This window comes from Pristis pectinata, chromosome 33, assembly GCF_009764475.1.
Source record: "Pristis pectinata isolate sPriPec2 chromosome 33, sPriPec2.1.pri, whole genome shotgun sequence".
In the NCBI taxonomy this organism is placed as follows: Eukaryota; Metazoa; Chordata; class Chondrichthyes; order Rhinopristiformes; family Pristidae; genus Pristis; species Pristis pectinata.
Genome location: NC_067437.1, coordinates 12,233,306 through 12,355,407, shown reverse-complemented (window position 1 = coordinate 12,355,407; position 122,102 = coordinate 12,233,306). Strand labels below are relative to the sequence as shown.

Here is a 122,102-nt window from a genome sequence, read left to right as displayed (position 1 = left end):
GCCCAATGGCACTTCAGACATTTTGGTTTAAATCCGTCCCTAGAAAAGAATCAAATCAACAGCCCGCGGACATGGTGCTGTGAGAGTTAGGAAGGGCTCCACCTGAGGCTATGGATGCCCCAGCAGGTAGCTCACAGTCCTGCTGTGGTTCTATTAACATTGAACAGATTAGGACTGGGGATTCATTGATTACAGTGGGTCTTAAACCGACACAGGAGGCTGCTGTGAATCTGGTGTGAAAATGACGCACATTTGATGCAAGTTGTAGGTGTAAAATTGTTGTGAAAGTGACACACATTTGTTGCAGTCACTGGTGTGAAGCTGGCAGTCATATCATGGTGCAATGCTACTTCTTCAAGGTGACCTTCCACCTCTTAATTGAACGAGATTAGGCGATGAGGCAGGCACGAGTGGTTTGTAACATGAGCCCAGTGCATTAGAAGGAGCAATCTCAGAGGAAAACCCGTGCAGCTTAATTAAAGTTTCAGTACATTCTGTAAGTCAATCACATTCATTGTTCAAATGTGGCAGAGATTGTGATGACGTCTTTGTTAATCTCTTTACAGAGGATGAGTGCCGTGTTGATCATCTCCAATTCGGGAGATTAGTGTGGTGAGGCCCAAGGTGCTCTCTCAGTGGTTTAACACAGCAGATTGCTGATCTTTTCCACCGTGTGCAAAGTGAGAAACCATAACAAACGATGGGAGCCGTGTTAGTAAGATCGTTTTAGTTGGAATGCATGATTAAATATACATCTGTGATATGGGAGGTTACAGGACCCACCTGATCGAAGTAAAGGAGCTGACCTCAGGCACATTATAGGGCAGCACGGTGGCGCAGCGGGTAGAGCCACTGCCTCACAGTGCCAGAGACCCGGGTTCAATCCTGACCTCTGGTGCTGTCTGTGCGGAGTCTGCACGTTCTCCCCATGACCATGTGGGTTTCCCCCGGGTGCTCCGGTCTCCTCCCACATCCCAAAGATGTGCAGGTTGGTGGGTTAATTGGCCGCTGTGATTTGTCCCTAGTGTGTAGGCAAGGGGCAGAATCTGGGGGAAATTAATGGAAATGTGCAGAGAATGGGACTAGAGAATGGGCATCTTGGTCGGGATGGATGAGTTGGACCAAAGGGTCTGTTTCTGTGCTGTATGACTCTATGACTAATGGGATTAGTGTAGGATTGGTGTAAGTGGGTGGTTGATAGCACGGATTCAGTGGGCCGAAGGGCCTGTTTCCATGCTGTGCCTCTCTATGACTCTACGACATTTTGTACCTCTTCACTAGTGCAATTGGTTCAACAGCGAGGTTGCAGCAAAGAGATGCCTGCCACCACTTTGCTCTTTGAATTGCATTAGGGTTAGGCTGAAGCACAGGATCAAGCGAGCACCCTTTGACATTGCAGTGTTCACTAGAAAGTGTTCAACGTGAGCCTGGATTAAATGCTCAAAACTGCAATGACATCCTAGTCAATGATCTGGCATCATCTCCTGTGTCAGGAAGGAGTCACATCCAATAAAACGGCTTCACTCTGATGTTTTCACGGTGACCCACGGGAATTAGAAAGGGTATCCTAAGTGAAGCCAACTGTGGCAGCCCACGGAGGGGAATGGATGGGGAACAGCAAGGGGAATTTCGGGAAGTTCAGGCCTTAAAGTAGCAGCAATGATAATATGCAGAGACTGAGAGAAGCAGACAGAGGCAGAGATGCAGACTCAGGCAGAGGCATAGAGACAAAAGTAGGTACAGAAAGGGAAACAGACAGAGACCCAGGCAGTGGTACAGGCTGTGGGACAGGCAGAGAGAGAATTGAATAGAAGCACACATGGATGGCAATACCAACAATCTCAGCGATGTAGGAAGGGGCATTCTGCCTTACATCTTTGTGTCCTCTCACTGGTTCAGGTGAGGATATCTTTTGTTGCCTGTCTTCCTCTCGATCCCCTTTTACACAGACACGTCCTCTGTGTGTGTGTCTGTGGAACGATGTTTCCCTTCCTCCTTCCCTTGGGTCTGTTTCCCTGTAAACATTGCTTATCCGGAGGATCACTCAGTCTGGGGAAGACTCCAAGTGTGAAAACTGGAAATGCTCTGTCACCGAGCCTGTCCCTCCCCAGCCACCGCGTCCCACTGCGTCTGCCTGGGACTCTGCCTCTGTCTGCTTCTCTCAGTCTCCGCGTATTATCATTGCTGCTAACCTTAGCTACCTACTTAAACCCGAGGTCAACTTCGAACCTCACCTCCTCTGCATCACGACCTCCACCTCTGTAGCACCCTGCCTCAGCTCATCTGCTGCAGCTTATTCTTCGTTACCTGGAGACTGAGCTATTCCAGTGCACTCTTAGCTGGCCTCACTCACTCTACCCCTAATTCAATACATTGCAGCCAGCCTTCCAACTCCCAACCAACCCTGTTGGTGTAACACCACTGCACACAATTAGACTTACAATTTATCAGCACCCCAGTCTAGGCTACTCCATTCAGTACTCACAACATGCTCTCCTCTACATTGAAGAAACCAAACACAGACTGAGTAATCGCCTTGCGGAGCACCCGCGTTCAGTCGGCAGGAGTGACCCCAAGCTTCCCATTGCCTGTCACTTTCAATGACCAGACTACACCCTCTGACCTCCCTACCTGTGGCCTCCTGCACTGTTACAAGACCCAATGCAATCTCGAGGGACAACGCCTCACCTTTGCAGCCTTTCAGAGTCAGTATTGAATTCTCTAAACCTCAGGCAACTCACTCTTTCTTTCTGACTGTATTAGAATCAGCTATTTCTGCCTGTCATCATTTGGCTCAGTTTTTCTCTTTCTATTGGTAAAGTCTGGCCTGCTGGACATGTCCCACAGCCCTGCTGTTGGCAATACATAATACCCACAAGAAGCATAATGGGTTTCTAACTGCCGCAATAACCCACTTGGTCTCACCGTGTCAGAGGTATTCCCTTTTATTTCGACCTATCCCTCTCCCACCTTGCCTGCTACTGAAAGTTTCTCTCTTTCCCAGTTCTGACGTAGGGTCCCAGACCTGAAACACTAACTGTTTCTCTTTCCACAGATGCTGCCTGTCCCACTGAGTAGCTCCAGCATCTTCTGTTTTATTAGCTCTGATTTGAAGATTCTCTCCCTTGCTTTGAAATCCTTTCATAACTTCAGCCCCTCTGCAATCTCTTCTAATCTGGAACCTGCTGAGAAACAGACTCACATTGCATTTCGGTCCTCTGATCCACAACCTGGAACATTGGACACAGTTTTGGTCTCCTTGCGTAAGGATAAACCAACGGATAAACCAACGGGAATGCAACAGTTCAGCAGACTGATTCCCGGGGTCATCCAGTTCTGATGAAGGGTCTTAAACCTGAAATATTAATGATTCCAGGGATGTTGGGACTGTCGTATGAGGAGAGATTGGCCTGTATTCGCCAAAGTTTAGAAGGAGGAGAGATGTCACCAAAATGCACAAGAATCTTGACCTCACAATCTACCTTGTCATGGCCTTGCACCTTATTGTCTGTCTGCACTGCACTTTCTCTGTAGCTGTGACACTTTATTCTGCATTCTGTTATTGTTTTCCTTTGTACTACCTCAACGCACTGATGTGATGAAATGATCTGTATGGACGGCATGCAGAACAAAGTTTTTCACTGTACATGTGACAATGATAAACCAATTTTCCAAAGTTCTGAAGGGACCTGACAGGCTGGGTGTGGGGTGGATGTTTCCCCTGGCTGGGTTGTACGCGTGGAGGTGAAGAGTCTGGAACCTGTGGTCAAGTCTGAGGATATGTGGTAATACATTCCAGACTGAGATGAGGAGAAATGTCTTTACTCAGAGAGCAGTGAACCTGTGGCATTTTCTAGCATTGAAAACTGTGAAGGCCAAGTCACTAAGAATATTTAAGAAAGAACTAAACAGATTTCTAGACATAAATATCGCCAAGGGGCATGAGGAGAGCGGGGGTATGGTGTTGAGACAGAGGGTAGTATTGAATGGTGAGGGAGGCTTGAAGGGCTGAGTGGCTCCTGTTTATCTACGGTTCTAAACAGTCTCTCCAAGGTCTGATCCTTGGCAGTAATTGGCTGTAATGACACAATTGGCAACAGACAGAGGTTACGTTACCGACTATGCAGTAGTTCACAGGACATTAATTGTTTGACACTGAAGACCAAATTGTGCAGCACTCTCATCTTCATTGTCATAGAATCATCAGCGCAGAAGGAGGCCCTTTGGCCCACCACGTCGATGCTATCACCAACTATCCATCAACATTGATCCCATTTATGAGCACTTGGTCCACAGGCTACTTTGCCTTGTTCTGTGCCAATTCTTCTGTTATCCTTGCACCTTCCTCTTATGTGCCTGTGATGCTGCTGCAAGTAAGTTTTTCATTGCACCTGTGCACACATGTAAACTCGACTGTGACTTTCTCCTTCTGGTCCCTTATTTTACAGGTTTGTGTTTCTTATCCCCATGGGGAATTTCTCTCTGGTTTTCTTCTCCATGTTCACCTTTATCACATGTCGGACCAGGTATGTTTGGGCAACTGTTCCTGTATGAGTGCCCTTGCCTATCTCTTCTCTGCCTGTCAGTCTGCTGCACTTATACCATCACATGCCTCCACATGTGCCATCGTTTGGCCCTTGACTACACATTGTTCCTGGTGTCAGCTGGTTTCTGGCTCACATTTTCCCTTTAGCACCAACCTTCCAATCAGGTGAACAGAAACATACAACGTTTATACATTCCCATGAGGAAGCCCCTTTACTCAGGCTCACCGTTAATATTTAGGTACGGGGTCCTGTTACTATCTTTGCTGTCTCATGAATCCCTTTGACACCACTGTTGGTATCTGTGCTTTCAACCAATCAAAGCCCACACTCCAAATTCTCTCTCTAGACATCTCCTCTTCCCCATTGATCCACAGAAAACATCCTATCCAGATGCATCACAGTTTGGTACCGCAACTACTTTGCCCAAGACCCCAAGAAACTGCAGAGAGTTGTGAATGCAGCCTGGTCGATCACCAAATCCAGCCTCCCCTCATTCACTCCGTCTACACTTCCTTGGGAAAGCAATCAACATAATCAAGGACCCCCCTCCACCTCAGGCATTCTCTCTTCTCCCCCCTCCCATCAGGCAGAAGATACAAAAGCTTGAGAACATATACCATCAGGCTCAGGGACAGCTTCTGTCTCACTGTTATAAGACTCTTGAATGGACCTCTCATACAATAAAGGTGAACTCTTGATCTCTCAGCCTACCTCAGCATGACCCTTGCATTTTATTTGTTTACCTGCACTGCACCTTCTCTGTAACTGTAACACGATACTCTGCATTTTGTTTCATTTTCTCTTGGTACTACCTGGAATAATCTGTTTGGATTCACTGTATCTTGGTACATATGACATAGCACGGTAATGTAGCAGTTAGTGTAACTTTATTACAGCGCCAGCGACCCGGGTTCAATTCCAGCCGCTGTCTGTAAAGAGTTTGTACGCTCTCCCCGTGTCTGCATGGGTTTCCTCCGGCTGCTCCGGTTTCCTCCCACATTCCAAAGGCGTACGGGTTAGGAAGTTGTGGGCATGCTATGTTGGCTCCGGAAGTGTGGAGACACTTGCGGGCTGCCCCCTGAACACTCTATGCAAAAAAGATGCATTTCGCTGTGTGTTTCAATGTATATGTGATTAATAAAGAAATCTTATCTTATCTTATCTTAAATTACCAATATCTCTTTACCCTTTTATGATGCTCTTCAAAACTTACTTCATCTGCCCAATATCACGTCACCTCAACATTTTTGTCTGATAGTGTTTTTTTGGTGCCTTGTACTACATTTTGGGGATTAGATAAATGGAAACGGGTGCTCCGGTTTCCTCCCACATTCCAAACACGTACGGGTTAGGAAGTTGTGGGCATGTTATGTTGGCGCCAGAAGCGTGGCTGCTCCCAGAGCACTCTACGCAAAAGATGTATTTCACTGTGTGTTTCGATGTACATGTGACCAATAAAGATATCGTATCTTAATCAGGAGATACAGAACTGTGGCAGAGACCCAGTGTTTCCTCTTGACCAAGAAGAAATTCATGAGCTTTTGGATCTTGGCAGTAAGGGCAGAGGGTGGGACCAAGATGACCAACCAGTAGCACAACCAGTTGGTTTATGACCAGTGCTTGGCTCCAGCTTCCTTGGTAAAGCTCTGTTAGACTCCCAGAGAGAAGAGGTGCACGCAAATTATCTCATCTCCTCCAGCAGAGAATCCAAAATAAATTACCAGGAGTCCAGAACATGTCCCCCAATGGATGTCCATGCCAGACGCAGCCTTGCGCAGCGTCTGTATGAACGAGGGGAACATCTTCAGTGTAAGCTGAGAGGGTGAGCTCCATGCAAGGTCAATCTCCTCTGAAGAACAACATCAATAAATGAAACATTGGGGCAACACACAAAACGCTGCAGGAACTCAGCGGGTCAGGCAGCAGGTCGACATTTCGGGTCGAGCCTCTTCATCTGGACAATGAAACACTCCTTTAGGTGCTGCCTGACTTCCTGAGTGTCTCTAGCATTTCTTGTTTCATATCCTCTGAAGAAGACACAAGGAACGGCTCCACGCCTGCCTGGACATGAGGCATCTCTGATGCACTCCGCTCCCAAAGTGAAGGGGTGCCGTCCAGTGGCGGCACAGCAGCACCCAGTGTTGCCGCAAGTGGCAAGAACATCCATGTGTTGCTGGACTGCTGTTCCCTGTTCTGCAGCAGGCGGCGGGGTAGAGCCGCGCTGCAGTCCCCAGCACTGCCACAGGCGGCGGGGTAGAGCCGTGCTGCAGTCCCCAGCGCTGCCACTGGCGGCGGGGTAGAGCCGTGCCGCAGCTCCCGGATTGCAGTCCCCAGCACCGCCAAAGGCGGCGGGGTAGAGCCGTGCTGCAGTCCCCAGCAATGCCACAGGTGGCGGGGTAGAGCCGTGCCGCAGCTCCCGGACTGCAGTCCCCAGCACCGCCAAAGGCGGCGGGGTAGAGCCGTGCTGCAGTCCCCAGCAATGCCACAGGTGGCGGGGTAGAGCCGTGCCGCAGCTCCCGGACTGCAGTCCCCAGCACCGCCAAAGGCGGCGGGGTAGAGCCGTGCTGCAGTCCCCAGCAATGCCACAGGTGGCGGGGTAGAGCCGTGCCGCAGCTCCCGGACTGCAGTCCCCAGCACCGCCAAAGGCGGCGGGGTAGAGCCGTGCTGCAGTCCCCAGCACTGCCACAGGTGGCGGGGTAGAGCCGTGCCGCAGCTCCCGGACTGCAGTCCCCAGCACTGCCATAGGCGGCGGGGTAGAGCCGTGCCGCAGCTCCCGGACTGCAGTCCCCAGCACCGCCAAAGGCGGCGGGGTAGAGCCGTGCTGCAGTCCCCAGCGCTGCCACCGGCCGCACTGTTGTCCATTCTTCGCCGAGCCGCCGCCATTTTGTGACCGTGTCTCCGCCGTGGCCCCGGATCCGGCTTCTCTCGCACGGTAAGTCCCGCCGCCGGCCCCTGCGGGTCGGGCGGCACCGTGCGCTGGGCGTCCTCCAGTGATAGTTCCAGGGTGCTTTGCTGCCGGGCTGGTGGTGTGGGCGACCCAGATTGCGCTGGGTAGCAGTAGGACGGGAGAGCCTGAGGCTGTGCGGCCTGGCTCCGCTTCTACATTCCGGGGGGGGGGGGGGGGGGGGGTTGGTGGGAGAGAAAGGCCGAGGCCTGGTCTCCAGGCCCGGGAACTGCCCGTGATCCCTGCTGGCCCGTGATCCAGAGGACGAAGGCTGCCGTTCGTCCCGGGTGCCAGCATGGTGTTGCCTCGGGAATGGTGCCCTCAGATTTTGAGGAGGGGGGGCACCGTTACCATGGGCAACGGCAGTGAAGGTACCACTGATGCCTCTATGCTGCCATGCAATAAGATATCTAAGGCAGGTCATCACCGGGGTGTAAAGAGGGGGCTCAGGCTGCAAAGAGATGTGAGCATTATTCTGGCTGCATCTCTGGCCATTGCTTTTGTGGGTGAAACATGGGTGCCAGGGCATTTGGGGGCCAGTTGTTTTATCCATAACTAAGAGAGAGAGGAAGGGGGATGTGTAGAGAGTGCATAGGCTTCACTCTGAGGGTCTTTGTGCATTTATTGCAATGCACACTGATTGTTTAAGTGGTTCTGGTGAGGAAGAATGTTACACATCTTAGCATCTGGAGAGATCACAAAGAACTTCAAGTGAGATGATTCACTTTCTAGTATGCAGCTCCTGTTGTATTGCTGGGAGCCCAAACATGTCAAAATGTGGTCTTTGTTTGGGACCAGTGCTACAATCAGAGTAGTTTACAAACTTTACAGAGCAATTTGTAAGAGGTAATGTGGAGGAGCAACCTGCATTCCAATTGTTCTCTCAGTGTGTTTTGGAATGAGAACATGAGCATAATTTAGTTAAATAAAATTAAAATGCACAAGTATTTACAACTAGGCCTACTGTACAGGACAGGACCTAACAGCAACAATAGACCAAACAATGCTCAAAGCTGCTCTTCATTCACTCCAAATCTCTCTACTTTTACAGTACGCAGATCAATGTTGTCTCTGTGGCTCTCGTCGAGTAAGGAAGTTCACACTCAAACCCCCGCGTGTGGGCAACAGCTTTTGTTGGCAGCTCACTAACAACGCTTTCCTCTTGTTTTGCAAGAACATCAATGTTTTGCTTGGGGTTTTGTCAGATATTTGCATGCAAAAGTTAGTTCTGTGGTGTTCATCCATCTGAGGCTTAGATTCAGTGGACTGAGCCCACAGATCTTGAGACCTAGAAGAGGTGTGTGAGCAGGTGAGTGCTGAGCCTCACCACTGAAAATGACAACATTTTGATTTTTGTACCACTGGTGGTAAACACTAATGTGTGGAAGTAGTCAGAAAGAACCTACATGTAAATGGCCATTAGATATCATTGTGACTAGGATGTAGCACTGTCTTTAGTACTCAGGTTGACATGGTGAATCTCTTAGCACCAATCCCTTATTGTTTTATTGAATGTACCTCAGATTAGGGACTGCTTACTCAATTGTCAAGGTATTCTTCAGAATAAATTTTAGAAGGATTGTCCTTTGGAGGAATTAATGACATATACTAAGGCAGGAATTTTTCAGTATTTATTATAGGGTTCAGTTTGGAGATATTTCTCTCATTTTTAAATGTTCAACAAAGTTGATTAACTTTGAGAACTGAAGAAACTTGAGTCAAGCTATACGTCAGCAGTGGTGCATCACAGGGATTGGTGCTGGGACCCTTTTCTTATATACGTGTTGATGACGTATGTGAATGTAGGGGTATGATTAGTAAGTTTGCAGATGACACAAAAATTAGTGGTGTTGTTGATACTGAGGAGGGTAATCTTAGGTTGCAAAACCATATGAATCAGCTGGTAAGTTGAACAAAGCAATGGCAGATGGAATTTAATCCTGATGAATGCGAAGCGATGCATCTTAGGAGGTTGAATAAGGGTAGAACAAACATCGTGAATGGTAGGTCCCTAGGGAGTATAGTGGAACAAAATCCATACATCCCTAAAGGTAGCATAGGTAGATAAGGTGCTGAAGCAGATATATGGGAAGCTTGCCTTCATTAGCTGGGCCATAGAATATAAGAGCATGGAGATAATGGTACAACTTTATAAAATGTTGGTTTGGCCACAGCACAAGTATTGTGTGCAGTTCTGGTCACTACTATACAGGAAAGAGATGATTGCATTGGAGAGGATGCAGTGATTTTCCAATATGTTGTCTGGGATAGAATGTTTCAGTTACGAGGAGAGACTGTCTGGGTCGGCTTTGTTTTTCTTGAAACAGAGGAAAGACTGGATAGAGGTACTGATGGATTGTGAAAAACTTTTCTCCGTAACAGAGACATCTAAAACCAAAGAGTATAGGTTTAAGGTGAGGGGTAAGAGGGATCTGAGAACATTTTTTTTTCACCCAGGGAAATGGTTCGGATCTGAAAATACCTGAGAACGTGGTGGGGCAAGGTACTCTGACAACATTTAAGAAGTGTCTGGATGAGCACTTGAATTGCCATGACATAGAAGACTATGGACCAAGTGGGATTAGTATAAATGAGTACTTTTCTGATGATTGGCATGGATGTTGTGGGCTGAAGGGCCTGTTTCTGTGTTGTAGAGTCGCAATGAACGCTCTGTGTTGAGGCCTTTTGCAAGTTGTGTTGCTAGATATCGGGATTTGCATACTTGCACAATTTCCACATCAGGCATTACAATATTCCACTCATTTTCATTCTTTCGTCATAGAATATAAACAGGACACACGACTGGATTGTCATGTATATCAGGGCTTTCATCTTTTTTGTTAATCATTAGCCATACTTACAATTCATCACAAAATCATTTTCAAAATCCTCCGGCAAATACAAGTTGTAAAACTTGTCGCAGAGGACTACTTTTGGGAAAGGACGCACCAAAGAACCCAAATCCTTAATTCAGTGTGGTTCCTGCTCAGCCAAATTCATGAGTGGCATCCTCTTCCTGAGGCGTTTTTTTCCTTTTAGTTAGAGTTCTGTTAATGACATGTGTGCTGTTCTCTAGGTTGATACTGGATTTTAAAAATTTCATATGTAATGCAGTGAGTTGTTATTCTGGAAACCTGACAGATGGTTTTGCTGGTGACCACAGAAATGACAATTCTGCAATATTAACAGACTGATCAGTCTTTCCCATAAGCATTATTTCAGTGAAATTATTTCATTTTTTTTCACATCTTTATGTATATCTTTTGTCCTTTTTTTTTCTGTGCTTGCGCTCTTTGAAGTTTTCTGATTAGCCCATTCCATAGACAAATGGGATTGGTTGGTGTACTAAGTGTGAGTTCTAAAAGTGATATGTGGCATTCTGAAAGCAAAATGTAAATTCTGCATAGTGTGGGTATTTATCAGCCAAAAATAAATAAACACTTTTTCCAAATGCCTTTCTGAGATCATGAAGCCACTTTTATAAACTGAAGTTTGTTCTTTACACTCAGTGATGGTAGCTGTGTTTTCATGGGAGCTTCGTTTACTCATGTTGCAAGTAAAATCTGGGACAGTGCAGCTGAAGGACAGGGATGGAGAATTTTCTTTCCCCCTGTATTTATTGGTTAAAATCAAAAACCTCAAGCCCCACCTATACTCACCAGAAAGATCCTAGAGTAAATCCTGGCTTTGGACTCTGTTAATCTATAAAAAGGACCTCTGATTGTTTTTGTTTTTTTGTAATGAGAGGTACAGTTAACAGTGGTTTATTAGTTTCTGAAGAACAAAATTGTCCTGGCCAATATATATTGCAGAACTAACACTTAATGTAGGAAATGATCTGGTCATTTATTTCATTGCTGTTTGAAGGATTTTGCTGCAAAACAATTTGATACTTTACCTTCTGAATTGCAGCAGTGACTACTCATGAAAACAGTTATCATTTCAATGGCAGAAGTGGGCTTTTCTGAGGTTGTAAAAGATATTTTTGAAGCCGAAAGTTCTTTTTTCCGCTGTTTTCTTGTGATGTTTGGTGTTGAGCTTTGGTTCTTAGCCAGTCCCATGGGATCAAAGGTGACCTGCTTCCAGTCTGGTGTTGTGGGTTCTGAGGTGGCTGATAAGGGCATTGTAGATTGTTCATTAGATGCAGTGGGTGGATGGGTAGTTTTTGAGAGAGTCTGCTGCTGGTGCAGGGTTTCTGTGTGCTCCAGATGCATGGCCTTGAGGTCCTCGGTAACATCCTGAATGCTCCTCATTTATGAGACTATAAGACATAGGGAGCAGAATTAGGCCATTCAGCCCACCAAGTCTGCTCCATTCGATCAAAGCTGATTTATTTTTCCCTCTAAACCCCATTCTCCTGCCTCCTCCCCATAACCTTTGACACCCTTACTAATCAAGAACCTATCAGCCTCTGCTTTAAGTATACCCAATGACTTGGCCTCCACAGCCAATGTATTCCACAGATTCACCACCCTCTGGCTAAAGAAATTCCTCCTCATCTCTGTTCTAAAGGGACGTCCTTTTATTCTGAGGCTGTGCCCTCTGGTCCTAGACTCTCCCACTACTGGAAACATCCTCTCCACGTCCACTCTATCCAGGCCTTTCAATATTCGGTAGGTTTCAATGAGATCCCCTCTCATTCTTCTAAACTCCAGAGCCATCAAATGCTCCTCATGTTAACCCTTTCATCCCTGGGGTCATTCTCATAAACCTCTGGACCCTCTCCAATGCCAGCACGTCCTTCCTTAGATATGGGGCCCAAAATTGCTGACAATACTCCAAATGTGGTCTGACCAATGCCTTATAAAGCCTCAGCATTGCACCCTTTATATTCTAGTCCTCTTGAAATGAATGCTAACATTGCATATGCCTTCATGACTACTGACTCAACCTGTAAGTCAACCTTTAGGGGATCCTGCACTAGGACTCCCAAGTCTCTTTGCACCTCCGAATTCTCTCTCCATTTAGAAAAAAGTCTGCGCCTTTATTCCTTCTACCAAAGTGCATGACCGTACACTTCCCAACACTGTATTCCATCTGCCACTTCCTTGCCCATTCTTGCAACCTGTCCAAGTCCTGCAGACTCCCTGCTTCCTCAACACTACCTGCCCCTCTACCTCTCTGATTATCATCTGCAAACTTGGCTGCAAAGCTATCAATTCCGTCATCCAGATCATTAACATATAATGTGAAAAGTGGTGGAGCCAATACAGTCCCCTGGGGAATACCATTAGGCAGCCAACCAGAAAAGGCCCCCTTTATTCCCACTTTTTGCCTTCTGTCAGTCAGCCAATCTTCTATCCATGCTAGTAAGTACCTTTCCTTTAATACCATGGGCTCCTATCTTGTTTAGCAGCTTCATGTGTGGCACCTTGTCAAAGGCCTTCTGAAAATCCAAGTAAATGACATCCACTGACTCTGCTTTGTCTATCCTGCCTATTACTTCCTCAAAGAATTCCAACAGCTTTGTCAGGCAAGATCTCCATTTAAGGAAACCATGCTGACTTTGGCCTATTTTATCATGTGCCTCCAAGTACACCGAAACCTCACTTTTAATAATGGACTTTTTAACACTGAAGTCAGGCTAACTGGCCTATAATTTCCTGTCTTTTGCCTCCCTTCCCTTCTTAAAGAGTGGAGTGACATTTGTAATTTTCCAGTCCTCCGGAACCATTCCTGACTCTAGTGATTCTTGAAAGATCACTACTAATGCCTCCACATTCTCTTCAGCTACCTCTTTCAGAACTCTGGGGTGTAGTCCATCCGGTCCAGGTGACTTATCCACCTTCAGACCTTTCAGCTTCCCAAGCACCTTCTCCTTAGTAATAGCGATTACACTCACTTCTGCCCCCTGACTCTCTCGAATTTCTGGCATGTTGCTGGTGTCTTCTACAGTGAAGACTGACGCAAAATACATATTCAGTTCATCTGCCATTTCTTTGTTCCCCATTACTTCTTCTCCAGCATCATTTTTCAGCAGTCCAATGTTCACTCTTGCCTCCCTTTTAGTTTTATATATGAAAAAACTTTTTGTATCCTCTTTTATATTATTGGTTAGCTTGCATTCATATTTCATCTTTTCTCCCTGTATTGCTTTTTTAGTTGCCTTCTGTTGGTTTTTAAAAGTTTCCCAATCCTCTAGCTTCCTGCTAATTTTTGCAATATTGTCTGCCCTCTCTTCTGCTTTTATGTTGTCTTTGACTTTCCTTGTCAGCCATGGTTGCCTCATCCTCCCTTTAGAATGCTGCTTCTTTGGGATGAAATGATTCTGTGTCTTCCGAATTACTCCCAGAAACTCCTGCCATTGCTGCTCTACCATAATTCCTGCTAGGGTCCCCTTACGATCAGTTTTGGCCAGTTCCTCTCTCATGCCTCTGTAGTTACCTTTACTCAACTGTAATACCGATACATCTGATTTTAGCTTCTCTCTCTCAAGCTGCGGGGTAACTTCTATCATATTATGATCAAATCTGGTTCATTGCACAACACCAAATCCAGAATTGCCTTTTCCCTAGTGGGCTTGACCACAAGCTGCTCTAAAAAGCCATCTTGTAGGCATTCTACAAATTCCTTCTCTTGGGATCCAGTAGCAACCTGATTTTCCCAGTCTACCTGCATATTGAAGTCCCCCATGACCACTGTAACATTGTCTTCCTTGCATGCCTTGTCTATTTCCTATTGTAATTTGTACCCCACATCCTGGCTACTGTTTGGAGGCCTGTATACAACTCCCATCAGGGTCTTTTTACCCTTGCAGTTTCTTAACTTTACCCACAAGGGTTCTACATCTTCTGATCCTATGTCATTTCTTGCTAAGGATTTGATTTAATTTTTTACCAACAAAGCCACCCCACCCCCTTTGCCCACCTGCCTGTCTTTTCAATAGGATGTGTATCCTTGGATGTTTAGCTCCCAGCTGTGATCTTCTTTCAGCCATGACTCTATGATGCCCACGTCGGACCTGCCAATTTCTAACTGCGCTATAAGCTCACCTACCTTGTTTCTTATGCTGCGTGCATTCAAATATAACACCTTCTATTCCGAATTCACCATCCATCTTCTCAAATTTGTCTCCATATTGCCTGAAGTTAAATTTTTATCCCTTTCTAAACTTTCTGTCTTGTTTTTTATTCTGGAGACTTCAGTAACGTCTCCTGCACTCTCCTTCCCTTTTACTTTATCCATACTTTTCCAATCTGTTGAGCCCACCCCCCTACTATTTAGTTTAATGCCCTATCCACAGCCCTAGTTATGCAATTTGCCAGGACCCTAGTCCCAGCATGGTTCAAGTGGAACCCGTCCCATCGGAACAGCTCCCTCCTTCCACAATACTGGTGCCAATGTCCTACGAATTCAAACCCACTTCTCCCATGCCGATCTTTGAGCCATGCATTTAACTCTCTGATCTTATTGACCCCGTGCAAATTTGCATGTGGCTCAGGTAGCAATCCAGAGATAATTACCATTTTGGTTCTGCTTTTCAATTTAGTCCCTAGCTGCTCAAATTCCCTTAGCAGAACCTCCTTCCTTGTTCTATCTATGGCGTTGGTACCCACTTGGACCACGACAACTGGATCCCCCCCCCCCCCCCCCCCCCCCCCAACTCCACATATCTCTGCAGGTCAGATGAGATGCCCTGAACCCGGGCACCAGGCAGGGAACAAAGCCTTCAGGATTCTCGAAACAAAGAATTGTGTCTATTCCCCTAACTATACTATCCCCAATTAAAACTATATTTCTTTTCTTTCCCCCCTCTTGAATGGCTCCCTGAAACCCGGTGCCAGAATTAGGTTGCTCATCCTTCCTATAGCCCCCACTCTCATCCACACAGGCAGCAAGAATCTCAGACCTGTTGGACAAGATCAAGGGCTGAGGCTCCTCCGGCACTACATCTTGGATTCCCCTACGTGCCTCACTCATGATCACACGCTCTTATCCCTAACCACGGACCAAATTTGAAGCAGTTAATGTAGTGGGCATAATAGCCTCCTGAAACACAGTGTCCAGGTAACTCTCCCCCTTCCTGATGTGCCGCAGTGTTTGAAGCTCGGATTCCAGGTCATCCTGGTCATGAGTCAGTGGAAATGTTGCATATCTTTAAGGAGGCTTTGAGTACATCCTTGAACCTTCTCATAACCTCATCCTGTGACAGAGCTTGGATTACGAGTCTGGTAATCCAAAAATGTGGCGTGTCCAATGTGCCTGACTGAGTGTAACTAGGGCCTCAGCGCTGGGAGTTTTGACCTGGGAGGAGTTACAGATCTTGATTTGCTTATTATAATGAATTTGGAAGATTTTGCAGAGGCAGCTTTGTATGTATTTTTCCAGTGTCTTGAGCCTTGTTTATTCACATAGTGAAAAATGTCTTGGATGACACAGGGCAGCTGGCAATAGGGTGGTGGCTCTGTTGAGAAAAATGGGGCTGGATAGGGGAGAGAGGGTGAACAGGGGATTAGAACAAGAGAAAGGGAAGGGGGCTGAATGGAAGGAAGGACAGAGTGAGGAAGATTAGAGGGAGGGGGTACTGAGAGGGGTTGTTGAGGGGGGACGCAAGATCATGCAAGTGTGTGCCTGTTTATCTGTGCGTGAGGTCATTGTGCATCAGCTGGAATGTGAGCATACATCTTTATGTATGTCTGTGTATGAATGCATGTTAAGTCATGCAGTAGAGTTTGGTTTCCAGTTGACTTGCCATAGGATCAAGACCTTGTTCTGCCAGAAGTATCGTATCTGATGTACAACAGCCACCCCATTTTATATAAAAAAACATCAAACACATGCATCTTCCACTCCTCAAAATGCATTCAAGATCTGAAACATCAGGATCTTTATGGACAAACTCAACAGTCATCTCCTGTCATTACCTGGGAACTCAGATGCTCCAGTGTTGATATTAATGCCCTGAGTGAGATATGACAGGCAAGAGAGGGCCAATTCAGGAAGCAAGGTAGTAGTTGTACTTTGGAAGGGCAAGCTGGAAGATGAATACCATCTCCTTGAAGTTAGTTTTGATTTTAGCAATGAGTTAGTCTGGGATTTCAGCACTTGCTGCTGTGGGAGATGCAAAATTCTCATAACCATTAGCTCATTTTAATACAGAACCAGTGTTCAGTCATTGGTGCACAGAAAGTGCGAAGAATCCTTCTGAAATGTGTCTGTCTCAGCAGACCATTCTGCACATGCTTTGCAATGACATACAAGCTGTGATCCTAATCAACAGGTCTACTACAGATTCAATCCCAGTGCAGATTGGATGAATCAAAGATTGTTATTATACCAGCCCCTCTTCTCAATTCTCCTTGCTGCAGTATTGCACCTCACCTCTAGTGGAGTGGAGATAATTTAAAGAGCAGGTGGAAAACTGTTTGAAACTTTGTTGTCTCCACTCCAGAACCAAGATCACCCCAACTTCCCTCATTAATTTATCAGAAGCAGAAATTTTTGTATGTGCACATTCAGAAATTGCTCCAGGTCATCACTGAATCCTTCATTAAAGCATACGAAAGAGTGGCTCTTGAACATCCAGAAACAACCGTTGTCTAAAACGTACTTCTACCACACAACATTGTCCCCTGACAATCAAGGTCCACAATGAGACCATCAAAATTGTAGACTACTACCCATTTCTTGGGAGCCATATTTCAGCAAGGACAGATGTCCATGACAAAATTGACTACCACCTCCAGTGCACCAGCACAACCTTTGGCCAGCTGAAGAAAAGGATGTTGGAACACCAAGACAAACCCAGCACCAAGCTTATAGTCAACCGAATAGCAGTGATCCCTGTCCTTTCTATGCTTCAGAGACAGGAGGAACCTAAAGCAGTGGAGAAAGATCACCAATGACGTCTTTAAAATCTTCAAAAGTCATTGACAGGATAGGTGAGATAATGTGAATGTTCTCTTCCAGGCTAACTCCCCATGCTGAGTTAACTGTGGTGGGCAAGCCACACCATATGCATGCTTGACCTCCAAAACAAGCACTCTATTTGAGCACCATCTTGGGAAGAGATCTCCAGGACGGAGGAGATCCTTCAAGGGTATTCTTAGTGTCTCCTTGGAAAAGTATAACATCTTAGGAATTTCTGACCATCTTGCTCAAAATGGAATTGGAGTGTCCGGGAAGGTGCTATGCACCTCATCTCTATGCAGTGGGCTCGCTGGGGAGGTCATGCGCAAACTGTAGAAGGAGTGTACAGCATCCCAAACATCCATCTCACCTGCTCTGTCAATCTGCAGTTTTTGCAAAGGACTCTTCAGACACTGCCGAAGCACAGGGGGGGAATGGAAGCAAGTCATTCTAGTCCCAAAGAGTCTGCTTGGAAAGAGTGTGTAATGATCTGTGGATGATAAAAAAAAGGTCTTAATATTTATTTACTGATAGTTATATTTATTATTGGGAGCGATGATAAGCAACAGTGTTGATCGGGAGGAGATGTTGATAAGATGATTACTGGCAAGATCTGCTTATTGAGGTTACTAAAAATCAAGATAAAGTGAACTTTTGCCTTTCTGCTCCGCATGAGGTTTCTGTCCTCCCTGAGCTCACCTTGGGATACCTGTTTTACTGATTGGGGTGACTGGAAACATTTGGCTGAATGAGATGCAGATTTATTCCATGCTGAGGACCTCATGGATATTAAGGTTATCTCTAAGTTTGTGAATGTAAAAATCATTAAAACAGCCCTTGCAACTGTCAGGCTTTCAAGGGAGATTAGATGCTACTAGATATTTTGACCATAGGAACCTTCACTTCATCTTGTGTAGGGGTTTCACCTAGATCCTTCTGCACATAAGCCACATCACAAAGATAGCACTGATAGAATTTGAGGAGAGTGAATTATGTTTATCTGTGCTCCCTATACTGCTGTGGGAATGTTCCACATTGACTCTGGGATCAAAAGAAAGAAATTTCCTTCAAAATTATTCTCTGCACAGGATGTGTTGTGGTTATATATTGGAAGATATGTGGTTACACCTGAGGAATCTGTCTTGCCTTTCCAACACTCATCGTGCCAGCTCATTGTTCAGCTTGTGGCATTGCCAACAAAATCCTTATTTAACAATACCAGCATAAAATGTATAGATTACGAAATAGTTTAAAATCTTTTCCATAATTCAGACAGATTATATTCGGAGATCCTATTTAAGTATTTTATTGTCTTGTTACACCAAGGATTTATTTAAATACATTTCATCTGAAAGTCTCAGATCCCAAAGGAATAGCAGTAATATCTGTGTTAAAGATACCAAAAATCACTGAAGAACTCGTGGAATATTCTTGCCAACTACAGTGTAGGCAATCTCTAGTATAAAAACCATTGTCTGTACCTTGCTTTGTATAAACTAATGACCAAAACATTTATTGGATTTAATTTGCTTTTCTTAGTTCAATTTCCTTGGACCCCGGTTTCTCTATGAAGGTTTTAACAATTTTAATTCCACTGAGTTTGAGCCATAAGCCTGTAAAGGTTTGCAAACTTGGAGTCAACCCTATGTGGATGCAGGGAGGAAGATATGTGAATGTGGTGATACATGGTAACCAGTTTTCTGCCCTTCTGCTGTCATTCACATTTTGCATTTGTATGGCATGTATAGTGTAAAAAGTGCCAAGATACTTCATAAAGGTATACTCTCAAACCAAGAAGGGATATTAGGAGCAGCACACAAGTTGGAGGAACTCAGCAGGTCTATGGAGGGAAATGGACTGTCAATATTTTGGTTCGAAACCCTTTATTTGGACTGATAAAGGGTCTTGACCTGAAACGCAAGTCCAGATTTAGGGTCTCTTCCAGCACCTGCAGTCTCTTGTGTCTCCAAGGATATTGGGAGTTGTGTTTATGGTGGGTTCATGGTCAAGTTACTGGCTTTATATCCACAATCTGGATTACTATAGAACATAGAACAGTACAGTGCAGGAACAGGCCCTTCGGCCCACCATGTTTGGGCCAACCATGATGCCAATCTAAATTATTCCCATCTCCATGCACATGGTGTATATTCCTGTACTCCCAGCCTATTCATGTGCTGTCCAACTGACTCTGAAACATTACTATTGTATCTACTTCTACCACCTCCCCTGGTAGCACATTCCAGGCAACTGCCACTGCGGGGGAGAAAAGCTTGCCTCGCATATCTTCTTTAAACTTTTCCCTTCTCACCTTAAATCTATGCCATCTTGTATTTGATATTTTTACCTGACTAAAAGGCTCTGACTGCCTTAGAACATAGAACACTACAGCACAGTACAGGCCCTTCGGCCCACAATGTTGTGCCGACATTTTACCTTGCTCTATGATCTATCTAACCCTTCCCTCCAACATAGCCCCTTATTTTTCTATCATTCATGTGTCTATCTAAGAGTCTCTTAAATGTTCCTCATGTATCTGCCCTCAGAACCTCTGCTGGCAGTGTGTTCCACACACCCACCACTCTCTGTGTGAAAAAAAAACTTAGCCCTGACATCCCCCTTATACCTTCCTCCAATCACCTTAAAATTATGTCCCCTCGTGTTAGCCTTTGTCGCCCTGGGAAAAAAAATCTCTGACTGTCCACTCGATCTATGCCTCTTATCGTCTTGTACACCTCTATCAAGTCGCCCCTCATCCTCCTCCTCTCCAAAGAGAAAAGCCCTAGCTTGCTCAACCTATCCTCATAAGACATGCTTTCCAATCCAGGCAACATCCCGGTAAATCTCCTCTCCACCCTCTCTAAAGCTTCCACATCCTTTCTATAATGAGGTGACCAGAATTGAACACAATACTCCAAGTGTGGTCTGACCAGAGTTCTATAGAGCTGCAACATCACCTTACGGCTCTTGAACTCAATACCCCGACTACTGAAGACCAACACTCCATACGCCTTCTTAACAACTCTATCGACCTGCGTGGCAACCTTCAGGGATCTATGGATGTGGACCCCAAGATCCCTCTGTTCCTCCACACTGCTAAGAGTCCCGCCATTAACCTTGTATTCTGCCTTCGAATTCAGTCTCCCGAAGTGTATCGCTTCACACTTAACCGGGTTGAACTCTATCTGCCACTTCTCAGCCCTGCTCTGCATTTTATCAATATCCTGTTGTAATCTACAACAACCTTCTATACTATCCACAACACCACCAACCTTTGCATCATCAGCAAACTTACTAACCCACCCTTGCACATCCTCATTCAAGTCATTTATAAAAATCACAAAAAGCAGGGGTCCCAGAACAGATCCCTGCGGAACACCACTGGTCACCAACCTCCAGGCAGAATATGCTCCATCTACCACCACCCTGTCTTCTATGGGTGAGCCAATTCTGAATCCACACAGCCAAGTTTCCCTGGATCCCATGCCTCCTGACTTTCTGAATAAGTCTTCCATGAGGAACCTTATCAAACGCCTTACTAAAATCCATGTACACCACATCCACTGCTCTTCCTTCATCAATGTGCTTTATCACATCCTCAAAGAAGTCAGTCAGGCTCGTGAGGCACGACCTGCCCCTCACAAAGCCATGCCGACTGTCCCTAATCAGCCAATGCTTCTCTAAATGCCCATAAATCCTGTCTCTGAGAATCTTCTCCAGTAATTTGCCCACCACTGAAGTAAGACTCAGTGGTCTGTAATTCCCAGGGTTATCCCTACTTCCTTTCTGAAACAAAGGAAGAACATTTGCCACCCTCCAATCATCTGGCACTACATCTGTGGCCAGTGAGGACGCAAAGATCATCGCCAAAGGTGCAGCAATCTCTTCCCTAGCTTCCCGTAATAACCTTGGCTGTATCTCGTCCGGCTCTGGTGACTTATCTATCCTAATGTTTTTCAATAGTTCCAGCACATCCTCCTTCCTCACATCGACGTGCCCTAGCATATCAGTCTATCGTACGCCATCCTCACAAACGTCAAGGTCTCTCTCTCTGGTGAATGTATGCTTCTTGTGTATGCCTCTCATAATCTTAAATACTTCCATCAGGTTGCCCCTCAACCTCCGTTGCTCTAGAGAAAATTGCCCTGTAGCTAATTTATTTCATTTCAGGCAAATCCTGGTGAACCTCTTCTGCACCATCTCCAAAGCCTTCACATCCTTCCTATAGTATGGTGACCAGTACTGGACATAATGCTCCCAAATCTGGCTTAACCAAACTTTTATACAGCTGCAACATGATTTACCAATTTTTATACTCAATAACCCGACTGATGAAGGCAAGCATTCTGTATGACTTCTTTATCGTCCTATCCTCCTGTGTTGATTTAACTGTATTTTCCCACAATGAATTGTGCATTTTTTTGCAGGATCTTTGCTGCTGCTCAGTTATTCATTGAGTCATGCAGCACAGAAACAGGCCCTTCAGCCCAACTGGTCCATGCCAACCAAGATGCCTCACTCAAGCTAGTCCCATTTACCAGCATTTGGCCGATAACCCTCTAAACCTTTCCAATCCATGTACCTGTCCAACTGTCTCTTAAAGTTATTATTGTACCTGCCTCAATCATTTCCTCTGGCAACTCATTCCACATGGATACCAACCTTTGTGTAAAAAAAAGTTGCTCCTCGTGTTCCTCTTAAATTCATTGCTTCACTTCATAAACAATGGGTGAGACAAACTGCAGTAAGAAGCGCCGTTGCTGTACATTCCTGAGCTGATGTTACTGCACAGCTTCATTATAAAATTCCAACAGCTTCCCTGTTGAAGGCCACTGTTTTGTTTCCTCAGGATGTAGAACCTTTCCATTAACCTTTTCTACCACTTCCTGTTTATCTCGCTGGATTGCAGTCTTTTTGTGGTTGGCAACTAGACAAAGAAAAAAAGATCAAAGCCCTTGGTTAAAGAGAAACATATTTAAAATACTGGTCTAGGAGGAAAATGGAGGCAACAGAATACTGTGATTATACTTCTAACATGGCTTTAATAGCAATGGTTCACTAAGTATCCCTAGATTCAGGGACAGTTCCATTAGGTTGGAAAATAGCAAGTGTAAATCCTTCTACTCAAAAAGACAAAGCAGGAAACTACAGGCCATTTAGCTTATATGGAATGTTAGAACCAATTACTAAAGATGTTGCAGTAGGGCACTTACAAAAAAATCAAGATAATCAGGTAAAGCCAACATGGTATTTTGAAAGGAAAATCACGTTTGACCAATTTTTTGGAGTTAGTTGAAGAAATAACATGCTATCGATAAAGGAGAACCAGTGGGTATACTATACTCAAGATATTTGATACAGTGCAGCATCAAAGATTATTGCAGAAAATAAATGCTTATGGTTTACCAGGTAACAGTTGCATGGATGAAGGTTGGCTAGCTAACAGGAAACAGAGATTAGATTTAAAAACTCATTTTTTCTGGTTGTCAGTAAGTTGGAGATTGTGATCCGCATTGGAAATAACTATAGACAAAAGAGGGATAGTCCTGCAGCATGAATTTAGGGATATTTAGGTCACAGATTAAAGAGCAGGATCTCGATGGTTGTAATCTCTGGATTAGTTCTAGTGCCATGTGCCAGTGAGTATAGGAATAGGAGAATAGGTCAAATGAATGTGTGACTAAAGGGAAGGCTTTAGATTTCCAGCTCACTGAGACCATTTTTGGGGAAGATAGGATCAGCTGCACCTGAACCAAACAATAATTCTCTTCTTTTTCTCTGCTTTCCAAGTAGATTTAACTATCACTAATTAATTTTAATTAAAATAATCAAAAATTGTATAGAAAAGGATGACTTTAAAGTACAAAATGAATTAAAATGCATTTTCTGGTCCAGTTACCCTTTTAATACCTGATGACTATAGTTGGCCTAGTATGCAGTACCACTGGAGATTGATTAGAGTATTAATAAACTGTGACATGAATTAACCAACAAACAAATTGATACTTTGTAAAAGTTTCAGGATCTCCCAAAGCTTAGTCACTTTTGAAGTACAATCACTAATATCAGTGAACATTTTTTACGCAGCAAAGTCTCAGAAGCAACTCTAAAACAAAAGACCAATTATTTTAATGGTGTTAAATGAGGGGGGAGTGTTGGTCAGGACATCAGGTAAATTCTATGCTTAACTTTAGATAGCGCTGTGGGGTCATTTACATCGACTTTAATCATTGGATCAGCTCCATTTCTGGTCTCCATTTAATGTTTGATCAGTGTTACTTTATTGAAAAATCAGTGACGGTTATTTTACATTTCCTTAGAGCACTTTGTTCATCAGGTCCATGTCACCTCTTGAAGCAATGCCATAAATCTCATCTCCTACAACCTGTTCCTGCAAATAACCTCCCTTCTAATTCTCCTACCACCTATCTGTAATGACAGCAGTTTACAGTAACCAATTAACTTACGAACCAGCATATCTTTGGGATGTTGGGGGAAAGTAGAGCTCTTGGGGAAACCTAGGCAATTACAGGGAGAATATGCAAACTCTACACAGATAGCACTGGGGGGGATGGGGGTGTGTGTGGTCAGGATCAAACGCAAATCACTGGGGTTGTGAGGAAGCAGCTCTGCCTGCTGTACCACTGTGCTGCTCGTTAAGACCTAGAATATTGAATATTGTGTATCTTTCAAATGTGGTGAAAACTTTATTTAGGTTGTCCAAAACTAAGCATTAAGATCTTTACAGCCAAAACAGGAGGTTTTTATTGCATTTATATGTTTGCTACATGGAAACCAACAGGACATAAGGATCACAGTTCCCACCTCCAGCCTGATTTCACCACTAGTAACTCGGAGCCTCTGTCACCTACATCACGTGCATCTGGCCGTGCTGCCAGAACTTTGGTCTTTCAATAATGATGTTGGAAAATGGAGAAGTGACGTAGATAATAATAGGTGATCCAATAACTATTACCTGTAACTGGCGAGAAGTGATCAACTTTTATTAGTTCCAAACTTGGGGTCCTCTCTCTCACATGTTGGTCCTAGGTTTGCATTGCTGAACCAGCCCAAGACCTCTGTTTATATAGCCTAGTTAATTTGTTCAATCCTGTTTACAGGATCTGTGCTCACACGTGGATGTGTTACACAGGGTCATGCCCATCATTAACAACCTTAGTCTGTTTTTTGTGAATTCATGGTCTGAATTGTGAGACCCATTCCTCCCTCCTAATTAATTCACATTCTTCTCATCATGTTTAATTAAGCTTGTGTGTATCCAAAGCTTGGTTTTCTACTGATATGAATGTTCTTGCCTGTCTGTTCTTCATTATTTTATATCCTTAAGATAATTCCCAATGTCTTTGCCTCCCTTACATATTGGAAGTTATTTGTGGCCATCTGTTTGCAACTACTATCTATGCCTCCTTTGTTTGTACTTCATCATCCATCTGTGTATACCAGCATGACCTTCATACTTGGCTCTGCTTTTTCCTACTACATCTTTTTTTACTGTACCTAATTAGTTCCAAGCCTGCTTGAGCAACAAAGCTCACATACAATTGGCTGAGTTGAATTCCTAAACTGAAGGCCCCCACTGTGTTTCCTCCATCTGATAGGACAAACTTTTTTTCAGTATAAACGATCAGTTACTTATATGTGGTGTATTAACTTCTGATGCAGAAAGTTTTATCTTTATTTGTCTAAATAAGCATTTTAAATAATTGATTAAGATTAATCCCTCTATCGCTAATATACTAAGTAGTATCATTAATACATATGGTTAAAATATCGATTTAGTTTAACTTTGATTGACTATGAATATGAACCAGCTTTCTCTGTCCCAGTCTTGCTGTGACTTGCCGTTGAAAATGTTTAAAACGGGAAATATCTTTATTCCATATAGGTATATCTTTCATGTTGCAGTTGCACAATATGTTCTTTCCTTTATATGCTACCCTTGTGATGGCAATATCCATTGATCTGATTCAGTGATACAATTACAAGTCCCCAGATCCTCATAGAGACTTCAGCATAGTGTAGATAGAATAAAACATGCATGTAATGGTTTAGATTTGTTTTGATTGGCAATCTATTCCTCTCCATGGCAAGTGTGTTATGTTATGATTTCCAAGCCACACATCGTCTTGTACTGTTTCTGTCACCCAATAACCCCATTAATCAGGGTCCATAATTGGTATTCCTAATACGAACCCTGTTGCTATTGCACTTCCGAAGTATCTTTATAAAACCACACCTTTTCTGTCCTCCTAAGTATAGACTCTTTGAGTTATCATTATCTGTAGGTTGGCTAAGCTTTGTAGCTGCCCCTTCTCAACCCAGTTCTGCTTAACTATTCCAAATTCTTCCTCACCTGCTCTATAATCCAATTCCTATATTTCCCACATAACATTCTATTCTGTTTTCTTTTACTCTGTTCCTCTTCTATCTTAATTATTTTGTTAACTGTTTTAGCATATCCTTCTATTACCTTTACCATTGATTCAGTTATATTTAACAAAATTAATCCTATCAATGAATTAACATTGATTTAAATAGTATACCTGGTTACATTGTTCATTTCTTATTAATTCTGCAACTGTTATAATTATACTTGCTAGTTCTTTAACCCTTTTCCTCTATCGTCTGATTCTTATATTTCACACACATCATTGTTAATATATAAACACCAATATGACAAAAATATGGGGTATAATTCTTATCCAGGGATGTGTATTAATATTTAGCCCCCATATTTGCCCCCAATGCAACCCCCTGCCCCCCCCACACCATCCTTTTCATAATACAAAAGAATCAGTGCCTTGACAGTTGATTGACTCAAGCTGTTCCTTTTGTGCTTGTCCCTTCCGTGTCCAGTTTTATTCCTTATGTGCACCTTAATCCAATTAGTCCTGTGCCATTAAATTTCACTGAAGAGTTGTTTAGATGGAGAAGAGCTCTGGGTTTATCAGCACCTTAAAAGCTCCTACTTTACTAAAATTTCATAGGCAATCAGACTGTGGAGGAAATGGACTACATGCATTGTATCCTGGGCTAAATCTTGTTTGTAAATGTTTGTAAAGGACATTTTCCTTGTAGCTTTTTCAACTCGCAGTCTGTTGCATTGAACAAAGGTCCCATGGTCTCTCCATTCCTCCACTAGCCAGATGAATAATTCCACATCTCCTTGATATGGAGTGCATGGTACAATTTGCTCTCCTTTCCAAGGCAACGCTTTCGATTCTAAACGGGATAGCCATGGTATAGTGGATTGATTATGACAGATTTGTTTCATAAATCAATTATCATATGTCATAAATGACACAATTCTGGGCTGCACCAAAGCTCTAATTTCCATCTTCCTTTGAGGATCTTTCTTCTAGCTATATCTAAAATAGGATTACAATAAAACTCTGATAATCTGTATCTGATTGTTCAGAAATCCCAAATGTTCGGCATCTGGCTCACTGAGTAGTACACTAAGTCCTTGTTGTCTGTGATTCTGTGTACTTGTGAGATTGGTCAAATATTACTGTGTGTGCAGCCAGAATCAGGGTTGGTAACACTGGGGACTAGGAATGTGAGTCGGTTTCTGGCCAGAGCTGGAGTCCAGAATGTGGGTTGGAAATGGGGTTTGGGGTCCGGAGTCCTTGTATGATTTAGCTTGTGTGTTTGATAAACTGAAACTCACCAAGTTCTCTGGAATTTTTTTTTAACTATTGGCTAATATGTAAAAAAAAAATCTGAAATAAATGTATGTTTAGGATAACTGGAGTAACATTGAATAGTTTGGAAAATCTGTTTGACCCAACACCACCCAGGTCCTGAGGGTGCCAAATTATCAGTTTTATTATAATCAGCTTTGTGAAAAGGCGAGTCATTACAAGGGCTAACCCTTATAAAAGTAAATGTTCTTGTTAAAGTAAAGGTCTGTGTTGCAGTTAACTCGAATTAATTCCCAAAATGTTGAATCAATATTCCCAATTTTTAACGGGGGGGAATCTCATATCCTAAAATAGAGATTCCTGCGTAATTCATAATATTAACTGGAATTGTGGATGGAATCAGACTGGAACTCCACAATATTAACTTAGATCAATATTTATATTAACTGAATAAAATTAAATGAAAGAGAAAGGAAAAGGATCAAGAGTGAAATGTTAAAAAAAAAAGCACAGAGAGACAAACAGAATACAGGACTGTGTTTTCTTTCTTTTGAAACTTTGAAAATAACCATAAAGGAAGAAAAACTGCAGTAAATTAACCTTAACGCATAACGAGGAATAAAATTGAGTTGAGTGTCATAGATCTCTCATGTTCACACAGCTTTTTAAAAGGACATTACCTCTTAACAGATACTTAGCCATTTTCTCTCTCTCTTGAGCTACAGTAATTATTTCAAAATATGTTGTTCTTAAGTAACTGAATATCTATGATCAGTTCCTCAGTACAAGCTTCTCAAGCATTTCAGTTTGTTGCCTCCCTCACAACTAATCAAATCTTAAAATACATCACAAGATCCCAGCACCATGTCACAGGTGCCTTCCAATGCTTAATATATTGTGACTTTGTTTTTTTCCCATTTTTAAACTAGAAACAAATTCTATGGTTGGACTGGCAGATTTTGTCAAAGTTCATCTGTTTCCCTGATTAAAGGATGAAGGAGCTATCGGTGGAAAGGGTTAACTTTTCTGCACAAATGTCGGCAACATTTCAAATAATGTAAGAATCTGATAATACAAATCATATTTTTTTGCTGTCTTTTGACCTTTAAAAAAACTCTTACAAAGTCTGTGAGATCCAGAACCGAATAGAGCATTTAAAATTTAAAACCATAGCTACTATCTTTCATCAATCAAATTCATGATTTCTTCTTATCTGACAAACCTTGGTTGCAGGAGGAGCCATTCCAAAAAAAAACTAGCTCTTGGACTTGCAGTAACTGCATTAAGCTGCACTTAAGTGTATGATTAAATTAAAACTGAACATTGACATTAATTTCAATTTAGACTGGATGAACCTAAAGGAATTTCTTACTGTAATTGAACCACAACACTTTTTAAAAGCTCCATTTACTTAGACCCAGACATGATAATTGAATTTGGACTTCAAGGCCATCTTTTTAGGTCTAATTCCCCACATTTCTATTCCACAGGTGATTAATTGTTGCCTCTCCTCATTCTTCAACTGTTTCCAGCCAAAATCTATCAAAGTTACCTTTTGCATATAACTCAAAATGTGTTAAGCCTAATGGCAACATTTCAAAATTCATAAAGAATTCATATACTTCAAACCAAATGTAATTTACTTTAGAGGAGTAAGTTATATTTGGTTTGAAGTATATGAATGTCATAGGACAGCATAAAACACATTCACATACATCTCTCAGAAAACTTTGAAGGCTTTAATGCACAAGAATGCTAGAACGCATTGATCATGCAAGGACATAGATTCAAACGTCCCCACATCAATCAGAACTCCAGCCACTAATTCCCTATAGCAATTTAAAAAACTCCATTGTTTTGAAGACAACATATCTAGTAAAGTTTGCAATTGAAATTTTAATCTTTAGTCTTATGTTCAAAATTCCCTCCAGGTCTTATGTTTACTAAAAGACATGAACTAACTCATAGATAAACAACACAGGGTTAACAGCTTCCACCTCCAGGCTAAATGACTGACACTGAAGACAAACTGAAGGCACTTTTTAAAGGCGTGCTCTCAAACAAAGAATTGGCCAGGCAAAAATTCAAACACAATTTCACATAAACCGAATTTCACTGCCTATCAGACTTCATGTGAAATACTTCAATTCCTCAACCTCTCTTGTCTCTTACATGTACGTGTGTGTACACACACACACACACACACACACACACACACACACACACACACACACAATGGGATGCCTCTGATTAGCATTTATCCTTGGGATCCAAGTCCTCTTTCATTCTGCTATATTTGTACTTATGAGTAGCAAATGCAGGTTGATATTGTTGAGCATCTGGCTGAGATGTTACTAATGGTGCCATGGGCAGGAATGGAGCCAATAGTTCTGATGGCTGCTCAGGAGGGAGTTTATCTCATGGATCCTAATCATCAACAGGGCATCTACTAGGTTTGAAAATGAAAAATCAAGTTTTGATGAAAGGTCTTCAAGCTGAATTGTTAAATGTTTCTCTTTTCACAAATGCTGCCTGATCTGTTGAGTTTTCCAGCATTTTATGTATCTGCACGTTTCTTTGGCTACATAATCCCAATTAATTTCTCTGTTCTCTTCGATGTTTCTCAATGCTCTGTCACCAGTGGTGCCTCTCTGGGCTGAAAGCTGACACTAATTTGCTGATTTCCTGTTGACATTTTTTGTGTTTGGCTTTGCCATATTGTACCCTGCCTTTGGTTGCTTTATTACCTTGAAGCCTGTTTGAAGGTACAAACAATTTTCTTCAGCCTTTGCAAGTTGGCTAATTCAGCCTTCTTTTCTATTTGTATCTGGAACTGACTTATATGCATAACTTGTGATGAGAGTGCTGCTTTGGCCTTTTTAAAATCTTTCTCCCTTTACTTTTTACTATTTTACTTTTTCTTTATTCTTATATTTCTGCCTTACTTGGTCATTCTTCTTCTGGCATTCCTCCATTTCTCTCAAGCATGAAGCAACTGCAGTAGCCTTTATTAATTCATGCAGCCATTTTTGTTGCTGAGCCTTAGCATCCTCTCAGTATTGTGTTCTGATGATCCCTAACTTGCATAATTTTTACAGTGAACTGAAGCCACAGTAGCCATCTATCTCCCACATATTGTTGTAGCACAACTTCACCCTCTGCTTGTTTCCCCCATTGTTAGCAAGGATTTATCAGCCGTTTTCCAATATCATGTTCTGACTTTACCTGCATTTTAGTAGAGCCGACTTAGGATGCCAGTTTGGTTCTTCATTAAAGTAATATCTATTCCAAGAACAACAAGCAGGATCTTAGAATCTGTCCCAGTATTAGCTGTTCCTGGCATCAGTTGATCAGGCTGAGTCAGTAACTTACACTGAGTTCCAAACTTGGGATCCTCTCTCACATGTTGGTACTAGGTTCATGGGACTGAACCAGCCAAGAAGCCAAGATCCCTATTACATATATACTATTTAGTTCCTCGTTCAATCCTGTTCTGTGCATAGTCGTGTATAGTGTACCTCGGTCATACCCATCATTAACATCCTTAGTCTGTTTATTGTGAATTCAAAGTATAAATTGAGAGACACACAGCTCTCGTGTTTAATTAATCAGATGTCTAAAGTTTAGTTTTCTGGTGATAATGACCTTCCTGCCCATCTCTTTACGTTTTAGCCACAAGATTGTTCCCAATGTCTTTGCCTCCCTTATATATTATTTGTGGCCATCAGCTTGAAGCTGCTATCTATGCCCCCCCCCCTGTTTATTTATACCTTATCATTCATGTGTGTGTACCAGTATAACCATTGTACTTGGTCCTTGCTGTTTCCTACTATAGCTTTCATTACTGTACCTAATTAGTTCCTGGCCCGCCTGACTAACAAGGCTCACGCATGGTTGATTTAGCTGAATTCCTAAACTAAATGCACACTTGCTTCGTCCCGGTGGCCCCAGCAAATCCTGTGACCCACCATCCCAGTGGCTACTGCAACCTTGAGTCCCCAGTTATCACTGTCTCTCCAGCGCTGCTGTAGTCCCTCATTCTCATGTTCTACAGCCTATCTTATCTTGTTCCTCTATAGCACTAACCTGGTACCAATGTGATGCTGGGTTATGTATAATGGCTTATAACCAGTGTCTCAGCACTCCAGTAGTAGTTGTTACAAAGCCTGTTGATGTGTGGCTCTGCAGCTTCAGTCTCCCAGTGTAATTAAAGTCCCTTGTCGACTAGTGTGACAGCAAGACCCTGTTATTCGCTTGCTCTGGAGTGGTTTGTAACCGATGTTTCAGCAGTACATTTTATTCAGTTTCTTTGTTGTCCCTGATAACCAGTGTCACTCATGTAAAGTTTGGGCAACCATTTTTACTCTCTGTGCAGCTGCCATCAGCCAGCGCCTATACATGTATAGCTGCTGTCAACTAGCGTCATTCTCATCTAGCCAATGCCTGCGGAGTGCAATTAGTATCTTTTGTGCCAATGGAGTTCCATGTTTTTGTAGTATCTGTTATCTATGTAGCTGCTACTCTGTTACCAACCATTTGCAATACTATAAAATTAATGTCCGACCAGACCACAGCCAGTCTGAGCCCAGAGCTTCATAATTTTTTTTGATACTGAACCTGACCCAAACCTGATGATTATATTCCTGTGCTGTCGGGCTGAAGTCAGCGAGCTGGGCTGTACACTATGAACTCATTCTAAAGATGTGGAATCTGCTGCCTGTTTACAAGTCATCTCATACAAATCAGACTTTTCACTGAATAATTTAGTTTTTTGAGAGGAAATTAACTCCAAAAATTGTTCCCAATTGTTAACACTCAGTTGATATATACAACTAAAATGCCTTTCTTAAATACTTCTTGAAATTACTCTCCAGTGTTTTTATATTTGCCCTTCATTTTGAAATATTATGCCTTTCACTGATGAAAATTTATTTTTGAAAAACCCTTTCAAATGCTACCTAATTGTGCCAATTCATATTATGTACTGAGCATTTTTTTAATGAAAAAATTCAGTGTTTCATTTTCCTATGGAAATTTTTATACCGCTTTGACCAGTTAATTCTGAGCTGTGTAAACTGCTTGGCAATAAGTGGACAGTTCCTGGTTTTCACTCTCTCATTACCAGCTTGGCATACTTGCTCCATTGAGTGAAATCAAAATTGGAGGGGGTGAGGAGGTTTGGAGAGGCTGGTACCTTAATATTCATTAACTTACACAAGATGTTCTGTGAAGGCGTTGGTGAAGAAATGGAAACCACTTCCAATATACCTGAACTTTCCCAGCTACTTGTGGGCAGTTTAGCATGTTCCACAGCTGGTCTAACTTGATGTGACTCAAGTCTGTTAAATTGTATCTTTTTGCTATGTTCCCCTACAATAACTCGACACATTGTAGCCACATCCCATCATGCTCAAATTAGGTGACCAATTCTATCAATAACCCATTATCTCTGCAGCCCCTATTGCCCAGGTAGTTGAGTAGTCCTGATACCTGCTGCCTCTTGGGTCCTGTTACCTAGTATTTCCTTTGCCCTGTTACCCAGTGACTCTATAGTTCCTATTGCCTTGTTCCTCTGTGGCACTTGTCACTCAACATCTCTGAAGAGTAGTTACCTCATGTTATCCAGTGTCTCTGTATTCCCTTCACCAGTGGCCCAGTCCTTGAAGTTCCTTTTTATCTGGTGTCCCTATAGTTGCTGCTACCTTGCGTGCATGTGGCCCTTGCCACTAAGCATGCACGTGGCATCTCTGCAAACCTATGCTACCAGGTGGGTCTGGCATTCCCCATCCTTGAAACCCCAGTTCTCTGCCACCTCCACTTTCCCTGGAACTCAGTGTCTTCGCTGACCCTGCTATCTCATGTTTCTTCATCCCTGTAATCCATTGTCACAGTAGTTTAACAGTAAATAACCCAGCAATGGTGTCAGCGTTTTCTGTTTTCATAGCAAACAACATCTATGGAAAGAGAAACAGAGTTAACTTTCAGGTTCAAGATGTTTCTTGCTCCACGGATGCTACCTGACTTGATGTTTGCTACATTTTTCTTTTTATTTCATATTTCCAGCTTCTGCAGTTTTGTTTTTGATTTTCATTTGTTATTGTGGTTTGATGAATCACCATTTGTTGAACATCACCAACACTATAATGTTTGAGGTACTGAAACTAAATGTACTTGCATGTTACATCATAACTCACTCTTTTAGCTGGGAAGTCCAGAGTTATCTGGGTCTGCCCATTTACTCATTGCACATATACAGAACAGTTCAGTTCCACCTGAAAATGCAGTGACAGATATCTGATGAATTTCATCTCGAAAATTCCCTTTACGTTTCTTAAAATTGAAACTCCATGTTGACTTTGTGCAAGATGTGTCTGGTTTTGCACTTCAGAGTGGGGAAGCACCTGGATAATTGTGTAATTCAATCAGCCACAAGGAAAAAAATCAGAGCAGTAGCAGGTTATTCAGTCCCCTGAGCCTGTTCTGCCATTCAGCAGGGTCATGGTGAACCTTCAATATCAAATACTACTTTCCTGACCTAGGCACATATTCCTTGATTTCATTAATTTCTACAAATTTATCAGTCTTGTGTTAAGCACGATCAATGACTGACTATTCACAATCATCCAGGGTATAAAAATCCAAGGATTCAACACCCTTTGAGTGATGGAATTTCTCCTCGTTTCGGTCTGAAATGGCTTTTGGTGGTTTGTGCATGCAGGACGAGTGAATGAAAATGTTTTTGGATCATTAAATGTGAACTAAATGTTTGGAATGCTTTTAGAATATAAATTCATTTATGTCATTTTATAGAGAGTGAATAAGAACATAATTGGTAATTTGTATAATTGGATCAGTAGAAAGGTGTATTGGAATTGTACGCAACTGTGGCAGTGAATAAGGGTGAGTGATTATTAGAGACTGGCAAGGAGAGTGAATGAGGATGAGTGATGTACAGTTATTGACAGAATGCTGATGTGTGATATTTAGTGATGTCTGTTGCAGTTTGGTACAGCAAAGTCTTCCTTTGACTGCTCTTTACATTTGGTCAATCAAGCCAGCAGAAGAAATGTGATTGGCATCGTGTGATTTCACCCCACACTGAGTCACTTTGCTGTGTAGAATCTACACATTTCAGTGAAATTACTGCAAATTGACTTCTGTAGATTTAGTACTGATTGTGCTTTAGAGAGAGGTGAGAAAATAGATAACACGGCCCATGGAAGCAATAGAAAATGAAAGCAGGAGCAAATAGCAGCAAAGGTCATTTGTGTTGTGGTTTATGATGGCCTCACTGTTTTTCACTGTGAGGGGAATTACACGTCCTCAGGAACAAATAAAATAAAATCCAGGAGCAGCAAAGTTTAAAGCAAGTTTGTGGATTATTCACAAATTAATTATTTATCCCTCATTTCTTTAAACATGTCTGGTTACTTGAACAATGCCTTGTATATGGAAAATGGAGGATTTTGATTGTAACAGCTGATTAGTGCATTTGTGTGAAGCTTTGTTCTAAGGGTAGTGGTGGGTGGGGAAGAGGAGTGGCATCTGGCTGTGATGAGGCCTTGTTTTCCTTTTTATTCCAGCCTTCAAATCTTTGTTATAGGAACTGGCAGAAGTCTGGAGGATGCGTTTGTTTTCAGTAAAACTTCCTTTGGTGCTGTGTGGACGCAGGGGCTATCATTGCCCTGCTGTGTTAATTGAAGAGAGGTTGATCTGTGATTAACCATGCAATTTAGTGTGACTTCTAACACGAGTATTGTTGATGGAGCCAATAGATGTAGCATTGTTGGTGCATCACAGTCGTGACAGATTAGCTTTGAAGTAGATGTGTGTCTTTTCAAAGCACAGAGCCAAGAGTTGCCGCAAGCGGTGAAGCAGCTGCTTGGACTAGGAATAGGGATTGCACTACCAGAGCCTGCTAAATAAACATGCTGCTGCTTATCGTTTTTCTTTTCAATTTTATATTGTATAGGAGGCCAGAGTTACTGTAGAGTCTGACTGAAGGCATCAGGTGAGAACAGAACTGGACTCAGTTTTGTCATGTCCCATGATTATTCCCGTTTTATATCAATATTATTTAATGGCCAAATAGTAGAGGGACAGGCAGGACCAAGCAGCTGCAAGGAGTCAATAACTAGGAAAGCAAGAGAGGAAAAATAGGAAAGGGCAGAGTTGTTTAAATTCTGCCATAGATTTGTGCACACAGTAAATCAGAATCTAGGGACAGAGCTGTGCACTAATCAGATTCTAGAGATGGTTTTGTATATTTAATTAGCTTGTAGTTTCAGCGCAGGGTATTTGATCAGAATCTAGTCTCTGCTCTATATCTGGTCCAATTTCAGAGACAGTGTTGTGTATTTGATCAGAGTCTAGAGATAATGCTCTGTTGGTGAACTGGTTTGAGAGAAAGCTCTGTTCAGATTCCAGAGTGGTGCTATGTATTTGATAAGGATCTAGAGAAGTTACTGAATATTATATTTTAGAAATGGTGCTGTGTATTTGATATAAATCTAGAAATGGTGCTATATATCTATAAAATCCTATTGTGGACCCAGTGCTGTGTTTATAGTTAGTTAATAGAGACACTGTTGTGAATATATGAGATTCTGGAGAAAGCACTGTCTATTTAACCAGATTTTGGAGACCATGCAGATAATTTAATCATATTCCAGGATGGCGATGAATATCTAATCAGAGAGAATGTGTTGTTTTTGAGCATTTTCTAGAATGGAATTGCAAATTTAATTCTGAAGATATTGTGCATTTTATCAGATTCCAGTGATGGTGCAATGCACTTAATCGGAATCCAGAGATGTGCATTTAATCAGATTGAGAAGATGATGTATGCAATGGAATTCCAGACACGTTCTGCTTACTTACAGATTCTTGAATTGGTGCAGTGTATCTAGTTAAATTCTAGCGATGGTATTGTGTACTTGATCAGATGCAAGAGACTGTGCTATGTATTTGATCCAGTTCCAGAGGTAGTGCTGAGTATATTTACTCACTGTTAAAGAAGGTGCTATCAATTTGATCAGAATCTAGAAATGGTTCTATGTATTTAATCAGATTCTGGAGATGTTGCTGAATACTTAAACAGATACTGGAAAGGTTGCATGCATTTGAAATAAAGCATCTGAGAAGTTGTAGAGTCAATGTTTTGCATTTATTTAGTTTCCAGAAACTTTACATTGTATTGAAATGAAATGGATTATATGGATGGTGCTGTGTCCAGAGTGATATCCTTATTTCATCTAATTTTGGCAAAAGATTCCAAGACAATGCTATGTTTCAGTCAGATTCCAAGGACTTCTTTTTAGTTAATCAGGTACTAGAGATAGTGCTGTGTTTTTTAATTGAATTCTAGTTGTTGCTGTTTATTTAACTGAATTCTGAAAATGATGCTGTGCATTTAATCAAATTTGTAGATGGTGTTTTATATTTAAACAGTTTCAAAATTCAGTGTTTTTAACTGAATTCTAGAACAAACCCACGTATTTAATCAGATTCCAGAGAGGCATACAGCACAAAAACAGTCCTTTAGGTCTACCATGTCAATGCCAATCATTAAATACACATCTATACTTGTCCCCTTTGCTAGTATTTGATCCATAGCCTTCTATGCTTTGTTGATTTAAGTGCTTGTCCAGACAATTCTTAAATGTTGTGAGAGTACTTGCTTCCTCCACTTTCTCAGATAGTGCGTTTCAGATTGCAATCACCCAAAGGGTGAAAAAAATCCTCATATCCCCTCTAACTCCTCATCTTAAATTTATCCCTTCTAGTTTTAGATGTCACTGTTATGGGGCAGAGTTTCCTATCAACCCTATTTATGCCCGACATAATTTTGTATACCTCAATTAGGTCCCCCTTAACCCTCATTCACTCTAAGGAAATCAACTTCAGCCTAACCAGTCTCTCCTCATAACTGAATCATTCCATCCCAGGCAACATCCTGGTAAAACTCAGCTGCACCCTCTCAAGTGCAATCACACCCTTCCTGTAGTGTGGCTACCAGAATACTCAATAGTCCACCAGCCTAATCAAAGTTTTATGAAGTTGTACCATCACCCACATGCTCTTGCATTCTATGCCTTGGGTAATAAGGAAGACCAGCATCCCAAATGCCTTTTTTAACCACCTTATCTACCTGTGCTGCTACCTTTAGGAACCTCTGGACTTGGACACAAAGGCCCACTGTCCCTTAAGATGCCTGAGGATCCTGCTATTCACGGTGTATGTTCTGCTCTTATTAGAACTCCGAAAATGTATCATGTCGTACTTATCAGGATTAAATTCCATCTGGCATTGTTCTGCCCATTTTACTAGTTGATCAACATTGTTCTGTAGCCTAAGGCTAGACAGTCAACAAACCTCTAATTTTTGTGCCTCCAATATTCATATCCAGAGTTTTAATACATATGACAAACAGTAAGTGTCCCAGCCCTGATCCTGTGGTACACCACTACTCACAGGTTTCCAATCACAAAAGCAACTTTCCAACATCAACCCCTGTCTCCTATTATCAAAGCAACCATGTGGGTTTCAGTCAGGTTCTGGAGATGGTGCTGTGTATTTCCAAAGACTGTGCTGTGTATTTAATGTTATTTTGGAAATGGTGCTAAGTACTCAATAAGTTTCTAATGATAGTGTAGTGAAGATTTTCAAGTGGATTCTAGAACAATGCTTTACATTTAATCACATTCTGGAAATGGTGCTACTATTTAATCAGATTCTGGAGATGATACTGTGCATTTCCAAGGATATTCCTACTTGATGTGACTCTGAAAATGGTGATCTGTGTTTAAGCAGAATCTAGAACAAAGTTGTGTATTTACTTTGATTCCAGCAACAATGACATGTAATTGATCAAATTTCAGAGGTGCTGTTGCGCATTTAAAAAATCAAATTCTGAAGACATTTTTGTACATTCACCCAGGAGATAATTTTGTATTTATTTAACTTTTGGAGATGGTGGTATTTTTATTCAGATTTTGGAAAGGTCCCATGTGCTTAATTGAACGCTGAAGACAGCATTGCACATTTAATCAAATTATGGAGAGGATAATCATATTCTGAAGATCAGTGCAGTGTTTTTAAACCAATCTTGTGTTGTATATTTAAGCAGATTCCCAAGCTGATACTGTGTATTCTGTCAGATTCTAGGGAAGGTACTGTGTATTTAATCAGATCCCATTGAAATTATTGTGTACTTAATCAGAGTCTGGAATGGTGTATTTAGTCAGATTTCAGCAACAGTGCTGTAAGACTACAAGAAATAGAAACAGAAGTAGGTGATTTGGCCCCTCAAACCTGCTCTGCAATTCAATAAACTCATAGCTGATGCAATTTTCCTCACAGCTAGTTTCCTGCCCTATCCTCGTAACCTTTGGTTCCCTAACTGATTACAAAAACCTATCTATTTCAGCTTTAAATATGATCAAAGGTTCAGCCTCTACAGCTTTCTGAGGCAAAGAATTCCAAAGACCCTCAAACCTTTGAGAAAAGATATTCTTCCTCATCTCAATCCTAAATCAGATCCTCCTAACTCCATGACCGTGCCCTTTGGTCCTAGTCTCTCCCATGAGGGAAACATCCTCCCAGCATTAACCCTGTCAAGCGCCCTAGGAAGTTCATATCTTCCAGAAACTTTGCTTTTCATTCTTCAGACCTCCACCGAGTAAAGACACAAGCTTTTCAACCTTTCATTATAGGACAGTTCTTCAGTACCTGGGATCATCCTTGTCAACCTTCTCTGAGTCGCTTTTAATGGTAATATACCTTTCCTTAAATAGGTGGACCAAAACCGTACACCGTACTTTAGATATGGCCTTGTATAGTTATAGTAAGACTTCCCCACTTTCATATCCCAATTACATATGCCAATTTTCATGAAACAAAAAAAAACGGCATTTCATTAGCCTTTCTGACTACCGGCTGCTAGCTTTTTGTGTTTCATGTGCAAGGACACCAAAATCCTTTGTACTGCAGCTTCCGGCAGTCTTTCTCCATTTAAATAATATCTGTTTTATCACTTTTCCATCCAATATGAGCAGCTTCACATTTTCCCCCCATTATATTCCCATTTGCCAACTTTTTGACCGCTCACTCAACCTATCAATATATCTCTGTAAGCTGTTTGTATCCTTCATATAGCTTTCCACTACTTTAGTATCATCTACATTTGGCTATAGTACATTTGCTTTCTTCCTCTAAATCATCAATCTATATTGTAAACAGTTGCGACACCCTATGGTTACAGGTTGCCAACTTGGAAATGTCCCCCTTATCCCTACTTGCTCTTTAGCCAGTCCTCTATCAATGAGCTGTTATGTTGCACAGTAATTTTTTTGTGTGGCACCTTGTCAAACCGCTTTTGAAAATCCATGTTTATTACATCTACTGGGTCTGCTGTAGTCACTGTAGCTGATACTTCCTCGGACAACTCTAATAAATTTGTCTTATGTGATTTCCTCTTCATGAAGGAATGCTGACTTTGTGATCAGATTATGATTTTCAAAATATTTTGTTATTACTGCCTTAATTGTTTCTAACATTTTTCCAAAATAAATGTTAGGCTGGCTGGACTATAATTGACTGCTTTTTGCTTTCCACACTTTTTGAGTAAGGGTGTCATATTGACATTTCTCCAATTCTTTAGTTATTTTCCACACACTAAGGATTTCTGGAAGGTTAAGACCAATACATGTCCTGTCTCTGTAACCACTTCTTTTTGGGTGCAAAATATCAGGTCCTGGGACTTTATCAGGCTTAAGCTCTATTAGTTTGTCTAATACTAATTTTCTAGTGATGATGTTGTTATTTAATTCCTCCCCCTGTAATAGTTAATGTTATTGGGGTGTTCACAGCGTCTTTTACCATCAGCACTGATACAAAATATCTCTTTTAACTTCTCATCCATTTCTTTGATCCCCACGTCTTAAAACGTATGAAGGTAGATAAACCTCTGGGGCCTGACCAAATATATCCAAGAACACTGTGGGAAGCAAGAGAAGAAATTGCAGGAGCCCTAGCTGAGATATATGCATCATTGTTAGTGAAAAGTGAGGTGCCAGAAGACTGAAAGGTGGCTAATCTTGTGTCTTTATTTGAGAAGGGTTGCAAAGAAAAACCTGGAAGCTATTGATCAGTACGCCTAACATTCAGGGTAGGTAAGTTATGGGATGGAATTCTGAGGGACAAGTTATTCATGCAATTGGAAAGACGTGGGTTGATTAGGGAAAGCCAGGCTTTGCATGTGGGAGATCACGTCTTGCAAATTTGAGTTTTTTGGAGAAGCGACCAAGAAGGTTGATGAAGGCAGGGCAGTAGATGTTGTCTGTATAGACTTCAGCAAAGCGTCTGATAAGGTTCTGCATTATAGGCTGCTCTGGAAGGTTAGACTGCATGGGATCTAGGGAGATCTAGCTAACTGGATACAGAATTAGCTTGATAGAAGGAAGCAAAGGATGATGGTGGAAAGTTGTTTCTCGGACTGGAGACCGTGCTAGTGTACCTCGGGTTGGTGCTGGGCCTATTGTTGTTTGTCATCGATAGCAATGATTTGGATGAGACTGTACAAGGCATAGCTAGTAAGTTTATAGATGACACTAAAATAAGTGTTATCATAGACAGTGAAGAAGGTTATCAGGAATTACAGCAGGATCTTGACCAGCTGGGCAAGTGAGCTGAGGAACGGCAAATGGAGTTTAGTTCAGGTAAGTGCGGGGTGTTGCATTTTGGGAAATCAAACCAGGGTAGGATTTTCACAAGTAAATGGAGTGCCCTGGGAGTGCTGTAGAACAGAGGGACCTAGGAGTACAAGTACATAGTTTCCTGAAAGTGGCATCACAGATAGATAGGATCTATACACGTTGGCCTTCATTGTGTATAGAAGTTGGGATGTTATGTTGCAGTTGTACAAGACATTGGTAAGGCTGCACTTGGAGTATTGTGTTCAGTTTTGGTTACCTTGCTATAGTAAAGATGCCACTATGCTGGAAAGAGTGCAGAAAAGATTTACGAGGATGTTGGCAGGACTCGAGGGACTGGGTCAGGCAGGTTAGAACTTTGTTCCTTGGAATGTAGGAGACTGACGGGTAAAGTTATAGAGATGTATAGAATTATGAGGGACATAGATAGGGTGAATGCACGCCGTCTTTTTCCCAGGGTTGGTGAATCAAGAACTAGAGAGCATTGATTTAAGGTTAGAGGGGAAAGATTTAATAGGAACCTGAGGGGCAATTTTTTCACACAGATGGTGGTACATATATGGGACAGGAACAGTAAAAACATTTATAGCCATTTGGACAGGTACCTGGATAGGGAAGGTTTAGACGGATATGGATCAAACGCTGGCAAATAGGACTAGCTTAGATGGGCATCTTGGTCGGCATGGATGAGTTGGCCGAAGGCCTGTTTCCATGCTGTATGACTGTATTTTCCCAACCTCATTCTCTGAGGGTCTTTATGTTGATCTTGACTTGGCTCTTCCTTTCCATGTACATAAAGAAGCTCTCAAAGTGTCAGATTTCTTGCTAGTTTACCCTCATAGATTACTTTCTCCTTCTTGATTTTTGTTTCATTCTTCTTTGCTGGATTCTGAATTGATCCCAGTCATTGAGCTTACAGTTAACTTTTGACATCTTGTATATTTCCTCCTTCAACTTAATGCCCTCTAACTTCCCTCATTAGCCATGGTTGGTTTATCCCCCTCTGAGGTGGTGGACATGTTGCCTTGTTTCTCACTTGTTTTACCTGCTAATCCGTTTGCCCACTCCACTTTAGCCAATTCCACCGTTCTTTTATAACTTCCTCATCTAAGTTTAACAGTTCTTTTCACTCCCAGAGGATCTTTGTTCTGACATCATTCATTAAACCTGTTTCAAGACGTTTTTCCAGATGCAAGGTAGCCTGTTCGCTGGTTGGTTGCATAATATATTGCTCAAGGAAACTAACCGAAATGTACTCTCTGAATTCATTCTTGAGACTACCTTTTCCAATTTGATTTATCCAATATACATGAAGATTAAAGTCATCCATAATTAATGCATTACTGTTTTTACATGCACCCACAATTTCTTGATTTGTATCTTTTCCTTTCCCTTTCCTTTTCCTTTACCCTTTCCAACTGCATGGCAAATGTTCAAGGACCTGTACGCTAACTTTTTCTCATGCTGCTTTTTGCCTCCACCCAAATGGACTTTGCATCTTCTCTCATGACTATAGTTATTTCTTATTAGCAGATCTATCTCTCTTTTCTTTCCTTCTCCTCTTTCAAAAAGAGTCAATTATTCAAAATATTGAGTTCACAGCTTTGACTTCCTTGTAACCATGTCTCTGCTGTGACTATCAGATCATACCTATTTATGTTTATGCTGTGTTCATTAAAATCTAGAGCTCTTAATTTTTACACTTACCCCATTTGATGGGTTAAATGTAATCCTATTTCCTTTCTATTTTTCAGCCACTTCTATCTTTGCACTGCTGTGCAGTTCATCAGATTCTAGGGACACTGTTGTGAAATTAGATTCCAACAGAATGGCTGCCAGTGCTAGGTGACAGAACCATACTTATCATATGCTGTTGTTCCAGCATACATCACTATATAGAAAATGTCATGAGTAAGCACCAACCTCCTCATTTTCAAAGACTTGGAAGTCAATCATAGATGCACTTAAATTCACACCTGTTATTCTGGGAAACATCACTGACCTCCATACTGTAGGTACAAACCCACTGTCTAGATGGAAGGATCTGTGGGATGCATCCAGTGCTAGGATCAAATACTTTATCATTGACCTCTCAGTAGGAGATGCTGGCTTCAACCCTTCTCAATGGATCTCACATAGACAACAGGCAACAATGGCCACCTTCTCCACAAATGGAAGACACTTCAAGATCCAAAACCTGATTTTGATCAAGAGTCCCTAAAACAAGAAACATGTTATCTCAGTCTACCCGTTAAAATCTGTTTTCTCCACTTGGCATCTTAGGAAGCACTTGCTTGGATTGACAGTTTGGATGTACAAGTGTGAGGCATTTCATGTCATATGAAAGAAGTAGATCAAATTCCAGCAATACTGCTTTTTAAACAGATTGCTGAGACATTGCCGTGTAATTAATTCTACAGATGATGAGTGTATAATCAGCTTCCATGCATGGCGCTGCACATTAATCGGTTTCCAAAAGCTAATTAAATTCTACAGAAGGTGTTGTGTACTGCCTTCTGGAGATGCTGTGTATTGAGTCAAATCCTTAAGATGCTTCTGTTTATTCAATTAAACTCTAACGTGTGTGGTATGTATTTATTCAGAATCTAGAGAGAGTGATGTGTATGTGATCAGTATTTAATGATGTTGCTCCATATTTAAGCAGATACTAGAGAAGAAAGGGGTATTTGATCAGATTCCAGGGATGGTGCTGAATAATTAATCAGATTATGTGATGTATATAATTGGATTCCTGGGATGATACAATCAGAATTTGAAGGTGGTGCTGTATATTTAATCAGATTTTGAAGCTAATATTATCATTAATCAAATTCAGATTCTAGAGACATCACTGTATTTTATCAGACTTTGGGACAGCACTTTATTTTATCAGACTCTGGAGATGGTCCAATGTACTTGATCAGAATAGGAACCAGTGGACGATCAGATTTCAGCTGTTCAGGTAATAGAAATTTGCTCTTACAGAATTCACTAAATGCTACCCAGAAATTTTATATGTGGAATAAAATTCGCTCTTACTGAATTTATGTGGAGGAAAAAAGTAAATAAACAGAAATTTTTTTTAACTTGCACTTTTTGATGCATGCGCCGATGACGTGACTTCACATTAAGCAAAATGATGATGTGGACTATTTTCTAGCGGCACAAATGCCCCCTGCCCCCCTCCTTCCCCACCGTAACCCGAGGATTGGCTGTACTTAGATTTCCAGGTGGCATTTGATAAGGTGCCACATCCAAGATTATCGTAGAAAGTGAAAATTTGTGGTGTAAGAGGTAACATATTGGTGTGGACAAAAGATTGGCCAGCTAACAGGAAACAGAATAGGCACAAGTGGGTCTTTTTTTCTGGTTGGTAAGATGGAATGAGTGATGTGCCACAGTACTAGGGCCTTAACATTTTACAATTTACAAAATTACAAATGGCACAGAAAGTATGATTACTAAGTTTGCTGATGACACAAAGATAGATAGGAAAATAAATTGTGAAGAGGGCATAAGGATATAAAAGGATATAGATAGGTTAAGTGAGTTGTCAAAGATCTGGCAAATGGAGTATGGCAGGATAAATAAAAAAGGAACATATTATCTAAATGATGAGGGTTTGCAGAGTTCTGGATGCAGAGAGATCTGGGTATCCTTATGCAAGTAAAGCAACTAAGGATAACAGAAAGTTACTGTTTATGTCTAGGGGAATTGTATACAACAGAAAATACATTGACAGCAGTTCAGAGGTTTACTAGAGTGACACCTGGAATTGGTGGTTGTCTTATGAGGAAGGGTTGGACAAGCTAGGCTTGTGTCTGCTGTACTTTAGAAGAATGAGAGGGGATTGAAATATACAAGATCCTCAAGGGTCTTGACAAGATTGATATGGAGAGGTTTATTCCTCTTGTGGGAGAATTTAGAATTAAGGGTCTTTATTTAAAAGGGTTGCTCATTCAAGACAGAGATAAGACAATTTTTTTTTAATCTCAGAGGGTCATTACTCTTTAGAACTCCCCCCAAATTGCGATGGAAATGGTCTTAATACTCTTATAGCAGAGTTGGATAGATTCTTGATGAGCAAGGGGTGAAAGATTATAGCAGGTAGATGGGATTGCAGCATTGAGTTTATAGTCACTCAACCTTACTTAACCATATTCTGGATAGGTTGTGGTATATTTAATCAGATCCCAGAGGAAGTGCTTTATATTTGGCCATTTCTAGTGATAAAACCCAATTCTGGAAACATTAGTTTTATACCAATGACATTTGTGTTTAACCATATTTTTATTGGTAATAATTTCTAAAGAATTAAGAAAGATTCGAATGCAACATTTTTGAAGGATCATTAGTATATTAAGCTCTCTGCTGCAAACTGTTGTTAATGTAGCACTTGTAATACTTAAGATTTTTTTTAAATGAGGAATGTATGGTAGGATGTGAAGATAAACACAGTCACCTACTTCATAGGTGAATAATGTTTTCTTCTATTGTAACATTCTTTTATTATATGTTATGTGTAAACTAGATTCCAGTTTTCTGTTTCTCTGGCTATATGGCACTCTGGTCTGTGGTTTGGATGTGAAATATCTTGGATGGTAGATTGCTTAAGGCTCCTGTTCCAGTGAAATTCATAGTACGATTTGTTGAAAAGTCCTTGTTGACTGCGTGCTATTGCAACAAATCAGAACTCTCTGATCTGATGTTAAAGCATGTTAAAATACATCTCAAAATGGCGCAAACTGCACCACGAGGCTAGGATAGGAGAACAGTAATGTGTTTGAGGACAAAAGAGACTGCAGATGCTGGAATTTGGAACAAAGACAGGTTGTTCTCCCTAGAGCACCGGAGGCCAAGGGGAGACATGATAGAGGTTTTCAAAATTATGAGGGGCATGGATAGAGGAAACACTTGGAATCTTTTCCCCAGGGTAGAAATGTCAAACAGCAGAGGAAATGCTTTTAAAGTGGGGGGGTGGGTGGAGTATAAAGGCAAGATGAGAGGCAAGTTTTTTACGCAGAGGATGGTGGGTGCCTGGGATGGGTTACCAGGGGTAGTATGGAAGCAAGTAGTTTGGTGGAGTTTAAAAGGCTTTTTCGATAGACTCATGAATGTGAAGGGAATGGTAGGGTATGTATGATACACAGGAGGAGGACATTTAGTATAAATTGGCATCAAGATCGGCGCAACATCATGGGCCGAATGGCCTGTCCGGTGCTGTACTGTTCTATGTTCTGTGTTTAACAAAGAGAATGCTGGAAAAACTCAGTGGGTCAAGCAGAATCTATGGAGGCAAAAGGTGCAAGTCAACATTTCGGGTTGAGACGCTCTATCATGACTGAGAGGGAACAGGAATGAATGCCAGTTTATAGCAGTACAAAGAGAATGGGACAGCGACTGGTAGGTGATAGCTGGAACCAGATGGGGAGGGGATGATGGGCTGATGGGCCCATGTGGGGGAGGGGAAGTGGGACAGAGGGTAGTAGGTGGTAAGTGGAATAAGATGGGGAGGGGATGATGGGCAGATGGAACCAGGTGGTGGGAGGATATGGGAAAGGTGAACAAAGGGAGAAGAAAGTTAGGTGGACAGGTGAGTGTGTGTGTGGGAGGTGAGTGTGTGTGTGGGAGGAGAGCACTGGGGTTGTGGGTTATCTGAAAATGGAAAATTAAATGTTCATACCATTGGGTTGTAAACCACCCAAGTGGAATATGAGGTGTTGTTCTTTCAATTTGTGTTTGATCTCCCCATGGCAATGGAGAAGGCTGAGGACAAACAGCTCTGTGTGGGAGTGGAAAGGAGAGTTAAAATAACATGCATCCAGAAGCTCAAGATGGCTGTTGCGGACAGAGTGCAGGTGCTCTCTAAAATGGTCGCCTAGTCTATGCTTGGTTTAACCAATGCAGAGGAGGCTACATCACGAGCATCAAATGCAGTAAACCAGAGGTGCAGGTGAACCTCAGCCTCACCAGGAAGGGCTGTTTAGGTCCTTGGATGGTGGTCAAAGATGAGGTGAAGGGATAGGTGTTACACATTCGGTTGCTGGAGAAAGTGCCAGGGGTCAGGAAGGGGTGGGTGGGGAAGGTGAGTGGACCAGGGAGTCCCAAAGAGAGTGGCACCTGAGGAAAGCAAAAAGGTGGGGGGGTGGGGTGGGGGTGGAAGCAGAGGGCAAGATGTGACTGGTGGTGGGAGCGTATTGGAGCTGGCAGAAATGGCGGAGGATGTTGCGTTGGATGTGGAGAATGGTGGGGTAAAAGTTAAGGACCAAGGGAACTTTATTGATGCTCTGTTTGGTGGGGTGGGGGGTGGGGTCAGAGACGTGCAGGAAATGGAGGAAATGTGTGTGAGGGCTCCATAAACTATGGTGGAGGAGAAGCCACACTTCCAGAAGAAGAGGACATTTCGGAAGCTCTAGAGCTCTAAGACATCTTTTTGAGAACAGATGCAGCAGAGACAGAGAAATTGAGAAAAAGGGATGGCCTCCTTACGCGAGGCAGGGTGGAAGGAGGTAAAATCGAGGTAGCTGTGGGAGTTGGTGGGTTTATAGATATCAGTGGCAATTTTACCTCTTGAGATGGAGACACAGAGATTCAGAAAAAGAAGTGTTATAAGTCCAGGTGAATTTGAGGGCAAGGTGGAAGTTCATGGTAAAGGTGATGAAATTGATGAGTTCTGCATGAGTTCAGGAGGCAGCACCGTTGCAGTCATCAACGTAGTGAATAAAGAGGTGGTGGGGTGGTGAACTAGGCTTGGAAAAAGAGAACAGTTAAGAGTAGTCAACAAAAAGACAGGTGCAGCTAGGGCCCATGTGAGTGCCCATGGCTTTGATCTGTAGAAAGTGTGAGGAATCAAAATAGAAGTTGTTGAGCTGTGTTTGAGGAATTACCCAAATGAGAAAACTCATTCTGTTTGAAATCTCTGAACCCTAGATGTATATTCATTTTTCTTTCCTTCATTGTGGTTGAGGGAATATATCTGCAGTTTGAGCAGCAAGTTCATGTTCATCTGCATTTTTGGATCATTATCTTTTACCTTCCATGGAAAAATCAAATGCACCCCAAAACTCCTGTCAGGATCTCATGGTGCAAATGGAATTGGAGTTTATGTATTGTAAATTCTTTGTGGGAAGCCTAGATTTATGACAGCTTTAGTGTTTCCCTGGCACTATCTTAATTTTCTAAGTAATTGTGAAGTCGTGTTAACAGGCCACTGATACTAAATTAAACACAGGGTCTTGTTGCACACATAAGTTTACTGGCCCATCATTGTTAGCATCTAAAATGTAGACTGTAGTTGCTTACACCATACAGTAACAGAATGCCCACTACTGTCCACTAGATAGTCAAATATTGTTCTTTTTAAAAAAAAATACTTTCTGCTGAGAATTAATAATATTGTATTAGGGATTCTGTTCTAACTGTGTAGTTTGTGGCAGTGAGTTCCAGATTCTAATCAACCTCTGTAATATAGTGATTTCAAAACTCCTTGAATTTAGCAAGAATGAATATTCCCACACACATAAGACCACTGGAATCATAACATTGCTTCCATATTTTTGGTTGAAGGATGTAGTTCCCAGGGTCAACATGGTAATATAAATTGTACTTGCTGCCAAACTAATGAACATTTTGGGATAGATGCAGGGTTACAAGTCTTATTTTAATAATGTAAGATTTTTGGTATGTTTCAGTTACTGAAGCATAATAACATGAGAAGGGGTGAAATGATTGAAAATCATTTCTGAAAACTCAAAAAGCAATTTGTTCTCAATTGTGGAACACATGAATCCTTTCTGAATTCTGTAATTCAATCTTTATTCTGAAATTATTATGGTATTTTTCAAAATGAACATTGAATAGAAGTCTTGAGTTAAATACAATAGTCTTTTTATTGAGAATTTCACCCATATATGTTAAGCTTCTAAATCTTAGAGACTATTGACATTTAGATCCAGTGGCTATTTATCCATGTTAAATTCAACTCTAAGAAATTCAGTACCATTTTGAATTTCACATTCCAGTCCTTGGTCACCTTAAAACACCCTTGGAGAGTTGGGAAAAGTAAACTGAAGCAAGGAGATGATTAATTCGGGAGCCTACTGCATTCCTTCAGTGCTGAGGCAATGGGATGAAATGAAATGGAGAGGATATCTTCTGGATCATCGGAACTGTAGAAAGGGTTGGGGCAAAATACACGATGCAACATCATAGGAAACTGGTACCATGCAAGAATGTGTTGACAACAACTAATGTTAATTGATATAACAAACACTGACAGTTGGTAAAGGTTAGAAGAGCATAATCTGTCACCTAATTTACAGAAATGCATAGTGCTAAATAATTTACAGTATGGGAGAGATGATGGTGCATATCTAATTAGATTCATTGATGATATTGCATGTCTAACTAGATTCATTATCGTTGGTGCCTCTCTATCCAGATTAATTGTTATTGGTGCATGTCCAGCCAAGTTCATTGTTATTGGTGCATGTCCAGCCAAGTTCATTGTTGTTGGTGCATGTCCAGCCAAGTTCATTGTTGTTGGAGCATGCCCAACCAGATTCATTGTTGTCTGCGCCTGGATAACCAAGTTCATTGTTGTCTGCGCCTGTGCGACCAAGCTCGTTGTTGTCTGTGCCTGTGACCAAGTTCATTGTAGATGTCTGTGTAATCAGGCTTATTGTTGTCTGCACTTGTGTAACTAAATTCACTGTTGTCTGCGCCTGTGTAACCAAGTTCACTGTTGTCTGCGCCTGTGTAACCAAGTTCACTGTTGTCTGCGCCTGTGTAACCAAGTTCACTGTTGTCTGCGCCTGTGTAACCAAGTTCACTGTTGTCTGTGCCTGTGTAACCAAGTTCACTGTTGTCTGCACCTGTATAACCAAGTTCACTGTTGTCTGAGCCTGTGTAACCAAGTTCACTGTTCTCTGCGCCTGTGCGACCAAGCTCGTTGTTGTCTGCGCCTGTGACCAAGTTCATTGTAGATGTCTGTGTAATCAGGCTTATTGTTGTCTGCACTTGTGTAACTAAATTCACTGTTGTCTGCGCCTGTGTAACCAAGTTCACTGTTGTCTGCGCCTGTGTAACCAAGTTCACTGTTGTCTGAGCCTGTGTAACCAAGTTCACTGTTGTCTGCGCCTGTGTGACCAAGTTCACTGTTGTCTGTGCCTTTGTAACCAAGTTCATTGTTGATAGTGTGTAATCAATCAAATCCATTGATGATGGTGCCTGTTTTTGTTAGTGCCAGACTAAGCGGATAGATTGGTGCTTGTCAAATCAGAGTAATTGATGAAGATGCATGTCTAATTGATTGTGCATGTCAAATCAGATTAATTGTTGAGAGTGTCTGTCAAATCAGATTCATTAACGGTCATTCATGTCAAATCAGATTAATCAATGAATGTGTGGGTGTATTGCCTCATTGATGGGGGTGTATATTGAATCAGATTTATTGATGAGGGTATGTGTCAAATCAGATTCGTTGATCGTGCATGTTAAATCAGATTCATTGATGAGGGTGCATGTCAAATTGAACTCATTGATTTTTTTTGACTAGATTCATTGATGAGCATGCATACTGAATCAGATGTATTGTTGTTGATGCCTTACAAACCTGCTTCATAGTTGATGCTGCATGTTCCAAGCAGATTCTTTGATGATGCTGCATATCTAAATTAGATTCATTGAGAATGGTGCATGTCCATTCAGATTTATTGATGATTCTTTGAAGAAGCATCAGAATGGTTAATAAAGGTGGTTCGGTGGTATTGTTTGGGATTGTTAAAGGTGTTTGACAAAGAACATGTAATAGATGATAACTAAGTTGAAACCTGTGGGATTAAAGGAACAGAGTGGCATAGAAATCAAATTGGCTAAGGGACAGAAACAGAGAGTATTGATAAATAGCTACTGTTTGGATTGAAGGGAATTTCTCAATACCAGTTTTAATATTGCTGCCATCAAGAGATCTTGAGTTGGGTATCCAGGGTGTAATTTCAGAGCTTGCTGAAGTTGCTAAGCATGGAAATGAATAAACTGAGCGTAGTATAGACTGTAGTACATTGACAGTTGGATGAATGTACAGACACATGGCAAATGAAATTTAACACAAATGAAGGATACACTTTAAGAACAATAAACAGTGATAATATGGACTAAGTAATATTTTAAAGTTTGTATGGAATAAAGATATCTGGAATGTTTGTACACCTCTTTCAAGATGGTAGGGTAAGTTGAGAAGGGTGGCATTCTTGGCATTATTAATCGGCATAAATTATAAAAGTAAGTAAGTTACGCTGTGCTTTTATAAAGCACAGGTTACGCCCTAACTGGGGTATCATGTTATTCCAGATGTCACATTTTCGGAAGATTGACTTAAAAGAAGGTAGAGAAGAGATTTACTAGATAGAATATTACCAGTGATATTGGTTATGTGGGGACTCTGAAGAAGATGCAGTTACTCTTCTTAAAACAGAAAAGCTTAAGAGAATGAAAGATTCTGAAGAAAAGTCAACTTTCTCTCCACAGATGGTGCCTGATCTATCAAGAGTATTTCTGACATTTTCTGTTTTTATTTAAGGTTAAAAGAAGATCTTGTGAAGGTGTTCAAAATTACTGAATTGTTTTGAAACAGTAAGGTGAAACTGTTTCTATGGGGAGAATAGTCAATGATCAGAGATCACTAAGATAATTGTCAAAGGAAGCAGAGATGATGTGGGAATTATTTTTGGGCTCAGCAAGCTTTTGTGATCTGGAATGCAGTACCTAACATGATGGGGGAACTAGATTCAATAACTTTCACATTTGAATTAAAGGAAAATAAATTGGAGATGAAGTGTAGACTTCAATGAGTAAGGGACTTTGGTGAGGCAAGGGCAATGGTGCTACTTTTTATTTAAAGGAAACAGAATTAAAAGTACCTTATTATTTTTGGTTCATTGAGTTAGTTCACTGATCAGTGTGAGATACTGTGGCTGGTGAGATTGCACTTTCCTCTTTTCCACCTTCAAGAAGTTTTGCTCTAAATTATTATCTACTAAAAGTGTCTTGAAACTTGGTTAGTGATTAGACAAAATTATAATTAACAAATATAAATAGGTGGTGGATAATTTTATTTTCAAGATACCAGTTTTAGCTAAATAATTTAGGAATCCCTTTAACATGGAGAAAAGAGAATTAAAATCTCGCCATTCAACTTATCTTGGATAACAGTATATCCAGATAAGTTAACTGAATCAAAAGTAAACAGTTATTTTTATTCCTATAGTGTTTTCTTTGCTGGTGAGTGACTGGATTGGAAGGTCAGCTGTAGTATATGGAGACTTAGGGTTAGGGAGACCACATCTGCAGTAACTATGCAGTTTGAATAACTTTGGCTCAGAGTTAATGAGGCTTGGAGGCTGAGAGGCATCAGGGATAGAGAAACTTACCTCGACACTTTGTTCTAAGGGGCATTTACACCCATTAGATTAAATACTGCAGATTTTGTCAGTTAAGTTTGGCTGTGAGTGAGGCAGATTATGAGGATCCATGAGATAGCACTAGAGGATCTTCAGCCTCTGCATTCCTGTAGCCCCCTGTGTGAATGAGAGCGTTGACTGAAGGGGGAATGAGCAAACTGACCACAGCACCTGTTGTACATTCAAGTAGGGGGAATGAAAAGGAATCTACTAGTGATAGGACACAGTATATTTCGAAGAAGGGAAACTATTTTCTCCAGTGGCGAGTGTGAGTCCTTGTGGTTCCCCTCCTTCCCTCAGCATTTGGGATTGAGGACATTGTAGGGCTGGACAGGAATGTGGTGGAAGGGGAAAAATCCAGTTCCCATATATGAACCTATGGCATATAGAACAAAGAAGGAATTTCTCCTGAAGGAGTATGTGCAGCTAGGATACAAATTAAAAAGTAGAATCACAAACATTATAGTCTGGATTGCCACCAAAGTCGTGTGCAAATTGGCCAAGGTCAATAAGATTGAAGGGTTGGATGTGTGGCTCAAAGATTGGTGTAGTAAAAATAGGTTCAATCTATAGTGCACTGGGGAAAAAAGGCAGCTGTTTCTTTAGGATGGATCTTACTAGAGTGGAGCTGTGAGTGGTACGTTAGTGAACTGAATTATTAGGGCTATAGATATAAGGAATCCGATAAATGCCACCCTTGTCATTGATCTCCACATTGCATGAAGAAATTGCAAATAAAATTTCAATAATGATGTATATTTAACAAAATTGTATTAATGATAAGACATATTTGATCATTCCTTTTATGGAAAAATCAAGCATATGTTATCACATTAATAGGGAAGCAAGTGGAAGAGTATTGCAGAAGAATAGTATTTTATAAAATTTAGGATCTTGGTGTAATCAAGTAATGTTTGTAACAACTTGCGTAGATTCCTAAGAATAATCCACCCAATCCCCACCATGAATATATGAGCAAATCCAGCAGAGATTCAGAGACAGCTCATGTACAATTTAATTTTATGTTAATCTGATGTTAAGGATTATCAGATAAACTGTGTCAGAACACAGAAGAACATTGCAATATTTTCATCATAAAGCTGCAATATAAATACAAGTTGTTGTTATATGGCCCAGAGGACCATGGCATTTCTATGCCGAGGGGCCTTGAATATTAAGTCAGAAATTGATCTACTTTCATTGTGTCCGTGAAAAGTGAAATGAAAGAAATCCCAGCTGCTTAGATCCCAGATAAACCAGAAGGAAAAAACAGATACACCTTACTATTCAGCAGTGGAAAGTTTGCATCACTTTCTAATGTTTGCAACACTACCTGTTTCTGATCTGTCCACTGTGAACATTATTAACAGTTACTGTATTTCCATGTTTGGCAGTAAATTTTTGTCATGTAGTTAGTTAGCTGTTAAAGTCCAGAAACGACTTGTGTTGGGTTAATTAGAAAGGTTTCCATTACTGGCAACAATGCAGTGTGTTGCATTGTGGCCAGGTTTATTCAAGGCAAATTCTTCTTGTTTTATCCTTTTGTGCCAGTACTTTAGGATTAAGAGTATGTTTAATCAAAGAAATAACTTTTTTGTGCCAATGCATTATATAAATAGAGACATTGTCCCAGCTTGCTTCTTTGGGTGAACAGAATGTTATTTTCTATCACAATGTGGAAGATGGCGAAGGTGCTCTGACAATGCTGGTTGCGTGGTGACTTGCAGTATACTAACATAAGAACATAAGAAATAGGAGCAGGAGTGGCCCATCTGGCCCATTGAGCCTGCTCTGCCATTCAATAAGAGCATGACTGATCTGTCTGTGTACTCAGATCCACCTACCTGTCTTTTCCCCATAACCCTTAATTCCCCTACTGTACAAAAATCTATCTAACTGTGTCTTAAATGTATTTAATCAGGTATCCTCCACTGCTTCCCTGGGCAGAAAATTCCATAGATTCACTACTCTGTGGGAAAAGCAGTTTGTCCTCATCTCTGTCCTAAATCTACTCCTGCGAATCTTGAGGCTATGTCCCCTAGTTCTAGTTTCACCTACCAGTGGAAACAACCTTCCTGCCTCTATCTTATCTACCCCTTTCATAATTTTATATGTTTCTATAAGATCCCATCTCATTCTTCTGAATTCCAGTGAGTATAGTCCCAGGCGATTCAACCTCTCCTCATAGGCTAACCCCTCATCTCTGGAATCAACCTGGTGAACCTCCTTTGCACCGCCTCCAAAGCCAGTATATCCTTCCTCAAGTAAGGAGACTTGCACGCAGTACTCCAGATGCAGCCTCACCAGTACCCTGTAAAGTTGCAGCATAACCTCCCTGCTCTTAAATTCAATCCCTCTAGCAATGAAGGCCAACATTCCATTTGCCTTCCTGATAACCTGTTGCTCCTGCAAACCAACCTTTTGTGATTCATGCACAAGCACTCCCAAGTCCCTCTGCACAACAGCATGCTGCAATTTTTCACCATTTAAATAATAATCTGATTTTATATTTTTCCTTCCAAAGTGGAAGGAATCCCTCATAAATTTTATCTGTGTCCTGATATCAGCCAGTGAAAGTGCTTTGTAATTAGAAGTTTGTGAATGGAATTATCAGAAAATAATCTCATGTTTGACCTTGATCAGAGAAGTAGTTAGTGATGAATCAGCTATTAATTGTTGGGCCAAGGACAGCTGTCTGAAAAACTCCAACAACCAATTTCCTTTGTGTGGCTTATCACATTACCTCAGATGTTAAATTGAGCTATTTTCTATTTACTAAATTGATTTTGACAGACCCAATGGTACCATATGAAGAAGAAAAAGAACAATATGATGTACTGGATATCATTTCTCCCTCAACTGTGCCACCACCTCATCATTAAACTGAACCATAGAGCCTTGCTGTGTATGAATTGACTGCCATATTTGCCATCAAAACAATCTAGTCTATTTTTCAAAAGTAATTCCCTGATTTAGGATATCACAATGATACGATGAGTTACTAACTAGAGGCATGCTTGTTCTTTACACAAATAGCGACTTATGTTCTTCCGTTTTGTGATATATTTCCTGATGTCTGTACTTGGTTCGGTATCAAGCCATTGAGGCTGATTGCCAGCTGGGAAGTTTGGTTTAGTGGACAGATTAGCTAGGGGATATTTTTATGAGTGTTAGAGATGTGTGTATTTGGGCAAACTGTTTTTAGTAATTTATTGTAGGAATTAAACAAAAATAAAAAGAAGTAAAAAATTACATGGGTGCATGTTAGAATCTGAGAATGATCCAACAGTTCAGAAGGAGGCCTTTTGGCCCATTGTTCTGTGCTATCTCTTTGGTAGAACTCTTCAATTATTCTCCCTATAGCTTTACCACTATTTCCTTTTTAAATGTTCCTATTGAAACTGTTTGCGTTACCTTAGCAAGGAGTATGTTCCAGTTCACCACAATTTACTGAGTTTAAAAAAAATGTTTTCTTGTGCGAGCTGTTTTTTTTTGCCAATCGCTTTGAATCTGTGACTTCTTGTTAGCAAATCTTTTGTCAATGGAAATGGTATCTTTATTTAATCTATCAAAATCATTAATAATTTTTGAATATTTCTCCCAAATCTGGTCCCAAGAGCTGGTCAGTGACTTCAGGAAGGGGGGCAATGCACACGCTCCTGTTTATATCAACGGTGCTGAGGTCGGGCGAGTTGAAACCTTTAAGTTCCTAGGAGTGAACATCACCAATAGCCTATCCTGGTCCAACCACGTAGATGCCTTGTCAAGGAAGCAGACCAGCACCTCTACTTCCTCAGGAGGCTAAAGAAATTTAGCATCTCCCCTTTGACCTTCACCAATTTTTATCAATCCACCATAGAAAGCATCCTATCCGGATGCATTACGGCTTGGTATGGCAACTGCTCTGCTTGAGACTGCAGGAAACTGCAGAGAATTGTGGACACAGCTCAGCAAATCATGGAAACCAGTCTCCCCTCCATGGACTCTATCTACACTTCTCGCTGTCTCAGTGAAGCAGCCAAGATAATCAAAGAGCCCCCCCACCCAGGATATTCTCTCTTCTCCCCCCTTTCATTGAGCAGAAGATACAAAAGCCTGAAGATACGTAATCACCAGGCTCAAGGACAGCTTCAATCCTGCTGTTGAACGGTCCCCTAGTACGATAAGATGGACTTTTGACCTCACAATCTACCTTGTTATGACCCTGCACCTTATTGTCTGTCTGCACTGCACTTTCTCTGTAACTATAACACTTTATTCTGCATTCTGTTATTGTTTTCCCTTGTACTACCTCAACGCACTGTCGTAATGAAATGACCCGTTTGAATGGCATGCAAAACAAAGTTTTTCACTGTATTTAGGTGCATGTGACAATAATAAACCAATTTACCAAATCTCTCCTTAACCAGATCTGCTCAGACAAGAATAGAACCAGGTTTTCTAATTTCTCTACATAGCCAAATCTATCACTCTGGTACAATTTTAATAAGTCTTTTCTGTCCCCTTCCAGGCCTTGACCTCCTTCCTAAAGTGAATGATATATTCTTGAATGCAGTGAGGAGGGTTAACATCGACTCATGGTCTCAATAAAATTGCCCATTCTTGGCTCATAAGGATCAAGGACTCACTCGAAAGGTAGTTTGTGGGGTAGTCTACCCACACAGAGATCTAGATGTGATCTCTATTCCTGGTTCAGCATCTGCTATACTGAATATTACATAACTCAATAACTGATCAAAAACCCTGCTTGTGTTTCAGGATCTGTTAGGCTGAATAATTCAGTTGAACCACGTGGTGGATGCTATCTCAGTACACACATTGCAAAACCAGATGGATACGTGAACGAGCAAATCTTATCAAGAATATCAACCACATGCAGAATTAAAATTTCAAACTTTGTTGCAAAATTCAGATGAGAGATTGTGTAAAAGTAGGAATTTAGTTGAGGAGGCTCAGATGGCATCACATCATAGTTTTTATGATGCCACTTGAATCTCTGGGTTGATCATAAGGCATCAGAGGAAGCTCTAGTGTAACAGTCTCCTGTTTTTGTTTCCTGCTCATCATTGGTGGAAAATACTGACTCTGCTTGAGATTCAAACCAACACTTTGACCGGAGATCTCCAAGATATTTTTATGGTATAGGTAATACTCTTGTCCAAAGCTGATTAGAGCAGTAGTTCTAAATCCTTCTGTTACTGAGTGTTCACTTACACACACTGCCACTGCTTGCAATCTGTTTCTCTGTTTGTAATGTAACATTTAGTGCAGGAGTCCATGTGGAATATCACTGTAATTCATTGATAGCAATCTTGTCTCTGTACCTGAACTTACAGGTTGCACATTTGGTGACTCAAGTGAATAAAAACACAACAGTTTTGGAAACACTCAATAGGTCAGGCAGCATCTGTGGAAAGGGAAATGGAGTTAATACTTTAGGTCAGGGACCATTCTCCAACTGGGCTGCCACTGGCATTATGTTCTGCTGATGCAAGTGGATTCTAACAATCTTCTGGAATATTTTGAAGAGAAATAGGATGTTCAAAAGTGAACTTTTCTTGAACATGAGCATCTCATTGGTTTTAAAGAATCCATCTTTTTTTTTAAAGAAGGTTGTTATTTATGTCTAATTGAAGATGCCAGAACATTTAAAGTGGTATGAAGCAATTGGTGATGATTCTAAGTGATGTAGTGAGCTATCATTTTTAATTTTTGAATAATGAGTTGTAGCATGACAAAGTTTGGTGTGCGTGTGGCAGTGTGTCAGAGCTCGGTGACCGTGTGGCAGTGTGTCAGAGCTCGGTGACCGTGTGGCAGTGGGTTGGAGCTCGGTGACCGTGTGGCAGTGGGTTGGAGCTCGGTGACCGTGCGGCAGTGTGTCGGAGCTCGGTGACCGTGTGGCAGTGGGTCAGAGCTCGGTGTCCATGTGGCAGTGGGTCAGACCTCAGTGTCTGTATGGCAGTGGGTCAGACCTCGGTGTCCGTGTAGCACTGTGTCAGAGCTTGGTGTCTTTGTGACCATGTGGCAGTGGGTCAGAGCTCGGTGTTTGGCAGTGTCTCGGAACTTGGTGTCCATGTGGCAGTGTCTCAGAGCTCAGAGTCTATTTGTGCACTGTGTCGGAGCTCGGTGTCTGTGTTGCATTACACCAGATAATAATGTTCATGTTGCAATGTGTCAGACTATGGAATAAACATAAGAAATAGGAGCAGGAGTAGGCCATCTGGCCTGTTGAGCCTACTCCGCCATTCAATAAGATCATGGCTGATCTGGCCGTGGACTCAGATCCACCTACCTGCCTTTTCCACATAACTCTTAGTTCCCCTACTATACAAAAATCTACCTAACTGTGTCTTAAATATATTTAATTAGGGAGCCTCTACTGCTTTCCTGGGCAGAGAATTCCAGAGATTCACTACTCTGTGGGAAAAGCAGTTTCTCCTCATCCCTGTCCTAAATCTATTCCCCCAAATCTTGAGGCTTTGTCCCCTAGTTCTTCTCTCACCTGCCAGTGGAAGCAACTTTCCTGCCTATATCTTATCTATCCCTTTCATAATTTTATATGTTTCTATAAGATCCCCTCTCATTCTTCTGAGTTCCAGCAAGTATAGTCCCAGGCGACTCAACCTCTCCTCATAGGCTAACCCCCTCATCTCCGGAATCAACCTGGTGAACCTCCTCTGCACCGCCTCCAAAGCCAGTATATCTTTCCTCAAGTAAGGAGACCAGAACTGCACACAGTACTCCAGGTGCGGCCTCACCAGTACCCTGTAGAGTTGCAGCATAACCTCCCTGCTTTTAAATTCAATCCCTATAGCAGTGAAGGCCAACATTTCATTTGCCTTCTTGATAACCTGTTGCATCTGCAAACCAACCTTTTGTGATTCATGCACAAGCACCCCCAAGTCCCTCTGCACAACAGCATGCTGCAATCTTTCACCATTTAAATAATAATCTGATCTTCTATTTTTCCTTTCAAAGTAGATGACCTCACATTTACCAACATTGCACTCCATTTGCCAGACTCTTGCCCACTCACTTAACCTATCTATATCTCTTTGCAGACTCTTCGCATCCTCTGCACAATTTGCTTTTCCCCTCAATTTAGTGTCATCAGCAAACTTAGATATGCTATACTCGGTCCCCTCTTCCAAATCGTGTTAGTGTGTTGGCTTCTTTTAGTTCTTAACCCTGTGTTGATTTATTGAGCTACGGTTTGTTGAGTTGTCAGACTATAGATGGGACACAAGTGTAGGCACAGGTTGTGTCGTCTAATAGCATGAGTTGGAATATCCATCCTGCCATTTGCTGGCTTCTTAACTGGAATTAATGGCTGCAACTCGCATTGCCTGCAAGGTATCACCAACTGGGTCAGACTTCCAAGGGAGCTTTGTAGTCGCTTCTACTCACAAATCCCAGACAGTTCTGGTCTTATTGGTCTGCAGCAGTGACTATCCCCACCGTTTCACCCTCTTTCCAAAAGAAAACTTGGTTTCAAGTCATGGAGTAACCCAAAGGGTGAATTCAAGCTGTGCTCAACCGTTCATGTCTGTCATGTGAATAGCTGAAGACTGCTGAAATTCAAAGTTATTTTTCCTTCATAATTATTATTTTGATAGTAAACACAGTCAAGTCCAGATCTTAAATAAATTAATCCACTTTACAAAATGAATCCCAATTATAATTTTAAGAAAATCAGGTAGTTGATAACCAACCGTAAGAAAGCATTGGAAATTTGACTAGTATATGATGGAGCAAAAGGTCATTATGACGGACAGTCTAAGAGAAAGTGTGCTGTTAAGCATGTATCCAAAAATGTCATACTGTTATGCTCACTATCATAATACATTCAATCTATAACTTCCCCCAAATTATTTTATTAACATAAATCATTTTTCGAGCAGCAATGTCAGCTAGTTCAGTGATAAAAGCTTGGGCTGACCAAGTGGCTGCAATATCAAGGCAGCTCTGTACTGAAATTATCTTGGTCATACCATGGCATTACTTTTTCCACCACTCTCAATTCTTGGCTTTGAACATGAGATGTGAAGTTACCACTTGATGTTCAGTGTAATAGGCATGCATGAGAATAAAAGGTTGCAGGAACATGAATATATGTTGTCAGGAAGTATTATTAGTCAGTGGTCTTAAGGTGAGAAATAAATTGTGTGTTGTGCAAGGCTTCAGAAAGATAGATTAGATGGGTCTGGGTAGAAAAATATGCCTCATCTTTGGGAACATGTCACCGCCTTTCCCTCTTAGATACTGTTCCTGGCATAGATGGTTTCTATTTGCATAAGGCAGGTAGGAAGGGTGCTTGGAGAAGAGCGGGCAAGTGATGGACATGCTTCAGTCAGTGAATGAATGCATATTTGTGGCCTTCCTGCTCACTTATGTAAGCAGTTCCCCAATGAATGGATTTTGAATTCTGCAGATCTCAATCATAGGATCCAGTAAGTAAAATATTAAAGTGAAATGCAGTTTCCCTATGCTGTCAGTCAAACTGAGCTAGAGATCCTGTTCCTAACTGGGATCTCACTCAGTGAAGCCTCCCTCTGCTCTGCATTCTAACTGCACTGAAGAACCTTGGTGTGTCTATCCCTGTCGCTGGAAATCACCTGCCATCATAAAAGCCAGGAGATTCCTTTGTGCTAGCATGTTTGTGAGGGGCCCTTTTTGTTAGTGATTCTATCTTTTCAGCCCAAAAAGAAGCTAAGTGCCAGCACCTGAAGCACTAACTGCTGGATGACCTGGCCCTTTGTAAGGCTTTTGTATCTTTGTTCTAGTGTGTCAAATTGTTGTTATTACACCATATTAGATCATGACACTTCAAAGTATGTCAGCCTGTCAGATTTTTGTTACAAAGTGTCAGATTTTATCTGGGTTACAGTGAATTGGGTAGTGATATCTTGAACATAGTTGAGCAGTAGTGTCCCTGTTAATGTGTCACTGTGACTGTTACAGTGTATTGGGTTGAGGTATATTACAGTGTGTTGAGCTGAGGGTCAATTATAGTGCATGGGGTTATGTACTTGATTACATTTCTGACTGATAGTTACCTGTTATGGTTTTTCCTGTGTGTTTCATCCTACTGGCTGTCTTTTATGATCTGTAAAGTTGCTGACTGTAAATTCTCTCTTGCAGCGCACTGGAGCATGGTTTTAAGGCACTGACTGATCGTTCAGTCATGGCTGATAAAAGGAAGTTACAAGGTAAGATCTTATTGTGTGGATTATGACATTTTGTTAGGAAGGATGAATAGCACGTGGTGTATTAGTACTGTTTCAAACACCCTGTTCTAAAATATAAAATGTCTGCATGTCTGCCTGTGCAAGAATTGTGATAAAAGATGCCTGAATTTGTTGGAGAATGTGACAGATTTTTGATCTCCCTGATTCAGACCATTGGGCAAATCCCCTCATGTGGTTCAATCAGGTCACTATTCAGGATTAGAAAACACCATCAGGTTAATGGTAATTGCATTTTATAAGTTCCTCCATACTTACTCTATCAATTTCCCTTGGGATTCTTATTGAATGTGATCCACCCTTGCTTTTATCCACCCTAATCACCAGGTCTTGCTCTGTATTGAGCTGCCTTTTATATTCTCCAACGATAGGGTCAGCAGAAGAAACAGATGAGTGAAAAGTTAATTAAGGCTGATTTTTAAAAAAAAATCAAGACTAATTCTTAGTAGAAGGCAAAAGGACTTTCAGAGCGCCATCTTATTATTTTCATGCCTCGATTGAAAATTCCATCTTGGTTATCAATCTATGGATAGGGTATAATGAACTTCCAAGAGAACTTGTGGCTGATATACTACTAGGAATTATTCTGATCAAGGATGATATTAATAAGAGGTTTAGTAAAAGGCTGTGACGGAAGATTTGACAATGATCAATAGATGCTGGGTGTAGTCCTCACTCTGCAAACACAATGTTTCGGTGTGAAGAGAGTTTCCCAAACTCTAAATTGTACAAATGAGTGCATTATAGCTATTGTAGAGTTCAAGCAGGCTCTCTGAGGGGAAAGTAAGTGCAGGAGTTGTTCAGTGGGCTGAGGAGGAAGTGATACAACAGGGAAAGGAGAAGAAAGCAATGCAGAGGGGCTGAGTAGGAGGCACATAGGACAGAGTAGGCAATGCTGGAGTCAAGCAGGAAGCGTGATCCTGCTGAGCAAAAAATGTAAGGAATTTGAGAAGAGGCATTGAGGAAAGTATTCCACTAAGATGATTCATTGACTGTAGAGTGGTATTTGATATACCAGATACAATTTTATATTATTTGGAATATGGATATGTAAGTGAACTTTTGGCTGTCTCTGTGCTGTTCTTTAATCAAAATGAGTGATTGTAATCCCATAAACTGCTGTGTGTACCTAGATTATATAAAGTTATTCTTCAAGGCTTTGATTAGAGTTGGGGTGATTTTCCAAACTTGGTTTCCATCAGATTTAATGTAATTTAGAATAATTGACCATTTACAAGCTCATGTGGAAACTTCAGTTCAAAAGAAATGCTAATCCTTTAATTTTTTTATCCTGCAGGAGAAATCGACCGCTGTTTGAAGAAAGTCAGTGAGGGTGTAGAAACCTTCGAAGACATCTGGCAAAAGGTAGAGCTGGTGAAAGTTGGCTGCTCTATACCGAGCTCAAAGGTCGACAGTCTCTTCATTGTGTGCCCTTTTCTAGATTTGCCAGTTATACCCCATCAGCATACATATTAAATTTTAATCTCTTAAATGCCAAATATTTTTCTATTAAAGACTGTTAAAATATCCTTAAAACTGCCCCATTCTGCTTATCCCTTGTGAAAACAGTATATTATTTTATCCTTTCAATATCTGACTTCGCTAGTTTAAACTAAATGTGCTAACAAACTTATGCCTCCCTTGCCAACTGTTTCCCACCCCCAAAACTGCCTTTGCCTCAGTTCGTAATCAAATAACTTGTCTGTGTCCAGTCACACTTGAATGCAGTTTGAAAGAACAAGCCATATTAAGAAGCATAACAGTTATTAATTTAACTTCTTTCTCAAGGCATTTGTTGTTTTTAAATAATAGTGTAAATGGTATGTAAATATATATCATTTATACTATTAAATTGAATGCGTACTCTCTTTTTTGACCTGTTATTTTGTCTTCAAAGTGTGGTTTTGAATTTCATATTTGTAATTGAGGAGGCTGTTGATACGTTCTTTTTGTTACAAGATATCTTCTGTACTAATAGAAAGAAAGCTAGGAGAAGGAACACACCACAGAGCGTGTTCTTCATTGCAGCTTTGGCTCTTTGTAGAATAGAGAATAGAGTTTCTTGTTCTGAGTTACTTGAGTCTGTTGTAAAATGCTTGATCTGTATATGCACATTTATAAGAAGAAGCCAAGTAAATCAAACATTGTTAGTTCATCTTTGGATTTGCCTTTGTTTATGATTGCAATTAAGGCAAAAACCCACAACTTCACTTAATAATGAAAACCAAGTCTGCCAAAACTCAACTTCGACTGGTATCTCACCACTGCCCCCACCTCCCACCTCCCACCTCCCACCTCACCACCATCACCATTTATCTTGCATAACCTAAAGAGTGCACTGAGCACACTTTGGGAGCCCCTACTCTAAATTATTCTCTGACTGGGATCATTTCCTTGCATTCCTATTTTCAGACTAGGAGCAAACTATTCTTAAATGTTTTGCATCTCACACTGCACTCCTGTGTGTTTCATAACACCATAACATCTCTTAGCGGTAGAAATAATCAACGTTTGTTGTGACAATGCAGTTGCTTCTGTTCCCAGTCACCTCTGCCCATCCATAGGCAAACTCCTGCCTGTCCATAGACAGCCTCTGGCCACTCTCAATTTCCTCTGTCCCCCAGGCCCCTTTCTCTTCATCTTGGTTGTATCTGGCTGCACCCATATCCAGAGATTGTCCTCCATTCCAAATTCTTCAGCCTGAGGATAGAACCTTTCAGCATCAACCTTGTCAAACCTCATTCTAACAAATTCCAATTAATTTTGGCCAATTCTGCTCAATTTTTATTCACAGCACAACCCTCTGACCCCAACAATCAGTTTAATGAATCAGTGCATTACTGATTTCCAAGGCAAGTATATCCTTCCAGAGGTAGGGAGATCAGAACTGTACACCATGTTCTGAAGTTGGTCTCACCAAAACCCAGCATAACTTCAGCAAGACATTATTTTTATACGACCACCAACTTGCATATTTCCTTCCCAATTGTTTTCCATGTATTATCTGCAATTCTAGAACCTGCACCCCAGGACTCCACCGCACGTTGGTAACTTGCTTAGTACTCAGGCGAGATTCCCTGTAATGGGAGCGCAAGTGGGATCGGTGCTAAAAGGGGTCATTACATCATTTTATATATTGAGATGCAATATTGATAATGCATCGGGAACCTGGCACAAACCAGGCTGGGGAAAGTTGTACAGCCAGGAAAAGGGAGGGGGAGAATTTCCCACAGATCCAAAAATGACAAACAGAGAGACTATGGAATCTGCGTGGTCTGTCAATACATGGGGTAGTTGCTGCTAGTTCTTAGCAATGGCCCATGATCCTTGTACTGTCTGGGAGCACCCCTGAGCCCCCATCTGCACCATGTTTCCCAACCACAGTGCCTTGGTGGTTCATTCCACATCGAACCATGCAGTGATGAGATTACAGCTTTGTTGCTACAGGAATGCCAGGTTCCTGGCAGAGCAGCATGCAGACTGAATGGATGTCTTTTTAAAGTATAGGTGGGTACAAACCTGTTTAGACTTCAGGACCAAAGGCACTATCATGAATTGGTGCTCTGTGGGGTACCGGTACACTCATATCAGTTTTCATTGTTTGTCCTGCCAAAGTGAATAACCTTGCATTTAACTCCATTATCTCCATTTTCCACCTACTTTCCCACTCACTTAACCTGCAAGGCCTTCTGCAGACTCTCCATCAACTTCACAGTGCACTTTTTCATATAGTTTAGAATTGACAGCAAATTTGGCGATATTACACTAAATTCCCTCATCCAAATCATTGATACATATTATATGCAGTATAGCCAAAGACCCAGTACTGATTCCTTTGGAACCCTTATGACAACAGACTAACAAGTCTTAAAATGACTCATTCTCTGTCTTTTAACCAATCTTCTTTCAATGCTAATATGTTACCCTCATAAGCTGGACCTTTATTTTGTTTAAGATTCCTTTGTGTGGTATTTTAAATACTTTTTAGAAAACTCATATATATATATTATGCATCATTTGGTTCCCTCCTTTTTACTCTACTACTTTCATACTCAAAATTCTATTAGATTCATTAAACAAGATTTTGTGTTCATTAAACTGTGCTTTGTATATCCAAAGGCATCTCTGTCCATTCCCATTCACTCATCCCCATTCATTATATCCATCCATTTCTGTCCATCATTGTCACTGCTCCCCATTTCCAGTTAACTCTCCCCAGGGTTAGAAACCCTGGCACCCCATTTCTAGGTAGCATTTAATGGCATGATTAGAAGGGAACAAGAGGGGACCATGAGCAATGACTATCATCAGAACTGATGCTTCTAAGCATTAAAACTAGTGAAATTATCTAAATCCAGCTGCTGCGAATGGAGGTGCTTCTTGCAGGGTAAGCAAAATAATCAAAATGAGCACGTGCACACTGGTGATACAAGGCTACATGTGTAACTTCAATTAAGTTACCTTCCAAAAAAGAAAATGCTGCTGGTCTGTTCAGCTTTATTGTCAGTTGAAGAAGCTGCTGTATTATCCGCAACTAAAATAGTTTATGGAGATGGTGGGTTTTGAGGTTTGGAATGGGCGTGGTGATGGATCGTTTTGAAAAGAAGTGTTAGAAGAGATTTTCACCATTTCTAAAAAAAAACTACTTGCTTTAAAGTCAGTTTCTTAAATATACTTGCTGAGGATTTTGTGCTATTTAGAGTCACAGAGCTATATAGAACAGAAACAAAGCCCTGTGGCCCACTGAGTCTGTGCTAATTATTAAATTCCCATTTCAGATAATCCTATACAGATCCTATTTTATTTTTCCTCACATTCCCTTCAATTTCCCTCAGATTCAATTGCAAATTAACACATAAGAAACTGGTAGGTTACATAGCACAATGCTAAATATCATAACTTAGTTATCAAAGCTGTATTTTAGCTGTGCATAGAATAAACACAGAATAGGAGCGCAGAGCTGATGAGGTGAGGGAGGTAGCATTTGTTGAGCAATGGCCCATTCTAATAATCTTCTTGTAAACAGGTTCACAGCGCAGCAAATGCAAATCAGAAGGAAAAATATGAAGCTGACCTGAAGAAGGAAATTAAGAAACTACAGGTGAGAGAAAATAATCAGAGCTTTCTTTGTCCACATACTGCCTGGAGCACTGTCTTTGCTGCCCTCTCTGGTAGTTACTAGGTTTGGTGCAGCACCCCTTGGTTGAAGAGAAGAGATCACTGGTGTGTGCAGACAGATTGTGAGTTTACACCACTGATCTCTGCAGCAAAAAGCTTATGTTTCTTTCCCATCCCACCCTATCCCCTCAAAGGTTGGCAACTTCACTTCCAGCGTGTATCAGAGAAGGTTAAATTATCCAGCATCTGCAAGACTGATAGTGTCAGAACCCTTTCCACATTCTGCTTGGGAATGCATAAGTGAATGCAGCACGTGTTTTATGCACAGCATGATTCCAACCAAAATGACAATAATGCCTGAAAGCAGTATGTTTCTTTTTTCACAGAATAATTCCATTTTCTAATACTTCTTCCTATTACTCATTGTTATGTGGCACCTTTATGCAGTTTAGCCATATTGTTAAGTTAATGTAAAGGCAATCATATCTGTACATCACTAACAGGATTCCTGGCTTAGAATATAGTGGAAATCCATGATTCTGATGAGAATATGAAAGAAATTGTGAATTGTGACACAACAGAGCAGCTTTGCACCGTTCTGACATTCTGTCACATCCATTGTCTTCATGTTTGTCAGTGGCTGAAAAGTTCTGCTGAGATGCTGCACTTGCAGCGTTACAGGCCTCACCTTAATGTGTTAAAGCCACTCAATGGCAGGTCACGTTATTGCAAGGACTTAGGATTGATTGAAGGATGCATTTGATAAACAGGTTAGAAAATGACTGGACAAAATGTTTTGATGGTTTTGATGTGGACATCACTGGTAAGGCCATCTTGTATTATCCATTCCTAATAGTCCTTGAGAAAATGGTGGTTACAAACAGTCTGCTGGAAGAACTCAGCAGGTCAAGCAGCATCTCTGGGAAGAAAGGAATTGTCAACGTTTCGGGTTGAAACCCTGGATTGAGGTGCAGAAACACTGGACATCCATAGTGAAGATGAAGTGGTGCGGGCCGGTGAATCAGAAGTTGTCCAAATGGTGGAGGGCAAGGTGTCCTGGATGTAGGTGGGAAGGGACTGGACAAGGGAAGACAAGATGGAGTCGAGGTATGAGGAGATAAGTTCAGTGGAGCAAGAGCAGACAGAAACAATGGGCCTACCAGGGTAGTCCTGTTTGAGGATCTTGGGTAAATGATAGAAGTGGGAAGTGCCGGGTTGAGGCACTATCAGGTTAGAGGCTGTGGAGAGGAGATCTCCTGATGTAATGAGATCTGTGACAGTGAGGGAGATGATGGCCTGGTGTTGGTGGAGTCATCGTTCTGAGGTAGGTGAAAGGAGGTAACTGAGATCTGCAAGGCAGAGGTCAGTCTGTCAGACTACAACAGCACCACTCTTGTCTGCAGGTTTGATGACAAGGTTGTGATTGGTGTGGTGAATGGAAGGCTGTGTGTTCGGAGGGGGCGAGGTAGGAGCAGGCCAGGGGAGTGGAGAAGTCGAGGCGGTTGATGCCACAGCAGCAATTGGAGACAAAAAGGTCGAGAGAAGGTAAAAGGCCCAAAGGGGGTGTCCAAAAGGAAGGGGAGTGTTGGAGACGTGAGAAGGGGTCATCAGTGGGGGGTGAGGACTTCTTGCCAAAGACTTAGTAGTGGATGTGACGGCAGAAGAGCTCCAAGTCATAGCGGGCCTGGAACTCGTTGAGGTGTGGGCGCAGGGATACAAAGGTGAGGCCTTTGCTCAGCATCAGCGAGAAGGAGGTCATGGGGGATGGTGAAGACTCGGCAGTGGTTGGAGCTGGGGAGGAAATAGTGTGGGGGCTGGAATATGTGGTCAGAAGGTGGGGGGCCATGGTGAGAACAGAGGTGGAGGAAGGAAGAGAAAGATCCGGTGGAGTGTTGGGAGCTTGGGGCTGGATGGGAGAGCGAGATGGTACCAACAGAGTTTCGGGAGCCTGAAGTTGGGTGGAAGGGCAAGTCCGGATGGATCTTTGGCTGCCTGGAGGCAGACGAGTTTCCGATCCTGCATGGAGGTCAGGAACACAAAGTTGCCATTGTCCGTCAGGAAGGTTTTAAAGTCTTCTGCTTATTTCTACAACAAAGATCTAATCGGTTCCCTTCCACCAACACTCTCATCCCCCCTGGCTGAACTTGTTCTTATCCTGAAGAACTTCTCATTTGACTCCCCTCACCTTCTACAAATCATTGGTGTAGCCAAGGGCACCTGCATGGGCCCCAGCTATGCCCGTCTTTTCTTTGGCTCCGTGGAACAGTCCCTGTTTCAAACCTTCTCTGTTACCACTCCCCAACTCTTTCTCCATTACGTTGATGACTGCATTGGTGCAGCTTCCTGTACCCATGCAGAACTCAACAACTTTTTCACCTTCACCACCAACTTCCACCCTGCTCTCAAATTCACGAGGACCATTTCTGACCCTTTTTTAGATTTGTCTGTCTCCATCTCAGGAGACAAACTCTCCACTGATTTTTACTGTAAATCCACTGACTCCCACAGCTACATAGACTACACCTCTTCCCACCCTGTCTCTTGTAAGAATGCGATTCCTTTCTCCCAGTTTTTTGTCCACTGCATCTGCTCTCAGGATGAGGCTTTCTGTTCTAGGATATCTGAAATGTCCTTTTTCAGGAAGCGTGGCTTCCCTTCTGCTGTGGTTGATAGAGCCCAATCCCACATCTCCTCTGTTTCTCATACCTCTGCTCTCACCCTGCCTCCTTCCAGACAGAACAGAGTTCCACTTGTCCTCACCTTTCACCCTATGAGCCTCCGCATCCAGCATATTATCCTTCGTCATTTCCACCAGCTGCAATGAGATCCAACCATCAGTTGCATCTCCTCCCCACCTCTTTCTGCCTTCTACAGGGACCACTCCCTCTATGACTCCCTGGTCCGCTCATCCCTCCACACCCATCCCTCCCTGACCCCCGCCACTTTCTCCTGCGCTCTCAGCAGATGTAACACTTGTCCTTACACCTTCTTCCTCACCACCATCTAAGGATCTAAACAGTCCTTCCAGGTGAGGCAAAACTTCACATGCATCTCCTCCAAACTCATTCACTGCATTTGGTGCTCCCAATGTGGGCCCTCTCTACATTGGCGAGACCAAGCACAGACTGGGTGACTGTTTCACAGGACACCTGAGTTCAATTCATATCAGCCACCCTGAGCTGCCAGTTGCAGATCATTTCAACCCCCTTCCCATTCCCACACTGACCTGTCCATTGTTGGCCTTCTCTACTTCTGTGATGAAGCCCAGTGCAAACTAGAGGACCAACACCTTGTATTCCACTTGAGTAGTCTACAATCCAATGCATTGAATATTGAGTTTTCCAATTTTAGGTAACCTCTTTTTTTCACCCCCCTTTCTCCCCCTCTCCCTCTCCTCCTGATCCTCCTCCAGTCCTCCCATTTTGTCCCCTTTCCCACACCCCCCCCCAGCCCCCCTTCATCCATCTTTTTCCCCTTCTCCCTCCTGGTTCCATCGGTCCATCAGATCATAAGACATTGCAGCAGAATTAACTCATTCAGCTCATCAAGTCTGCTCTGCCATTCGATCATGGCTGGCTTATTTTTCCCCCTCAACCCCATTCTCCTGCCTTTTCCCAGTAACCTTTGACACCCTTACTAATCAAGAACCTATTAACCAATGACTTGGCCTCCACAGCCATCTGTGGCAATGAATTCCACAGATTCACCACCCTCTGGCTAAAGAAATTCCTCCTCATCTCTGTTCTAAAGGGACATCCTTCTATTCTAAGTCTTCCACTACTGGAAACATCCTCTCCACATCCACTCTATCCAGGCCTTTCAATGTTCGGTAGGTTTCAACAAGATCCCCCCCTCATTCTTCTAAACTCCAGCGAGTACAGGCCCAGCCATCAAACACTCTTCACACGTTAACCCCTTCATTCCTGGGATCATTCTTGTAAACCTTCTCTGGACCCTCTCCAATGCCAGCACATCCTTTCTTAGATATGGGGCCCAAAACTGCTGACAATACTCCAGATGTGGTCTGGCCAATTCCTTATAAAGCCTCAGCATAACATCCTTGCTTTTATATTCTAGTCCTCTTGAAATGAATGCTAACATTGCATTTGCCTTCCTTACTACCGACTCGACCTGCAAGTTAACCTTTGGGTAATCCTGCAATAGGACTCCCAAGTCCCTTTGCACTTTTCTGAATTCTCTCCCCATTTAGAAAATAGTCTATGCCTTTATTCCTTCTACCAAAGTGCATAACCACACACTTCCCTATGCTGTATTCCATCTGCCACTTCTTTGCCCATTCTCCCAACTTGTCCAAGTCCTTCTTCATACTCCTTGCCTCTTCAAAACTTCCTGCCCCTCCACCTATCTTTGTATTTTCCACAAACTTGGCCACAAATCCATCAATTCCGTCATCTAGGTCACTAACATATAATGTAAAAAGTAGCGGACCCATCACCGACCCCTGTGGAACACCACTAGTCACCGGCAGCCAACCAGAAAAGGCTCCCTTTATTCCCATTCTTTGCCTTCTGTCAGTCAGCCAATCTTCTATCCATGCTAGTATCTTTTCTGTAATACAACGGACTCCTATCTTGTTTAATAGCCTCATGTATGGCACCTTGTCAAAGGCCTTCTGAAAATCCAAGTAAACAACATCCACTGACTCTCCTTTGTCTATCCTGCCTGTCACTTCCTCAAAAAATTCCAACAGATTTGTCAGGCAAGATCTCCATTTAAGGAAACCATGCTGACTTCGGCCTATTTTATCATGTGCTTCCAAGTACCCCGAAACCTCATCCTCAATAATGGACTCCAACATCTTACCAACCACTGAAGTCAGGCTAACTGGCCTATAATTTCCTGTCTTTTGCGTCCCTTCCTTCTTAAAGAGTGGAGTGACATTTGCAATTTTCCAATCCTCCGGAACCATTCCTGAATTTAGTGATTCTTGAAAGACCACTACTCATGCCCCCACAATCTCTCCAGCTACTTCTTTCAGAATGTCCCCCACCTCCCCCCCCACCCCTCTTTGGTTCCAACTGCCATTCACTTCTCCCCTGATGGTTCCCATTCTCACCTCCTTATCAGAATCCATCGCTGGTAGTGCTTTGTGTTCCTGCTTATCTCCCTCCAGCAGCTGTCTCCCCTCCTCACCCTGCTCTGTCTATTTTTCCCCTTTTTCCCCCTCTCTCTTTATCTGCCTCCATCTTTCATTCACCTGCTACTGTCTTCCAACTCCACCCCCACTCACCTCCTCTACCTGGCACTACCTGCCTGTCATCTTACACCCCTCCTCAGTCCACCAGTTGCCTCAGAATCCTTACTTGCCACCCTTCTTTATACCAGCCATTTCACCTCTCCACTCTCAGTCCTGATGCAGGGTTTCAACCCGAAACGTCAACAATTCCTTTCCTCCCACATATGCTGCTTGACCTGCTGAGTTCTTCCAGCAGATTGTTTGTTGCTGCAGTCTCTTGTGTCTCCAGAATGGTAGTAAGTTGCATTCTTGGACCATGACTGTTAATAGCCAGAGAGTTCCATAGTTTGGTCTCAGCAACCTGAAGAAACAGCAGTATGTTGCAAATTTAGGATAATGTATGACTTGGAGAGGAGATAACAAGTAGTGATTTCTGCATGTGCTCAATGCCATTCTTTCTACATGGTAAAGGTCAGGGATTCGGGTGTTTCAAAGGATTCATGGCAAGTTGTTATGATACATTTTGCCACTGATACATACTATAGGCATGGTGTGCTGATGGTATAGTGAACTTTTAGAATGGAGGATTGAGTGGTAATCAAATAGACTGCTTTGTCTCAGATAGTACTGAGCTGCTTGAGTGTTGTTGGAGCTGTACTCATCCAGGCAATGGAGAATATTACATCACACTCTTAATTTATTCCTTGTAGATCATGGAGAGGCAGTAGCGAGTGGGGAGAATACCCATTATCCAACTTCACAAGATCACAAGATAAGGGAGCAGAAGCAGGCCATTCGGCCCATCGAGTCTGCTCCAAGGAAAAGGGAAAAAGAAATGGGGTGGGAAAAAAAGAGAGAGAAAAAAAAAACTATTCTAATCCCATTTGCCAGCCTTATCCCCATATCCCTTGATACCCTGACTATTTAGATATCTGTCTATCTCCTCCTTGAACACCCCCACTGATCTGGCCTCCACTGCTGTGCGTGGCAAGGAGTTCCACAATTTCACCACCCTCTGGGTAAAGAAACTTCTCCTCATCTCTGTCTTGAAACTGTACCCTCTAATTCTAAGATTGTGCCCTCTGGTCCTGGACACGCCCACCAAGGGAAACAGCCTAGCCACATCTACTCTATCCTTACCTGTCAACATTTTAAATGTCGCTACGAGGTCCCCTCTCATCCTTCTGTACTCCAGCGAGTACAGTCCAAGAGCCGACAAACGCTCATCGTACTTAAGCCCTTTCATTCCTGGAATCATTCTCGTAAATCTCCTCTGAACCCTCTCCAACGTCAGCACATCCTTCCTAAGATGCGGGGCCCAAAACTGCGCACAGTATTCCAAATGAGGCCTCACTAGCGCCCCGTAGAGCCTCATCAACACTTCCTTACTTTTATACACTATACCTCTCGAGATGAATGCCAACATAGCATTCGCTTTCTTAACCACCGATCCAACCTGGTGGTTAACTTTTAAGGTATCTTGTATAAGTACCCCCAAGTCCCTTTGTACTACCGCACTATCAATCTTCTCTCCTTCTAGATAATAATCTACCCGCTTATTTCTACTTCCAAAGTGTACAACTGCACATTTCTCAACATTGAATCTCATCTGCCATTTTCTTGCCCATTCTCCTAAACTGTCTAGGTCCCTCTGCATTCTTTCTATTTCCTCTATGCTCCCTACTCCTCCACTTATCTTGGTGTCATCCGCAAACTTAGCCACACAACCATTTATTCCATCATCCAAATCATTGATGTACAAGGTAAAAAGGAGAGGCCCCAACACCGACCCTTGCGGCACACCACTAGTAACCGGTAACCAACCAGAACGAGATCCTTTTATTTCCACCCTTTGCTTCCTGCCAACCAGCCAATTCTCCACCCATTTTGCTACCCTGCCCATAATTCCATGACCTCTCATCTTATTAATCAGTCTCTTGTGAGGCACCTTATCAAAGGCCTTTTGAAAGTCTAAATACACAACATCTACCGCCTCTCCCTTATCCACCCTACCTGTGATTTCTTCAAAAAACTCCAATAGGTTGGTCAGACAGGACCTCCCCTTCACAAAACCATGTTGACTAGGTCCTATCTTGCCTTGCGCCTCTAGGTATTCGGTAACCTCCTCCTTGAGGATAGACTCCAATAATTTTCCCACCACTGACGTCAGACTAATAGGTCTGTAATTGCCTTTGTGCTGCCTCCCACCTTTCTTATATAACGGAACTACATTCGCTACCCTCCAGTCCTCCGGAACCATGCCAGAATCTATCGATTCCTGAAAAATAATCGCCAACGCCTCCGCTATCTCCACAGCCACCTCCTTCAGAACCCGGGGATGCACCTCATCCGGTCCGGGAGACTTATCAGCCTTAAGCCCCTTTAGTTTTCCAAGCACCTTCTCCCTATTAATCTCAATTGAACTCAGCTCCAATTCGTGAGACTCCTGACTAATGGGCACATTGCTTATGTCCTCCACGGTGAAGACCGATGCAAAATATTCATTCAATTCCCTTGCCATCTCACTATCATCCATTATAATACCTCCTGCACCGTTATCAATTGGTCCTATGTCAACCCGTGTCTCTCTTTTATTCCTTATGTATTTAAAAAAACTCTTAGAATCCTTCCGAATGTTGTCCGCCAGCTTCCTTTCGTAACTCATCTTTGCTTTCCTAATGACCTTCTTAGTTTCTCTCTGCAGATTTTTAAAATCGTTCCAATCTTCTGTTTTCCCACTAATTTTTGCTACTTTGTACGCCGCCCCTTTTGCTTTTATTTTATCCTTCACCTCCCTCGTTATCCACATCTGTGCCTTTTTTCCATTCAAAACCTTCTTTTTTCTTGGAATATATCTGTCCTGCATTGTCCTTATTTCCTGTAGAAATTTCTTCCATTTTTCCTCTGCCGTCCCTCCAGCTAACTTACTCCTCCAATCAATTTGGGCCAACTCATCTCTCATACCTTTGTAATTTCCCTTATTCCACTGAAATATCGATACACCAGTTATCAGCTTCTCCTTCTCAAACTTGAAACTAAACTCAATCATATTGTGATCACTTGTTCCCAGTGGTTCCTTTACCTTTAGTTCCCTAATCACCTCGGGTTCACTACACAGCACCCAATCCAAAACAGCCGATCCCCTGGTGGGCTCCTCAATAAGTTGCTCCAGAAAAACATCCCTTAGACATTCCACAAACTCACTCTCCTGAGTACTACCGCCTTGCTGCATTTCCCAGTCCACCTTCATGTTAAAATCCCCCATAATTATCTTCACATTGTCACTCTGACATGCTTTTTCTATCTCAATCTGCAACTTATGGTCCACTTCCTGACTGCTGTTCGGGGGCCTATATATGACTGCTATTATTGTTCTTTTACCCTTGCTATTTCTCAGCTCCACCCATAAGGATTCCACCTCCTCTGACCCAATGTCCTTCCTTTCTATTGATTTTATATCGCTACTAACCATCATGGCCACACCTCCCCCTCTGCCTACCCTCCTATCCTTCCTATATACTGTATACCCCTTGACATTCAGTTCCCAATCACATCCATCATGAAGCCACGACTCAGTGATTGCAACGATGTCATATTTATTAACCTGTAGTTGTGCCACTAGGTCATCTACTTTATTCCTGATGCTACGTGCATTTAAATATAGTATGTTTAGACTGGTATCTGCTATTGATTTTATTGTACCTCTATTGATCAGCAGATTATCCTGACTTTCTACCTGTCCATCCTTCTTACTATCTTCGCTACCTACTATCTTAGACATGTTCGTGTAGACCTCATCCCCTATCCTAACATTCGGTATCCGAACATCCTCATCCCCGATCCTAACATTCTGTATCCTAACATCCGGATTTGTTGTACTTCTATTATTCAGTAAATTATCCTGACTTATCACCTGCCTGTCATTCTTGCCATCCTCAATGGATTCGTTTCTATACACTTTCTCCCTCACCTTAGCATCTTGTAACCTAGCATCCTGGTTACCATCCCCCTGCCAGATCAGTTTAAACCATATAGTCATAGTTCTAATGTGTCTGCTTGAATTAAATATCTGGTCTGGGTGAACCCAAGAATGTTTAAAGATGGTCTCTGTATCAAAGAGATGTAGTAGAATGAAATGAATAAATTTTGGTTCAAAATAAATCACTAATCTGGTTCAGCCTTGTGTACTTCCCAAGTTTCTAAAGGAATAATATTACAAAATGTTTGAGCTCAGTCTTTTTCAAGCTTGAACCAACTTGAAACTTTCAAACAGATTCTGGCAGAAACAGTCAGTGGTGCGAAGGGTGGAGGGAAATTTAACATGACAGAAAGAGTTTGATGAAATCTGTTGCTTTTAGATGTGCGTGAAGTGTTTAACGGAACTTGAGGAGAAGCTATTTCGAGTTGAATTCCCACTATATAGCAAAAGATATTTGTGATCCTGTTAACATATTTGCTAAAAATAGCATTTAGGGAGAATTATTGGTATTCAAAGTAATAGACGAATAAAGAGGCTGTCAAGAGGACTACACAGAAACATCAGCCCAATATTGGAACTAAAATATTTTCTTCTAGTTTTCTGGCAAACTTTAAAAACATAACACTGCCTTTTTCTCAAAAAGATCCAGGATCAATCTGTTTATATATAGATTTGCATTAAAAAGCAACACATTACAAGCCTTTCTCTCAAGCATACCACTATCAGTTTAATTTGTTTTACCTTGTTTTCTTTTATGTTTACAGAGGTTGCGAGACCAAATAAAGACATGGGTGGCCTCCAACGAAATTAAAGACAAGAGGCAGCTGCAAGAAAACAGAAAACTAATTGAAACGGTAATGTATCATCATGCATTCCTGCAGTGCCATTTCTCCATTCCTCTGTTTGTTCAGTCACATCGTGTTTGGTACCATATCCCCATCATATGATGTATTTTTGTGTTCTGTGAAACAGCATGTCCTTACTCCTGGGAACTTTTCCCAAGATCTTTCTGTCATTTGCTAAGATTCTTAACTATATCAAACAGTAAAAGGAAAATTGACCCCCACTAAATTGCTCTAAAGTACAGTTATGATGCAGGTTAAATTTAGTACGAACTCTGAGCATAGCATTAACCTGAAAATCTGGTGTTGTCTGGTCTGAACTTTGTAAATTTTCCCCTCCCTTTTCTACAAACATCTTCCCTTTGGATCCAGTGTCTAGCCTGATTTTGGATGACTTATCCTCAGTAAAAACTGAGCAACATTTTGTGCATTTCCCACTGTCATCTTTAACATAGCCTACTCTTTTTAAAGCCCCACTTCCTGCCTGCTCTCTGCAGAATTATCTTGTTCCTGCACTTTCATTAACCAGAGCACTTGGCTGCTGCATACAAGTTTCATGGATGTGTGTGCATGACATGCTTGGCCACTGAATATGAATGTGTTTTTTATTGAAGTCATTTGTGTGATGTATTTTGGTGGTAATATTTGTATCAATGCTGTTGTTCTAATTCAATACTGGCGAGGTCTGAATAGACTGTGTGTATTGCCACGTTATCCAGAGGTTTCAGGCTTGAATGCTGGGTCATCTTGACATTCAAACCTGTTGGCTTCTGTCATTGAGAACTTGACCAGTTCTCCTTATGTTTGTCTTTGATTGTTCAGTCTTCCACCTGAGAGAGTGAGAAGGAACTCTGTCACCTCCCTGTGAGCATAGCTCATGTCATTCAGTCTCGGAGGAGTCTGTGGCATGTCTTGATCAGCTGAAGGAGGTTGATTGTAGGGAAGCAAGTGGGCTGGGCTGTAGAGAATGCAGGGTACAATTTTTAAATCTGAGTTTGCAGTTCAAGTATTTAAATCTTTTCTATAAAGCAAATGGAAAGGTTCAAGATAGTGGAGAGAGAAACAAAGACCAAAGCCTATTCTAAAGAAGGGCTGGGATCGGCGACAAAGGTGGATCCTGCACAGAAGGAAAAGGAAGAAATCTGTCAGTGGTTGACGGTAAGTGATGGCAGAGCAGTCAGAAACTTTCCAGAGGCACAGTGCTGTTTGCAGACACACTTCAGTCAGTTCGAGAACTCCTGCTGCTGCTGCTCCCAGAAGTTAGTAAACTTCAGGTGAAGAGGAGAGTAAAGTAGTGAGTCTGAAGCTCCCACTTCAGGAATGCTGCTAGATTCTCTCCCTGGTTTTCCTTCACCTTTCTATCTTTTAAATTCATTTTTTGAGGATTGCTTCCCTATGATCCTTTATATTTCAATCTCATTTCTTTTTGTACTGTAAATTGGCTACATCACCTTCCACCTGCCTGGGAAATTTTATTATATTGAAAACACTATATAAATGTAAATTGTTGTTGTTTATGCAACGGCATCATTACAAATGCTGCTTGTGTTAGCAGTATAATGTCACTGTCACCTCTGGGGATGACTTTACATTTTCTGCTGTCAGCCAGTCAACCCCAGGTATGGGCTTATTCAGTGGAAACAGCTACAATCTGTTTACCTACAAGTGGGTCTGCATAGGGCAATATCTTAGTGTACTCAGACAATGTTGTGATAGAATATTAGCCAGGAATTAGGAGGGGAGAACGTTGGTGTGTGTAGGTGCCTGAAACTGTCATGAAATATCTCTGGATTTGAAACCTGGTCCAATTGGAATTCTTATCTGAAAAATGTCTGATTTGCAGTTAAATTCTCTCTGTTAGTATTTGTAACTATTGCCTTCAAATTAACTAAACTTTCAAAGCAATTGAGGTTAATAAGTATATGACACTAATCCACACAATGCACAGTTTGGAGCAGATACTCTGGGAGTAATTAGACTCCAGATCTTTGATTCCATTTTTGGTGGACCACATCTACCGAGGGTTTTGGATCAGTGCTTTGTTAGGACCATATGGAAACTATGTCTCTACTTACTGATGGATCAATATAAGATTGTCAATGTAAGCTGCTCCCACGTCTCACCCTGCCCCACCAACCTCTGGCAAAGGACCTTTGACGATAGTCTTAAGAACATGTCATGAATTTAGAAAGTGATTCTAATTAATCTTGTACGTTTCTTTTTTTTTCCACCTCCCCCCCCACAATCTGTCATCTTCCATTTCAGAATACAATAGACTCTTTAAATATGCAGGTGAGTTGCATGGCTAATTTAGTTTGAAATGTTTTTAGCATTGTAGTTGTAGTTAATTTATTTTTGAGTCTCTTATACTGTCCAGATCAGTGAAGGTAATCATGTTGCCGTTCCCAGGTTGATCTCTTTGAAAGTGAAATGGAAACATTGTCAGCAGTGACGAGGAAAAAAAAGGGTGAAAAAGAGGTAGGAATAAATGCTTTTGTTCAGCCCACATTTAACATGAACACATGCCTGTTATTGTGCAATGTTGAGTACTTGTTTAATGCTTCTTACTGAAAAACCTTGTTCATGTAACTCAGGTTTCTGTTACTGTACAATCATATCTGCCCTCCTCACTTTCCTGTGTACTCCCATATACACACTCCTCACATTGGTATTCATGTGCAATCCTCTGTATATGTCTCACATTTCTTTTACTATGTAATCCCACGCATGTCTTATATCCCTGTTGCATGTCCTATGTCTCACATCCCTGCTGCTGTGTAGTCAGAGTATGTCTCATATTCCTGTTACTATATAACCCCATGTATACCCCTTGCATTCCTGTTCCTGTAAACCAATGTGCATGTGTCATACCTGTTACTGGTTTACTGAATAGCTCGATGTTTTTTGTCTCACACTTGTAACTGTAAACTGCACAGGTAAGGGCCACCTGGAGGAATTGTTGAACTTGTACACCAAGGCTCACTGGTCATTCATGCCCCATATATAGTATTCTTCATCATGTTAATTGTGGTCATGTTGCTGTTCATAAATATTTTCTATTTATTCAGTAAGTGACAGATGCCACAAGAATGTGTTGGTAATGCATTAAAAAATTCCTTTAATTAAATATTGGGAAAATTGAAGCCATCATCTACAGTTCCTGCTATAAACTCTGTCTCTTTGCCACCAGCCTCAACTCTTCTCTCCAACTACAGTCTCAAACAGAACCAGACAATTAGCAATTGTAGAACCCTACTCAACTCAAAGCAAGGCTTCTTATCACTGTCCACTGTCCCTCACAAAAAAAAAGCCACAGTCATGGTATTTCTTATCCAACTCTTGTCATCTCCAGACTGGGCTAACCCAGTGCTATCCTTCCCTAGGGCAGCTAATCCAAAACTCTTCGGCCCGTCATATCTGGGAACATCTCAAATTCTTGCCCTGAGACTTTTCAGGTTGCAGGTGCTAACATACATTTGCAGACATCAAATGGAGCCAGCGGCTTGAAAGGTTCCTGTTGATGAACACAGACGGGCTAAGTTTTGGTGTTGCAAGCCCAGGCTTGGTTTTGGGTGTACACGCAAGGCCAATTCTGGGTGTGCGAGAGTAGGATCAACATTGATCACAGACTTTCCTGTGGCCGCCAGGGACTTGGTAATTTAAAAAAATTACTGGGGACTGCTGGTCAAATAGGAGAGTTGCTAGTTTTGCATATCCTACTCCTCATCAAGTCTGATCACTGATCTCTTGATGCCTCATGTTTAAAATTCTGTGCTTATTTTCCTTTGTGCATGCAGCACTTTATTTTTGTAATCTTCTACCCCTAGCTGTCCTTTCTTCCCCCATCCACTTGCTTTTCTCTCTAACACAACCCCTACCTCCCCTACCTCCAACCCAACTTGTCCTCTCCACCCTTAAACCCATTCTCTTTACCCCTCCTAACCTAACCCATCCACTCCTCACTCAACCCAACCCATCCTGTCAAACTCAACCAAACCGTCTTTTACCCCTAGTGCAATCCTTGTTCTCTCTGATCCTTTCCCTCCTTTGTCCCTTCTCCCTCATGCGTCCTCGTCCCTTCTCCCTCATGTGTCCTCGCACCATCCCCACTGCACCATGTCCTCTGTCTGGCTCTCCATCCTCACATTCCTCTCTTCACCCCCCATCTATCCATCCTCATTCTTCACCTACCTTCTCCCCAAAACAAAGTATTTGATCATGCCTACTAGCATCCTTTGAAACAAAAGATGTCTATTTTGTTCACAGAAGGGAATAAGAATTAATTTCCATGTCAGAAACCTCCTGTGAATATTTGGATTTGAGTCTGTGTCAGCTTGGCACTGCTGTTGGCATTCTCACCTTTGATTGTAGTTCTGTGAGGCCCATGTGTGTCAGCTGTGCCTCTGAGTCAGAAGCTTCTGTGTACAGGAACTGCTCCAAAGGCTTGAACTGAAAAGTCAGGTCTAACACTTCGTTGCAGCATTGAAGGAGTACAGCTTTGTTGGAAGCACCACCATTTGAATGGTATGTTAAACTGAGGCTGCAAGAGTTCCTTAGGTGAATGTAAAAAAATCCCATGGCACTGTTTTGAAGAAGAGCAGGGAAGTTGCCAGTGGTAATCAAAACTTATCCGTCTGGCAACATTACTGAAATAAACTTTATCTGGTCCTTGTCACGTTGCTGTTTGTGGGAGCTTGCTGTGTGAAAATTGGCTGCCAGGTTTCCTACATTACAACAGTGTCTAAACTTCCAAAGTACCTCATTGGCTCTAAAGCGCTTTGGGACATCCTTTTTTCTTTTTCAGTGTGGGATGTTTTTCCATGCCAAAAGTGCTGTATAAATGCAGATTGTAATTATTTATGGTCTGAATTAATATAATCGCCAAAACTATTGTTAAAAGCAAGAACCTCTTACACAACTTTTATTTATTGCAGTACTTTTAATGAATGTGTTTTCAAACAGCTTTTAGGTCAGCATTGTGAGTGCTGAGCATACTGTTTGGTATGTCATTCCCAGTTTAAAAGATGCATCGTGACATTTCTGCCTGGCAGCCAAGCAACAGCGGATTGTTCGCAGAGGTGCGTAGGACCTCCGCCAAGGTTCCATGTCAGAAACCCCCTGTGAATACGTCATGGATTGAGGCTGTGTCAGCTTGGCACAGTTCTTGGCACTCTCACTTCTGAGTCAGAAGGTTGTGGGTTCAAGCCATGAGCCTCATAATCTTTGCTGACACTTCCGTGCAAGACCAAGTGATGTGCCGGATCCTGGATGAGACATTAAACTGAATCAGCATTTCCCTATTCAGATGGCCATAAAGTATACCATGGCACTTTTTGAAGACAGGCAGCGTCTTCTTCCAGTGTCCTGCTAATATTCATCCTTCAACTAACTGCTTCCAAACAGATTAATTGATCGGGCTTCTCACTGTTTGTGGGGTCTTGATTTGTATAAATTAACCATTGTGCTTCCCTCTAGAGTGACTGTAACAACATTTCAAAAGCCATTAAATTGGCTAAGGATTGGAAAGGGCCTATATATTTTAATATGATAAATTCCAAATCATAATTGATGGACTAATTGAACTTTGTTTTCCAGTCTATCCCATTAATGATACGAAATGAGTGAATGTACACTAACCTTGAAATAATAGTTGAAGGCTGCCAATGATCAGCCTTTTTACAGTGAGATTTAAATATAATCTGATTGTTCAACCCATGGAATGTTTTATCTAACCCATGGAAATATACTTCTGCAGAAACAGGACAGGCTAGAAGAATTGAAGCATTACATCGAGAGACACAGGTACCACATTAAAATGCTGGAAACTCTCCTGCGTATGCTGGACAACAGCACAATAGAAGTGGACCAGATCAAGAAGATCAAAGATGACGTTGAATACTATGTTGATTCCTCTCAGGACCCAGATTTTAAGGAAAATGAGTTTTTATACGATGACCTTGATCTTGAGGATATAGGTAAGACTATTTTCAACCAATGACAAAGCTACTTTAAACCACCCAATAAAAAGAGTGCTTTGCTAGGCAAAACAGGTGTGCGTGTGTGTGCGTGTTAAGTCCATCCAACTAGTGGAAGATTTTAACCTTGTGAGCTTTCCATCTCTTGATTTCGACAGTCCAAGTTGGAGTTCACTCCTTTTTTTGCTGAACAGATATGGTACATTTCACTCTGTGTGTCATATAAAATGACCAGGAAACAAATTGTCAATGCAACTAGCAGCAGAAAGTTTAGGATGAATAAGGGATAGTTGCTGGTAAGTTCTTGGGCATGTATTCAAAGAAGTCGTGCTCTTTACACGTGTATAATTGAATGGCTCTTGTTGGTTGGCAGCTCATTACAGTACAGTGGATTGAAAAAGATAGCTTTGTTGAAATTAGTTGTGAGGCTAGGAGATACCTTAATACCTCTGAAGAGAGAGAAAGAGAGATAATGATAAAGCACGAGCAAAGGAATAAAAATTTAAGGGACTGACAGATGTAGTCACTAAATAGAAGGGTGTGCTGTTGGAAATGAAGGGTAACCTGTTTAAACTCAAGTAGCAAATGATGATGTCAACTCAAGGATTTATGACTGAATGAGGAACTGATGGTGGTTGAAAAATCAGGACATTGAATGTTTGGGGACATTGGTATTGTAGTTAACACACACATTCAATATTATGGGCAACAGTTAGCTATTAGAACAATTAATTTTCATGGGCTGGAGGTTACTATCAGCAGAGACTGTTGTAATGTGGAAGACCAAGACTGAGAGCTTAAGAAAGAAATGAGTTTCTAAACTAGCAAACAGCTGAGCCTGTTCAGAGAACAAGACTCTAAATTAGCTTATTTAGCTGATTAATGAAAGGTTGAGTGCAGCACTGTGATTGGCTGCTGTAGAGTGTCACTGGCAAACTAGCCATCATTATTTATTCCAGCTGAGAACCTGCTTCCAATCAGAGTAGACCTTCAGGTGGTGCTAATTTAGCACTGGGGACTGGTGGAGGGGGGAAGGAGGTTGGCCAACAGTGCTGAGTTGGGAGCAAGTCCATCCTCTGCTCCTGCAGAATTACAATGCCTTGTTAGAGATGGATGGCAGTCTGGCCAGTTATACCTTCCAGTTTTAATAGACTTCATTCCATTTTTTCAGCACAAACATCAATAATGGCAACATCACCAGCAAGCAACAGTAACAGCAATGTGGAAGATGAACTTTTTAACCAGTGTAACAGCACTCCCACCTCTACAACCTCAAGTTCTCCTGTACCCCTCAGTCCAGCCAACCAGTCCGTGGTGAGTTACTGCATATCCTTTGTGCTAAATGTGAAGATTCAGTCTTTGAGAAGAGAACCTGTCAAAGCAAAAACAATGTCACCCAGATCACCAAAACCCAAAAGGGTTGTTGAAATGGTGATCCCAGGAACTCACTAGTACTGACCAACTCAGGGTATGCATCCTGAGACCTCTCCTCCACTCCACTGCATCATATCAGAGGGTGGGTGTATTTTTACTGCATGTTTCTGGATTATTGCATCTGAACTGGTAATGAGAGAAGCTGTGATGCCATGGACAGGGCAGGTCTGTTGCATTTGCTTTTTGATGTAAGATGCTGGTCTGACACTGGTTTTTAGTGTAAGATTGTCTTCCACTTAAACAATTTCAAGTTAGGATAGTATTTCTTCTGCGCTGGCTCTTATGTCAGTGGCAATATGCTGACAGATGTTTCAAAAGTGGCAATAGTCTAGCTATATTTTGATTCAAATGATCATTCTTTACAAGTCTTGACATTGGTTTATAAAGTGAGTCATTGGAAACAGGTCCTTTGGTCCAAGGTTCCCAAGTAAACTAGTCCCATTTGGCCTATATCCCTCTAAACCTTTCCTATCCATGTACCTGTCCAAGTAGCTTTTTAGATGTCATTCATGTTCCTGCCTCAACCACTTCCTTTGGCAGCTTATTCCATATCCTGACCACCCTCTGTTAGATGACTTCTTCACAGTCAAGTCATCCCTTATCTGCTCATGGACTTTCTGCAGCAAGAGAATCTCGGAAACCTCTCGCCATCCCAACCCCGTTGTGCTCCAAAACGTTGAGTCCATTTATCCCAATGGCTATGTGTTTGGGGTCCTTTCCCTCAGACTGTGGATAAATATGTTCCTGAGGAGTATCTGACCAGAATTTTGGGAAGGAGTGCATTGAACCATGGAATCATTGAGGTTGAGCTATTTTTGTGCTAATTTTGAAATCCTCTTTCTTTCAGGAAAATCATGAAGATGAACGGAAGCGGAGTAGGTCAGACAGCGAAATGAGCATGGTCAGTCTGCTTTCAACGGGAGTGCAAACTGCGCATTGTGTTGCTAAGAATGTGTCGTCAAATTCAGCTTGGGTCCTAGCTTGAGCCATGCATAAAACCTATACGTTTAGGGAACTATGCAGTGCAGATTGGGACATGCTCATCAAAACTTCTTTGAGAATGTCAAAGTGTTGTAGCATTCTGCAGCTCTGTCAATTTCTCCCTCTGAAGGGATGGTAGCTTTTTTCCCTCAAGGACAGCTTCATTGGCTGCTGGGAGAGACACATTCTCCCTCTGTCCCTGAGAAAACATCCACCTTTTGTGTGCTGCTTGTGATGGACTCGAAGCTTGCAGCAGGAAATTGTAGCTCACACTGTCAGAGATCCCACTGTCATGTCATGTTCCATATTTTCTCATTGCCTTTGAAATTGAACCTGTGTTAAGCAAAGTACTGCAGATGCTGGAAATCTGAGATGGCCGAATCGCACAATGGTTACAGGATAGAAGGTGGCTGGTTGAACTGTTGGGTCCATACCAGCTTCATATAGGAGCAATCCAGCTAGTCCTACTTCTCTTCTCTTTCCTCAAAGCCTAGTAAATTCTTTCCTTCTAGATGTTTATCCAGCTCCTTTTCATTACCTAAATGTAATTATTGTTACATTTAGGTAGGATTTTGGAGGCATTCAGTGATAATCCTGCAGATGGTAACTTCATACCACTGGCTCTTTGACCATTCACCACATCTGCCTCCGGTACTTTCTCTGGTACTGCATTCCACACCCTAACCATTCACTGGTTTAAAAGAAAATCCTGTCACTTTGGGTTCTTCATTCTACAGTTCTTGATCCCTCTGCCAGTGGGAACAATCTTTTTATCTGGCTGGCTATTTCATGATTTTAAGTTCTTTCAGCTCTGAGGAAGATAGCCCTGGTTTCTCCTTTCTCTCCACATAATTGAAGTCCCTCATTCATGGAATCTTCAAAAGGTTATACATTTTCCATAAAGTGTGACACCCAGAACTGGATGCAACTCTCCAGTTGTGGTTGAACCAGCATTATAAAGGTTCCTCATGATTTCTTTGCTCTTGAACTCTATGCCTCTACTTAGAATGCTCAGTATTCCTTATGCTTTTTTAACCACTTAGTCAGGCTGTTGTGTGATCTTCCATGAATAATGCACATATATCCCATATATCCCTCCTAGAATTGTGATTGCCCCCCAGTTTATATTCTATTTTTCCTACCAAGGTGTAGCACTTCACATTTCTTAGCATTAAATTTCACTACACCTCTTAGTTTTATATCAGTTTGGAAGTAGTGCCCAGTATACCTAAGTCCAAAAGTCACTGCAAGAAGAAAAGCAGTGGTTCTAGTACTGACACCTTGGGAATTCCACTGTACACCTCCCTCAAGTCCAAAGTCAGGCCTTCACCATGACTGTTCCCTGTAACTTTGGCCAGTTCTCTGTTCATGCCGCTGCAGCTGCCTTTGTTCTATGGTGTTCAGTTTTGATCATAAGCCTATTAAGTGGCACCATACATATCACAGGCTTTTTAGTAGTTAATAAATGTCGCATCAACTGCATTTCCTTCATTCACTCTGTTACTTCATCAATAAAGTTAATTAGACACCCTTTGCCTTTAACAAATCTGTATTGGCTTTCTCCAATCAATCAACACTTGCCTAAGTGACTGCTAATTGTCGCTGATTATGTTTCTAGAACACTTCCCACCACCAAGGTTAAACTGACTGATCTATAGTTTCTGGGTTTATACTTATACCATTTTATGAATATGGGTGTATTGTTGCCAACTTTCTAGTCCTTGGGCATCACCCCTAATTCTGTAGATGTTTGGAAGATTATGGTCAGGGCCTCTGCAGTTTCCTCTCTTCTCTCAGCAACCCAGAACATATCCCTTTTGGCTCAGCTGATTTATTCAGTGCAGTTAGTTTTTGTGGTATTCCCTTTAGCAATTCTTGGCCCATTCAGAATCTCAACAATAACTTGCTTAGAGAGTCCAGCAATAGCTTCTTTGTGGTTCATTTGTTTCCTCAGCCATGCCCTCTGCCTTTGTGAGTAGATTTCTGTTTTGGTCTCTGATCAGCCCCACCTCTTCCTCTACAATGCTTTTCCTGTTCATGTGTCTATAGAATATTTTTGGATTCCCTTCTATTTTCACTGCCAGTCTTTCATGCTTTCTTTGCCCCCTCATTTCTGTTTTCACTTCTCTTCTGAGCTTCCTGGAGTCAACCTGGTTCCTTGCTGTGTTTACAACCGGCCATCTGTCATATGCTCTTTGCTGCTCTGTTTTCCACCCTATTTTGGTCATCCATGGCTTTAACTTCCTGACCCTGTTCCCTCATGGGAATGCACCTAGACTGCAGCAGAACAGCTCAAGATAAAGGCCTTGCATGGTTCAATTAATTTTGCTTGCCTAGCTTTGATTCTAATTTACCCAGGCAGGCTTTTTCTTGCACTGTTTTCACCTTGGGTTGGTCTGTTTATTTTTATATTCTAAACCTTTCGGATATCCCGTTTCCCATTGATGCTCCATTGACTTGGTCTTGCTGATTTCCCAGAGCAAAGTCCAGCATTGCCGCCTTTCACATGTTGATCAACTATTGATTCCTTTTAAAACAAAAAGGTTCCAACCACATTTCAGAAACTGCCTCTCTGTGCCCCTTAGTCCTTTGCAAGCCTGTGTTTGGATTGTTGAAGCTCCCCATTATCATCACTATGGCTTTTGTACATTTCTGCAATTTTCCTGCAAGTTTACCTCTCAAGATTGCAGCAAACAACTATAAGGTCATGCATTGATTGTGGTTAAATGCTATTTCAGTTGGATGATATTTCAGAAGAATTCATTGATTTGGTAATTTAGAGTGTATATTTGGGGACACAGTGGGGGAGGAGTGATATGGAATGATGGAGGGCAAGTGATTAAATGTCTGCCTCCTCTGCATTTGCTGTGTATTGACATCTCTTTTCTGCTGTCTTTTCCATCCTCAGTCCCCTGCAAAGGTTCCTGGCAGCAAGACTCACCATGGTAACAATCTCCCTCCATCCATTTCTATTTCTCAGAGTGCGCAGGGGTTGAATATCACAAAAACGCCGACCCTGCCCTCAAATGGATCCAGCAACGGGGGAAATAAACTGCTGCAAACCAGTAAAAGCTACTCTCTGTAAGTGCAGATACCTTGATGAGGATATCTAGAAAATGAGTTTAAACTTACTTCTGGCAGTGCTGAAAAATATCTTATTCTTTAATATGGGAGTACCGTCAGTGAAAATACTTGATGTCTCTCAGGAAAAATTAGTGCTGCATAATTTTTTTTAATCAATGAAGCGTACTTGGGACTGGATCCACTGGTTTTAAACTTTGCTTTTTGGTTCAATGTGTGCTTTTGTTTCACTTCCGCATCAAATGGTGGAGGGTTTATTCCCTCCAGGGCTGGCATGTAATCTAAACTGCAATACTGAGGGAATGCTGTGTTATCGAGTCTCCCTTTTGTCTGGTGATTCAGTGGCCATTAAAAATCCCATTGCACTGTTCAAAGAACAGTGACGTTTGATTACACTACTTAACTTTCCTCTTTCAAAGAGTTTTTTAAAACTATTCTTTGTTTTTAGGATCTTGTACCTAAAGTGGTTGCTGTGTATTGCTGAAAGTTAACAGCCCTTCAGGGTATGCGAAAGTAATAATGGAATAAGTGCACTGTAGGAACAAAGCACCCTTCCATTGCTGCAGAGGTTCTGAAGCCAGCTTAGATTAATAGGTATATAATGGCATAATTTTTACATGACTGGACTAGCAGCCAGAGTTCTGGACCATTGATCCAGTTTAGAGTTTGCATTCCACCATGGCAGCTGGGGAATTTAGATTTAAGCATCCAGAATTTGGAATTTAAATAAAGTAGTGGTTTCTGTAATAGTAATCGAAAAACTACTTAATGTGATTAAAGCTGTCTGGTTTCTTAATGTTCTCCTGAGAAGGAAATTGTTATATTACTAGTTTGATCTGGTTGTGACTCCAGAATCACTAATGTTGTTGACACCTAACTACCCTCCTAATTCAGGGTCAATTAGGGATGGGTGATAAATGCATTGCTAGTGATTTCCTTGTTCAATGAATAAATAATTTGAAGCCTTTTTGTCTGTCTATGTCCAAAGGCAAATAAGTTTAAAAATTTGGTTATAGCCTGTGTTCATGTATACCTGGGTCCAAAATGCAGAACCTGTCACTATGCACTAAATTGGTGGCTTCAAAGGACATTTGAGGTTGGGGAAAATTCTCTGAGGCAGTTAGAGTATATTCTGCTGTTCAAGCTCATTGGGAGCTCCAGGTCTGTGTTGTACCTTCTCTTGTAAATATTCACACTGAATCTATGCATGGTGTGTCCAAGGGTCATAGAAGGTTTGGAAGTGTCCAGAGGAGCCTACTTACTTTCCCCAGATTCTTGTTGGCTTCTGTTTGATGAGTATAGAGCAGCATTTACAGAATGTTTGCCAGCTCACCTACCTGTAAGTGAGCAAAATATTGGGAGAGAAAGGATTGAAATGTAAATGTACTTTATTACTAGCTCCTGCTGGGAATGGTCAAATTTCCTGTTGCCTTAGAAAAGGCAAATGGAAACTAGCTGTGGTTTATGGAGTTATGTGGCTTAATTGACAATGATTTCCTTTGAAGATGTTTGAACTCTGCTTCCTGATGGCCCACATTTTCCTATGTAACCTCTGCCTGATACCCTTTCTTTCTGAGCTGATGGTGTTGGTGTAGCCTTCCTGTATGAAGGGGTTTGCAACTATAATTCCCTAAAATAACTCATGGGACTAATTCCATTGGGAAAGGCACTAAAATGGCTTTGAGATGTTTAATGTGTAGAAGAGAAGTAAATATTAAGGATTTTTGGTTTTTATTTGTGATTTTCTAAAAGCCCAGAAACTCGATTAGTAGATCAAAGATTGCAGCTATAGTCCATGCTAAGGGGTTCTGGGGACTGGGTTTACCTGATTTCAAAGCATTCTATTTGGGTGCATGTGTAGGGATAATTCCTCGGTGCCAAAGCTGAATGGTGAGCAAAACATGGTGTCTTCAATCAGAACAAGGGAGAACCCACCTTAAAAGTAGGCTCTTGATGGGGTGATGTGAGGAAGCACTTCATACAGACTGGAAATCCTTCAAAAACTGCTGAGGCTAAGCGTTAGTAGAAAACTTTAACATTGAGATTTAGTAGTGTAAAGATGTTGAGCATTACTGATCCAAGATAGTGGATTTAAGATGCAAATCACCTGTGATCTACACAAATAGGGATTGTGATCATTTGCTCCTATCCTTGCTGTGGACAAGGATTGGAGCAGATAATGTGGGAAAGTATTTAATTGGGGGAGGGCTAATTATGATGGTATTAGGCAGGAACTTGGGAGCGTAAATTGGGAACAGATGTTCTTAGAAATGCACTGCAGAAATGTGGCAGTTGTTTAGGGACCATTTGCATGGCGTTCTGGATAGGTTTGTCCCACCGAGACAGGGAAAGGATGGTGTGGTGAAGGAACCATGGTTGATGAGAGGTTGTATATTTAGTCAGGAGGAAGCATACTTAAGGTTTAGGAAGCAAAAATCAGACAAGGCCCTTGAGAGTTATAATGTAGTCAGGAAGGAGCTTAAGGGATTTAGGAGAGCAAGAAGGAGAGCATGAGAAGACCTTGGTAGGTAGGATTAAGGAAATCCCCAAGGCGTTCTACATGTACGTGAAGAACAGGAGGATGACTAGGTTGAGGGTAGGATCACTCGGATATGTGTCTGGTGGAGGAGGTAGGGGAGGTCCTTAATGAATACTTTGCTTCAGTGTTCACCAGGGAGAGGGACTTAGACAAATGTGAGGTCAGCGTAGAACAGGCTAATGTGCCAGAGCTTTTCAGATTTAAGAAAGAGGTAGTGTTGGAGCTTCTGAAAAACATTAGGATAGATAAGTCCCTAGGACTGGACAGGATATACCCCAGGTTGCGAGGGAAGAGATTGCTGGGGTGTTGATGATGATCTTTGTGTCCTCCCTGGCCACAGGACTGGTACCGGAGGAGTGGAGAATGGCAAATGTTGTTCAAGAAAGGTAATAGGGATAATCCTGGGAATTGTAGACCAGTGAGTCTTGTCAGTGGTGGGCAAGCTATTGGAGAGGATTGTTAGGGACAGGATTTATGAGCATTTGGAGAAGCTTAGTCTTATTAGGGATAGACAGCATGGCTTTGTGAAGGGGCAGGTCATGCCTCACGAGCCTAATTGATTTTTTATTTGAGGAGATGAGAAAACAAATTGATGAAGGTAGAGTAGTGGATGTGGTGTATATGGATTTTAGTAAGGTGTTTGACAACATTCCCCATGGTAGGCTCATCCAGAAAGCTATGAGACATGGGATCTGTGGAAACTTGGCTGTGTGGATTTGGAATTAGCTTGTCCACAGAAGGCAGAGGGTGGTAGTAGATGGAGTGTATTCTGCCTGGAGGTCAGTAACTAGTGATGTTCAGCAGGGATCTGTTCTGGGACCCCTACTCTGATATTTATAAATGGCTTGGATGAGGAAGTGGAAGGGTGGGTTAGTAAGTTTGCAGATAACATGAAGGTTGTTGGTGGTGTGCATTGTGTAGAAGGTTGTCAGAGGTTACAACAGGATTTAGACAGGATGCAGAGCTGGGCGGAGAAGTGGCAAAAGGAGTTCAATCCAGAAAAGTGTGAAGTGATACACTTTGGAAGATCGAACTTAATGGCAGAGTACAAGCTAAATGGCACGATTATTAGCAGTGTGGAGGAACAAGGATCTTGGGGTCTAAGTTCATAGATCCCTCAAAGTTGCCACTCAAGTTGATAGGGTGGTTAAGAAGGCATATGGTGTGTTAGCCTTCGTTGGTTGGGGGATTGAGTTCAACAGCTGCGAGGTAATGTTGCAGCTCTATAAAACTCTGGTTAGACCACAGAGTATTGCATTCAGTTCTGATTGCCTCATTATAGGAAGGATGTGGAAGCTTTAGAGAGGATGCAGAGGAGATTTACCCGGATGCTGCCTGGATTAGAGAACATGTCTTATGAGGAAAGGTTGAGTGAGCTAGGGCTTTCCTCTTTGGAGTGTAGGAGGGTGAGAGGCAACTTGATCGAGGTGTATAAGATTGAGAAGCAGGGATGGAGTGAACAGCCTAGGGCGGAAATGGCCAATACCAGAGGACATCCGTTTAAGGTGAGTGGAGGAAAGAGATGTCAGAGGTAGATTTTTTTTATACAGTGGTGTGTGCCTGGAACGCACTGCCGGGGCTGGAGGGAGAGGCTGATACAGTAGGGACATTTAAAAGACTCAAGTACATGGATGTAAGAAAAATGGAGGCTTATGGGCTGTGTGGAAGGGAAGGGTTGGATTGATTGTGGAGTCAGTTTATGTAGGTCGGCACAACGTTCTGGGCCGAAGAGCCCATACTGTACTGTTCTATGAATAGGAAAAACTTCCTTGAACTGAAGATCTGTTTCTTTAAGAGATGGTCTAATATGAGTTGGCAGGAATTGGAACGGACTGGGTAGGCTGATGGAGCAACAGACTGGAACAATCTCAGGAAGAAGCATGCTGTGATGCTCTTGTTCAGATTGGCTCAGTGATTTGAGGAAATGGGTGTCATTGAAGATTTTCTCATACCTATTTTCCAGGACGCAAGGGACGAACTCAGTTTCTGCATATGCAGCTGCTGTGGCAGCAGGAACCACCACAATCAACACCACCAGCTCATTCCAGTCAAGACCTGCCAATGCGGTGCCCATTCCCACCAGCAAGCAGCAAAATGGGACTGCAAGTATGTAATACTGTCCATTTGCTCTGCACTTGTTCTGCCTTGGCAAGTATACTCCTGAGGATTAGTGGTACAAATTTGGTGGGGACAAGTGGTGCAGTGACTTTCCCACTAATCCTGAGGCTCAATTTAGTCCCACATCAAATGATTTTTGAATAATTTCAATCCAGACAGTATGGGTTAGATGCAGAGTGAACATAAGACATAGGAGCAGAATTAGGCCATTCGGCCCATCGAGTCTGCTTTGTCATTCAATCATGGTTGATTTATTATTCCCTCTCAGCCACCACCTCCTGCCTTCTCCCTGTAACCTTTGACACCCTTACTTATCAAGAACCCATCTGCCTCTGCTTTAAATATACCCAAAGACTTGGCCTCCACAGCTGTCTGTGGCAATGCATTCCACAGATTCGCCACCCTCTGGCTAAAGAAATTCCTCCTTATCTCTGTTCTAAAGGGATGTCCTTTTATTCTGAGGCTATGCCCTCTGGCCCTAAACTCTCCCACTACTGGAAACATCCTCTCCATGTCCACTCAATCTAGGCCTTTCAAAATTCAGTAGGTTTCAACGAGATCCCCCCTCATCCTTCTAAACTCCATTGAGTACAGGCCCAGAGCTATCAAACACTCTTCACATGTTAACTCTTTCATCCCCCGGATCATTCTTGTAAGCCTCCTCTGGACCCTCTCCAAGGCCAGCACATCCTTAGATATGGGGCCCAAAACTGCTCACAATACTCCGTGTGGTCTGACCAACACTTTATAAAGCCTCAGCATTACGTCCTTTTATATTCTAGTCCTCTTGAAATGAATGCTAACATTACATTTTCATTCCTCACTACCAACTCAACCTGCAAGTTAACCTTTGGGTAATCCTGCAATAGGACTCCCAAGTCCCTTTGCACCTCCGATTTCTGAATTCTCACCCCATTTAGAAAATAGTTTACTCCTTTATTCCTTCTGCCAAAGTGCATGACCACACACTTCCCTACACTGTATTCCATCTGCCACTTCTTTGTCTATTTTCCCAATCTATCCAAGTCCTTCTGCAGACTCTGCTTCCTCAACACTACCTGCCCCTCCACCTATCTTTGTATGTTCCACAGACTTGGCCACAAAGCCATCAATTACATCATCCAGATCCACATTAACATAACGTGAAAAGTAGTGGAGCCAATACAGTCTCCTGGGGAATACCACTAGGCAGCCAACCAGGAAAATGCCCCTTTTATTCCCACTCTTTGCCTTCTGCCAGTCAGCCAATCTTCTATCCGTGCTAGTACCTTTCCTGTAATACCATGGGCTCCTATTTTGTTTAGCAGCCTCGTGTGGCACCTTGTCAAATGCCTTCTGAAAATCCAAGTCAGCAACATCCACTGACTCTCCTTTGTCTATCCTGCCTGTTACTTCCTCAAATTTCCAACAGATTTGTCAGGCAATATCTCCCCTTAAGGAAACCATGCTGACTTTGGCCTATTTTATCATGTGCCTCCAAATACACTGAAACCTCACTTTTAATAATGGACTCTAATGCTGAAGTCGGGCTAACTGGCCTATAATTTCCTGTCTTTTGCCTCCCTCCCTTCTTAGAGTGGAGTGACATTACTGGTTTTCCAGTCCTCTGGAACCATTCCTGACTCTAGTGATTCTTGAAAGATCACTACTAATGCCTCCACAATCTCTTCAGCTATATCTATTAGAATCCTGAGGTGTAGTCCATCTGGTCCAGACGAGTTATCCACCTTCAGACCTTTCAGCTTCCCAAGCAACTTCTCCTTAGTAATAGTGACTACACTCACTTCTCCAACCCCCCCCCCCTCCAAACTCTCGAATTTCCAGCATGTTGCTGGTGTCTTTCACAGTGACGCAAAATAGTTATTCAGTTTGTCTGCCACTTTGTTCTCCATTACTACTACTCCAATGGTCCAATGACCACATTTTCTTCTTATACTCTATATATCTGGAAAAACTTTTGGTGTCCTCTTATATTATTGGATCGCTTACCTTTATATTTCATCTTTTCTTCCCTTATTGCTTTTTAGTTGCCGTCTGTTGATTTTTAAAAGCTTCCCAATCCTTTTGCTTCCTGCTAGTTTTTTGCAATATTGTATGCCCTCTCTTTGCTTTTATGCTGTCTTTGACTTCCCTTGTCAGCCATGGTTGCCTCATCCTCCCTTTAGAATGCTGCTGCTGCTACTTTGGGATGAAATGATCCTGTGTCCTCTGAATAATTCCCAGAAACTCCTGCCATTGCTGCTCTACCATCATCCCTGCTAGGGTCCCCTTCCAATCAACATTGGCCAGCTCCTCTCATGCTTCTGTAGTTACCTTTACTCAACTGTAAAGGTACATTGAATTTTAGCTTCTACCTCTCAAACTGCAGAGTGACTTCTATCATATTATGATCACTGCCTCCTAAGGGTTCCTTTACTGTAAGCTCCCTAATCAAATCTGGTTCATTGCACAACAAATCCAGAATTGCCTTTTCCCTAGTGGGCTTGACCACAAGCTGCTCTAAAAAGCCATCTTGTAGGCATTCTACAAATTCCTTCTCTTGGGATCCAGTGCCAATCTGATTTTCCCAGTCTACCTGCATATTGAAGTCCCCCATGACCACCGTAACATTGCCTGCCTTACGTGCCTTTTCTATCTCCTGTTGTAATTTGTACCCCATATCCTGGCTACTATTTGGAGGCTTGTATACAACTCCCATCAGGGTCTTTTTACCCTTGCAGTTCCTTAACACTACCCACAAGGAAACATGCATCACTCTGCTTCAATAATGAGCCTCATCCTCAACTTCAGATCAAAACTCTTACTGGAGCACATTGGTTGGAGCTTGACACTGCATCTGATCCATGGTGCACCTCACTTTAAGTGTGTGCTAAATATTCAAAACATTGGACACTAATTTTCCTGGATAAAATGTGCATAAGCTCACTGGTAGCACATTTGCCTCTGAGGCAGAAGATTGCAAGTTCAAGCATTTCTAAAACACATTATCTGATAATTTTTTTCTCCCCCATTATTGTTTTTAGGACCATTCTATGTTCAGTGGCGATGTTACCGTAATGCTGTAATAACTGAACTTTGAAAAGTGGTTAATATAAAGCTAAGTGACAGTGAAGAGGCTGCAGGGAAGCTTTGGGGATATAGATGAATGGATGAGAAATGGTAGATGGGGTATAATGTGGAAAATGAGGCTCCATTTTAAAAGGTGAGTATTTTCATTTAAATGGTGAGAGATTGAAAGATGTTCAGAGGGATCTGGTTGTCCTTCTACATGAATCGCAGAAACATAATATGCAGGCACAGCAAGCAGTTAGCAAGGCAAATTGTATGTTGGCTTTTTTGCAAGAGCATTTGAGTACCTCTTGCTCTAATTACATAGGGCACTAATGAAACCAGGTCTAAAAGGTGTAGATACAAGACGATGCTTCCTCTGGCTGAAGTATCACGAACCAGGTGTTACGGTCTTAAGAGTTGGCAGATCAAGACAGGTGAGAAGAAACTTCACCCAGACGGTGATGAATCTTTGGAATTCTGTTCCTAAGAGTGCTGCGGAGGCTCAGTTGTATATTCCAGACAGAGGTTAATAGATTTTTAAATGGAGTTAGTGCAGGAAAATGAATATAAAAGATCAGCTATACTCTCCCTGAGGACCAGCCACGAGGGATTGAATGCCCTCCTCCTGTTTCTTCTCATAAATCCAATTCATTAGCATTCATCAGAAACAAAGTTTGCATAAAGAGGTGTTTTCTATTCACAAAACTATGCTAATTGTGGTAACTGTCTTATTAGATTCTCAGAGGTTTGTAGTAAGCCCAGATGTTGCTACTGAACCTGTCTTCATTTCATTGCATTTCCTAATTGCATCAGTGTTGCATTTAATTCTGGACATACTTCCTGGTGTGCTGCTAAAGCTGAATTATGTTTTCCAGGTTATAGTGCTGTTGTCGCTGAGAACAGTGTGGAACATCAAAATAGCTACAGTCTTCCCTCCAGTACAAACAGTCAGCCAAGTGGCACAACACCCATCCAGAATAATGTGTGAGTACCTCAGCACAAGTTCAGTCTGTTACACCCTTCAGTGCTGCTGTGGAAAACACATTGAGCAACACTCTGCACTAACTGATTCGGGAATCCTTCCAATGTTGTTGCCTTGCCCAACTATGCCAGTGCTCACTAAAAATGATCAAAGAAAATGTTTGATTATTGAGACTATTCAGTTCTCCATTATGGGGTTGTTGGGTTAGGAATTGGAAGGTAAGCTTCAAATCAAACTGGCTTTTCAAATTGGCTTCAATATGTTTAGCTGTTTGTCATAAAATAAAAACTGAAAATGTTGGGTTACTCACCAGCTCAGGCACCAGCTGTTGAGAGTCTCATCTCAGATCAATGTCCTTCAGCAAAACTCAGATGAGGGTCTGATAAAGGTCATTGATCTGAAATGTGAACTCTTTCCCTCCTGCAGCAGCTGTCTGAGCTGCCAAATATCTTTTTAAATTTCATATTTCCAGCATTTATACTTCTGCTTTGTAATTTGTGGGCTGTCAAGTTGTTATTTTAAAAACCCAAAAGATTTGCTGATGCCCCTTTCAGGGAAAAGGAACTGCTTTCTTAAATCTCTTCTGGCCTACAGTCTTGTGCCATGTGATACCCTCTTGGTGGCCTAGCAGACTACTGATTGGTAAAGGGTGGTGTTGTAACTGCTGCATTGTCGGCATCCCAGGAACAGATTTACTAAAATACATTTGGTGTCCTTAAAGTTAACATTACTTTCAGATTTGCTGCTGAATTCAGGTCTATCTGCCCAATGAATTGAATTAAAAGCATAACTGTTCAGGAGGCATCCAAGCTAAATAAATTCACCAGATGTTCATGTCCATTAGTGTTAATGTAACATTTTCTTATTGTTATGTCTTCTAATTTGTTTTATGAATGATTGCTTTAATTCTGTCATACAGGAAAGAGCCAGTCAGTGTATCTGTAGCCAGCACAACAAGCATCATCCCTGTACTTGCAGCCACTCAAGTCAACACACAAGCCTCCAACTTTTCTGATCTGAAACCAACACCAGCCATGATGAATGGGCCCTTGCCGTTTGTCTCCCAGGAGCTGAAGGTGCGTACAGATGGTTAAAATGGACAGGTGGAGTTATTCTACATTTAGCTCACTTTTGCTTTCCACAAACTCCACAGTTCAAGACACACAGTTGGTGCCCCTTGATTACTGGAATGCTAATAAGGAAACACTTCACTTGTCTTCTTTAAATGGGTGTCATTGTGAGGGGCAACATTGACATTAAGTGTATTTCTTAGTTATTTATATAAGAAAGTGGCAGGCACAACACTGAATTCAATCTTGTATTTGCACCCCAATTAATGCTGATATCGCACTGGTCATTTCTCGTTTGCATCATTCTGTGATGTGCAACCCAGTAATTTGTTGCTAGTCTTGCTGGTGTAACTGGGTTTGAAATTTGACCCTTGGTGATTCTGGAATTGGTCGTGTCGATCTCTCCAACGATGGCCAAAGCAACTTGCAGCTATGAAGAGGTACAATGCCTTCAGTTTTCAGTTGCTCTCCCAATGGCCTTTGAGTGAATTTAAGATTCAGGATTACACGAAGGCCCACAATTCTTGGGTGCCGGTTTTAGAATTTTGGCTGATGTACTTGGAGTGAACGCTTGAACAATGTGTGCCTCTGCATAATATTTGAAACAATCTTTGTCAAAAGGACTCCTGGCATAAACTAAAAGAGCACTTGCCTGGGTTTTGATTTGGCAGTATTCTCATTTTCCTTGCTACAGAGAGGCCATTTGACCAATCTAGTCTATGCTGGATTTCAGAGAAATCCTATCAATCTCATTGTCCCACTTTCCCTATAATCTTTTCTCTCATACCTATTAATTGCACCCCCTCTGATCCTCCTTTGCTCTTCCTACCCTAGGGGTAATTTATAATACCCAATGAACCTACCAACCAACAAGTCTTTGGGATGTGGGAATAAACTGGAGCACTTGGGGAAATACAAACTCCATACAAGAAAGCAACCAGGATCAAGTGCTGGAGTAGTGGCTGTGCCATTAGGCCTATTGGGCTTTACAGCTTTTAATTAAGTAGTTCGAAGGTCATTAAATGCAATTGGAAAGAGTTTGTCATGTTTTGTTGAGACCCCAGACTTGGGATGCTTTTCTTGTAGTAGAAATTTTCAACAATTTCCTGATCAGAAGGAATAGCCCCAAATCGTAAAAACTAAAAAGTAGATTTGTTGCTCAGGCACGCCACCTCCAGGCCAGTAAAGATGTGCTGAGATCCAATGTGCTTGAGCAGATATGAAGCCAGCTACAAAGGCTATCCTCCAGGAGGAGGTAGATAACTGAATAGGACCTTTGTGGAAGTTAGCTTTGTCCCCTGCTGTTTTGATCTGCTGAGGAGCATTCCAATTGAATATTTCATCCAGAATTCAAACTATCTATGTAACCTATTTTGTTTGTATTCTCAAAAAAAAGAAGCAATAGTACAAAGAAATGAGGAAAATTAAATGTGTAGTCCTGATTCCAGGAAAGTTTTTATTTGTGAAGGTTTTCATCAGGTGGAAGCTAACTGTAGTTGTTCTGTTAGGAAAATGGTCAGCTTGCTTTTTATTCGATGTTTTATTGCATTTAATTAGCTGGCATCCTTCCCCTAGAATCGTCCTCCATGATCTGTTTTTATCCACTGACTTTTCTTGTTCAATTTTGCATACAACTCCAAAACCAGCTGCTTGCATCATCTCCTGTATTTACAATACCTTTCCTACTTTGATCTCGTGCTCCTCATGTTCAAATTTTTCCTCGGCTCTGAATTGTAACCTCTGCCAGCTCACCTTTGTGTTTCCAACCTCAGGAGGTTTTGACACCACCAAGGCCCCTCAACCTCCCTTTCTGATGTAAGAATTGTAACAATGGCCTGTCAAAACCAAGCGTCTTTTATATCGAAAATGCAAATGACTTATTTCTTGGTATTTGAATATTAACCAGAGTTGGTAATATCTTCCAGCCCTTCTGGTAGCTAACACACTAATTTCAGACATCTAAATAGTATGTGAAATACTTCAATAAGATGGAAAATAGTTGATTTCTTGCACCAGTAAATATTGTAGGTATGTTTGCTCAAATTAGGAATTTTGACAAACATTTTTTAAAAAAACTTGCATTTAATCATTTCTATTATTCATCAAGAAAATATTTCAAGCAATTCCAACCAATTACACTTCTAATGTATTTTAATTTATGCCTTGTATACTTTGAGATGCTGACTGTTCGGAAATGAACTTGCACAATTGGTTCTGCTATCTTTGTATAACTTGCTAGCTTTTGTCTTGTTAATAATTTCCATTCCAGTGAATGAAACCGTAAGCTTTTATGTGGTCACTGGCCACAAGTTAATACTGATGCACAGAACAGTTTATTGCATGCTGCTATTGGAAATATGCCCAACAAGTATCTCAGTAGTTGGCCAACCATGCATTGATTTTTTTGAATACTAAAAATCCTGGATCCATTCAGTGTAATTTTGTTTTCTTCCAGTAATAATGACTATAAGCCATTGAGAGACATGGTGAAAAGAGCAATTTGATCTATATGCAAAAGTACATGTTTTCAATCATTGACTACAATCTTTATTATATAATTTGACATGGTGCACTTCCTGGGATACTTACCATTTGTAATTCAATTCATAATTTCTCCACAGATGTAGGGAGAAGTTTCAATTAATATTAGGAACAGAAATTTGCCAAGAAAATATTTTTTAAAATGTGTTCAGTACTGACAATAGCATTCTAGTAGATGCATGAAAATAATTGATTTTGGCCCCATAATGAGCCCAAGGTATCTTCACAATTTCATGTTATTTCAATGCCTATCACAGTTTTGTTTACTTCTGCAAACATTCTCGATTTTCTGGAAGTCATTGTTCCTGTTACAGGCAATTGTTGTAGTTGGTTTACTTAGGCAACATAATACAAATATTGTTCAAATCCAACAGAGGGGCAAAGTGTCATTGTTTTGTTTGGGACTTCCAGAGCAGGTTTGTCTGCTGTCATCATAAATGTCTCCAAAGTACCAACTAGGGTGCAGCGCCTTGGGCTCTGTTTATTTTGAAGTATCCTGACATAGAGGACTTCTCATGCCAATGAGATGGTGTTCTAGCTGAGCGCTTGATGCAGGGAATGTTACAGTTTTGCTGTATCTGTGAGGACTGCAAATAAAAACCTGACGCAGGTTTTTGTTTGAAAGACTAAGGACTGTTGGTTAGAATGTTCTGGTTGGTTACGTCACAATCTGTACTGCTGAGAGGGTTGCAGTTTGAAGGTAAACTCCAGTTCATGCCCAACTTGCAGCTAATTCAAACTGGGATTTTCCAATGACTCTCAACATGCCTTTTGCAGCAAAGGCTTACTCTCTCTAATGGTTTGTTTTCTTTTCCATGGGAAAATTGGTGTCTTTTTTTATTTGAATGTGTGATCCTTTTAATTTAACCCTTCCTTTAATGCCCTCTCCTCCCTACCCTTGTTTTCGATATTCTATCTCACTTCATTATCTGTGAGAGTTCCTGAATGCATTTAGATCACAGGGCTCCTGAAATTTATTCTTTATCTCAGCAAAAGATATGCTGTCATTGCCATGCTTTGGAGCTATTACTTTGTTTAGGCATTCATTAAAAGCTATTATCACCAACTCGTTAGCACTTTCACATGAGTCAGAAGGTTTTACATTCATTTATTTGCAGAGCTTGGATGTATAATCTAGGCTGGCATTCTATTGATATGTTGAAGATGATGTCTTTAAAAAGACATTGAACCAATGGCTATCATCCTGGCATACAAGGCCTTGGGGGCACCTCTCAAAGCCCAGGGCAATCCTTGCTGATGCTCCCTCAGTAAAGATCAGATCAGTTTTATCTGAATTGCTCTTGGTATATGTGGAAAATCGCTAAGATGCATTGTGTACTAGGCAAATATTTGAGAAGTCTTTTATCTTTGTGTTAACACTACTTGATTTCTGTATATGCAGCAAGCTCCAGAGGCACTAAGCTCTTTAAAAAGTATGGCGGAACGAGCAGCTGTGAGTGCAGGGTTGGAAGAGCAAGTCCAGTCTTTGCATTTGAATGAGAGGGGTGAGTACCTGCATACCTACATTCCTGTGATGGGGTTGCAAAATTTCTAATGTTCTTTACAACTGCATCATATCTGAATATGGGTGCCGAAGCTTTCATTCTAGGATAAGCTATCAAGAATTGATTTCTGCCTCGAGTTGGCTGGTCCTTTTTGAGGGTCAAATTTGGTGTACAGTAATTGACCTCTTCACCCAGTCTGGTACAGAGTGAAAATTGACCAGAGTTCCATCCCAAATCACTATCTGTTTATTTGTTGTGGATTATAGCTGAGTACCCAGGAGCTTGATGTACCTAGCAGGGGTAAAGAGAAGGAAACCAAAGATGTTGTAGTGCCTGTGCAAAGCCTTGACCAAGTCATATGATGGAAAACATGTCAGATAGGAACTCTCTGGACTAAAATCTGCTCATTATTCAGAGCAAGAGAAAATGGAGGGAAATGGTATTTGCTACATGCCAGGCTGGCCTAACAGAGGTAGATTCCTATAAGATGTCTGTACCCAGTCCACTCTCTGGTTGTCCTAAGATGGAACCTGGTGATTTTTATAGCCCTCCTGATGCTATAATATATACTCTATAGTTGAAAGTGGAAGTGCTTCCCTTAAACTCATTGAACTGTGGATCAAAACGGCTTGTATTGATCTGAACATACAGGACAACAACAAACTGGAATTAAAAAGACAGAAATGGTATGGCAACAAAAGAGTGAAGTGGTTCATTTGAAGAGATTGCCCACTTCTGTTCTTGCAAGTGTTTAAATACATTTGCTATTGGAAAGTCCCCAAAAATTTTTTTGCTCAAGGTTTTATGTTAACTAAATAAAATATTGTGGAAAATCCAACTGAGGTTCCCTTGTACAATTGGGCAACAGCAGGTTTAAATAAAATTGCATTGTGAGAGCTTCCTAATCATTGTGCATTGCGTGATGCATGGCCCACAAGTTAGACTCTTCATAAGGGGGCAGACTGGATCGAGATCTCATTCAGCTGAGCTACTGTCTTGCATTTCCGCTGGTCATTTCAGATGCATGCTGATTGGAGTCTACTAGCCCTTAAGATGGGCAATGCTTTGTGTAGTTTTATTCTGTCTATTGTTCATTTAATAGTCTTGCAGCATTTTATAACATTCAGCACTAATTTATCTGCTTGTGGTACTTGAGGTTTGAATTCTTGTACTCAAAGCTTATTATTTAGAGTAGATCTTGCTGTTCATGGTCAGCATGGCTGGTTCTGGTTATCCTTGCATTCATTATAAGCCAGCCTGAAGAGGGTGAAGGTATTACTGCAGCCCATAGCTGGTTCTATTTAATGTTTTAAAAGTGGTGTTTATTTTTCCCCAGTTCTCCTCAGCACCCCATCATCGCAGAGCAATTCGATGACATCTAATGTTCCACAAACAACAGAGGTTCATCTTCAGCCTATGCTGGGTGTGTGCCCACTCAGCCCAGTGCATCTCTCCAAGGACCAAGAATACCAGCTGCACATGGTGGAATCGGCTTGGCTACACATGCCACACCCGTCGGACTCCGAGAGGATACGGTCAGTGGCCACTCATAGATGATAAAACCAGGGAATTAAGCAGAAAGATTAACTGAACACACAGAAACAATGAATGGGGCTTCAAACAGTGAGCTTGGTATATTTCACGTGCTAGATCTCAATAAATCCATTCCCCAGCAATGTTTTTATAAAGTAGAATAACTGGAAGTACCCAGCAGATCAGTCAACATCTGGAGAGCAGATTAACATTTCGGGTCAGTGGTGTTTCATCTCAACCACATTAGTGAAATCGAATTCCATTCATTGTTTCTGGTTTACAATGAAGCCACTTAAATATTCCTGGTATTGCAGTAAAGCACGAGTATGAAGGTAAAACTGTCAAACAACTTCGGGTAACTGGAAATCCTGCTTCATGTTGTTTGGTTTATTAATGAAACTTTATCCTGTTCAACAAGTAAATCTGCAGTTAATGCACCAGCTGCGAATAGTCTTGGTAAAGCTGTTCTGATGTTTCAGTGGGGGTCGCTTAGCCAAATGTTAATCCATCAAGTCAAATGTGGCCCAAGGAATATAGTATGGTAGCAGTGGCATGCTTGGTTTCTTGGATAAAAATAGTGTGGGGTTTCTATTTTCTTAGATGGGGTAGCAAGGCTGAGACTGTATTTTGAGCATGTTGTCGTAGTTTGTGATATGGGAGAGAGGATATGTATTTAAGTGTGGGTAAGTGTTGTGACTGAATGGAGATGTGTGAAGATGGTGTCTGCATGTTGTGGGATTTCAGTTGTTAAAGTTGGAGATATCGTTTGTTATTCATTTTGCCTCCCTATGTTTTGTATTTGACCACTGATCAGCTGCAGACATAATGTAGAAAGTGTTTGACCTTTGAAAAGCTTCTAAGTCAGTTGGCAGTTTACTCAAGAGTTTACTGCCATAGGTCTTGTGTGACCTAATGGTTTGTCTTTGTTTCTACACAGTACAGGCCAGTGCTGGGCACAAAGGCAATGTGCGCCTCCCTGTTTAATCCAGTAACATGCACCAACTGTTGACCTTCACCTTGGCCTTGATCCCAGTATTTTGATAGTGTCACTCAACTTAGTCTGTTTATGGTGTTGTCAAATCCATTGATGGCATTTTTAAACATTTTCCTACATTAGCATTAGTAAATCCATCCCAGGATGTCTCATGTTTCTGAAGAAAATGTTTAATTTCTTTTATTTCCCTACAGACACTACCTCCCTCGTAATCCGTGTCCTACACCGCCTTATCACCATCAGATACCCCCTGTCCATTCGGACACACTGGAGTTCTACCAACGATTGTCCACCGAAACACTCTTCTTTATTTTCTACTACCTAGAGGTGAGTATTCATAGTTATACAGCATAGGAACAGGCCTTTCAGTCCAACGCATCCATGCCGATCAAGGTCTAAGCTAATCCCATTTGCCTGAGTTTGGCCCGTATCCCTTTAAACCTTTCCTATCTATGTACTTGACCAAATGTCTTTTTAAATGTTGTAATTTTACCTGCCTCTACCTCCCTCTGGCAGTTTGTTCCGGTATCCACCACCCTCTGTGGAAAAACTTGCCCTTGAGATCCCCCTTAAGTCTTTCCCCCTTGTTGTGAGCAGTGCTCCCATTCTGTATTAGGGCACTGAAGTGCTCGAGTTTCCATTTGCAGCCATGGTCTGGATTCGTGCTTGGGATAAAACGGATTGTGTTCAGGTTGAAGCAGTTTAATGCTGCCCATCTATTATAGCTTCACAAGGCTGTCCTTGAGCTCACTTGATCCACAGGGAGTAGTGGTCATTGCCGGGACTTTGTGCTGTATTTGTTTCCTTGCACTAGGCCATTAATTTACTCTGAGTAGCAACCATTCAGTTGGCTCCAGGTTAAAGGGCATTTTGGTCATTTCAGGGTGTGATGCCCAATGTAGTTCACTTGCCTGAACTCTCGCCTAGCATTGCGCAGGAGGGATGGGTGGCTGAAGCAAAGCCCTGTAACCTGTGTACTTCCAAAATAAGTTGCCTCCTTTGAGAGGAAAAAGGAATAAGGACAGAAAAATGGTTAATAACAGATTTTATCTCCACGAGATCATTTCTGGCTTGGAAAGTGTGTCGCAGAACTGTGCCTGTGTGTAGCATTCCAGACATCCACGCTCTGCCAGGTGGAATGTATCTGAATGGCTTGCCTGTCTCTTGTCCCTTATATTGAACTGTGTGCTATAAATCAGGAAAAGGCACTAAAAAATCTGGTATGTCTGCATTATGTACTTCTATACATCCCCTTGTCTTGGGCACAGCTCGAGTCCTTCAAGATCAAGGATTAGTGCAGAGGATTCTGCTAGAAAATGTGACGGTTTTGCACAAATGACAGGGATCTTTTGAGTTTTGTTTACAGCATGGAAACAGGTCCTTCGGCCCACTGCATCCACACTGACAATTGAGCTAATCCATTTTTATCTTTCTCCATCACTACCCCAGAAATATCTTGCAGGCTATGACTCTGCTGCGTGTGTTGGGAATATACCACACACTTCCTTGAACCAACTGGTCTGAGAACAATTCGTAGTGTGTGATGGTTCTGCACTGGCTGTGCTCAGAGTGGTCAAGTCACAGGCTGTGGAACCAATTTTAATGCTGTCTTTCACTGCTGAGCTGTAATGTGTTGCATTCTTGCATTTATAAAAAGCAAGTTCTCAAATGTACATGAAAGATTTCCATTCTTGCAATGGATATTGGGTTTCCCCCAATTGCATCTGAAAACGGCACCTGAAGGATTGAGATTCACATTGTGTCTGTGCTGAGGTCGTGTAGACTGAAACTATTGGACCTTGGGGGGTGATTTTGGAGGAAGAGAAGAATATCCAAAATAAACTAGCAATCGTGTCCAGTAATCCCCACTCAGGTTGAGAAATCTGTGCAATTATAATCCCCTGAATGAAAAACTAACTGACAGTTAAGCTCTCCTGTACCTTGACAACGAAGTATGCAATTATACCCCAGGAGGAATCATCGCCTTCAGGAAAATAGTTACAAAGAGGGGGAGAAAGGTTCTATGCTTATCAGCTGGTGAAGCTGCTGCTGTTCACCTTAGCTAAGAAGATTACAAGGAGAGCCAACAGGTTTTGAAAGGTACAACTCATTTGACGACAACAGGATGAAAGTGAATCCTATTGCAGGCTGAGGCACTGGGTAACAGATTTACAGAAACTGGCAAAATAATGGGAGGGGAAATGTTATTTTAGCAGTGAGTTGTGGTGCTCTATAATGGATTGCTGGAAAAGGCTGTGGCCATAGATTGAATAACAATGCCTTGTGTATTGAATGCCTTATGAAAACAGGTTGAGTGAACTCGGCCTTTTCTCCTTGGAGTGACGGAGGATGAGAGGTGACCTGATAGAGGTGTATAAGATAAGAGGCATTGATTGTGTGGATAGTCAGAGGCTTTTTCCCAGGGCTGAAATGGTTGCCACAAGAGGACACAGGTTTAAGGTGCTGGGGAGCAGGTAGAGAGGAGATGTCAGGGGTAGGTTTTTTTACTCAGGGTGGAATGGGCTGCCAGCAAAGGTGGTGGAAGTGGATGTGATAGGGTCTTTGAAGAGACTTGGATAGGTATATGGAGCTTAGAAAAATAGAGGGCTAAGCCTAGTAATTTCTAAGGTAGGGACATGTTCGGCATGGCTTTGTGGGCCGAAGGGCCTTATTGTGCTGTAGGTTTTCTATGTTTCTAACAAAGTGAATAAGATACATGCTTGAAATACTTGGAAAGAGTGGAGGGAGTGGAAGTAATTGGAGAATGCAGTGGAAGAGCTGACACATCAGGTGGGTCAAATAGTTCCTTCTGCTCTGTGATTCTGTGAACTGTCCTTGTTCTGGTTTCTGACACTTAATTTTCCCCCTTTTTAAACAGGGGACCAAGTCCCAGTATTTGGCTGCTAAAGCTTTGAAGAAACAGTCCTGGAGGTTCCACACCAAGTACATGATGTGGTTTCAGAGACATGAAGAGCCAAAAACAATCACAGACGAATATGAACAGGTACAGATCTGATCAGCGTTCTCAGTCCGCTGATTAAAATTACTGATGATGCTTTGTAGGTTGGAATACCTGGGATCACCCACCATTAGTGTTTAAAGTACAATAAAACTCCAGTAATCAGCCACCTTCGGGGCTTGCAGTGCCAGACAGGCAGATTTTCCAGATTGATGGATGTCGTTCATATTAATTACCTAACACACTTCTAATTCACTTTTTTTAAAGATGTTACACAGTGGCATAATAACACTTCCAGTGAACTCAGTGGGAGTGTGGAGAATGGGGCCCCAGTGAGCTGGATACCCAGTTGTCAGGTTTTCCAACAAGTCAGCAGGTTATGAGAGTATTACTGTCACTTGTGGTCTCATTGACAAATGTGAAGGAAACTGGCTGCAACTTGTACTTTTGTGTTTCTGTACATTTTATCTACAGCCTGTTTATGTGCAAACTTAAGTTCAGAAAGGCTGGACTCATTGGAGTGAATAAGGTCAGGGTGATTCAAGAGGTGGTTAAAATGGGGAATTTTGAATAGGGTGGACAGAAATTGTTTCCATTGCCAGGAAAGTTGCAAAGTGTAGATTTCTCAAGACAGCCAGGGGAAAAGAGAATTTTGAGTTGCTACAGGAATGTACTGTCTGAAAGGATGGTGGAAGTAAATGCAATTTTAAGTTTCAAAAGTGAAGTGGGTAAATGCTCGATAAGAAAGGATGCTCAGGGAAGTAGGGTAGATGCTAACTGTTAGAATAGGCAGGGGCATGATCGGCTGAATGGTGTTGACTGGTGTGAGTTGGAGCTGCAGACTGAGGCTCTGGCTGATGACCACCTGTGCAGTTAGTCCACTATGACCAAACAGGTTTTGTACCTTCTGGGTTAGGTACTGCAGTAACCACTGAGATACAGTAAGAATGTGGTATGTTCAGAGCTGCTTTTTATATTAAGTTCCTCTATCATAATTTCTATCAATGTCATCACATTTTTATCTATTTTCCTGATACTGTAAACTATTTGAGGCTAGTTTTTTGGTATGAATCAAATCCTCCTCCTACCTTTGTCTCTCCTGTTCCCACTACGCATAGTCTCTTTTTCACCATTTGGGCTGGAGTTTACTTATTCAGCACCTAACCTCTCATTATACTATCAGTCTTGAGCAGTATAGGTAAGTGTTCGCAGTTTCACACTGTGAAGACGATCGACAGTGGAAAGAGGAGATGCAAGTAGATTGTGCAGGTGGGTATGGCTTCTAGAGTATTACATATTAGGTGAGGTCCATTGCTGTTGTGTGTGCATTGAGTCTGATTTACTCAATGCATCAGGTGGCACTGGCCTGCCTTGCATTGTCTAAAGCCCAATCTTTATTACTGATAGCATGGCCGGACCTGTTTGAGAGTGAGATAATCAGCACTCTTTGGAGGAAAAATTAGGTGTTAAATATGGAACATTGAGTTGCAAACTGGGGAAATTGAATCTTAGGGACTGATTTATGTCACTGAAAATGGTGCTATAAATCTGTTTACATTTGACTTGGCTTTTTTCTTGACCCACAGGGAACATACATTTACTTTGACTATGAGAAATGGGGCCAGAGAAAGAAAGAAGGCTTCACATTCGAATACAGATACTTGGAGGACAGGGACCTGCAGTAACCAGGAAGTATACACCCAGTGCCAGGGTGGGGCGCTGCTCCCCACGCTACTGACTGAACCTCAGTAATCCAGTATCGGGCTTGCAGTCTGAACACAATTGTTCTTGGAAGAGAGCTTTCGTTTAGAGACCTTGTACAATTTTGAGGAAAAAAAGAAGAAAGAAATCAAAAATGTTGTACATCATGTATTTTGTTCTAACCTGTGCATAAGATATTGTATTGGAAAATACTTTGTCAGGAATCTGTACAGTTCTGCGTTTAAAAAGCAGTTAGTGCTTGTATGAAAAAAATAAAACATTTTTCATGTATACTTGATGTTTATTTTGTGCCATGTTTGGAGCTTTCCTGGTTTAATGGCCATGCAGATCATCACTGCAGTAATATTCTGATAATCCAGCACCCTTGGGATTTAGGTGCTGGACTAACTGGACTATTTTCTGGACTATTGGATGTTACTCCTGTTAATATCCAAACACATTCATTTTTTTTTTACATGTTACACAGTTTTCCAGTGAACCTGGCGAGTTTAAAGGGAGCGGGAAATAAACCAGTATTCTGGACTCTGGCACTGGCCACAATCCCACCCAAATTCCCTGACCCCTGGTGTTCCAGGGGCCCACAATCTGCACCTCTAGCTCCAGCCACACACCCCAGAACCCTGGTTCACAGTCTGGACTAATGCGTGAGGCAGTTGCTGGGCCATCAGGATTTCAGAATAATTGGATGTCTGATTATTTCTGAGTTTTGCATTTCATTGTGTGCCCAAGAATGCAATTGGGTGATGGGGTTTCCAACTATAAGTTCTCACCTGATGCTTACCTGTACATTATCTTCTATTCTCATCTCAGGTGTTCATTCCTGTCTGTCCTGCTCTGTCATGATTAAGCTAGAATGAAATTCAACCCAGAATGAAGCTTTTCCTCCAGATGATTAACTCTCCTACCTACCTCTCTCTCCACCACTGGGCTTTCTCTGATTTTGAGATAACAGTGCAGCAAGCACCAGAGTTAAGGTTTGGAATGAAAGCTCTAAACATCCCAACTTTGGGGTGAAATGGGAGCAATCAGCTGTTGTCAGATATCACAGCTCCTGGGCAGCACAGGAGACCCATGCTTTTAACACCAAGGGAAGCTGGCACATGGGATCACCACCATAGAACAGCACAGGAACTGGTCTTCTGGCCCACAATGTCTGTGCTGAATGTGATGCCAAATTAAATTACCTACACCTGATTCCTATCCCTGCATATTTCATGTGCCTTTCTAAAAACCTCATGCAGGTTCCCCTACAAGCTGCACACCAACTTGACCAAAGTATAACTCCATTTCTTTGTCATTACTGGGACAAAATTCTGGAACATGCCACCTAGTGGTACCCTGAGAGTACCTTCCTAACAAATAGTGGAGGTTCAAGGTGTCTCACCAACACTTGGAATAAATCCTGGGCTTACCAGCTGCATAATAAACTGTAAATAAATCAAACAATATAGTAACTACTCCATGGGAAACTAGCCAGAAATGAATAGATTTCATATCTGCCCCTGCACAGCTTGTTCTCTGTGCAACCTTGTGCCTGTACATAAAGATTGACATTGGTACAGTAAGTCTCCAACATCAGAAAATTCTCTTACCTGTTCAGTCTGTCAAAGCCCCTCATAATTTTAAAAACTCGCATGTCTCCCCTTGGCTTTCTTTATCCCAGTTCAAACCATTTGTCTTGCCTGGTTATAATAGTGAATATTATTTTTACTCATGAAATGTAGAAATCACTGGCGAGGTCGGTGCTTGTCTATCATTAATTTTGCTTTGAGTGCCCAGCCAGGCCTTTCAGAGAGCAGTGAAGAGTTAACCACATTCCTGTGGGTCTGGAATTGAAACGTCAGACTGGAACGGATGGTTGACTTCCTTAACACTGGTGAACTAGACAGCCTCCAAGGCTCTAATAGGGCACTCAAAGTTGAATGAAACTTTTAACTGCTTAATTGTGGCCGGACTTGCATTTTATTTAAGTACACTTTTTATTCTTCCTCTGCCCTTATTAAACCCAGAATTATGTTTCATTATAATCATCTTCTTGTTAAATAATAACCCCTTGGTTAATGTAGAACTTCACCATTAACCACACTGCATTGTATCTGCCCTTTCCACTGACCTGTTCTGCCTTTCCTATCATTGCTATGTTTTTGTGTTGTTGTGCTTCCTCAGTCAAACGATCTACGTAACACAGACTGACGACCACTCAGAATAGACTTCCAACCTGAGCCACACCCATTTGCCCCGTTTTACCTTCTGACTTAATGTAGTATCTGAAGTTAATGGGTAACGGGCAAAGAAGTTGAGCCTGTTAATTGGATGTGCATTATGGCTTATGGTAAGTGCCTAGCAATCAAACCTTTTAGTGTTTGAAACTAAGATGAGCTTTGGATCACGTGCCTGAAGCTGCCTGTTTCCAGCCCAAGACTCTGCCTCACCTCGTCAGTTATTGAAACTTTCACCAGCATTAGCTCCAGCTTCAACTTTCCCAACACACTTTCTTGTTCCACACTCCATAAACTTGAGGTTACTTAAAACTCTGCAGCCCATCTCCTTACCATCACCAAGTCCTACTTGGTTAAATGATTTTTTGAAGAATTTTCATCCTTTTTAAGTTCCGTCATGGCCTCAATCTCTGTAATCTCCTAAACCCTGATATCTGCACTCTAATTCTATCCTCCTGATCATCGGTCCCCATTGAGTGCCGTGGTCATTAGCTGTCAGGGGCCTAACTTCCGACATACCCACTTCTGAATAGCTCCAAAGCGTTCTGTAGAACCCACATCTTTGATCAGGATTTTAGTCATCGGCCTTGGGATCTCAAAATGTTTGTAACACTCCTGTGCATTAAATATTGTTAGAGATTCTATGCTACTATATTTTACTTTCCCTTTAATTATTTAACAAAAACAAACTTAATGATGCTCTCGACAGGATGCACATTTTAAGCTACAATTGTCCATCCCTTCCCACCCCCCCTTCCCAGAAAAGAAATGACTGGGTGTTGTTAATAACTGTTCACTTACGCATAATCTGATTTCTTTTAGTTTTAATTTTCTTGATTAAAATTGTTCTCTTTCCTCCAAAGTTCAGTAAAATATTTTAATCTTCACTGCTTGCTGAGCTTTAACAATATATATAGCTCTGAATGAACAAGTACAAAGGAACTTTAGCTCTGTGGTAGCTCTGGTGTGGTTGAGAACACGGGGAGCAGGGTGATATTTTCAGACATCTGCGTTAAGACTGCATGCTACTGAGAGAAAAGATTGCATTTCACCAAAGTACAAAATCCACCAGGTGTTTTTGAACGGGGTCACCTGCCCTTTTGGTTGCGATGCAGTCAAGGGACTGCATCTGAACTCAGAAAAGGCTGCTTGAAAGAGTGTGGAGGGCAGCTGAGGCTTTGCTCTGTGAGCTGTGTACACGAATTAACAACTGGTCAGTATTTTGTCGCAGCACTCAGATTCTAATTAGGGTGCCAGTTCAGTGGGTTGGGAAATGGGTGGTATGTTGTCTGTTACGGTACTCCAGTTAATACACCTGCCTGTGGCTGGGTCCTTGGTTTAATTTAAGAAAGAGTGTAGTTATTGCTTTGTTACAGAACTAGTGAATTAAATATAGAAGTAAGCCTTCAATGAATGAATGTTTAACCATTTGTATGTCCTATCTCATTTATTACTTTAGAAGAAATTCTGGTCGTTACCTGAACTCTCAACTCCTGGACTCGGCTGTAAAAGGATGTATTCCAGTGAGTTTAGCCATACCACGTCTGGTTATTAATGAGCTTCAAGTCTGATGTTAACAGGAGCTATTGTATAAACAACTTGGTCTCTAACCAGCTCCTCCCAACCCAGACACCAGGAGAGATGGGGACAGGGAGCAATCAGTTAGAACTGTACTGGGAACCAGGCTAATTGTAAGCAATTTTTATAGGGAATGTGTTCTCCTGGTGAATTGTAATCCCTGATACACATTAGATAATGCCCGGGTGAATGAAAGCAGTTTCTGTACATCATCTTCTTCTTAGGCAGTCCCTTGAGATATTCTCCACTCAAAGTTTTGTGCATTGAGATGATTAATGTGGCTGATGTGGGAACCTCCGACTCTTCCTCGGTGGCTGATGAAGTGGGTAAGTAGTTTGCAAGCTATTCCGTTCTACTGTCGATGCAGAGCCTGTGTGGTTCCAGTGCATAGCCTCAAGGTTCTCAATACTCCAGTTTGAGCGGTGATGGGCTGGAGGTTCCCAGGAATCAGTGGGGATATTTTCTTCAAGGAAGGACTTTCACGGTGAACGGCAGGGCCCTGGGGAGTGTTGTAGAACAGAGGGGCTTTGGAGTTCAGGTACATGGTTCCCTGAAAGTTGAGTCACAGGTAGACAGGGTAGTGAAGAAGGCTTTTGGCATGCTGGCCTTAATCAGAAGTTGGGACATTATGTTACAGTGGTACAAGATGTTGGTGAGGCTGCAGTTGGAGTATTGTGTTCAGTTTTGGTCACCCTACTATAGGAAAAATGTTATTAAACGAGAAAGAGTGCAGAAAAGATTTACAGGACTTTAGGGACTGAATTATAGGGAGTGGTTGGACAGGCTAGAACTTTATTCCTTAGAGTGTCAGGTGGACTGAGAGATGATCCTGTAGAGGTGTATAAAATCATGAGGGGCATAGATAGGGTGAATGCACTCAGCCTTTTTCCCAGGGTTGGAGGGCATAGGTTTAAGATGAGAAGGGAAAGATTTAATAGGAACTTGAGGGGCAACTGTTTTACACAGGCGATGGTACGTATATGGAATGAGCTGCCAGAGGAAGTGGTTGAGACAGGTACATTAACAACATTTAAAAGGCAGGTACATGGATAGGAAAGGTTTAGAAGGTTATGGGCCAAATGTGGGCAAATGGGACTAGCTTGGATGGGTGTCTTGGTCAGCATGGACTAGTTGGGCTGAAGGGCCTGTTTCCATGGTCTATGACTCTGAGGCTTTGAGCACGTCCCTGAATCTTTTCCTCTGTCCCCCTGGTAATTCCTTCCCATGACAGAGCTCGGAACAGAGTGTATGTTTCGCAAGTCTGGTGACAGGCATTCAAGCAGCTTGGCCCATCCAATGTACCCAACAGAGTGTAACTAGGGCCTCAGTGCTGGGGATGCTGGCCTGACCGAGGACCCTAACATTACTTCACTTGTCCTTCACTTGTCGTGGAGGATTTTGCAGAGACAACATTGCATTTTCTCAGTGCCTTCAGAAGCCTGGTGCAGTTAGTCCAGGTCTTAGAACCCGACAGGTGTGCAGAGATCACTGTTGCTCAGTAGAGTCACAGAGTTATACAGCACAGAGACAGGCCCTTCAGCCCAACCCCTCCATGCTGACCATGATGTCCATCCAAGCCAGTTCCATTTGCCCGTGTTTGGCCCATATCCACGTGCCAGATCTGAAGTCTTGATGTTACAATCGAGCAAAAGGCTGGTGAATTACACTGTCGGTGTCTGCCTTCGCCAAGAGGTGGTGCCCGAGATGTGGGAAGTGGTCTGTGTTTCCAGGGTCTTGTACCTTTACTGTCAGAAACCAGCTGCTTCGCACTGCTTCCAACTTCCAATAATTGGATTCGGAACAAAGCTTGAAGGTAAACAAGGGGACTACAGTCAGGCATAAATTCAGGTAAATTCACAAACTCATTGAGAGTCTTAAACAAGTGTTCCACAGAGTAAATAGCCAAGAATGCAGTAACACAAAGAGCAGAGTTGTAACTTTATTTTAAAGGGAATTGGGAAATAGATTTGGATTTAAACTTCCCTGCCATTGTGTATATGTAGGGCTCTTCAATGATTGTTAGCATGAATTAAAAGAGATGTAATAAAAGGTAATTTTATATCTCAGACCTGAATTTACATTGATAGGTGTAACGTAAACTGAGTCACCCCCAGTACAGAGTGAATGTGAAGTGTACTGTCCAAAATTTGTTTAAGCCATTCTAATATTATGGGTAAAGAGAAAGTAATTTGGTACTTGGGATCCCATTTATAAAACCATGAAATGGGAACTCATCCTGATGCAGGAGAAATAAGACTGGGAGTGATACACAATAGGCAAATGCACTATTTTATAATTTATGTAAAACTAGTTTCAGGCTCAACTTTAAAGACTTCTTATGGAAAATCAATGCAGATTAAGAGTAGGGAAGACAACTCCAGAGATTTCATCTATAGTGCCTCTGGAAATACTGCGTGATACTGTGTGGGCAGGCACGGTAGTGTAGTGGTTAGCATAACGCTATTACAGCGCCAGCGACCCGGGTTCAATTCTGGCTGCTGTCTGTAAGGAGTTTGTACGTTCTCCCCGTGTCTGTGTTGGTTTCCTCCGGGTGCTCCGGTTTCCTCCCAGATTCCAAAGACGTACGGGTTAGGAAGTTGTGGGCATGCTATGTTGCTGCTGGAAGCGTGGCGACACTTGCGGGCTGCCCCCAGAACACTCTACGCAAAAGATATATTCCACTGTGTGTTTCAATGTACATGTCACTAATAAAGACATCATACCTGTGGTATACTGTTCCTTTCCTGTAGCATTCCTGTTGCTCACTAGGGCACTCTGGTGTCCAAAGCTCGCTACTGCAGCAGCAAACTGAAAGCATAACAGACACTTATCCAGATGTCAAAACCAGTCTGTACTCCCATTTGGCGGTGGGAAGTGTTTACCTTATCTGACTAGAAGCCCTTGTTATTCACAAAGGACAACCTATGGCCAAAGTGCACCAGACTACTCTAGTTTGGGTCAAAAGATTATCACAAGAGACTGTAGATGCTGGAATCAGGAGCAAAAAAAATAAACAAACTGCTGGAGGAACTCGGCAGGTCAGGCAGCGTCTGTGGAGGGGAATGGACAGTCGACATTTCAGATCGAGAAACTTCATATGGACTGAAAGCTAGAGGGGAGGTAGCCAGTATAAAGAGGGGAGGGGAAGGGGAGGAGCAAGAGCTGGCAGGTGATGGGTGGATCCAGGTGAGGAGGGGAGAGTGGAGACAGTGACAGAGGCCGGGAGGTGAGAGGTGGAGGCAACAAAGGGCCACAGATGGTGGAATCTGATGGGAGAGGAAGGTGGAGCCTGGAACCAAATCAGGGAAGATTATGGATGTGAGTCTCAGCTCAATAATCAGTACTGAGATAATTCTGTGTACGTAAGTCTGCCAACTTTCAAATGAAATGTTAAAGTGAAGTACTGTCTGTTTAAAAGAAGCCATGACATTATTGGAAAGGCAGGAGTGATCTCTGGTGTACTGGCCAATATTTATTCCTCAATTAATATCACTGAAAGCAGATTAATTAGTGGTATCCATGTTTTATATTTTCTTATACTGGGCAGTATGGTAGCGTAGCGGTAAGCGTAACGCTATTACAGCACCAGCGATCGGGTTTTAATTCCGGCCGCCGTCTGTAAGGAGTTTGTACGTTTTCCCTGTGTCTGCGTGGGTTTCCTCTGGGTGCTCCAGTTTCCTCCCACATTCCAAAGATCTACGGGTTAGTAGGTTAGTATGGGTGTAATTGGGCAGCACGGGCTCATTGGACCGGAAGGGCCTGTTACCGTGCTGTATAAATAAAGTTCAAAGTTTAAGTTTTGTGTCATAGAAGGAGGCCATTCAGCCCATCGAGTCTATGCTGCCTTTCAAAGCAATCCCATTCCCCCACTAATTTTTCCTGCAGCCTATTCTCCCCCACATCCCCATCAATTCTACCATTCACCTGCAGTAGAGCCAATTTACAGCGGCCAATTAACCTACCAACCCACACGTCTTTGGGATGTGGGAGGAAACCCACGTGGTCACCAGGAGAAGGTGCCAACTCCACACAGACCGCGCCAGAGGTCAGGATTGAACCTGGATTGGTGGTGCTGGGAGGTAGCAGCACCACTAGCTGCACTGATCATTTATTTGTTCCTTTACTGCTTCCCCTGCGTTAGTCTACGCTGCTTTCTCTCTGAATCCCACACATTTATCACTCCACTTTATCTCCATGATGACTGCATCAAGGGTTAGATGGAGGGGACTATTTTATTGATACTTCCATGGAGAGTTGAGCTGAGATCACACAGGGTTGTAGGCTGGACAGGCAAGTATGCAGAAGGATTTGAACACCAGGATGATAATTTTTGATTTAATTGGGGGAGGGGTGGGGGGGGGGCAGCCTTGGCCTCCAAGCCCAGACAGAGGGTGAGTGGGTCACTTCAAGATAGGACACAGGCAGCAGAGTTTTGCATGGGCTTAAATTAACAGAAGGTGTTGGAGTGTGAGAGGCTGGGGGTAACAGAAGCATGGTTGAGGGTTTCAGCAGCCATGAGCATAGGCAGTAATGTTATGGGACATCATGTCAATGAGAGATAGGAGGGGGTGAAGGATGGATCATTGGGGGTTCCAGAGGTATTCCAGCAGGAAGGGAGTCATTGCCGGTAATATTCTGTCTCTGCTGGGATAGAGAGGAATGGATGAAGCGAGTGCAATCCCATCTAATTGAATTGGAACAGCTATGAATAAAGGGCTGCAGGTAGACTGGGAAGGTTGAAGGACAATGCACCATAATGTAGGATGCCACTTCTGACTCTGATAAGACTTCGTTTCAGAGCTGTGGCAAAGAAAGAAATTCATCGGCGAGGTTCAAGTCAGCAAAGGCGGACTTGGATTTGGGAATTGGTTGCATTTTTATCCTCGTGTGTCTGGTGTCTCCCAATGTGTCGCTGTAACAAATGTTCATTGAGTGCGCTAAGTGTAAGCAGCCAGTGTTGAACAAAAAGCTGTGTTAATTAAAGAAATAACAGGCAAGTAAAGTCAGACACAAGTACATGCGAGAACATAAAAACAGGAGCTCAATCCCCACCATTCAACTGGAGCATATGTAGCTGACAAGTGGCTCACATCCCGGCCTGACCTTTATGTTCTGTGAAGAGTGGATTTTGGTAAAAAGGGTGACTTTCTTTTAAATATTTATTTTGTGCAATGTAGCTTTACTGTTAAATTGTCTTAACTTTGCAGTTTTCATTTGCAGTTGTGAGAAGCTAGTAAAAAGTACCAGTCACTTGCCAGTCTCCCATTTAATTAGGTAACCAGATGGAACTTATTAACTCAAGTGACTCAGCTGACTCAGGACCTGTGACATTTGGGAATATAAATCTGTGGATTCTGCTAAGGCATAATGTGTGGTCGCATTCAATGTCTCGAGGGTGTGGACTTTGGTGAGGGATTTCAGTGGGGGGAAGGAGCAACAAAGCAATGATATATTTCAAGAATTAAGTAATCTAACTTATTCTGCTTCTTGCTAATCTTAACAAGATAGAGGCATGTGGAAATGTCTTCTAGTTCTTGGGAAATTTAGGATGTTCCTGGATAATCACGGATGAAAGAAGTGTTGCCTGCTGGAGGAGCTCAATGTTGGGATTTGGAGCTTGAGCAACACCTGACATCACGGTGACTCATCCACGAGGCTGAGTGTTTCGTGTACTGCATGTTTCAGGAGGTCGTCACCGGCAGCTCAAGACAAAATAGAGCAGGCGGGCAGTTCAGGAGACCCTGGGGACATCTCATTCTCTGACCAGCATTCAGTTTGGTAGCCATCAGAAGTGAGTACTGATGGGGGAGTGTTTCCCTGGACCAAGAGCCAACACAACAGCACCATGTGGCTCAGCTGTAGAGGGAGGGAAGAGAAAATTCGAGAGAGAATTAGTTAGAGAGGATTCCATAGTTAGGGGAGGAGACAGGCATTTCTGTAGACTGTACAAATGATTCCAGGATGGGGTGTTTGACTCCCTTGTACCAGGGTTAAGATCGTAAGACATAGGAGCCAAATTAGGCCATTCAGCCCAGCGAGTCTGCTCCGCCATTCGATCACGGCTGATTTATTTTTCCCTCTCGACCCCATTCTCCTGCCTTCTCCCTGTAACCTTTGTCACTTACTAATCAAGAACCTATTAACCCCCACTTTAAGTGTATCCAATGACTTGGCCTCCACAGCCGTCTGTGGCAATAATTTCCACAGATTCACCACCCTCTGGCTAAGGAAGTTCCTCCTTACCTCTGTTCTAAAGGGACGTCCTTTTATTCTGAGGCTGTGCCCTCTGGCCCTAGACTCTGCCACTACTGGAAACATCCTCTCCATGTCCATCACTGAGGACAGCCAGAGGTGGGGGTCCATAGCGATACCAACGGCAGGGGTTGTAGAAAGAATGAGGTCCTGCAAGTCTTAAGGAGATGGGGAAGAGATTCAGAAGTAGGACATCAAAGGAATTTTAATTTCTTTGCCACTCCCTGTGCCACAGGCCCATCAAGAGCAGGAAGATTATGCTCGAACTGTATCTGACTTTTGTTAGGTCACAGCCTGAGCCCTGCCTACAGTTCTGGTCTGTACATTACAGCACGGGTGTGATTGCACTGGAGAGGGAGCAGAGCTTCATGGAAGAGTAGGCAGCATTGGAAAAGTGTAGCCGTGAGGAAAGATTGGATAAGCTAGATTTTGGAGCAGGGAAGACTTCGTTGAGCTATACAAAGTTGATAAAATAAGATATCTTTATTAGTCACATGTACATGGAAACACCCAGTGAAATGCATCTTTTGTGCGTAGAGTGTTCTGGGGGCGGCCCACAATAGTCGCCACGCTTCCGGTGCCAGCAGAGTATTCCCACAACTTCCTAACCCGTACATCTTTGGAATGCGGGCGGAAACCGGAGCACCCGGAGGAAACGAAGGGCCTTGATAGTGTAAATAGGAGGGACCAGTGTTAACTCTTGTTTCTCTCTCCACAGGTTCTACCTGACCTGCTGAGTGTTTCCAGCATTCTCTGCCTTTGTCTCAGATTTCCAGCTTCTGCAGACTTTTCAGTTTCAGGGACTTGTTTTCCTGAGGGGAGGGGGTGAAAAACAGGCAAAGATTTAAAGTAGAGACACAAGAAATTTTGCAGATGCTGGAATCTGGAGCAACTCACAAAAAGTGCCGGAGGATCTCAGCAGGTCAGGCAGCATCTATGGAGGGAAATAAACAGTCAACGTTTCGGGCCAGGACCCTTCATCAGGACTGGAGTATTACAGCGCCAGCGACCCGGGTTCAATTCCGGCCACTGTCTGTCAGGAGTTTGTACGTTCTCCCCGTGTCTGCGTGGGTTTCCTCCGGGTGCTCCGGTTTCCTCCCACATTCCAAAGATGTACGAGTTATGCTACGTTGGCGCCGGAAGCGTGGCGACACTTGCGGGCTGCCCCCCAGAGCACTCTACGCAGAAGATGCATTTCACTGTGTGTTTCGATGTACATGTGATTAGTAAAGAAATCTTAGAAGGAGTAGAGGGGAGATGAGGGGAAAAGAAATGGATCGAGAGTGCAGTAGGGTTCTGTAACTTGCTGCCTGGGTTAAGAGCCTGACACCCTCTTCACTTTGAAACAGTTCATAGAACATAGAACATTAAAGCACAGTACAGGCCCTTCAGCCCACAATGTTGTGCCAACATTTTATCCTGCTCTAAGATCTATTTAACCCTTCCCTCCCACATAGCCCCCTATTTCTCTAACATTCATGCGTCTATCTAAGAGTCTCTTAAATGTCCCTCATGTATCTGCCCCCACAACCTCTGCAGGCAGTGTGTTCCACACACCCACCACTCTCTGTGTAAAGAACTTACCCCTGACATCCCCCTTATACCTGCCTCCAATCACCTTAAAATTATGCCCCCTCGTGTTAGCCATTGTCGCCCTGGGAAAAAAGTCTCTGACTGTCCACTCGATCTATGCCTCTTATCATCTTGTACACCTCTATCAAGTCACCTCTCATGCTCCTCCTCTCCAAAGAGAAAAGCCCGAGCTCACTCAACCTATCCTCATAAGACATGCTCTCCAATCCAGGCAATATCCTGGTAAATCTCCTCTGCACCCTCTCTAAAACTTCCACATCCTTCTTATAATGAGGTGACCAGAACTGGACATAATACTCATGGAGAGTTTGAACCGGCAGGAGGTCAGACCTGGTGCTGTAAAGTTGGATGAGGTTAGGTCGCTCTTTTATAGCCCAGTGTGGACACATTGGGCCAAGTGTCCTCCTCTTTAAATTTTCTAGGGTTCTATGTTGGAGCAAGGCCTCTTCTGCCTGTTGACTAATGGCTAACACGAGGGGACATAATTTTAAGGTGACTGGAGGAAGCTATAAGGGGGATGTCCGGGGTAAGTCTTTTACACAGAGAGTGGTGGGTGCGTGGAACGCACTGCAGGCAGAGGCTGTGGGGGCAGATACATTAGGGACATTTAAGAGACTCTTAGACACATGAATGATAGAAAAATAGGGGGCTATGTGGGAGGGAAGGGTTAGATAGATCTTAGAGCAGGATAAAATGTCGGCACAACACTGTGGGCCAAAGGGCCTGTACTGTGCTGTAGTGTTCTATGTTCTATGTTCTATGACTCAATCGAGCACAGTGCAGAGACATTCTCTCCCTACCCATTGCAAATCTGCCCTGAACTTCCGTTAATCCCTGCCATAGAGCTGTCTACTCCCATTATTGTGGATCGACCGGGAGCTGTTGATAGTGAAGGTGCTGCTGAGGGAGATAATGTTTCCAAAACAGACCAGCCCTGCCCAGCCCGAGCTCCCGCTCCTGGGGCACCAGCTGCTCCAAGCTCTGTAAACAGCTCCTGGTCTGAAGTTGCCAGGGTCACCAGCTCTCACTGGAGACTCCCCTGGAGACTTGACCACGTCACCTCAACTGACAGACGCCATTTGTTGCCAAATCCTCTTGCCCAGTTAAACATGCTGCATGCACACAGTCCATTACCTGATTGGACGATTCCTGGCAGACAGTTAAACACCTGCCACCTCCCAAATCTTCTTATAATTAGTAGATGGAAGTGTCAAAGGAAAATATGATACCATCTCCCATGATCTGTGAATGATAGAATGGAATCCCTGGATTGTTACCGCTCCGATGGAGGCTATTCAGAAGAGATTTTGACTATCTAGTCTATCTATGGCTCTCGTAATTTTATATGCCTCTATTAGGTCTACAGATGTACAGTGGAGAGCATTCTGACTGGTTGCATCATCACCTGGTATGGAGGC

General features: G+C 42.1%; 1 protein-coding gene and 1 long non-coding RNA gene across 3 annotated transcripts; one reads left to right on the top strand and one right to left on the bottom strand.

Annotated features, from left to right (window-relative positions):
• Positions 1 to 7,397: 7,397 nt before the first annotated feature.
• Positions 7,398 to 109,309, top strand: cnot3a (CCR4-NOT transcription complex, subunit 3a). 2 transcript variants are annotated; one of them, XM_052043025.1, is made up of 20 exons: positions 7,398 to 7,479; positions 61,318 to 61,385; positions 62,719 to 62,786; positions 66,448 to 66,522; positions 76,480 to 76,569; positions 77,587 to 77,715; positions 78,823 to 78,849; positions 78,967 to 79,035; positions 82,313 to 82,532; positions 83,704 to 83,846; positions 84,814 to 84,867; positions 87,856 to 88,028; positions 92,531 to 92,673; positions 96,612 to 96,720; positions 97,638 to 97,794; positions 101,732 to 101,834; positions 103,171 to 103,369; positions 104,556 to 104,688; positions 107,240 to 107,365; positions 108,907 to 109,309. In XM_052043025.1, the coding sequence occupies exons 2-20, from the start codon at positions 61,361 to 61,363 to the stop codon at positions 109,003 to 109,005; spliced, it is 2,142 nt and encodes a 713-aa protein (XP_051898985.1). In that variant the 5' UTR covers positions 7,398 to 7,479; positions 61,318 to 61,360; the 3' UTR covers positions 109,006 to 109,309. The 2 variants fall into 2 exon arrangements, with proteins under 2 accessions (XP_051898985.1, XP_051898984.1); XM_052043024.1 differs by lacking the exon at positions 7,398 to 7,479 and adding an exon at positions 27,935 to 28,062 and having other exon boundaries at positions 108,907 to 109,307.
• LOC127585509 (uncharacterized) lies at positions 11,145 to 22,148 on the bottom strand. Its single transcript, XR_007958515.1, has 3 exons — positions 22,003 to 22,148; positions 17,711 to 17,830; positions 11,145 to 11,752 (listed from the first exon to the last, which is right to left on the bottom strand). It is a non-coding gene; the product is annotated as an uncharacterized LOC127585509 (long non-coding RNA).
• Positions 109,310 to 122,102: the final 12,793 nt, after the last annotated feature.

What these genes read in the sequence shown, in the direction of transcription:
- cnot3a (XM_052043024.1), top strand. Translation starts at nt 27,998, where the DNA reads ATGAAGGAGCTATCGGTGGAAAGGGTTAACTTTTCTGCACAAATGTCG. An exon ending in TCGAAGACATCTGGCAAAAG is followed by an intron (nt 62,787 to 66,447) that starts GTAGAGCTGGTG and finishes TCTTGTAAACAG; the next exon opens with GTTCACAGCGCAGCAAATGC. An exon ending in TCGGACTCCGAGAGGATACG is followed by an intron (nt 103,370 to 104,555) that starts GTCAGTGGCCAC and finishes ATTTCCCTACAG; the next exon opens with ACACTACCTCCCTCGTAATC.